The sequence below is a fragment of the Vombatus ursinus genome, unplaced genomic scaffold, assembly GCF_900497805.2.
Source record: "Vombatus ursinus unplaced genomic scaffold, bare-nosed wombat genome assembly UNPS02014809.1, whole genome shotgun sequence".
Lineage (NCBI taxonomy): Eukaryota > Metazoa > Chordata > Mammalia > Diprotodontia > Vombatidae > Vombatus > Vombatus ursinus.
In genome coordinates, this window is record NW_020954587.1 from 20801383 (window position 1) to 20945561 (window position 144179).

Genomic DNA, 144179 nt, shown 5'->3' on the forward strand with positions numbered 1-144179 from the left:
GGGCAAATAGAAGCTAATGACTTTGTGAGACATTAAGAAACAATAAAACAAAGTCAAAGAATGAAAAATAGAAGAAAATATGAAATATCTCATCAAGAAAAACAACTGACCTAGAAAATAGATTGAGGAGAGATAATTTAAGAATTAAATCTGGGCAGCTAGGTGGCATAGTGGATAGAGTGCCAGGCTTGCAGTCAGGAAGACTGATCTTCCTAAATTCAAATCTGACCTCAGACACTAACTGGGTGACCTTGGTCAAGTCACATAACCCAGTTTGCCTCAGTTTCCTCATAAAATGAGGTATTAGTATAAGTATTTAGTATAAGAAGAGAGAAATGGCAAACTATTGTAGTGTCTTTTCTAAGAAAACCCCAAATGGAGCCACAAAGAAACAGGACTGAAAAAAATGACTGAATATAACACAGTGCCTTGCAACTAGTAGGCACTACATAAATGCTTATTCACTGTCCCTTTTTCTAATTCTGCTGTACAATTAGTGCTAATGTTTCTTTCATCATTGAACTTTTTAGTGCCATTTCTCCTTAAGGACTATGTGATATAGAGGAAATGTAGGAGATAGACTTGAGAGTCAGAGAACCTGGTTTCAAATCATGCATCTGAAGCTTTCTATCTGCATAACCTTGGGCAAGTCACTAAACTTCTCTGGGTCTCAACAAATTATTAGATGACACATAGAATCAAAATCCGAAAGGATCTTGATATGCTAGAAAAATGAATTGAATAAGATGCAATTAAATAGAAATAAATTAAAATTACACACACACACACACACACACACACACACAAACTTCTTTAGTGTAAGATGGAGAAGCATGGATGGACAACAATCCAAGTCCTGTTGATTTTAGTGCTTTCTTTAGGTTAATTATTTCCTATTTATCCTGTATATAGCTTGTTTGTACATATTTGTTTGCTTATTGTCTCCCTGATAGATTGTGAGCTCTTTGAGGGCAGAGACTGTTTTTTGTCTGTTTCTGTATCTCCAGTGCTTAGCACAGTATCTGACATATAGGTGCTTAATAAATGTTTAATGATTGATTGATTAATTGACAGCAAGTTATCTCAAGAAAGATCTTGAGGTTTTAATCAGTCAATAAGGATTTATTAAGTGGTTATTTTGTGCCTATACTAAGAGCTTGGAATACAAAAGGAGCAAAAAGAAATACAGTTCTTTCTCTTAAGGAACTTACATCCTAATGGGGAAAGATAACATGTTAACGACAGCCGAAAAGGAAAGAAGGAATATAAAGGTACCTGGTACAGGGATGTGGCAGAGGAGTTCAGTATAGCCTGGTAAGAATTAAAGACATAGACTGTTCACCTCATGCTCTCTCAGAGGGAATAAATCACCCTTTTTTAACCACTGGTCAGAGTCCTCAAGTTAAATACTCACTTGTGCTCTTATTCTCCTGTCTCCTGGTTTTGATCTCAGTGGGATGCAGGAGAAATAATGCATGTAACTATCCCTGCACATGGCTAAGGCAGAATGAAGGTGCAGATTATGGAAGTTGAGGAAGAAGATGAACTACAGGCTAAGGAAGAATGTTGAGGAGACAGACATGCATTTAGAAGTTTCAAGTATGAGGATAGGGTTTGTGGTGAAATACAGATACTAAACTCCCTGAGAAGGAGGGAAAATGCCTCAGGGCCTGGCCGACAGAAATTAAATATAGATAGATATTGTAGGCCAGGGCTGACCAGGCCAGTTACCCGGGAGTTTAGGTAACCATAGTAAAGGACAAAAGATATATGGCAAGGACATCTCCTTGATTCTGCCCAGCACAACTTTCCTGCCTTTGAGCCATCCATGGTAACCCTCCAGTCAACCTTTCAGAAGGAGTTGGAGTTCTTAAGGCTTTTTGTACTCAGGTGACTAGTAAGCAACCAGGAAGTTTGTGTCAGAGACACAAAACTTGGCCCCCTGTGCCAACTGTGTTGATAACAGTTTCAGAACTTTTTAAAGAAAAGAACTAGCCTTGTCAGCATGATGAGGGACTCTGGTAGAGATTCCTTCTACCAGAGGTGATATAGACGGATTGAGTGAACCCCAAAACATAAAAGTTTGCTAAGTGACAGAAAGGGACTAGAAGTGGAAATGAAGAGCAATGAGTGACAGGGGGCCATTAAAGAAAGTGCAACCAGTACAGGAAAGGACATCTAGAGATTCAATATCTTTTAGGGATTTCTTTGAGTGCAAAGTTCTCCCTCTCCTGACACATGGGAGCAGTGTGAACAAAAGAGGTCTCATATGAAGGGAAGTTTAACTCCTCTTCATAAAATAGAGGTCCCATAGGGAAGGAAAGAGAAAGGAATGATAAGAACTCAAAATGAATAAGGCTGAGTTAGATGAGGTTAAGGAAGATAGGGTAGTATTAGGGCAAGGGAGTTTTCATTTGGGCGGTCCACAATTGGAATAACAGGAGTACAGAAGGGGTTGGGGATAGTTATAATACAGTTTGTGCTCTCTCCCTTCTCTGTAAGCAATAGCAGCTCCAGCTTGGGACAAATATATGCAGTAGAGAAAGATTGCTTCCCTTCACACTAAGAGTTCTCACCAGCCTCTCCCTTTCTGAGTATACAGACTGAAAGAGGAGACAATCCCTTCCCTAAAGAATTCACTTTCCAATAATGCTGTGAGTCCACGGTGCATGCCCAAAAAATAGCCTAGCAAGAACTGCTAGAGAAGAGAAAAACTCTTATATGCAAGCAAGGCAGATGGCAGTGATGAAGTAGGAAAATCATCTATAGTGGGCAGAGACTACTTCTGAAAGATGGGTGGGCAAAGTATCTGAGGCAAGCCAGAGCTGCAAAATAAGTGATAGCAGTGGCAGTGGCAGCTGCAAACAGATGACAAAGAATAGGAGCTAAAAGAAAGGAAGCTTACACTAGAGTAAAAGTAGTATTGACTCAAGAGGAAAAATAGAAGGCAAATGACACCGAATTGACCCTTGTTTCTACATTGTGGATGTAGGATCTTCCCTTAATGGTTTTATGAAATTTTTTTTTGGTGAGAATTGTGATCTGGACTGTGGGTGAGGTAATATGTAGAAAACTAGCTATAACTATAACCTTTCACTTCTCTATTCTTTACATGTACTGAAATAAACCTATCTATGTTGACGTCTGGTTTAGCCTCTGTTGCTTACAAGAAGGAAATGTAGTACCTTTAGGAGATAGCTAAAACAGGCCAAATAATGACGTTCCCAGACATAAACCACTGGCACACCTCTAAAATTGAACTTAGGTCAATGAATAACCAGGTCTTTGCTAACACATACATAATAATAATTGGATCCTCAAGCTAGAGGTGGCACAGTAGATAGAGGACTGGACACATTCAGGAAGGACCTGAGTTCAAATTCAGCCTCAGACATTTGCTAGTTGTATGACTTCGGGCAAGTAACATAACTGCTGTTGCCTGAGTTTCTACATCTGAGAAATGGAGATAATAATAGCACCTATGTGTCAGGGTTTGTTGTGAGGGTAAAATGAGATATTTGTAAATTGCTTTGCAGGCCTTAAACTGTGATTATAAGCGGGAGATTGTATTATTCTTATTTGGTACGAATAAACACTTAAAGAATTTAAGTGGGACAGCTAGGTGGTGCAGTGAATAGAGCATCAGCCCTGAAGTCAGGAAGACCTGAGTTCAAATCTGGCCTCAGACCAAACACTTGACCTTGGGCAAGTCACTTAACCCCAACTGCCTCACCAAAAAAAAAAAAAAAAAGAATTTAAGTAAAAAAAATGGCATCATAAGTGTCAACAGATTCATAGTTCACAAACTTGCAAGTGTGCTTTACTAATCAGGGATTGACTGGCAGATTAACCTATTTTGTGCTTGTGGTACATCAGTGTAGAGAATCTGTTGGTATAGAAACTACTTCAACTGATTCAGAAAACTTCATCTGTCACTTGTAGTCTTAGAGTGGTATCCGGACTGAGAGGTCAAGTAACATACCTAGTTTGTGTCAAAGGCAATACTGGAACCCAGGCCTTCCTGAAACCAAGGCAATATACAATATTGTTCCTCTCTCATTATTATCATTAGCATACCAATTACCAAATATTAATAGAGTTTCTATCTTTACTCAATGTTCTCCTTTATAAAATGCTAACTCCGCTTTTAAGAAAAGCATTTAAACTACAATAAACCTGTCTCAGACAACAGTAAATAATCAGAAGTGGTGAAGCAATGGAACCAGCTTTGTGGGAGTGTCATTAATCATGTGAATTAAAAAAACTGATTCAAACTGACAGGGAGATCCAAAGAGCCAAAGTGCACTCTGCCAAGTTTTCCCCAAACATGAGCAGCAGCCAAATCACATTTATCCAATTCTAAGTACTAGACATACCGTGGCTGTAAAAGCTCTGTTAGGACATGGAGTTCAACGCTGAATTGCTATCCTCCTCAGCCTCAGCTTCATCCTATCTCAGGAAGTGCCAGCCCAATGGTTGATGAATTACTAGACATCATAATTAAAATAACAAATCCTGTACACTGACTGTAGCACTATAGTTTATCATTATTTGTGGTGGTGGTTTTGTTGGGAAATGTTCTGTTATTCTCATAACTGTATGTTTAGGCATTTTTCTAGTGATATATCAGGATTTCAGAAACAACTCCCTTGGACAAGAGCCATTACTCAGAAATCTAGTGCAAGGAGATGGTTACAGCCAAAAGTCAGGTCAAGAAAAGGTATTAAGTATTTATTGGCTCTGACTGTGTCTGTTAGATCAGCTTTGCCAATGAACTTGGAGAAGTCCACCCGAGGGCACAGGGTGCAAAAAAAGAAAGGCATTTCAATCTGGGAGTAGAGCCTAAGCTGGAATTGTCATGGGGAATTAAGGCTTATTGTAAGATGAACGTTCAAGACTTATCATCTGGACCCAGTCCACATGGCCTCCACAGGGGCTAGTATAGGATAGTACACAGGGTGGGGGATAAGAAAACTTCATCTCTGATGGCAAAGCTAGCCATTACTATTAGGCTTTGGGAAACCAGCTAAGATAGAAAGTTTGGATAAAGCATGAGAGGACTTGGAAGAGAAGTAAATATTTTTTTAAACATTTTTGTCCCCTTGGTCAAAGAAGAATATTTGAACTTTTTTTGGTTCAATTTGGTTGAATACTCTTAATGATTTCCACCACGAAACTGACAACTATCTTTTTCTCCCTAGGCTAAGCTGGCTACTTCCAACTTGCTGGATGAGAAATATCCCTCCCCATCTAGCCGTTCAAATGGCCTAATATCACAATTTGGCAGATACTTTTCTCAACTTCCTAGACATTTTGAGCCTCTGACTTTCAGAAGATTTTCCCAGGCTGTACCTTATACTCAGAGCATACAAAAAATAGAAGCATGGCAGAAGGGTGAATGGTTCATTGACCAAGAAAACTTGAGTCACTGAAGTGAATTGACTAAGGCAAGGAAAGTCTGGTAGTTCTGGGAAGGTTTACTCAATGACTTCAAAGCTATTTTAAACTTTCCCATTTTTAAATTGTGGTAGATGGAGAGAGAGAGGATTTTTTTTCAGTGTCATGAAGACTCTTTTTTTGCCTCTTTCCCTCTAAATCTTCCTGAATTTCATATTGCCTTTACAGTCTGAACCCAATTCTCTTTACCTCAGGGTAGTAGGTTCTTATTCTTTGATTAGTGAGGGTTAATTATCCCCAGATAAATGAAATAGATAACTGGGGAGAAACTGGAGTATTTTGTTAAGTTTCTAAACTGTTAGAGGGAATAAGTGTATCAGATTTTGAAGTCAGTATATCTGAACCTGGTGTTGGTACATAGGACTTCTTTGGAGATGAGAAAGTTGGTTCCTCATCTCAGGGATGCACTACCGGGAGCACAGAGAATTTTGTAAACTTTAGCTCAAATGATGATCTGATTTTCTGGAAGTTACTAGAGCAGTCACCCAGGGACCACTGTGTCCCCTGGCAAAATTGGGAAATTCTGGAGCATTCCTCTCCACATTGCTGGGACAGAGCCCATAGCAGTGAAGGCATTTCTCTGACAAAGGGTGAGCAACACCTAACGAGCTACGCAAATACCCAGAAGAACCACAGTTGAGTGGCAGGACCAGCAACACAGGAGAAGTTATGATGGGGAAGCAGTATTGATGCCACCTACTGGGAGCTGTCCCAAACCATAGAAGAAATCATTGTGGAGGAAACTCAGGAAACTCTCCATGCAGGCTGTGGATTCCTATCTAGTTTTGTAAGTTTACTGAGGCTATGTTTCTCATTAGCAGGTGATGTTATTTTCCATGGGCACTGTTCAAGTTTAATTTGTTTTCATTGACCTATAAATAAAACTTTGCTTCTTTGAGTTTTGTGAACACTTTGAAGGGAAGTTGGTGAAAGTTTATACTAGATGATGCCCTACAACAAATTTCCCAGACTTTCTGTGTAGGGGCAGTAACAGTCCCCTGAAGTGTACAGGGCCCTTCACATAGTACAGGAGCTGATGATACAAGGGTTACACTGCATAAAAGCATCTGAACAGCAGTTAGAGACTTTTGGGGAAGATAGCTGCATAATTGTAAAGGATTTTATTATTTAAGAAAAGCAAACAGATTCCTTTAAGCGCAAAGTCCCTTTTGTGTGTGTGTGTGTGTGTTTATATATTAATACATACACATCTAGTATACAAAAGTTAGTCAATCATATCTGTGTTTGTGCACTTCAGGATATTTCACAAAAATGAGAATGCTGAGAATGCATTATAAAGGCAAACCAACACAGCTGTAAGTAATAAGTGGATTCCATGGAATTTAGGACTTTGGCCAGAATTGCCTGTCTAGCACATTTTTAAAAGTACAACTCAACATTTTCAGTCAGCTGCTTTACTTCATGTTACTCAGGGATCTTTGCAGGAAAAACAAAAACAGACCAAGCCCTTGGTATCCACTGGGATGGGGTCATAGTAAAATATTTGGCTATTTTGTAATCACTACATAGTATAAATTAATCAACTACTGAAGTCCTGAAATATGATCATAATAGAGTGAATAAGAAAAAAAATAAATTTCCTCATCTCCTTCCCCCTCCCAATAGTCAAAACTCTATTTTTCTAAGGTTCAGTTCAAAACTCGTGTCTTCTGTAAAGCCTTCTCACCCCACATTACTTTCTCCATTCAAACACCTATAAAACTTGTTCTTTGTCCTCATTTTGGCACATTGTCTTATTTAATTACGTGCATTTGTTCATTTTGTCTCCCCTTTGAGACTATAGGCTCTTTGGGGCAGGGATAGTTTTTAAGGATGTTCTACTTCTAAAATTCCATGACTAATGATCTGGGTTCTGCATTTCTCGAAAAGTTGGGCAAGAAGTAGGCAGGAAAGAGCTTAGCATGGAAAGACAACCTGACTTGGATTCAGATCCCTGCTTTGACACTTACTAGCTATGTGACCACAAGGAAGTCAAAACAGCCTTAGTCTTTCCACATTTAAAATGAGCACTACTTATCTCACAGGGTTATGCTGAGGACAGTACTATAAACCTTAAAGTTCTATGAATAAATGAACTGTTATTATGTGGAAGCACCCTTCCCTTTTCTTATCCCCTGCATATTCCCTGGATAACTTCTTGCTGAGACTTGAATGGAAAGCTGAAATGGTTAAATCCTATAGAAGAGATAAAATATAGAAAAGTTTCTTCTACTGCTTTCCCCTCTCACTCCTCTGGTGTATGGAACCAGAGTGTTGCTATACTGATTATAAGCATTTCCTTTTATTACATGCTAGCTTATGCTCTGGAAAAACCACATGGAATGGATAGGGAATCGGCCTGAGAATCAGAAAGACCTCAGATTTAAATCCCATGCATGACATGTGCTGGTTGTGTGACCTTGGGCAAGTCACTTAACTTCTCAATGTCCCAAGGAATTTTCTAAGATTATATGTTGCTGAGCAGATTGTGATCTGTTGTTTAAAAAAGTTTCCTAATCAGGGCCCCTTTATATTCAGTATGCTCTAATTTGTACACGTATATTTTGATTATCTTTGATTTATACAGAGCTCTCTTCGGTATTCTTTCCCTCTCTTCGTAGTATTCTTGGCACCTATCTTAGGTGCACAGGGTTCTAAAGCCCTTTCTATTGTAGTGGAAAGATCAGCATCTGGTTAATCAGAGAATTCAAGACTAAGGAGTGAAAGGAAGCATTTTTACTCAATTTGCCTAGCACATCTCCTCCACAACAATCTAGAAAAAAGGCCAGCCTGAATTCTGATTGAGGAAGCCAAGAAAAAGTCACAGCGAGTCGTTTTTAAGCCCAGGGAATCTTAGGGAGATAGAGAGGTCTGCTGACACTGGGGCAAGGGTTGGGCAGGAGTTCGTGGTGGTGTCAGGGAACATTCCAACAATCAGGGACAGACAGAGGGCCAAGGCAGAGCACTAGGGCAAGAAGCACTGGGCAGAAAGTTCTCAGGAGTTCACTGAGCAAGCACTGGGTACAGTAATGGCTGCAATCTGGCAACTCTGTTGTCCATTGCCCAATTCTGAATCACAAATCCAAGATGAAGTGCAGGGATGGGCCCTAGCTGAGTACTGAGAGCAAAACAAGCACTGGAAATACCAATGTGGCTCTGAGCCCAGCAGGAAAGCATAAGGGACTCAGTTTTAACCTTTAGCCCTGCACATAATCCTGCAGTTGAATAACCAGGTTAGGAGTTTTAGACCAAAGGAGAAAAAACTACAAATACAGACAAATGATGTTCAGTTGTTCTGAACCTGCAGAACCTCCCAGGGACATTTAACAATGACCAAGTCCAGCAACAATCTCCTGAAATTCAACCACACACAAGACCCAAATCTGGGACAGGAACTTGCAGAGCTCAGACCAAGAGGGCAGTGAGCAGACATCTTCTTGAATAAAACCACTTTGGGAGCAATAAAAGCATGCAGGCTCCAAATGTGAGCTGTGAAAGTAGAAGGGTATAAAAGGACTGAAGCTCAGTCCAGACATGCTCCAATAGCCCTTCCCCCCCACCCCAAAAGGACACAGAGACCAACACTAGCATAGAGTTCAATGTCAAGAAGTAGACTAGAAGAATGAACAAACAAAAACAGCAAAAAGAAACTAACCATAAAGAGCTACTGTGGTGATAGGGAAACTCAAGACACAAATACAGAAGACAATGACTTGAAAATATCTGTAAGGAAAGCTTCAAAGAAAAATACAAATTGGGCAAAAGTCCAACAAGAATTCATAAAAGAATTAAAGAAAAAGTGAAAGAAAGAGAGACAGAGACAGAGAGAGATTTTAAAAATAAAATGAAAGAAATAAAGGAAAAAAATGTAAAAAGAAATGAAAGCTATGTAAAAAAGAATCTGCAAAAAAAATTAACAATTTGGTAAGAAAGGTACAAAGGGCAGCTAGGTGGTACAGTGGGTAGTGTACCAAGCTAAAATCAGGAAGATTCATCTTCTTGAGTTGAAATCTAGCCTCAGACACTTACTAGCTCTGTGAGTCTGGGCAAGTCACTTAACTCTGTTTGCCTCAGTTCTTCAGCTATAAAATGACCTAGAGAAGGAAATGGCATACCACTCTAGTATCTTTATCAAGAAAACCCAAAATGAGGTCACAAAAAGCCTGACATGACTGAAATGACTCAACAACAACAAAAGAGGTACAAAACCACGCTGATGAAAATAACTCATTTAAAATTAGAATTGGCCAAATGAGAGCTAATGACTCCATGAAGCATCAAGGAGTAATAAAATAAAGTAAAAGCCTGACAAAAAGAAGAAAATGTGAAATATGTCAGGAAAAACATTTGATGTAGAAAAGGGATTTTTGGAGACATATTTTAAGAATCACTGGGCTATCTGAAAGCCAAGGACAAAGAAAAAGCCTAGATATCATATTTCAAGAAATCAGAAAATAAAACACTGAAATATCTTTGAACCAGAAAGCAAAGTAGAAGTAGGAAGAATTCACCAATTACCTTCTAATAGAGATACCAAAATCAAAACTCCTAGGAATATTATACACAAATTCCAGAGCTCCCAGGTCAAGCAGAAAATATTGAAAGCATTCAAAAAGAAACTATTTAAATACCATAAAGCCACAGTCAGAACCCCATAAGATTTAGCTATAAACCATGGGCAGAGGGCTCAGAATATGATATTCTAAAAGGCAAAGGAGCTAGGATTACAACCAAGAATAACCATCTGAGCAAAACTGAGCATAATCCTACAGAGGGAAAAATGGATGTTTAATGAAAAAGAAGACTCTCAAGCATTTCTGATGAAAAGTCCAGAGCTGAATAGAAATTTTGATATTGAAACATGGGACTTAACCGTGCTATGAGAAGCATAAAAAAGTATACATGAGTGAGTGATCATAAGAGACTAATCAAGATTAAATTGTTTACATCATTTTATGGGGGGGAAATGATACTTGTAACCACTCACAACTTTAAAAAAACCAGGAGTCTTGGAGGGGACCTGATAAGACAGAATTCCTGGGTTTGATCCTATTATGTTTAGATGAGCTCAAAAGAAGAATGATTATGTAAATGATAATGATAAGAAAATGATAATGATGAAACAACATACCAAAATTTCTAGGATGCAACTGAAGCAGTCCTGGGGGGGGGAATCATATCCTTAAAATCATACATTAACAAAATAGAAACATAGATAATGAACTGAATATGCATTTTTAAAAATTAGAAAATCAACAAATAAAGAAACTAAATAATAAGCACAAAAAAGAAGATACTAAAAATTAGAGGGGAAATAGATAAACTGGAAATAAAAAAATCATAGAGAGGAAGGGAATAAGAGAAGGAGAGGGACTGATAGAAGGGAAGGTGGATTGGGGGAGGTGGTTGTCAAAAGCAAAACACTTTAAAGGATGGACAAGGTAAAAGGAGAGAGAGAATAGGAAAAATGGGGGGAAGTAGGATGGAGGAAAATACACAGTTATCATAACTGCCAAAAAATTTTGTAGCAAGTTTCTCTATTAAAGACATCATTTCTCAAATATATAGAGAACTGAGTCAAATTTATAAAAATAAAAACCATTGCACAATTGATAAATGGTCAAAGGAGATATCAGGCAGTTTTCAGATAAAATTATCAAAGCTATCTATAGTCACATGAAAAATGCTCTAAATCACTATTGATTAGAGAAATACAAATTAAAATAACTCTGGGCTACCACCACAACCTATCACATTGACTAATACAACAGAAAAGGAAAACAGCATATGTTAGAGGGGATGTGGGAAAATTGAAACCCACTAATGTACAGTTGGTGGAGTTGTGAACTGATTCAGCCATTCTGGAAAGCAATTTGGAACTATTCTTAAAGGGGTATAAAACCATGCATTCCCTTTGTCTCCGCAATACCACTACTAGGTTTCTAACTCAATGAGATATGGCATATGATTGTGATGGAATATTATTGTTCTGTAAGAAATGATGAGCAGGATGCTCTTAGAAAAACCTGGAAAAACTTACATGAAGTAATGCAAAGTGAAATCAGCAGAAGAAGGAGAACATTGTACATAGTAACATAGCAACATAGAGAACACAGTAACAGCAATATTGTGCAATGATCAATTGTGAATAACTTAGCTATTCTCAGCAATAACAGCGATTCAATACAATTCTGAAGAACTTATGATGAGAAATGTTATCCATCTTCGGAAAAAGAACTAATGGAGTTTCAATGCAGACTGAAACATACTTTTTAAAACTTTATTTTTCTTGTTTTTTTTTTTCTGTTTTCTTTCACACCATGACTACTGTGGAAACATTTTTTACATTGCTGCACATTTATAACCTATATAAAATAACTCGCCTTCTTAATGAGGAGGGTGGTAATGGAGGGAAACGATTTGGAATTTGGAACTTAAAATTTTTTAAATGTTAAAAATTGTTTTTGCATGTAATTGGAAAAAATAAATTATTAAATACAATAAATAATAATACTTTCATCACACTCTTTTGTCTAGATGATTGAGAATGTGAGGTGTTTTTAAAGCATCACCAGCAGACGGATACATATCAATTTGGAATAAATTATCAACCTCTTTTTAAAAAATTGGAAAAGATAGCATCTTACCAGAATTCTTTTTTGAGAGTCATAATATCTAAACCAGGAAAAGATATATCATAGAAAGAAAACTACAGGCCAATGTCATTAAGGAACACTGACTCAAAAATTTTGAATAAAATTTTATCAAACAGATTATAAAGTTTATCCAAGAAGTCATTCATTATGATCAAATGGGATTTATACTAGAAGAATAGTTTAACAGTAGGAAAATAATCAACACAATTAATCATATTAAAAACCAAATAATCCCAAACCTCATGGTCATCTCAATAGATGCAGAGAAAGCTTTTGACAAGGTACAACACCGTTTTATGCTAAAAACCCAAAAAGTATAGACATAGAGATGTTTTTAATAATTTTTTAAGATTAAGTTATTTAGTCTGTAGTTGATTTTTAATTCTTTTTTGTACCCCTTTACTTAACATAATTTTATTGCATTGTTATTAATAAGGGATGTGTAGAATGTTTTTAGTTTTCTACATTTGTGAGTTTTATAGGTCCTAAAACATGTTCAAGTTTTGGAAAGCTTCCACACACCACTAGGAAACTGAAATCATCTTTTTGAAAATTGAAAACCATCATATTTATCATGCTCCCTGAGAGTATAACTCCATGCTCTGTCCTTTGTCATTTCTCTTCAGATTCACTTAGTGACTTGATCAGTTTATATTGACTTAACTAAAAAGCATCTACTTATAACCAAAAGCAAGCATCACATGCAATGAAGATACACTAGAGGTCAAGTAAGGATGCCCACTATTATTTGATATAATTCTGGAAATGCTAGCAAAAGCAGGGAATAAAGACAGGTAAAGAGGAAAGAAACCTATACCTGTCTCCTGATGATATAATGGTTTACTTTAGAAAATCCCAGGTAATTAGTAAAGATACTAATTGAGATAAGTTCAGCAAAGTTTCAGATTACAAAATAAGCCTCAAAAAATCAACAGCATTTCTCTATAATAATAACAAAACACAATAAGCAATAGTAGAAAAGAAAATCCCATTCCAAATTACTACATACGTGCATAAAAGTATCTGGGGATCAACCTCCCACCACACACAGAAGACTTGTATATATTCAATTACAAAACACTCCTTAAAGAAATAAAGGACAATCTAAATTGCTGGGAAAATATTCAGTGCTTGTGGCTAGGCCATGCCAATATAACAAAAATGACAATACTACAAAAATTAATTTGCGTTTTCAATGTTATAACAATAAAATTACTAGAGGAATACTTTACAGAACTTGATAAAATAATTACAAATTTCATTTGGAAAAATAAAAGATCTAGAATATCAAGGGGAGAAATGAAAAAAAGGGAGGAGTTGCACTTTCAGATCTCAAACTATATTGTAAAGCAGCAGTCATCAAAACCATTTGGTATTGGTTAGAGAATCAAGAGCTAAATCAATGGAACAGAATAGACAGAGGAGATTCAGAAATAATAGAATTCAGCTCGGTTTTTGACAAGGTGGAAAACAAAATAATGACCTAGGGAAAAAAACCCTTATTTGATTAAAAAAAAAAACTTCTGGGAAAACTGGGAAGTCATGTAGCAGAAATTAGGCTTAAACTAGCATCTTACACCACACTCCACATAACATTCTAAATTGATAAGTGACTTTAATATTAAAGATCATACTATAAAAAATTAGAAGAGAAACAGAGCATATATGTCTCACATTTATGGGCAGAAGATATATTCTTTTCCAAATAAGAGATAGCAACAATTATAAAGGATAAAAAAGATAATATTGATTACATGAAATTAAAAAACTTCTTCATAGACAACATTAGTGTATCTAGGGTAAGGGAAGTGGTCAAATGGGGAAAAAGTCTTCATATAAAATTTCTCTGATAAGGGTTTGATGTCCAAGATATATTTTACACATACACACATATACATACATGTATTTATCATATGTGATGCATCTCTCTAGGATAGAGAGGTAGAAAGATGCATAGAATACTCTGGTGATATAAGAAACAGAAAATATCAATAAAAACTTATCAAAATAAATAAATAAAAAGTAGTGATTTGGAGTTGTTGTTTTTTTAATACGGCTAGAGATAACCTGGGGTTCTTCCCTTAAGAACCAGAACTATTTGTTCATATTTTCAGATAATTGATCAATTGAAGAATCGATCTTTTTCTTATATATATATATATGAGTTACTTATGTATCTTGGACACGAGAGCTTTATCAGAGAAGCTTATTGTAAATATTTTCCCCTGTTAATTATTTCTCTTTTAGTCTTAGCTTTTCAGATTTTTTTTTGTGTGTAAACTGTTTAAAAATTTTATAGAAGCACTATTATCTATGCTATCTCCTATGACCCTCTCTTACTTTCTAATCATGAACTTTTTCTCCTATCCATAACTCAGGTGGGTATTTTTTTCATGTTTCTCTAATTTATTTACGATTTGATCTTTTCTATTTAGGTCACATATCCATTTGGAGCTTATATCTTTGTATAAGATGTGAGGTGCTGATAGAAAATTCATTTCTTACATATTGATGTCCAATTTTCCCAACAGATTTTGTGGGATAGTGAACTCTTATCCCAATAGTTGAGATCTTTGTGTTTATTGAATGTTAAGGTACTAGATAACATTTGTTTCCATGTGTTGTATACCTAGTATGTTCCACTAATGAATCTGTTTCTTAAACAGCATTATGTTATTTTAAGAATAGCTGCTATGTAATAGAGGTTGATAACTAGAACTGTTCACATTTCTTTTCAATTTCTCTAGAGACTCTTGACAATTTTTTTCTGTATGAATTTCATTATTTTTTGTAGTTCTAAAAAGTAATTCTTTGGTATTTTAATTGTAATGATATTGAATATATAAACTAATTAAGGTTATATTGCCATTTCCATTATATTGGCTCATCTTATACACAAAAATTTAATCTTTTTCCAATTACTTGGGTCTGTCTTTATTACTTTGAACAGTTGTTAGTAATTGTATTTATATTATTCTTGTGTATATATTGGAAGGTAAATGCCCAAGTATTTTATACTTTGTGTGATAATTTTAAATGCATTTCTCTTTCTATTACATGTTGCTTGTCATTTATTGGAATTATGTAGAAATGATAATGATTTGGTTGTATATATTTCATATCCTGGAAATTTGTTAAAGTTATTAATTATTAAATTAATTTTAGGTGACTCCATTGGGTTCTTTAATTACACTATCATATCATATGCAAAAGTGATAAATTTATTCCTTCTTTATGATTATCCTCACAATTTCTTTTTCTTATCTCATAGTGACAATGGACATACTTGTTTCACCCTTCAATTTTTTGGAAAGAATTCTAGCTTGTTGGTATTCTTGGCATACTACTTATGAATATAAATGTGCTTTATATAGACAAACATAACCATAAATATACTATTTATCCTTTTAAAGAAATATCCATGATGTGTTTTTTTTTCAGAAATGTGTGTTGCATGGACAAAAGTCCATAGTTCTTTCTGCATCTATTGATATAGTAATTTTTTTTTCTTATCAATATGCTTAAGTCTATAGTTTTACCAATATTAAGTCAAACTTGTATTCATGGTATAAATCCAACCTGGTCATAGTGTTTAATGTTTGTAATATTTTGTTTCAGCCTCTTTGTTAACATTTCATTCAAACTATGTTTATCCAAATTTATTAGGGCTGTTAGTCTATTGTTTCCTTTTTTTGTTTTGATTCTCCTTGGTTTATGTATAAAGACCATATCTGTGTCATAGAAGGTATTTTGTAGGATACCTTCTTTTATTATTTTTGCAATTTATGTAATATTAGAATTAATTGTTTTTTACTGTTTGATGGAACTCACTTGTGAATCCATCTAGTCCTAGATTTTTTTTTCTTTGAAAGCTAATTTCCAATTAACTTTCAATTTCCTAGTGGTGTATGGAAGCTTTACAAAATTTGAACGTGTTTCAGGACCTCTAAAACTTAGAAAGGCAGAAAAGCAGAAACATTCTATACATCCCTTAATAATCACAATGCAATAAAATTATGTTAAGGATTACAAAGAAGGATTAAAAAGTCAACTGGAGACTAAATTAATCCTAATGAATCATTAGAGCAAAGAACAAATCCTAGAAACAATTAAAGATAATTATTAAATCATTAATGATAGTCATTAAAGATAATCATTAAAGATAATGACAGAAATGAGACAACAGTCCAAAATTTGGGGGTTGCAATCAAAATAATTCTCAGGAGTAAATTTTCTTATCTCTAAACATCATTATTTAATAACAACAGCAAAAGAAACATCCAAATTAATGAATTGAGATTGTAACTAAATACTAGAAAAATTATCCAACTAAAAATCCTCAATGAAATACCAAAATACAAATCTTGAAAACTATAGAAGAAATTAATGAAATTAAAAATGGAAGAAGCAAATGAATTGATAAGCAAAACTAGGAGCTAGTTTTTTTTTTAAATAAAGTAGTCAATTTGATTAAGAGGAAAAACAAACTTCAGTATCAAAAATTTAAAGAGAGAATTCATGGCAAATGAAAAAGAAATACAGGATATTATTCAAAACTGTTTCTCCTCTCAAATTGCCTTATAATTGTAATCTTTATAATGATACTGTATATTCTTATATATGATCTTGTCTTCCCCATTATCATGTAAGCTTCTTGTAAGAAAAAAACTTTCATTTATTGTATTTGTATCCTCAGAACCCAGCACAGTTTCTGACACATAATAGGCATTTAATAACTACTTATTAATTAATTTCATTACACTATTCTATTGCTTCTCTTACTACTTGCTTCTACTCAGTGTCCTTACTGAACCATCATTTTTATCATGTTCCCTAAGAGTGTACCCCATGCTCTGTCCTTTGTCATTTCTCTCTAGATTCATTTAGTAACTTGATTAGCTTATATTGTCTTAATTATCATCTTTATGCAAATCTTCCTCAGAAAATGTAATAACAGAAATAACCATGTTGAATGAAAAACATTAAACAAGGAATAAAACAGGGAGATACATGCTTGCCAAAGGTATTTGCTACTGTAGTGGGTAGAAGTCCAAGTGGAAGAGGGAACCCCTAAGGATAGTGAGGTCTTCCAGATTCTCAAGATTATGATTGAAATGTTGATTGCATCAGCCCCCAAGACATAACAGAGTCTCCCAGAAGAGATCTGTAATTAATTACAAAAGTTTGATTTATCCATCCTCATAGGAAATAACAAGTAGATGAAGAATGTATATTGCCCAGATTTCAACATGAATTTTGTTGAACACATATAGAGCTTTTCCAACCACATGGATAATTAGGACAGACAGCAAAGATGGACAGTAATCTGTTTTCAGTCTTGTAAAGGAGGAGTGAGTTGGATTACTTTTGAGAAATTGAAATGTTCTTTTACTAACTCCAAGTTCCTCATGAAAGCAAAGGTTGATCTTCATAATCTTAGCATTTTACTAGTGTTTTTATATGGCAGAAAGAAGTCAAACATTACTGCCTCTGAAGAACTAGACATAAGTATCACTTAAAGAGCAATGGAAAGGCACAAGGTGGGTGGGAGCGGGTTACAACATATAATCCATAAAATATTCTAAAGATGAACAAGAGTAAAAGGTGTCCTCAAATAATTATATAACAGGAAGATAAGATGCACTGGTCATGTGTCAAGAGCAAGAGATTCAGAGCACCCAACTGGTCCCTGTTTTTTTTTTTTTTTATTGGTTAGGCAATGGGGTTAAGTGACTTGCCCAGGGTCACACAGCTAGTAAGTGCTATGTATCTGAGGCCAGATTTGAACTCAGATCCTCCTGAATCCAGGGCCAGTGCTCTATCCACTGCGCCATGTAGCTGCCCCTACATTTTTACCTTTCTGATGTTGGGGAAAAGTAAGGAAGTCTTACAGAATGTTGAGTGGGCTCCTTATGGTGAATTATCATTGTGAGAATATGTGTAAGAATTAAACAGAAAAGGCAGACAAGAATGTGTTGCAATCTCATCATTGGAGAAAACTCCTGAATTGATGAGATCATAGATTCATTTGAATATTTGAGTAAGAAAATTATTCCTAGATCTTCATATCATCTCCAGTCTCTATGTTGAATTCAAGTACCACATTACAAACTGTCTATTAAAATTTTGAATTATTTATCTCACAGACTGTAATGTACCACTTCAATAGGATAGTATGAATAAATGTCACTTTAGTATAACTGATAATGTAGTGAGAAAAAGGTCTATTATCGTAATAAGATGTTCATTAACTTAGCTTAATTTAATCTATTTTGTTTTAAACCTCCATTTTGTGATCCAGGTCTTAGCACAGTGCCTGGCACATTATAAGCACTTAATAAATATTGATTGATTGATTGAGCTATCTTGAGTAAGTTGTTTTTCAACAATAAGATAAACACTACATGGTGTGTTGTTATAATGATGTATATTCTTAAAAACAACTGACAACTGATGTGTATAATAACTGATATGTATACCTTAAGATAAGACAGACCACCTAGGAGAAAAAATTACAAATACCTTCATCAGTAATTTTGAATTAAATTATCAGTCAAATTAGGTGATAAACATTTTAGCTAAAAGCATAAAAACCCACCTGAGATCCTAGACATCAACCTGTTCCTAGTTAGGTCGGGCTCTGATGTTCCTCACACTTGATACTCCAGTAAATCCATGTGGCTGGAGGGCAGTGCTGATTGGTTGATGGACATTTGGAAACTTTCCAGAAGACCATCCCTGACAGAGATATTCAGCCTTCAACTGGGCAGAGAAAGAACATTTAGTTCAGTAAAAATGAAGCCTTTAAGAACCTCTAAAATGCCATGGTGGTTTGTTTTTAGAATGTTTTAATTAATAAAGTTTATTGCACACATTGAATAGTATAAAACTAATCAGTGCTTCCATTGCACTAATTGGCGCATACATATATATACATATCTCTCTCTATATAGATATATAGATATATATATAAAACAGTAAATCAGATAGACATATACCATTTGTTACACAGGCATTTCAAATTCAACATGTCCAGAACCAAATTCATTATCTTTGCTCTTAAACCTTCCTGTCTTCCTAACTGTTGAAGGCACCATGTCTAATACATGATCAATTTTTGTAGAGGTACCATAATAGTTGAGAAATACGTATACTTTTTTCCTGTTCTCATTCAGTGATCACCAAAGAGTTATCATATCTAACTTTAATAAAATATTCGGATCTTTAACTTTTTATTGTTTATCTTTTGATTTGACTTTTCAGGGTCTAAGAGGGACAAAATGAGACTCCCAACAATTTATTTCTCTATGCAATGCAATTAACTCTTCATTTAGACATTTAGATGCTATTTCATTCAGTACGTTTAGATTAAGATTTGATATTAATTCATTGCCAATGGTGCCTTTATGCATCATGTAGTTTCCTTGTTTATCTCTTTTAATAGTCAATTTTAATTTTTGTCTTGTCTAAGATCATGGTTGCTACCTTTGTCTTTTTTTTTTTAGCTCACTTATAACATAGTAAATAAACTGTATATTTGTTCCAGCTCCTCATTTTAAGTCTATGTGAATCTTTCTGTTTTCATTATTTCTTTTAAATAGCATATTTTGCTTTCTAATCCATTCTTCTGTCATGATACAGCTCAGTTATATAATGAACACAACACAGAAAGCATGAATCGATTAAGGTACTTCTTCCAGGGAGAAGATTAAAAGTTTGACTGAAGGTAATCATAAAGGTCATCAGATACTCTTGAGGAATATAAAAGCATTGCTCTACTTACTGTTCTTTAGTTTCTCAGACTTGAGAGGTCTCCTGGTGCCAAGTGTTTAATTGTGCTAGATTTGATTTACACTTGAAACAATAAATTTCCTCACACCTCTTTCAACTACAACATCTCTTTTAACAAACAATAAAAAAGAAAGAGAAAAAAGTAATTGAGACAATGGAGGACTATCAAGGGTTTTCTTAGGCCATCTTGTACCTGCTTATGAGAACCAATTATTAAATTTTTAATGTGAGTATTTATACCTCAGAAATCATAAAACACTATAAATTATGTCTAAATTTATTGTTTCATTGATAATATAGGCTCAAGAAACTGATAGAAAATATTAGTAATTCAGATTAAACTTTAAAATGTGTCATGAATACTTTCCCTCCAGAGAACTGGTTGATAAACATTTATTGGTCAAGTCCTGACTAGACATTGTCTCACAATCTCTCAAAACTCTAAAATATGAACTATGTGCAAAAGATATGGCACTTTCAGCTGTCTGCATAGTCTAGCACCTAGAACCCTAATGAAACAACAAACCAGTGAAATAATAGCAGAGAAAATCTCTAATGTGTGACTTAATCGCTCAGCACCTTTTCATCCCTCCTCAAACCTCTCACAGCTCCCCTACTTTTACTCTCTCATCTGGGAACCTTACTTCCTACTTCACTGAAGAAAAAATGAAGCCATTCGCCAAGAGTCACTTCTATTCTCACCTCACATCACTCAGATCCTTCTGCAACTCTCTCTTACTTTACTTCTCTCTCACATGCAGAGATGGCTCTTCTCCTTACCAAGACAAACACCTCTGCATACACATGTGATCTCATTACCTCTTGTCTTCTTCAACAGATTGCCTTAGCTATCAACTCCTCTCACTTATCTGCAATCTCTTCCTAGCTACTGGCTTCTTGCCTATAAACGTGCCTATGTTTCCTCCCATCCTTGAAGAATACTCATGATCCACCCATCTCATTTGTCTCCATTTTGTATCTAAACTCCTTGAAAAGGTGATCTACAATCAATACTTCCAATTCCTTTCCTCTCTTCTTAGCTCTACTGGCTTCCAACTTCATCATTTAACTGAAACTGTTCTCTCCAAAGTTACCAACGATCTCTTAATTGCCAAAGCTAATGGTCTTTTCTTAATCCTCAATCCTCCATGACCTTTTTTTTTTAGGCAACTGAGGTTAAGTGACTTGCCCAGGATCACACAGCTAGTAAGTGTCAAGTGTTTGGTCTGAGGCCGGATTTGAACTCAGGTCCTCCTGACTTCAGGGTCAGTGCTCTATCCACTGCGCCATCTATCTGCCCCTGTCCTTGACTTTTTAATAGCTTTTCAGATAATAGATTACCCTCATCTCTTTGATAGTCTTCTTTCTAGTTTTTTTAAGATATTATTGGTTTTCCTCCTTCTGTCACCTCCAAGATCATATATAAAATCCTGTTTGGCATTCAAAGCCTGACCCTCCTCCTTCTAGTCTTCTTACATATTTTGACTCCCCATGCACTCTGTGATCCAGTGACACTGGCTTCCAAACTATTCCTTGAATAAGACACTTTGTCACCCAACTTCAAGCATTTTCATTGGCTGCGCCCCATGCCTAGAATAGTCTCCTTCCACATTTCTACTTCCTGGCTTCCTTGGGTTTCTTTGAGTCATAGTTAAAAGTCCTACCTTCTGCTAGAAGACTTTCCTAATCCTTCTTAATTTTAGTGCTTTACCTCTGTTGATTATTTCCAATTTATCCTATATATAGCTTATTTGTAGATAGTTGCTGTAGGTTATCTTCCCCATTACACTGTGAGCCCCTTGAGGTCAGGCGCTAGCTTCTGCCTTTCTTTGTGTCCCTAGTGCTTAGCACAGTGTTTGGCACATAGTAGGCTTTTAATAAATGTTTAACCAACTGACTGGATAAACTTAATTAATGTAGTGACTAGAAATCATGTAAGCAACCAGGAGAAAGGCCTGCAAATACAAAGGAAAGGAAATTCTAATAACACAAGACTATTCTGTATCTACCATGTTCCTTCCACAGGAGGGAATGGAATAGTGTATCTTCAATAGCAAAGGAGCTCAAGATGCAACTCAAGGGCTCACACCTTGATAACCTGAGCTTAACCATTAATGGGAAAGGATAAATGTTCAATAGAAAGGAAGCACTTGAAATACTCCTACCAAAAAAAACAACCACACAGATATGAATAGATTACTTGCTTTGTAAATACCCTAGATCAGCCTTCTTGAACTTTTCCCACTTGCTACCCCTTTTTGTTTTTCAGCAGTGTTAATTGACATTGCATGACTTGAGGGCATATTCAGTGCAAAACCTATGTGCTTTGTGTTCAGAACCAAGGCTGCAGTGAAGTTTCGTGATGCAACATGGGCAAGTATTACCAGAAACACTTCAGATCCATTACGTATTTGATTTTTAATTTTGGTAGTTGTGCTTCCAGAAACCTTTTACTGTTGCCAAATTTTTCATGACTCCATATAGAGTTGTGACCCACAGTTTAAGAAGCACTGCCCTTGATAACCTAAACAAGAATGATTTTTTTTAAACTACAATAACCACATAAGACATGAGCAATGAAATAAATTACTCCAGGGGAAAAAAACTAAAAAAGTAAAGACATGAATGGGGTTAAAGAAAAAATGACACCCACAACAAAATAGCAACAGAGAGACCATTAACAATTTCTCTCTAGAAGTACACAATGGTGAAATTAGAAGTCAAATATAAGTAGTGATGGTGGAGAAACAGGCTTAAAACATCATGAATTAAACATTACAGTACCCCTTCTACAAGTAAATCAAATCTATTTGTGGAATGAAATTGCAGAATGAGAAGATATATAAATGAGGAAGAAGAAAAAAGATAGAGAACTATGATGTATCTTAATCAATCAATGATTAACAATGAAGGGGAAATTACCCCATATAGTCTCTTAAGAAGAAAAGGGTTTACAAGTGAATGAGTGAGAAGGCAAAGGAAAGGACTGAAAGATGGGGGGGTTGTCTTGATTTAGTGGTGGAAGGAATTACCACTGAAGAAGGTTCCCGTGAGGGAAGAGGGATTGTCTATAATTGGAAATTGGGGGCTTTTGATGTGTATAATATGCAGGGATCTGTAATTTAGATCTCTCATCTTACCTCAGGAAAAGGAGAATCAGAACTCCTGGGGAAAACTGGCAAACAGAAAAATAGGAGGGCCTGGACCCAGGGATGATACTTCATGACAAATGTGGGGAAAATGATCACGAGGAAGACAAAAGGTAGTAAAGACCTACACCATCAGGGATATAGGAAAATACTTCTTGTTGTTGTTCAGTCATTTTCAGTCATGCCTGACTCTTCATGACCCCACTTGTTGTTGTTTTTTTTGTTGTTGTTGTTTTTTGACAAAGATACTAGAGTGGTTTGTCAATTCTTTCTCCAGCTTATTTTACATATGAAGAAACTGAGTCAAACAGGTGTGACTTACCCAGGGTCACATAGCTAGTAATTGTCTGAGGCCTGATTTGAACTCAGGTTTTCCTGACTCCAGGCCCAGCAATTTATCCATTGAGCCAATTAGTTGCCCAGAAAATTTCCATCACAGGGCAATATTTCTACATTCCCTATAAACTTCAGGAATTGGTATTTCTAAGAAAGAGACACAACCAAAAAAAACGGAGGCAGGGGCAATATTTATAAGTCAATAGCATAAAAATAGTACAGAACACAAAACTTGTCAGATAGCAGAGTAGCAGTAAGAAGTGTATGGTCAACTTCACGCTGCATCTATCCTTCACAAAGATCTAAAAAATGGACAAAACCAAATTCTCATTGGGAACTCAAAGGAAAAAAAAATCACACTGAGTCATCTTTCAAGCCTAGGTCAGCACAGGGAGACAGACAGAGGTCTAATGATACTGAGGATGGGGTCTGACCAGGAGTACATAGAGCATGAGATCAGAACAGAAAGCAAGAGGTAAGTAAAAGTAAGAAAGTAAGAGGTCCCAAGGGGTCCCTGAACTAGTGCAGGGCATGGGAAGCAGTGCCATTTGGAGCTTTGTGACTCATTATCCCAAACCAAATTATAGATTCAGGGCAAATTGAGGAAAGGACTTGAACCTAGGGGTGCAAGAGAGGAACAGTTGCTATCATGGGCCCTGGTTATGTACTGCACAAGAAACAAGCTAACAAGCAAATAGCTGTGTAGCTCTAATTCCAGGAGCAGAGAAGGAACTCTGGCTTTCAGTTCAAATTGAAGCCTGTAGTGGGAAGGAATCCCAGGCCAAAGCAAAGGCTGCAGTTGGTCACTTTTTTTTTGTCACTGAACCTACAGAACCTCCTAGCTGGCTAATATTGGCTGAATCAGCAATCTACTGAAACTTCCAACCAGGGAAAATCCAACAAATATTGACTTCCAACCCAAATCTAGGTCAGGATCTTGCAGTGCTCAGACCAGGAGAGAAGTGAATAGATGTCTCTCTGGAGCACATCACTCTGGGAGCACTTAAAGACGCAGATCCCTAGTCATAACTGTCCCTGAGATCCTGGAATGATACAATACTTAATACTTTCAATAAAGCAGGAGCACAAAAACTCAGCCCAGACATTCCTTTAGAAGGGCATAGATCCCAGAACCAACCTAAAGTCCAAAATCAAGAAGTATATTGGAAGAATAAGGGGGGGGGGTAATAATCCCACAATAAAAAAGTCATAGTAACTGGGAAACTCCAGATAAACCCAGATGAAGAAAATGTATGTATGTATGTAGATATATATGTTCAAAGAATGTATGTACAAGAAAAGCCTCAAAGCAAAATGAAACTTGGATGCAAGTTCAACCAGAATTCCTGGAAGACAGAAAATAAGAATTTTTAAAGAGCTAAGAAATTATTTTATAAAACAAAGAAGAATGGTAAAAGAAAAGAATGAGAAAGAAATGAGAGCTATGAAAGGAAGATATAAAATGAGAATTAACAGCTGAGAATAAGAAGTACAAAATCTTACTCAGGAAAAAAAGTCACAGAAAAATTTTTGTTATTGTTTTTGAGTTGTTGCAGTCATGTCTGACTCTTCATGACCCCATTTGGGGTTTTCTTGGCAAAGATATGAGTGGTTTGCCATTTCCTTCTCCAGCTCATTTTACAGCTGAGGAACTGAGGCAAACTGGGTTAAGTGACTTGCCCAGGGTCACACAACTAGTAAGTCTCTGAGGCCAGATTTCGACTCAGGAAGACGAATCTTCCTGACTTTAGGCTTTGCACCCCATCCACTGCATCATCTAACTGCCCTGAAAATTAGAATTGACCAAATAGAAGGTAATAACTCCATAAGACATCATGAAATATTAAGACAAATTCAAAAGTCTGCAAAATAGAAGAAAATGTAAGGTATTTCACAGCAAAATCAATTGACTTAGAAAACAGATAAATGAAAAATAATTTAAGGCTCATCGGACTTGGGGCAGGTTGGTGGCACAGTGGAAAGAGTGCCGGTCCTGAAGTCAGGAGGTCCTGAGTTCAAATCCAGCCTCAGATGTTTGACATATACTAGCTGTGTAACCCTGGGCAAGTCACTTAACTCCAATTGTCCAGCCAAAAAAATCATTGGGCTCCCTAAAATCACAAACATAAAAGAGCCTGGACATAATATTTTAAGAAATCTTTTTTTTAAACTTCCCAAATCTCTTAGAACCAGAAGGCAAAGTAGAAATTGACAAAAGCCACCAGTCATCTCCTGAAAGAAATTCCCAAATGAAAACTCCCAGCAATATTAGAAGCAAAATACAAAGCTCTGGAAAAAGTACCGCAAGCAGCCAGAGAGAAAGAATTCAGGTGGCAAGAAGTCACTGTCAGGTACACATGAGATTTAGCAACCACTGCTATAAAGAAGTGGAGAGCTTGAAATAAATATAGTCCAGAAGGCAAAAGATCTAGGCTTACAACCATCACTAACTAACTCAGCACAACAGAATATAATCCTTAGGGTAAAAATGGATCTTAAATAAAATAGAGGATTTCCAAGCATTCCTGATGAAAAGATCAGAACTGAATAGAAAATCTGACATACAAACTCAGGAGTCAAGAAAAGCATAAAACATAAACATGAGTAAGCAACCAAAAGAGATTGAAAAAGGATAAACTATTTAGATTTTTGTATAAAGTGGTACATGTATTCCCAGAGAACTCTATCATAATCAGGGATCATAACGGGAATCTAATTAGATAGAGAGTCTGGGAGTGGTTCTGATATGATGTGATGATCTTAAAAGAAAAATGGAAAGGGAGGGGAAGAAGAATGTACTGAGGGTGGAGAGTGGAAGCATAGGGGAAAATTATCTCATATAGTATATCAGCAGAAAGAGGACGTAGTGGGGGGAAAAGGAAGGATTTGGGCAACACTTTAACATCATTCATATGAACTGTTCAAAAGAGCAACACTCTCTCTCACTCACACACACACACACACACACACACGGAGTTATTAACAGAAATGCATTTCACTCAATGGGGAAAAAGGAGGAAAAGGGGCTAAGGGAAAGAAAGAAATAAGAGGGAGGGTAGATTAAGAAAGGAATTAATCATAATCAAAAAAACTCTTAAAGAAGGTGAGAGAAACAAAAAGAAAGAAAGAAAGAAAGAAAGAAAGGAACAGGAGGGGGTAATACACACAACAGTCGTAACTGTGTGAATGGGATTAACTCACCCATAAAACAGAATAGGATAGCAGAATAGATTATAAATCATAATCCTATAATATGTTGTTTACAGGAAAGATACTTGAAACAGAAAGATACACCTAGGGTTAAAATAAGGAGCTCTTAATATAGAACTCAGAATCTACTGTACTTCAGCTGAAGAAAAAAAGCAGGGCAATAATCACGAGATCAAAATTATACCTAGTTAAAAATAATAGGGAAACTATTTTGCTGAAAAATATGATAGAATTAATATGAAAACTAAGCATATATGTAAAAATGGCATGGCCTCTAAATTCTTAAAGGTAAAGAGATATGAATTGCAGGGACAAAGAGAATAAAACTTTAATGGTGATGGAGCTCAGTGAGCAAATAACCCTAGATTAATTTAAATATATATGTATGCATATATATATCCTGAATAGAATCTTAGAAAAGTTAGATATGACAGACATATGGAAATTATTAAATATGAATAGAAATGAGTATGCTATTTCTCAGCTAGGTAACCTTCATAAAAAATTGACCATGAATTAGGGTATTAAAAGCTGTACAAATAGTTGCAGAAAAGCAGAACATTAAATGAATGTTTTACTGATGATGCAATAAAATTAAATTCAATGAAAAACTTTTGAAACAAAGATAAAACAAATAAAGTGGAGATGAAATAACTAAAGAATGTGTGGGTTCATGTAATCAAAGTTATCATTTGTAATTGCCTCTACTCCTTATTTGGTTAAGAATGTCTCCTACCACTATACTCATAGGGTGATAAAACTGTGCATACCCTTTGACCCAACAGTACCATTACTAGGTCTGTATCCCAAAGAAATTTTTTAAAAAAGAAAAGAACCTAATTGTACAAAAATATTTATAGCAGCTTTTTTTTTGGTGGTGACAACCACAATTGAAAATTGAGGGGATGTCCGTAAAGAACATATAATAGAAATAATCAGTAATTTCATTAAAGATAATTAAAACAATGAGAAATTATACCAAAATTTTTGAAGAGTGAAAGCAATACTTAGGCAAATATTTGAGTCTTTAAGTACACCAAAAAAAAGAAACACCAGCTCAACAAATTGGACATGTAAGTTTTTTTTTAATGATAGTGTCAACAAGTTATAAACATCCAATTAAATTCCAAAATATAAATCCTGAAAATCAAAGAAGAGATTAGCAAAATTGAAAGAAGAGAAACCGTTGAATAAATAAATAAAACTAGGAGCTAGTTCTTTGAATAAAAACAGGAAAATAGAAAATATTATAAAGTAGCAGTCATCAAAATCATCTGGTATTGATTTTTCTAAAAACCACAGAGGTAGGTCAATAGTACAGACTAGACAAGACAGAATCAAAAACAATGGAACTCAGCAATAAATTAGAGGAGAAATACATGCATTTCCCAACTGTGGGTAGAAAACATTCTTTTTTTAAATTAAAATTTTATTTTTTCCAATTACATGTAAAAACATTTTTTAAATTCTTTTTTTAAATTTTGAGCTCCAAATTCTCTCCCTCTCTCTCCTTCCTTCTTACTGGTACGGTAACCAATTTGATATAGCTTGTACATGTGCAATCATGCAAAATATGTCTCCGTATTGGTCATGTTGTGAAAGAAAATACAGACAAAAAAAAAAAAAACAAACCAAAAACAAACACCCTACAAAAATAAAGAAAATGAAAAACAGCATGCTTTAATCTACATCCAGACTGTGTCAGTTCTTTCTCTGGAGGTGGATAGCATTTTTCATCATGAGTCCTTTGGAAATGTCTTGTATCATTGCATTGCTTAGAAGAGCTAAGTCATTCATAGTTGATCATCATAGAATATTGTTGTTACTGTGTACAAGATTCTTCTGATTTGCTCACTTCACTCTGCATCAACTCGTGTAAGCCTTTCTGGGTTTTTTCTGAAAGCATCCTGCTCATCATTTCTTATAGCACAATAGTATTCCATTTTAATCTACAACATGTTTAACCATTCCCCAATTTATGGACATCCCCTCAATTTTCAGTTGTGGATGTCACCATCAAAAAAAAAAGCTGCTATAAATATTTTTGTACAGTTAGGTTCTTTTCTTTTTTAAAAAATTTCTTTGGGATACAGACCTAGTAATGGTACTGTTGGGTCAAGGGTATACACAGTTTTATCACCCTATGAGTATAATGGTAGGAGACATTCTTAACCAAATAAGGAGTAGAGGCAATTACAAATGATAGCTTTGATTACACGAAACTGAAAACTTCTGCACAAATTACTGAATCTAGGATAAGAAGGGAGGTGGTGTTAATGATTTAAAAATATTTGTATTAAATTTATTTGATAGAGGTTTGGTATCCAAATATATATAAAAAATTAACATATGTATAACAAATAACATATTTATATGCTGTGTATCCAAAAGCCATTTTCTACTAAAGGAGAGTTTCTACAGTCTCTCAAAAAAATTTGCAAACTATTAATGATAACATGAAAGAATGCTCAAAAATCACTAAAAGTAATAAGACAAATGTAAACCAAAATAACTCTGAGGTTTTCCCTTATATCCTACAAATTGGCAAAGATGACAAAAGATAGGAATAGTCAATGATGGAGGGATTATGGGAAGATAAGCACACTAGTACGTTTTTTTTGGTAGAGCTTTGAATTAGTACAACAATTTTGGAAGGCAATTTACAATTACACAAATAAAACAACTAAAATGTCCATATGTCTTAACCCAAGATTCATTCTACTATCAGCTTTATACCCCAAGGAAAATATTGATAAGAAGGCTATACACTAAAATATTTGTAACAGTACTTTTTGCGACAATAAAGAATTGGAAACAGAGAAGATTGTCATTGATTGGGAATGGCTAAACAAGTTCCGATTTATTGACAATATTACTGTGATGTAATAAATTATGAATATAATAAATACAGAGAAAATAGCTGAGTGGAGGATGGATTGGATTGGGAAGAGATGAGGTGGGAACACCAAACAAAAGGCTATTGGAGTACTGCAGCTATGAGGAGATGTGGGCCTGCCCAAGAGTGATTGCAGTGTGAGAGGAGGGAAGAGGTTGTTTATAAAACGATGAAGAGGTAGAATCAGCAGAATCTGGCAACTGATTGGATTTGGGTGGGGTGAGAAGTGGTAAGGAGTCAAGGATGATAACTACCTACATTCTGAAACTAGGTTACTGGGAGGATGAGGGTACTTTCACTGGTAATAGAAATGTTAGAAAGAGGAGAGGGTTTGGGGGAAAAGATAATTAATTTGGTTTGGATATGCAAGGTAACCATAAAAAACCACCACCAGAAGAAAATCAAAAGTGTAATATCAATAGATCTCTCAAATAATAAACTAATCTTGGAGCCCTTCCCAGTTCAAAAAGTATTGTATATTTAATAAACTGGAGAAGTTGGTTTTCTCAATCCATAGTCCCACCTAGATTGGGAGGGTCACAGTTAGCTTAACCTAGGTCAGTTTAGTTTCCCCTTCCACCAAACAGTACACAAAAGACAGTCACAGGTATCAAAGAAAACATTACAAAGGAAACAGTAACTATGGAAGATATACATACATGTATGCACATATGAAATATATGTTTAGGTGATACAAAATAAAGAAGCTTTGTGACTTACTCTGAACTGAGATGAAATCTAAGCTCAACCAAGGAGAGAACAATCTCACCCAGGAAGTCTGCGTTTTGGAATCTCTGGGAAAGGCAGGCATTGGAAATCAAGGGGCATGTTGGGTTACCAAATTTCCACACATTCATGTGACTGTTTGGCCTCCTGTTCATGCCAGCCTTTTCATACTAAGTGCATAGAATGACAACATTCTTCTTCAGGCGACTTTCAAAAATATCTGGGGTGGGAATGGGGCTTCATTCCTTTTACACAAGTGTCTACTAAGCATAGTAACAAATGTGCTAAGCCCATAATAGTCATCTCTCTCTATATTCAATCCTTTATTCTTCAAAGACTAGAAATTTTAAAGTTGCTGAATATACAATTTATTAATAATGAAATCAGTAATTGAAAATTGCATAATTAGTTACAATATTTTAGCTTGTGAACAACTAATCACAGCCAGAGCCACTTCAAATCCTCAGTATAACTGCAGGTGACTTTTTTTTTTCATTTCTGGGAACAAATAAAGTACTCTGTGCAATAATCCTCTTTTTTGAAATGTGAAGGTTCAATAGTTTCATAAAGTAGAATGATATCTTCAACTTCTTTCTTTCTTCTCCGATTTATCTTGCAACATGACAGGAAAACAGTCTTTAGATTATCTAAAGCTATCACTATTAATAGTATCTCTTCAGACTCACTCATAAAATTGTTTCTTTATAAAATAACAGCTGACAGATCTAAGATGAAATAAGTTTCTCTTCATTTTCTTTCTCTCAGTTTTCTCCACAAACCTCTCGCATATCCTATAGTTCAAAGTTAAGAAAATATATACTCTTCTTGACTCTGTGAGGAGAAACATCTCACAGAATGATAGTTAGAAATGGAATTCTAACTTCTCTCTTAAGGAGACAGTAACATGTTTTTGTTTTTTAAACAAGGGTTACATATATTATTTATTCTGTCTTTACTTATCTAGGAACAGTAGAATATAAGTTCTTTGAGGGCATATGCTGTCACTTTGTTGGGAAACCATGTGGTACAAGGGAAAGAGCAATACCTCTGAAACGAAAAAATTTTTGTGTTCAAGTACCACCTCTGAAGCTTAGTACATGTGTACTCTTGGGCAATCCACTTAACTTCTCTGGGCCTCAGCTTCCTCATCCGTAAAATGAGGAGGTTGGACTAGATGATCTCTGAGGTCCTTTCCAGATCTAAATCTGTGATCTTATATCATCCTTGGCTCTCAGCACAATGTTTGTTGATTGTTTGAAAAAGCATCAATAAAACATTTTTTAAAAAGAAGTCACTTTATCTCTCTGGGCCTCCGTTTCCTCATCTGTAAAATTAAAGCATTGGAATAGAGGGCCTGAAATACCTTTCTGCCTCTGTATTTGTTGTTACAGCTGATGGGAAGAGGGAAATCTAGAGGATATTCAGAGATGTTTATTACTTTGAGGACCCATCTCCCACACTTTCAGCTACTCAATCAGCACCATGGCCGCGTTTCCAATGCCATTGATATGGGAAGTAGTGGAGAATTGAGTGAAAGGAGACATTATCTAGCAGAGTGTTATGAAACTGAAGTAATAGCAAGCTTCCTCTATGCCTTTTCCTACAGCACGTGTAATTTCAACCCAACTGTTAAAACTAGTGTTTGGGCATCCTATAGAACCTGACAGCAACAATGCACTACCCTAGAAGACTCAAGTTGAGTCTACTCTTGGCTTGGTCTGGTCTTAATATTAATGACGTCACAATGATGAGAAGGTACCGATATTCTTGAGATTCATTTTTTAGGTCAGTCAGAAAGGTTCAGACTAACACAATATTTTCAAGCATCGAAGTGATATAATAGATCGTTTTGGATTTGGAGTTAGGAAGACCTGAATTCAAAATTCTGCTTCAGACCCTCACTAGCTTTGGGATTCTGAGCAAGTCATTTAACTTCTCTCAGCCTCAATTTTCTTATCTGTAAATTGGGAATGATAATAGCATCTATATAAAATACTTTTCAAACCTTAAAACCCTTTTTAAACATTAACCATTATTTCAATTTCCTCTCTTCTAAATGGCTTGATTCTCCTGATAAGGTTCTAGAAACTCATGGCCTTTCCTCTTCCAGTGTGGGGTCCACTTTTGTTGGGGTCCACTAAATTTCTGTCACAGCTAAGTGAAAAACTTGTCAGGAAATAAAATTTCTTATGAATGAAGTTTTGTTTATTTCTTTGTTTTACCCTCCCTCCTTCAGTTCTTTCGCCATCAGAATCATCTTGGAACCTCACTCCTTTGGCACCCCCTTCTCTATTATGGACAAAATAGATGGCTACTTCACTGTTCACAAAGTTGATAATTGGAAGGTAAGGAGTAATGGCAAAAGATGGAGGAACCATTTACCATGAATCATGCGAAAAAACTGCTAAGATAGAAAGTATATTTCCTTTCCCTTTAAAAATAAGAGAATAATTGTGCTCTTCTGCCCCTACTCCTACCCCCACCCCAGCAATAGTTTTCAGGACCGTAGGTTTTTTTTTCTTCATTAGGAAGAAAAGAGAGAATGTGTGAATGCAAATAAAGAGTATTTCGAAATTATGAAAAAACAAGTATAGTTAAAGAGTTAAGTCTTCACCACCCTGCCCTTTGAAAAGAAAGGAAATTGCAGACACCGTGAACTAAATGACAGATTGTACGAAATAATGAAAGGCTTATTTGAGAAAAGGAGGAACCTAAGTTCCCACACAAAGGGACAGAGTTCCCAGACTCTTCAGCTGCCTGGCAAATGTGGCATGTACTGCCTTGAGCTGATGGGAAGGGAGCGGCGGTCAGGGGTGGAATATACTCTGTACAGCCAATTAATGTGCCAGGAAACCCCTTGTAAAAATCCCAAACAAGGGATTTGACTGAGCGTGTGGCTTGGGGGGAAGGAGAAGGAAGGGGAAGTGGGGAATGGAGAAAGTAAAAAGGAGAGGAGGGAGAAAGGAATTTTGCGTGTTAAATAGAAAAAAAATTCCAATCCTTTGTGCGGATTTTACAATTCCACTCAAGCAGGAGATCAAAAGGGTTACTGGGCGCAGAGAGAAAAAGTTCTGCAGCAGCAATTGCCTACAAAAGGGTGGAGGGAGGGAAAGAGGGAAGAAGAAGGAAGGAGGGAGAGCTCAACTTAAAAACATACTAATAACTATATCAAGCATTCACCAAAACATCCTTGCAGGAGATGAGGTAAGCAAAGACCAAGCAATCCCGATTGGTTGCGAAATACAAAATAATCCTGGGAACACTATGATTGAAAGGAAATTGAGTTTTTCTTACCAAAATATTTTCACTTGCTCCCTCCCTTCTCTATCTCTCCACCCCTCGTCTTTCCTCTTTCTTTCCTCTCCTTTTCTCTCCCCTAGCTCTTTCTCCAATCGTCACTCTTCACCCCACCCATCCTGTTCTCTTTTTCCCCTCCTCTCTATCTGATTAAATGAGATGGGAGTATGGGAGGGGTGGTTTTGAAGCTCTCCCTTTAAGAGGCAGACTGCAGTGACGAATTCTTGAAATTGCCCTTGCAGGATGGCATTCCACTATAAATTCATTGTTCGACCTCCTCTCATCTTCACATTTCTCTCTTCTCTCCTTGCCTGTATCGACCAACTGGGGATAACAACAAAAATGAAAATACAGAACCACGGGGGATAAAGTGAGGACATCTTGCCATCTCACCAAAAGCGATCTGGGTTTTCCTCAGTCACCTCAGGTTCTCAAGAGACCAAATGGAACCAACAAATTAAAAAGAAAGAACTGCTGGAGCTTAGTTTTGAAAGTAATCATTCTTAGCATCGATGATCCAGATCGGAAAAGAGATAGGGGAAGAGAGGAAATGCTGAAAAGTTGCCTTCTTTAGACTCCGAATCTTACAGTTGTGCAGCTGTTTGCTGTGTATGGCTTTGGGATTTTATGCTTTCTCTACCTTTCTCCTTATGCTGATTCTCCTCTTCCAGTTTTTTCCTAGTCAAAATCCAAATGTTAATTTTTTTTTTTTTTTTTAGAAAGAAACCAGCAAAGAAAAGTTATACACTAGGACCTCAGCTTGACAATCCATAAGCTTTTGTCGGTAGCATTTTCTGCTTCCCTCTTTCTTACACTTCATTTAACAGTACAGGCAACATAGACGCACACATACATACATATGTATATTAAATATACATGTGTGTGTGTAGAAAGATTATATATATAAAGATATGTGGGTAGATATGTTTATTTTAATCCATGGTAATTTGCGTTACTGCTTATTCTAGAAAAAAAAAAAAAGACCCTCTCTTTCCAATTTTTTTTTCTCCCTTCTTCATCTATTCCAACGCTCTGAGAGGGCAATATGGTCTTGATGTTGGTTTCTCTGCTCATTTTGGCTTTCGAATCGCACTTTGCTTCTGTTGGAGTCCGGGCTCCGCCAACACCTAAACATAGTCAAACTCATCAACTTCCACCAATTGCACTAGAGACAGCAGAAGCTCACCTCCACTACCAGCAGCAGAAGGAATTGCTGCAGGAGCAGGAGCAGCAAAAGTACTCTCAGCAGCCCCCCTACACTCCCCCTATCAACCGCAAGACTAGAGGTCTAGTGCAAAACATTGACCAACTTTACTCTGGAGGAGGCAAAGTGGGATATCTCTTATATGCGGCGGGCAAGAAATTTCTTTTGGATTTGGAACAAGATGGATCAGCGGACTTCCCAGAGCTTCTGTATCCTGTTTTTGACCAGAGCAGTCATCAGGGGACATTGCCTCCATCTCAGCGCCGCCGGGATCACTGCTTCTACCGAGGCACCGTGGATGGGAGCACTAGCTCCCTGGCCCTCTTTAACCTCTGTGGGGGGATGAAGGGCTTCTTCGCTATTAAACATACTCGTTACACCATAAAGCCGTTGTGGCTGGGGACAAGGGAGGCTGAAGAGGGGCGGCTGTTTGCAGACCGGTCTCTCCGGGTGCTGCACGTTTTCATTAAAGAGAGCTTCAGTTTCAAAACGCTGAAGCTTCGCAGCAGCTGCGAGACCACTAGCTCTCCCAGGACAAACCACAGACAAGGAGAAGCACTCCCTACTCAGGCTCACCAAACGTCCCAGATCATGCCATCTCCGCAGCCCTTTGCAGCACCGGCTCCCGAACCACTGACGGGGTGGCGACGTCAGCGGCGCTCCATCTCCAGGGCCAGGCAGGTGGAGCTGTTGCTCGTGGCGGATGTGTCCATGGCCAAGAAGTATGGCCGGGACTTACAGCATTACCTGTTGACTTTGGCTTCCATCGCTTCGCGGCTTTACAGTCACCCAAGCATCGAGAACCACATCCGTCTAGCGGTGGTGAAGGTAGTGGTGCTGGATGACAAGGAGAAAGGGCTGGAGATAAACAAGAACGCAGCCACTACTCTCAAGAACTTCTGCAAGTGGCAACACCAACACAACCAGTTGGGAGATGATCATGAGGAGCATTATGATGCAGCTATCCTGTTTACTCGGGAGGTAAGTTTAAGGTCAAACCAGGTCACCATCAAAAAGATGATTGCCCTCTGAGCATCTGTATAGTAGCCTATCTGTGGTGTAATTTGCACAGTATGCATTTTGGAAAATCTGGGGAGCTAATCTGGGTAGCTCTGTTAATCCTCCCTATACAGAGAATTAAAAGAGAAGCTGCGGTAGCTTACTACTCCCCCCCCACCAAAAAAAAAAAAAAACAACAACTGTTTTGAGACTTCATGGAATTTGATCTTATTTCATTGAAGTATCAGATTTACAGCTGGAAGCGACAAATAAATACTGACCTTGGATTAAGTACTAAACCTGGAAAATTCTCTGATTTTAAATAGCTGAGAAGGTGGGACCTACATCGGTAGAGTTAATTTCCACTTGCAGTAGTTTCCTATACCAATGAGATCACTCATCTAGTTAGTCCAGTGCAATCATTAATTTGTAACCTCTCTGTCCCTACAACCTTCTCAACAACTTCCTGTCCTGGTGTCATCTGAGGAAATCTAGGGTATCCTAGCATTTAGGGATAGCTAGAGCTAGTAGCTAACAGAACTAATAGCTAGATGTATTAGAAGCTGCATGATATTTGTATAGATGTAGCTAATAGAGCTAATACTGTATCTATTAGAGGCTGTGTGATATGTGTATACAGGCATTTAGTTTGAAAGGAAAGAAAAAAAGTTTTTAATTTTAAAATTTTTCTACCTCTCAATAAGCCTAGGGCAACTACTTGCCCATGTGATTGCATTAACTTGATAATTTATATTTCTTAATCTCTTTCATTCCTCTCTACTCTTGCTTATCATCTGTCTGTCAACTAACAATTTATTAAGCACTTATTTATGTGTCAAGAAAGGAAGGCCTGACCTCAAGAAGCTCGCATTTTAATGAAGGAGAGAATATGAAAATTACAAGGTGCTTACAGATATATGCACAGTAGATAAATATAAGGACTTTCAATAGACAGAAAGGCACTAGTAGCCAAGAGGAGAAGGGACTCAGAAAAGACTCCTGAGGAAGATGGGATTTAAGCAGAAAGAAGCCAGGAAATCTAATAGGCAGAGAGTTGAGGATGGAGAGCATTCCTGGCATGGGGGACGCCCATTGCAAAGGTATTGTCTTTTGGAGAGGCAGTAGTTTATAATGTTATAGAAATCTGGTCTCAGAGTTTTAAAGACCTGGATCAAGACCTGACTGGACAAATATTTGGCTATGACCTTGGGAAAGTTATTTAATCTTTCTGTACCCCAGGCAGTTCCCTATACATTGCATGAGTTACTGCTCCAAATTGGTAAGAGTATCCTCACCCTGAGTTCCCTATACTGAGGAAACATCACAGGTCTGGACCAAAAATAAAGTAAAATAAACAAAACTGTGTCCTTCTCAGCTGTCCCTTTTATACCTAGTGGTGAAGGAATTTCAGGCCGCATGATGTCCAATGCTGGGAATCCAGAGACCTAGATTCTAATCCAGGTCCTGACCCTAACCAGCAGGGTAACCTAAGCATGGCACCTAAAATCCTTGGACCTTGTTTTTCTTATGTGTGGAATGATGGAGTTGGCCTAGAGGGACTAAATTTCTTCTCAAATATTACCTTATATGATTCTATAGTGGCATATCTCCACTCCTACCTTGTAAATGCTCTTAAATATGTTGGAGAATCCAACATATGGTATAATTTGTGAAGCTGTTGTCTCAGCTAAATATTCCCTGATAACAAGCCCTTCTCTTGGCAGCAAATATTCAATTAATGTTTGTTTAATAAAAAGGACAAATAAATATGGGAGAATTGAGATGATTAAAGAGTCATTTAATAGACATTAAAAACCCCAGTCAGTGAAGGAAATAAGTATTCTGGGTATTCTAGTGTCTTTTTAAAAAACAATTTAGTCAATACGTCATATATCTATATAATTCATGTTTGACCTCCCTTTAAGGAATATAGCTTATTTATATGGTTTTTGGTGTAGTAAGAGAGTACTTTAGAGGTTCCAATGCTGAATAGTCTGTGCACAGATCCTGTAGCATTTCAGAGTATCTCCTATATTGGAGAATTATTTAACCAGAAGAGTGTAATGGAATGGCTGTGGATTGACAGGAGATCTAATCTAGTGTCCATGTGGTGGTAAATAGAATGTTGGACTTGGAGTTAGAAAGACCTGTGTTCAAATCCTGCTTCATACACTTCCTAGTTCCGTGACTGAGCAAGGCACTTTCTAGAAATGTTTTCTCATTTCCAAGATGATGAAGATGGTCTTAATGACCACTGCATTCTAATCCTGGTTTGCTCACTAGCTGTTTTACTTTGAGTAGGCCACTTTATGTCTCTGGGCCTACATTTCCTTATCTGTAAAGAAGAGGTTTGGACTCTTTAATATCATGTTGTTCTTATAGTCCTTTGATTCTGTAGTAAGAAAATGGGGTAATGGCTTCATTGGGCTTAAGGGAAAACAGCATATGAACAATATCAGAGCTCTTCATTGGAAGAAAAGCAATATAGAACTTCCTAGTGTCAATTCACTATTTGCCTGAGATTCAGGTTTTACATATATAAATTGGTGATGTTATTAATACTTGACCTCAGGTGAGTAGTGACAATTGACTTATAAGCTCATTCTTTGAATGTCTGAGGAAAATACAGGTATAGTTTTTGTTATTGTTTTTAGCCAAACTAAAAATAACATGCAAGGCACAGAAGAGAGAAAATGGAGTCATTTAGGAAACTGAATGAAGTGTTTCAGGACACTCAGAATCAGCTAACTACTCCTCCCACATTCTCTCTCCTGCTCACTCACAGGGCACTTCTGGTTTGAAGGGGAAGGGCTGATAAATTTGAAGAGAGGGATCATTGGTTGTTCAAGGGCTAGGCATAAATGCAAACCAAATGTAACCAAAGAGACAGGTGTTAAAGTCAGCAGTTTTAGAAGAGAATGGACAACTTATTTCTTTGTATACAGTGAAAAATCTTTCCCTTAATGAAATGATCCTCTGAAATTCCTTCTTGAAGGACATCTGTTTGTACCACAGTAGTTCTGTGGTTATCCTTTTGAAATAAGATACTTTAAGTCTTTTTCTAATACGGGTTCCAAGTTGGGGACATTTTTCCTTCTCTGGTATTTTTTTTAAAGTAGCTCATAACTTCTCATGAATTCTTTCTTTGCTATATTATAGAAAGCTGCACAATAAAGATATCCAAGTCAGTTGTTCTATTGTTGCTAAACTACTTCAGGTAGCTGATTTTCATTCTGGGGTTTCTTTTTTATTCTCAAATTCAAATGCAACATTCTTATTTATATTTTTAAAAGAAAAACATGTAGGGTTTTGACATTTTTGTTTCCTTTTTTAAAATTATCATTTTGCTAACTGAATCTGAGTAAATGAATACAAACTTTTGACTCTTTTTTACTCTAAATGTTTTAGACTCTAAATGTTTGACTCTAGATGTTTTAATGAGTAGTTAACTCTACACTATTTTAATGAGTAATTAACATTTTATTTTCTGAAGCATTGGAATACAGCACATTTTTAAAAGATGAAGGCATAAAAATTATAACAGTTTTATAGTATTCTTTTTTCAATTTGACTTTAATAATTATTGAAACAATATACTGTATTTATCCACAAGTGAAAAATTCTATCAGCCCTTACTAAGCAAAAACATACTTTCAGGAGGAAATTGGTTTTCTGGCATTTATTTGCTATGTAATATGGCAAAAAAATTCAAAAACCACATGTGCTTATTTGAAAACCACATTCAAACTACCGATGAGTTCAGTTTGGTCTATGGTCTAATTTTAGTTAAGAATTGAGAAAAATACCTAAAGACTTACTAAGGCTTCATTGGTGGGGGTGGGGGAACGTGAAGTGTAAGAAGACTGGAAAGGTGGGGAGGGGAGCAGGTCATAAAGGACTTTAAATGTCAGAGGATTTTTTTATTTGATCCTGCAAATGATAGGAAGCCACTGGAGCTTATAGGGGTGACATAGCAAGATTTATGCTTTAGGAAAATCACTTTGTTACCTCAATGGAGGATGAATTGTTATGTGGAAAGACTTGTGACGGGCCTACTAACCAGCAAGCTGTTGCAGCAGTCCAACTGTGGGTTGCTGAAAGTCTATACTAGGATGGTGACAGTATCAGAGGAAAAAAGGAGGTACATTAGAGAGATGTTGCAAAGGTGAAATCAACAGGTCTTGGCCACAGATTAGATGGGGAGTGATCAGAGGAGTCAAGGATGACATCCAAGTTGAGAGCCTGGGGTACTGGGAGGATGGTGGTGTCCTCAACACCAATAGGGAAGTTTGGAAGTGGGGAGGGTTTAGGGGAAAAGATAATGAGTTCAATTTTGGAAGTAGTGAGTTTAAGGTGTTTACTCTACATCCAACTGGAGATGTACAATAGACAGTTGGAGCTGTAAGAGTGGAATTTTATAGAAAGGTTAATACTATATGAGTAGATATGAAAATCATCAGCATAGAGATGGTAATTGAATTTTTTGGGAACTAATGAAATCACTAGGAAGAGAAGACCTAGGGCAGAGCTCTGTGGGACATGCATTGGTTAGCAGGCATGACCTGAATGACGAATCAGCAAAGGCTATTGGGTCATATTGGTAGAAGAACCAAGAGAGAGTAATGTCCCAAAAATATAGAGAGAAGAGAGCATCAAGGAGAAGAGGATGACTGAGAATGTCAAAGACTGCAGAGAGGCCAAAGAGTATAAGGACTGAGAAAAGGCCATTGGATTTGGCAATTAAGAGATCATTGGATAGAGCAATTTCCATTAAATGACAAGGTTGGAAGTCAGATTTTAGAGATAAGAAGAAAGTGGGAGGAAAATAAGTGAAAGCACGTATTGTAGTTGGCCTTCTCAAGGAATTTAGACACAAAAGGAAGGAGAAATATGGGATGACAGCAGGGATGGAATGATCATATGAGGTTTTCTTGTTTGTTTTGAGGATGGGCAGACATGGACATATTTATAAGTAGTAAGGAAACAGCCAGTAGAGCTTGATGATAAGTGAGAGAGTGGGGATGCTAGAGTGGACAATCTGTGGAAGGGAAAGGGATGGAATGGTATCATTTGTGTGGATACAGGGTTTGCCTTCCCAAGGAGAAGGGCCACCTCTTCCTATGAGATAGGGGTGAAGGAGAAAATAATAACAAAAAGCCCTGACCAATATGAAATGAGAAGGGGAGAAGAGGGAGCTCTAGGTGAATGTCATCAATTTTTCCAGTAAAATGTAAGGCAAGTGTCTTATCTGAAGAAAGAGGGGAGGAGCCATGGGATGTTTGAAATAGGTTGCTTAGCAGTTAAGTCCATAATTTGATGGGTTGTGAATACTGCTCATATTTTATGTTTCAGATGTCTTCTAAATGGTTTGTTTTTCAGGCGTGAAACAAAATTTGAGATTATGTTTTCTATGATTATTTACTAGATGGGGTCACTATGGATATTCTGTCATTATGTTAACAAGAATAAAGATTAGCAATTCAGCTATCAAACTAGTGCATTTCACTATTCTGAGTATTGTAGTACTTCTGTTAAAGTACTAAGTATCTACATTAAAAAATATAAATACTTAATTTTCTGATACAAAAATGTTTTCCTTTTGGAATAGTATTTTTGCAAAAATTCACGTCACTTTTGCCCTAAAATAACAGAAACATGATTTTTTTAAGATTAAATTTTGCCTTGCAGAATCAGTTCTTTGTTCTTGGTTTCTGCTACTATAGCATGTTATTCATTCTTCTTTAGAAGCAAAATGTCTTTCTAATCTGTTTACAGAACAGAAAATTATTTGTCTTTTCTCACCCTGCAAATATTGATGGATACTTTATCAAAAGCTATTTCTATATTATAGATATTGTAAACCAAACCACTTGAGTAAGAGGTTAGGTAGGGTGGGAGATTAGTTCACATTCACTAATTATCATACATTTGTACTCAAAGCTCATCTAGGTCAAAAGTGAACCTTATCGAGTCATTAGAGCCTACATTTTGGTTCCAATCTCAAAAAAGCTAGGCAGTTTAGACACAAGAAGACTGCTAACAGATTAACTAGTCATAGTTGAGAGCCTGAGACTGAATTGTTAAGAATTTTATGAAGCAATGTAATTCCCCGAAGAAAAAAATTTTATAATATAGTTTTTTGTTTCTTTTCACCATTAAGTTTCCCTAACAGTTCCATTTTTTCCTATCCAATTTTAGTCCAGAGTGTTTTATAATTTTATTTTGGTGAGGTAATGGGGTAAAGTGATTTGCCCAGGGTGACACAGCTAGTAAGTGACAAGTGTCTGAGGTCAGATTTGAACTCAGGTCTTCCTGAATCCAGGTCAGGTGCTCTATCCACTGCGCCATCTAGCTGCCTCAAGTATTTTATAATTTCAATGTGGTTTTATTCACTGAGATTTTTAAGACGACTATTAATTCTGCCTAAAATTTTTCTGATGGACATACTTGTTGCATCTAAAAATGCATACCCATCTAAAAACTCAGAGGCAACTCCAGTATTACTGTGGCAGCTAGAATAAATGTTGCAATATTTTTATAATTCTTAGACCTATGCTACATAATTTTAATTGGTTTAAACTATATCCAATAGAATCAGAATTTGAGGGACTAATTTTTTTAAATTAATTCAAACTTTATTGAGGAGTCCAGATCTGTTATTTCATTAGTATTCCAAAGTCCCCATATAGAACCCCTCCATTGATCATTAGCTTGTCTGTAAACTTAGAGCTTTAAAGAGCTGCCTGGTGCACTGAGAGAATAAGTAATGTGCCCATAATTACAGAACTAATATGTCAGAATCAGGACTTGAATACAGGTCTTCCTAACTCCAAGACTGACTCTATCCACTACTCTCTTATGTAAACCTTATAACAAGTAATCTGCCACACTGGAAAGTCAGACTCAGAGCAAGAATCCTGGGTCAAGTAGGAAGTTTATGGAGAATGTTCTATAAGGACCAGAAAAGTCCATCTCTATTCCTGATGATACTATGAAGAGGAACCAGAGAAAGCTGGTATGTGAACACAAATCATAGCAGGTCTCCAATTCTGTCTGTTGATAGGGTAGGTGTGAGAGAATGAGATGTCAGCACATCTTGTTCTCCTTCAGTAGCTATCGTCAGGAATACTATTACTGAAATGTAGCATGGTAGAAGGGATAACAAACTGGAGGGGGAATTTAAAAACTCTGATACTGGCTTTTGGACATGTGGGAGAAAAATCATTTAAACTCCCAGTGTTCCCCAGATACTCTTTAACACAAGCTTGCAATTCTAATTATTTCTACATTGTTTATAAATAGGTAACATTTTATTTTTATGAAGCTTTGCAAGTTAGTACTTTTTTTTTAAAGATGAAAGCAAGAAGGAAAATAGAATAATTTTATATTATTTTTAATTTTATCAATTAGATTTTGGTGCTTAACTATATTTGTTTGCATGTAGAAATATTTTATACTGTAAGTTTATTTTTTTATTATAAATTGAAAAACAGTTGCACATTTTCATTGGTAAAGGGGTCTCCTCATCTGGATTTCCTTATACTGATGAAACCTTGGGTCCAAGAGTAATAATAACAATTATAATAACACATTTGTTTGGCATGTTAAAGCTTGTACAACACTTCCTCAAAATATCTTTATTAGACAAGTAAATGTGATATCTTTGTCACCTCTAGAGTGATTGTACTATATAACACTGATCTAAATGAACTCTATATTGAATAGGGCCCTCATAAGGTTGTAATTCTTTCTACACACATGATTTGGTTTAAACAGGTTATGAAACAAGACTGATTTGGTTATAAAACAAGTCTGATCAACAGTTAAAAAGTTTGTAATTTGCAATGTTGTGACTAATTGCTAACCAGTTATTTAACTAAATAATTCAGAATACTTTGGTACCTTTAAAAATTGGTTTCTGTTTATTGTCATAACCTTATACATGAGTTGTTAACCTTAACTAGTTATCTTTCACACCATCACCAACATATAAGGTTAAATTATTTTATGAGGGGAAGTAAGTGATGTCAAACATTCTAAAATAATGAGCTGTTATTAAATTTTAGGGAGTGCATCAGAACAATTATATTTTCATGATACTTAACTTTTTAAAATGGACTACTCAGTGATTTTAGTGTAAGGAAATGATCCTTAACAATTCACTTGTTTGGGGCTTAAGTACTTAACATTCTGGAGAAGCAATTACTAAGTTGTCTGACTCTGAATATTGATACAGCAATTTACATGTGATGAGCGGTAGAACATTTGAGTGAATGGAGTATGTAGTCTTCCCAATTGATTTGCATATCAAAAATTAGAGAATTTTTAGGATAATACTTGGAGAAATATGGACACAAACATCTCTACAATTATGGGACAAATGTAATTTATCTGATTAAAAACAAACTATAAAGATTTGGTTACTAAGCTAAGGTGAGGTTGCAAAGAGGACCCAGCTGCAGATTATTTGTTGGAGGTGAAAAGACAGATTTAAAAACTCTTTGTTAAAGGGAAAATGTAACTCTTTCTCTGCCCTGTCACTTGTTGGGCAGTTTGGCCAATGAGAGGATAGGGGGTTTTCTACTACCACTTGAAGAAAGAATAGAGAAAATGTTTTCTGCTTTCTATGTTGACTTATTGCTGGGAAGATGAAGATCAAGAAAAGAACAAAAACAACTCACAGGGTTACTCTGAGGACTCAGAGAGAGTAGTAGCTACATGACTACGCCTACTGAAAATCACCCTAACGTCTGTGTTGAGTGTAAGTCAGGTGAGCGAGAAACCCACAGCCAAAGAAGAAAGTGAACCTGGGAATATTTGGAGGGGAAGTCTATACCATACACAGTACATGGACAATATTAGCCAAAACAACAAAAAAGTTAGAGTTGTAGGGAACCTTAGGCATAATGTAATCTAGTCCCCTTATTTTATATGCGGAGAAACTGAGGGTAAGAGAAGTAAAATGACATGTTTAAGGTCATACAACTAATTAGTGACAGAATCAGGACCAGAATGTAAGCTTTCTGATTTCCAAACTAGTGCTCTATTTGTCCATTATGCAATGTTGCCGCATTATTATTTCAGAATACCATATTAACCGAATTCAGTTCAACCAACATTTATTAAGCAATTGCTGTGTATAAAGCACTGGACTCAGTCCTGAGTACAAAAGTAATAAAGTAGCTTGTAATCTTGTAGAGGAGAGAGAGAATATAACTTTGGATTTTGGCATTCTAAAAACATATCTGAAGACTTCAAAAAAGTTGCAGTTATGAAATTGTTCTGGTCTGAATCAGTCCAGTCCCCTGGTCTTTTAGGTTCAATATTGAGTGCCCATTATGTGTCAGGCACAGTGTTATGTGTTCTCCATAAATGTAATCATATTTGCTTTTATGTTTAAATTTCCCAGGTTTTAAATTTTTAAAAGGGGGCCTTCTTTTAGTGTGAATAGTTTCCCTTATTGACAATATTTTCCATATTGACTTGAGTAAAAAAAAAGCATATGGTAATATTTAAGCAATATTACCTTTATAATATAAATCATGAATATTTTAAAGATAACTTAAAATACTACCTTATAATTTAGTATTCTAGATTTATAGTACTGGAAGGGATCTTAAAGGTCACCCAGTTCAATCCCCAATTTTATCAGTTGAAGAAATTGAGAGAAAGGATTAAATGACTTGTCCAAGGGCAAACAAGCAGTAGAACCAAGATCTTCTGATTCCAAAGCCGTACTTTTCCACTACCACTTTAAAATAGTAGAATTATTAAAAAATGATTCTCATTAAAAATAAAAATCTGGCAGCTAAAAACAGATTATTTTAAAATAATCGGATTAATATGATTGTGATTTAGAACCTTATATATTTACAAAACTGACAGTCTCTGCTGCTACTGCTGATTTGTGATATCTCTTTTCTTTTAAAATTCATATTTCAATAGTTTTTCTTGTGTTTTTTTTTCCTATGGAGTCAAGATTTTTTTAACCAATGTTTTGAATGAATGAAAGAGCATTTCACTAATTTACAAACATCACCCACTTAATGGTTCCCTATGAAATTACAACTTCCTTTAGAAATGGTCATTCATTGAATTGTTGTTTATAGATGCAAATTTAGAATAGATAAGGTTGGATTTTTTTCTAATCAACTAGAATATTTACATTCCAAGATATATTGTAATTTGTACCTGTAGTGATGAATCCTTTGACATATTGATCAGGTTAAATACAAAATTGAATATAGAGGCCTTTCCAAAATGAAATCTAACTATTCTGTATGTTAAAGAATGTATGTATTTTGGCTTTACTAATGCTACTATTGTAAAATGAAAAATACAACTTAAGGTACCTTTTTAAATATAATTGAACCTCATTATACAACTTCTGTGCTTCAGTAGCCCAGAATAGTTCTGAAAGCCTGATACTCTCGGATCATTCTTGGAAACCTGCCATGGAGGAACAGGTGACATTTACATTTATCCAAATTCTTGCTCTTTGGGAGAGCAAGTAACTATTCATAGTGGCTTTTCCTGCATGTAAATTGATTTTAATGATTTCTTTTTTTTTCTCCCTTACAGGATTTATGTGGACATCATTCATGTGATACTCTTGGAATGGCAGATGTTGGGACCATATGTTCTCCTGAGCGCAGCTGTGCAGTGATTGAGGATGATGGTCTCCATGCAGCTTTTACAGTTGCTCATGAAATTGGTATGCATTGCCTTTTATGATCATTTGCCAAATCAAACACTTGTAACAGCTGCATTAGGAACCAAAAACACTTTGTAATTAATTCCAGATTTTCCCTGGTTCAGTTGTGCACTTGAAGATTACATCTATGTGGGTGTTATCTTTCTGATAAGGAATCAGAAGATAGGGGAAGGCACACAGTAGATGTTTATTTTTTTTTGAAAGTATCATTTTAAATGAGTAGTTGAAGAGAAAAGTCAAGTGTTCTAACTCTTATAACATTAAAATGTAGCCCTTTCAGATGAAATTTGGAAGTTTTCTATGTTGTATTCCCATATATACATTTTGTTAATGATTTAATCAGAAGTCATATTGAACCACTACTTCCTATGCATCAATTGGCCATGAAGGGCAGCAAATAAGTTGTCATAGATAATGATGAGTAATCACATCAGTGAAGTAAAAACTTGTCATGCCTGATTTTCTTATAAAAGAAGTGAGTGAAATTAAATAATTGAGACAGAATTTTGATTTTAAACATCACTCACCTGATTATTTTCTATTATGAAGAAATAATTTTCACAAAAATCTATGTCAATAAAAATAAATTTCTGTTCATTAGCACTATTTCCAATCTATCTGTTTTCATAGGCTACTAATGATGAGCTCTTGAGTTTAGCTGATGACAAATACTGAGGGCTTCAAACACTGACTTCGTCTTTTTTCTGTATCATGAGGGAAACATTATGTTGTTTATGTTTTTCTTTTCTTCTTTTTTATTGCATGTATCATAATTTTAAAATGAAAAGTTAATCATAAAACCCCAGACTTAGAAGTGACAGTGGATTGTCTAGTGACTCGTTATAAATTAATCTCTTATTCACAGTCCCAAAAATATAATTTTCTGGGTTGCCCTTACTAATGATGCATTTTTTTCTATTTAGATTGTTTATACATTTAGAATGTATTGTGGTGCATGGGTTAAGTGATGCTATAAACACATTCTTTGCCAATTTGCTATCCTGTTTTTCCAGCAGTTCTTATTGAAAAGTTACTTCCCCAATACTTTGTCTTCTCGAGTTAATCAAAGATTAGACTGCTATATACTTTTCCTAATAGGTCTTGTTTATCTAATCTCTTCAATTGATTAACTTTTCTATTTCTTACCTGGTACCAGAAAATATCAAAAGATTGTGCAGTTAGCAAACCATCACCTGCTAATAGATAAAACTTATTATACATTGTAAGTATAAGGACGTGTAGTGACATGAGCATGACCACAGCAGTTCAGAGTAAATGTGTACAGCTTCACCCCACTCTTCCAGGGGTACTTAGTGAAGCTGTAGAATAAATTTGTCTGATAATAGCGAAAGTGGCACAGGCATGATAGGAAGACAGGGAAATTATTCACTCTAACCCAAATATGAAGTGACTATAGAGGAGTTTCCATTCAAATTCTGTTTTTTTTCTAAGAAAAGATAGATTTTACTTTAAGGGACTTTTTGCTATACATATTGGGTATATATGGCTGTGGTCCTAATTCACATAATAATAGCAGCTAGTGTGAGTATACATATATATATATACATAGGTGTATGTATGTATACCATTAAGTGGGCTCAAATTCATACATACAAAATATATACATACATATATATGTATGTATATATATAGTGCTATAAGACTTGGAAAGCATTTTAAATGTATTTCATTCAATCTGCACAACTCTGTAAGGCAAGTGCTATTTAGTACCCTCATTTTACAAAACACAGGCTGAGAAAGGTTAAGTGACTTGCTTAGGGTCATATTACTATGGCAGGATTCAAATTTAAAGTCTTCCTGACTCCAAGTCCAGTGATTTATCCACTATACCATGTTGCAGCCTCTCATAAGACCTAAAATAGCCTGAGATATGGGATGGCTTCAAATAGAAGAAACATCATTTTGCCCTCCTTGCCAAGGAAAAGCATCTAGCCTCGGTAGCTCAGTGACAAAACAGTTTAGCAACCTTTGAAGACTGAAAGGTATTCCAGCTAGGATGTAATTGAGAGCATGAATTGTCTGGGAAGGAGAATCTCCCTTCTCATTTTTGATGTGTACCCTTGTAGATACTGGGGTGTTGTGAGGCAGGGGAAATCTTACTTAGTATTTACTTTGTTATTCTATTTTATAATTAATTTTTGCTTTGAATTAATGTATGATCTGATTTTATCTGTTACAGCAGAACATTATATGGATTTGAATAGGTGCTGACCTAATGAGTACTTGAATTATAACATAGATTTTGTGGAGGAAGGGATCATATTGTGGGGACCCCATAATAATAAAACATATAATATTATACATGATAATCATCCAATCTTAATCATAATCCCCATTACTTCTCCTGTCAACAGCAAAGACAGATAGATCCTGGGACTCCACTTGTACTGGTATAATTTTTTTTCTTTTCTCTCACAGTCAAGTATGTTATGGGAATCACTCACTCTTCTCACCTTCTTTAAGATTCTTTTGTGTCTGCCATTTTAGGATAAATTATTTTAATCCACCTTGCTTTCTCTTCATTTTTCCATATGATTTAGTTTTGCTTGTTCACTTTCTGAGACTCTTCCTTAAATTCCTTCTGTATTTAAACTGACTTAGAGTAGGTATGATATTAAGGTTACAGCAGATATTAAGCTTAAAGTAGATTTGTCACTTCCTTATAACATGAAAACATTAAATCATCTTTTAAGTTCCATTGCATTCAAGTCTAAATCAACCTAAGTTTTATGTACTTCATATATTATATATTACATTGTCTTTGAGAGTCTCTGAGTACTCTCCTTACTATCTTAACTGGCACATTGCCAAGTCTTTAAACTACTTAATATGGGATGTATACTGAACTCTTAATTGGCTAATACTGCTACACATTCCTGGCAGATCATATCTAGATTGGCACTGGTTAAAATGTAGGTCAATGAGTAGTGTTTGTCCTTACTTTAAATATGGCTTCATATGTGTAGTTTTTGAACTTGTCGTTGATAGCCCAATTCAAAGCCAAGGACTCTAGCTTTTATTCTGAGTCTTATTGTCCACAAATCCTCTATTAGAAAATTCATTAAGTTTCTGATTGCAGTCATGCTTCAAGCATAAGATTGTTACCAAGTATTTTAGGCTAGTTATGAATATATAGGACAAAGATTTGCTCAGGTTCACATGGGTCAACATTGGTTCATGAGTGAAGCAGTAAACAAAATCTTTGGAAGTTTGTTCATGCTCCTAACCCCAGTGATCTCCAAGTGGTACTGAAAGGCTCAAGCCAATTTGATCTTTCTTGCCTTTCTGCCATTGGTTCTTCCCAATTACATGCTGATAAGTGAGATTGAGTGTCATAGCAAAGATAGCAAAATTCTTCAAATTTTTTTCTAGCAATTACACCCTCAAAAAACATAGTTCACAGAGGTTCTTTGGATATAACCAAATAGTAAGCCCTTCTCTGGATCAGTACTCACTCCCTATTAAGACACTGATGCATATACCAGACAGAGGCTTTGCCAAACTAGCATTTGCTAATTGACAGTTTCAGACCAGCTTCCTCTAGCCAACCAGACACTTTGATTAGTTTTTCCTCATGTTCTTCCAAGGTCTTTCAATAGACAATGGGAACTTCTGGCCGATATGGTTGCCTGAGTGAAGACAGATGATATGACTGCCACATACCATCTCCAGGAGAAACCTGAAATTCACACCAGATCGAATAATGAGTAAGATATTCTATTGAGAAACTAGAGTATATGACTTATTCCAACCTAAAACTGCACAAAAAGTCAGCCAGAAGCTATTGAGCAGAAAGAAAGGGTGTCACAGCAAAGACAGTGCCAGCACAGGCAAACAAGACTAGCCTACCATTGTGGCCAGCACTGTCCCAAAGACCCTGCAAGGCTCTGTGACTAGAGTGAGCAAAAACAGAGGGACCCCAGAGAAAGCCTCAGAATGGGGACCTTGAAAGCCCAGACAGCAATCAGAGTCACACGGTAGCACTCAATCAAGAACAGCCCAGGTTCCCAGGGGACATGAAGTCTCTGGCCGTTTGTACTAAGATGCTGTAGAAGGAAGACCCAATGCTCTGAACATCAAAGATCCAGAAGGGTCTAACCTTGGGAAGTGGAAGTTAATACAAAACTCCAGGGAACCCAGGGTGAGACCAATAGGACCAACAAATGGGACCAAACCAATAGGACCAAAGTTCAATAGGGAGTGGATCCCCATTCTGGTAAAAAAAAAAAAATCTCACTTTAGAAGCTAAAGCAAAAAATTAGTAAATTCAAGAAAACTCCAACCAATATAAACAAATTATTGTAGATATTGAGACTCCTAAATCAAAATTAAAAAAAAATCAACTGCATTAAAACAGTAAGAAATCCTTGCACAAAATCAAAAGATTATAAAGAACAAAAATATAAAATATCTGATATTTTTTAAAATTGGCCTAGAAAATAGGTCAAGTAGAAATAATTTTAAAAGTACTGGACTTTTGAAAGCAATTTTAAAAAACCTATACACAAATGAAAGCTATTAGAAGCAAAGAATTTGCTGATTCTTTTCACCTTAAAAAAAAAAAAGTGAAGGAGAAGAACCAGCGACATAGATGCCAAAGTCCAGAGGCCTCATGTCAGAGGAAAAATACTGCAATCCCAGAATAAAGCAGCTTCAATACCAAGGAATCACAGTAAGTATCGTGCTGCTTTTGGCAGAAAAACTGGCAGTATCTGCAGTGAATGAAAGAAAATCCTGTAATACAGTAGTCTGAAGGGCAAAAAATGGGCTCATAACCATGAATAACTGGCAAAGCTCTGTGTGTGTGTGTGTGTGTGTGTGTGTCTGTGCGCGCGTGCAAAAATAAACCTTTAATGGAATAAAGGACATGCAAGCATTTCTGAAAAAAAGACCAGAACTGAGTAAGACTTTGAAATGCAAACTCAGGAGACAAGGAAAACCTAGCAAGGTAAATTTATGTGAGAATTTGCCAAGGGTTGTATGATGACATAACATTAACATTCAAATAGGGAGAGAAGGAAGATGTGTTCCTTCGAAAGATATTGAGAAAGGTAATATCAAAAGCAGAAGACCTGGGACGGATCTATTTAAGAACTCTGATCAATGCAATGACCAACTACATTTCCCGAGGCCTCCTGACAGAGAAGCAAAAGATTGAAGGTGTAGAACGAAAAATATATTTTTGACATAGCTTCTATATTTATTTATTATAAGTTTGTTTTGCTTTCTTTCAGTTTTTAATTGCAAGGGGAAGGATTTAAGGATATGAATGGATTAGATATAATGATGCTAGAAAAAAAAGAGAGTAATTAAGACATTTTAAAAATTCACAGAAAGGAACAGAAGGAAATTCAGAAGGAAACACAAATCAATGTCCTTCCTAATATCTGATATTTAGAACTGAACAGAATGTTCAAATTGTCTAATTACTAATACTGATATTGCATTAACTGTTTTGGCTACCATAAGACTTCCGAATCTGCCTCCAATTTATCCTTCCATGCTTATAGAACATTAATCTCCTTCATTTTCAAGGCCAAATTTTCAGAGGGACAGGTTTGAAAGTAATGTAAGAACTTCTTATATATCTTATTTTTTAAAGTAAGTGTTAGGAAATAAAGATACACAGTTTCATACACAATCTTCTTTCTTGTGTTCTGCTGTGTATATAAAACTGCTTCATAAGAAAAGTAAAGTCAAATATACAAGCATTTAGTAAGCACCTACTATATGTCAGGCATGGTACCAAGCACTGAAGATACAAAGAAAGGCAGAAAAAAAAATAGTCCCTGCCTTCAAGGAGCTCACATTTTAATGGGAGAGACAATATGCAAACATCTGTGTACTACAAGGATATGTACAGAATAAATTGGAGATGATCTCATTAAGGAGGACCAGTAAAGACTTCTTGTAGAAAGTGGGATTTTAACTAAGACTTTAGGGAAGCCAAATGGAAGAAATAAGGAAGAAGAAAATTTGGGCATAGAAAATAGGCAGTACAAATGCAGTCAAGGGTTGGAGTGTCTTATATGAGGAACAGTGAGTAGACCAGTGTCACTGGACCATAGAGTATGTGGGTGGGAGGGTAAAGAGTAAGAAGACTGAAAAGATAGGAAGGGGTCAGGTTACCAAAGGATTTGAACACCAATCATAGGGTTTTATATTTGGTCCTGGAAGCAGTGGGGAGCCACTGGAGTTTATTGAATAGACTTGAATACAGGAGGTTAACTAAAAGGTAATTGCAGTAATCCATGCATTATATGTTAAGAACCTTTATCATGACAGTGACTGTGTAAGTGGAGAGAAAAGACACATATTAAAATGTTTCAAAGGTAGAAATGGTAGAGCTCGGCAACAGATTGGATTGAAGAGTGAGTAGGAGTAAAGCATAGAGGATGATAGCATCACATCATAACCTTGGGGTTGTGAGCTTTGGTAACTTGGAAGGTAGCGGTTTTATGGGCAGTAATGAGAAGTACGGAAGAAAGGAAGATTGGGGGGGGAAAGATAATGAGTTCCATTTTGAACATGTAAAGTTGGAGATTTTTTTGGGACATTCAGTTTGAGATAGCTAATAAGCAGTTGGTGATGTGAGATTGAAGGTCTGGATAAATAGATTTAAGAATAATCTGCATAGAGATAATCATTGAATCCATGGGAGCTGATGAGCTCACCAAGCAAAATAGTATAAAAGGAGAAGAGAAAAGGAGAGAGCCTTGGGCTTTCTTTTCTTTTTTTCTTTTTATCTTTTACTAGTATGAATGGCTTGCTGGAGAGGAGTGGGAGAAGAGATATATTTGGAATTAAAGGTGATAAAGAAACAAAAAGCATCAATAAAAATAAGATTTTTTAAAAAGGAAATATTAGATGGGAAGCTGACAAATGCCTCGATTTTTGTCATAACAATTTTAAACACTAAAAACCCTATTATCTAGAGCTTATTATATATCTTTAGCTGGACATGACCTGGATGAAGATCTAGCCAAGGAGACTTAGAAGTGCCTCTCATAATCCTGTTTTCTTTCCTCTGGGCACCATTCAATTTATCAATGGCCCTCCTAATATCTGATATTTGGAACTGAACAGACTGTTCCAAGTGTCTAATTACTGGCAGTCTGATATTGCATTAACTGTTTTGGCTACCATAAGACTTCTGAATCTGCCTCCAATTTATCCTTCCATGCTTATAGAACATTAATCCCCTTCATGCACCCTATTTCTCAGTTAAACTGAACTACTTATTTTTCCCCATACATAATATTTCATTTCTGTCTCTGAGCCTTGTGTACAAACTCTTCCCCATGCTTGCAGTAAGGTATAATAGAACTAGAAAAGTAGGAGAGGGCCAGATTATAAAACGTTTTAAAAAGCCAAACAGAGGATTTTACATTTGTTCCTAGAGGTAATAAGGAGTCACTGGAGTTTATTGAATGGGGACAGGAGTGATATAATACCCGCATTTTAGGAAGATAAGTTTGATAGCTGAGCGAAGAGAGGATTAAATCAGAGAGACCAGTCAGAAGTTTCTGAAATAGTCTAGGAGTAAAGTGATGAGGGCCTGCAGCAGGGTGGTGGCAGCGTCAGAGGAGAGAAAGTAATGTATGCAAAAGATTGGAATAAGAAAAATTTTAAAAAGATAATGCAGTTATCTAAATATCTAAATTTAGATAGTTCATGTCTCCCACTACTTTCTCTGTAAGTAATTGAAGTGTATTTGGCACCTTTGAGATTCCTTAAGGCATATGCTTAAATTGGAAGAATCAGGCCAGGCATATGCAGGCTGTCTTTATTTTGTCTTCTTCTGTACTTAAGATGTGGTAAGATTGTGCAGGTCCAGTACTGGAAAGTACTATCTGGGTAGTACTTGATTCAAACAGATCTTGGGAAAATAGCTCAGGGCATCTTGGAATCATGGCATGATATACTGGTCCATCCTAGTTGTTTTGTTCAGTATTCACTAGACTTCTTTAGTAAAACCACTAAGGGTGAGACATATGGACTTTTCAACTCTGATGTTGCCATTTACTAACACTTCCAAATGATTTCTGAGGTCTTCTGTATCTGAGAAGCCTATCTTCTGAGATTACTCTGAATGGGCTAGGAATTTTTGATCAGGATTCTGTGTCACTACTCAGGCATGCCTCACATGTAGTAGGGTGGGGTGACACGGTCAGCCTTGTGCTATAGGAAAATCACTTTAGTGGCTGAATGGAGGATGGATTGGAGCAAGGGACCAGTCAAGGAAGGCAGGCTCACCAGCAAATTATTACAATAGTCCATGCAGGAGATGATGAGGGCTTGCACTACAGAGGTGGCAGTGTTAGAGTAAAGAAGGGGATATATTTAAGAGATGTTGTAAAGGTAAAATCCATGGGCCTTGGCAATAAATTTTATATGGAGGGTGGGAGATAGTAAGGAGTCCAAGATGATGCCTAAGTTAGGAGCCTGAGGGACTGGGAGGATATTGTTGCCCTCTATAGTAATAGGGACGTTAGGAGGGGAGGATAGTTTAAGGAGAAAGATAATGAGTTCCATTTTGGACGTATTAAGTTTAAGATTTCTACTGGACCTCCAGTTCAAGATGTCTGAAAGGCAGCTGGAGATGCAAGATTGGAGGTTGGCAGAGAGATTCAGGTGGGATAGGTAAATTTGAGAGTCATCAACCTAGAGAAGGTAATTAAATCCATGGGAGCTGATGATATCACCAAGCAAAGTAGTATAGAGGGAGAAGAGAAAACAGCCCTGGACAGAACTCTGAGGGAACTCTATGGTTAGAGGACATGATACAGAATCTAGGATCTAGCAAAGGAGGTAGAAAAGTAGTGGTCAGATAGATAGGAAAAGAACCAGAAGACAATGATGTCCTGAAAACCTAGAGAGAAGAGAATACCAAGGAGTAGAGAGCGATTGATAGTGTTAAAGGCTTCAGAAAGGTCAAGAAGAATGTGGATAAAGAAAAGGCCATTGGATTTGGCAACTAAGAAATTATTAGTAATCTTGAGGAAAGCAATTTCGATGAAATGATAAGGTCAGAAGCCATATTGTTAAGAAGAGAGTAAAAAGTGGTACACCTATTGTAGACAGTCTTTTTGAGGAGTTTAGCTACAAAGGACAGAAGAAATCTAAGACAATAGTTAAAGGGGATGGAAAGATCAAATGAGGATAGGGAAGATATGGGTATGTTTGTAGGCAGGAGGGAATGAATCAGTAGAAAGGAAGAGGTTGAAAATAAGTGAAAGATTATCCCACCTGAATCTCTCTGTTGACCTCCAATCTTGCATCTCCTACTGCCTTTCAGACATCTTGAACTGGAGGTCCAGCAGAAATCTTCAACTTAACATAGAGGGGTTAACTTTGTTGAGGAGTAAGGCCACTTCATCTTGTGAGAAAGGGGTGAAGGAGGATAAAGTGGCAAAAGGCAGCTGAGTGATAGGAGACGAAGAAGAGAGAGTTCATGGTGAATGTCCTCAATTTTTTCTGTAAAGCATGAGGCACGAGACGAAAAGGTTTGGAAGAGCCACTGTAGAGATTTAGAATAGTGAGTTGATAAGGGAGCTATAGTGAGATTGCCTAGCAGCAGTGAGAGCCTAGTCGAGGATATGTAATATGTTGTGACTATCCAGTTTACCTGTGTAACCAACCAAAGGTAGTTCTTTTATGGGCTCTGAAATAGTTCTTTTGGCATCAGGCTGCTTTGACCTCAACTCCCAAGCCTGTTTACCATTTCAGGAGGGAAGGATTTGCCCACTAGTCCATTTCACAGAAGACTTGAATAAATCTCCTGAAGTGGAGTCTGGATGAATCAGGGTACCTTCTCACTTGACCTCAGTGACTCATTCTTAGGAAGACGTCTTGGAATACTGTGAGATTATTTTCTGTTACTTCTGTGTGATCCCCTTATTACAAATCCTTCTCTGTGCCAAATCAGTTGTATCAGTTATTTTACCTGTGGGATTGGTCCTTCATTTGATAAAGCTTTAGCTGCATTGGTAACAAGACATTGCGGGGGTAAAGCACTCAGTATTTTGAAGCTAGAAGTCCATCAGAGACAACCATCTCTACTTAGAAATAAAAAGGACAGAAGGGAGAGAAATGTGTTCTGTTTTTGAAACTTTCTTTGATCCAAGCCATTGTCTACTAATAATTCATATGACTCAAAAACAAAGATAAAATTTCATAATCAAAATTTAAAAAGGATACAAAATTAGATAACAGTTTAGATTCATCAAACAGAAAAATTGAAACATTCAGTTCACTCTGAAGAATTATTTTCCTAAAATCATTCAATCTGGTCAAAGTTGGGGAAAGTCAACCAATAAACATTTGTTAAGTGCTTACTATGTGGTAGGCATAATGCTAAGTGCTAGGGATACAAAAAGAGGCAAAAGACAGTCCCTGTCCTCAAGAAGCTCACAAATTTAATGGGGGAGATGATAAACAAACAAATATGTACAAACAAGCCATTTGCAGGAAAAAGTTAAATAACTGAATTAGGGGAAGCACTTGAATGAAGAGAGGTAGGGAAAGGCTTCCTGTAGAAGATAAGATTTTAGTTGGGATTTAAAGGAAGTCAGGGAAGCCAGTAGTCAGAGATGAGGAGGGAGAGAATTCCAGCCAGAGAGAATGTTCAAAGCTAAGAGTTGGAGGGTCTTGTTCATGGGACAACAAGGAGTTCCATGTTACTGGACTGAAGAGTATGTAGCAAAGAAAGGACAATTGTTCTTTATTGGATTAACTTAGGGCACTTGCAAGGACCCATCAAGCCTTTTCTGGTTAGGCTTTCAATAAGAATAAAGCAAAAAGACTTCAGTGTAGGGCACTGTCTCTTCAGAATTTTAAAGTAAAAATGTTTTTTACTCACATGACATCAAGGACTTTATTCAAAGCCACTGAGAAAATATGATTTATCAATACTTATGAAAGAGGAAATGGTGAGGGGGGAGAGAAGAGAATGATCTTTACTGTGCTTCCAGTATCATATGCCATAATACACAGTCCGCATGAATACTTGAGCCACCCTGACATGGTACATGCCCTCCACATGCACTGTACCCCTCTTCATTTTCCTTTGTAGTAGCATCTCCAATCTTAACATAAAGTCAAAGATCATCACTCCCACCTACTCAGAGGTAGTTGGCAACTTCACATAGGTATTTTATATATTGCCAAACTGGCTATCCAGTACTTTTAAATACTAAAAAAATCATTGTCACTGGACATTGTATTTCCAATGTACATACCCAACCTCTAAGGGTCTCCATAATCACTCACATTTCTCATCCCTGATGCTTTGTCATCTCTGTAACTCAACAGTGGCAGGAAATCATTAGTTAGGAAACAAAAGATTTCTTATTTGGCAGATACAGTTTTTCCCCTAGAAAGGACAACAGTTTATATCCTGTTTGTTGTTGAGTTGTTTTGGTCATGTCTAACTCCCTGTGACCTCATTTGGGTTTTTTTTGGCAAAGATACTGAAGCATTTTGCCATTCCTTCTCTAGCTCATTTTACAGATGAGGATCTGAGGCAAACAGAGATTAAGTAACTTGTTTAGGGTCACGTAGCTAGTAAATGTCTGAGGCCATATTTGAACTCAGGTCCTTCTGACTCCAGGCCTGGCACTTTATCCACTGTGCCACCTAGCTGCCCTAATATCCTGTACTCTTCTTAAATAATGATACTTCATCTAGAGCTACCAGGGTTGATGCTATCCCTATACCTTGATCCATTGAAGATGATATATAAGTTTATATAGGTGATATTGTATTCATTAATAGCTTCCCTTACTTTTTCCTTTTTCTTTTGCCAGGAATACCTCCGATTTTCTCATTTTCTGGTTATCAGCAGCAGCAGGAGGTTTACTAATTAAATTGATTAACTGGTTTACTAATTAAACTGATTAACAGTTGCTTCTTTGTAAATGTTAGATTGTATCAGTATTTTAGGCAGCATAGATAATATATATAATATAATAAATTGTTCCTCTATCCATGGCCTATACATTACATACCTCAACATATTTTCAGCAGGGTGCAAAGCCTGCATAATACCATCTTCAGCCTAGTCACAAAGTATTTCCACAACTTTAGAGTCAATCATTCTTTTGAAGGAGCACCAAAGCCATGGTTGTTAGTAAACCCAACACTCAATCATGACATACAGCCTATTCATCATGCCTCAATAAATCATAAAAGGGAAATACTCAGATCTCTTAAAACCAGAGGGCAAAGTAAAAATTGACAGAAGCTACTGATCACCTCCTGAAAGAAACTCTAAAATGAAAACTTTCAGAAATATTATGGGTAAAAGCCAGAGCTTCCAAGTCAAAGAAAAAATATTGCAGGTAGTCAGAAAGAAAGAATTCACATACCCAAAAGTCACAGCCAGAGTCACACACAATTTAGCAGCTCCCAGAGTTAAAGGAGTAGAGAGCTTAGTGGAGAGTTTTTACCTTCAAAAGGTAAAAGATAGAGACTTACAGCAAAAACTAACTTACCCAGTAAAACTAAGCATAATCCTACAGGGTAAAAAATGGATCTTTAATGAAATAAACTTCCAAGCATTCCTATTGAAAAGACCAGAACTGCATAGATACTTTGAAATAGGAACACAAGAAGCATAAAAAGGTAAACATGAGTGAGCATGTAAACATGAGAGACTAAATAAAAATGAACTATTTACATTCTAATATGGACAGATGAAACGCGTCTCTTCAGAATCCTATTATGTTAGGCATCACAAAGGGAGTCTAATAGCTTGACTGGAAGTAGTTCTGTTATATCCTGGTGCTCTTGAAAGAAGAATTGAAAGAGAGGGGAAGTGGGATACACTGGGAGGGGAGTAAGAGAAAGGAAGGATGGGGAAAGTTATTATTTTTTTTCACAAATAGAAGTCAAAGAGGAGAGGGTAGGGGGAATGAGCAAAACTTGAATCTCATAAATACACGGAGTGGGTGTGGAAATACATTTTATCTAATAGGGAAACAAAGGGGAAGGGGAAAGATAAGAGGGAGGGTTAAGGTTAAGGGAGAAATTAGTCAGAAGCAAAATAAACTCTTAAACAAAGAGAAATAAGTGAAGGGGAAATACATAATTAACAATTAGAGCTGTGAATAGGATGAGCTCACTCATAAAACGGAAGATGATAGCAGAATGAATTGGAAACCAGAATCCAACAATATTGTTCCTTACAAGAAGCAGACTTGAAACAGGAACATTCACACAGGAATAAAATAAGGGGCTCAAGCCAAAAATTATGCTTTTTATGCTTTAGCTGAAGTTTTTTTTTTAAGGGTAGGGTAGCAATTTTGACTTCAGACAAAGAAACAGCAAAAGTAGACCTAATTAAAAGATGTAAATGGGGAGGCTATATTTTTCTAAATAGTACCATAGACAGTAAATTAATATCCACACTAAACATATGTAAAACAAATGGCTTAAATTTTTTAAAGGAAAATTTAAATGAATTACAGGGAGAAATAGATAGTAAAACTGATGTAGTTGGAGACTTCAATTTATACTCTCTGAGACCTAGATAAATCTAACTAATGATCAAAGAAATGAAGTACTTCAATAGAATTTTTAAAAAGTTAGATATGATAGACCTCTGGAAAATATTGCATGAGAATTAAAAGCAATATACCTATTTCTCAGCTGTGCATGGCACCTTCACAAAAACTGACCATATATTAAGTCACAAAAACTTCACAAAGAAATGCAGTAAACAGAAATATTAAGCATATCAATATTCTATAACAAGTTGCTTGCTTTCTCAGAATTGATGGAGGAAAGGGAAGGAAGAAAGGAGAGAATTTGGAACTCAAATTAAAAAAAAAATTTTTTTTTTTAGGCATTTGGGGTTAAGTGACTTGCCCAGGGTCACAAAGCTAGCAAGTGTCAAGTCTTTAGTTTGAGGCTGGTTTTGACTTCAGGTCCTTTGAACTTCAGGGCCAATGCTGTATCCACTGCATCACCTAGCTGCCCAGGAACTCGAATTTTTAACAAATGTTTTTACATGTAACTGGGAAAATATTTTAAAATATTAAGCATATAAAAAGATATGAAGAACAGTTTTTAGAGGAAAACATTCAAGGTATCAATAGCTCTATTTTTTAAATGCCCTATATCACTAATAACTAGAGAAATAAAAATTTACCCAGTGTACCTTTATATGTTTCTCTTGAATCTTGTGTTTGAATGTCAAATTTTGGTCTCTTCATCACGAATGCTTGAAAGTCTGCTATTGCATTAAATATCCATTCCCATCCCCACCCCCAACCCCAGCCAAAAGATTATACTAAGTTTTGCTAGGTAGGTTATTCTTGGTTACAATTCTAGCTCCTTTGCTTTCTGGAATATCATATTCTAAGCCTTCTATTCCTTTAATATGGAAGCTGCTAAATATTTTGCGATCCTGACTATATCTCCATGATATTTGAATGATTTTATCTGGCTGCTTGAAGTATTTTCTCCTTGACCTGGAAGCTCTGGAATTTGACTATAATATTCCTGGGAGTTTTCATTTTGGGATTGCTTTCAGGAGGTGATCAGTGGATTCTTTCCATTTATATTTTACCTTCCGTATCTAAGAAATTAGGGCAATTTTCCTTGATTATTTCTTGAAACATGGTGTCTAAGCTCTTTTTTTGCTTATGGTTTCAGTAATTCTTAAATTATCTCTCCTTAATCCATTTTTCAGGTCAGTTGTTTTTCCAATGAGATATTTCACATTTTCTTCTATTTCTTTCATTCTTTTGAATTTGTTTTATTATTTCTTAATGTCTTATGGAATCATTAGCTTCCACTTGAGCAATTCTAATTTTTAAGGAATTATTTTCTTCATTGAGCTTTTGTACTTCTTTTTCCATTTGGCCAATTCTGCTCTTGGAGGAACTATTTTCTTGAGTGAATTTGGGTACTTCCTTTTCCATTTGGCCTGTTCTTTTTTTTAAGGAGTTTGTTTCTTCAATGAAAAAAAATTATCATTAGGCCAATTCTATTTTTAAGGTGTTATTTTCTTCAGTGTTTTTGTGCCTCTTTTACCAAGCTATTAATTCTCTTTTCATAATTTCCTTGCATCAATCTCATCTCTTTTCTCAATATTTCTTCTACCGCTCATTTCTTCCATTAACTTTTCCAGAAATTTTTATTGGGCTTGGGTCCAATTAGCATTTTTCCTTGCTGCTTTGGTTGTAGTTGTTTTTATGTTATTATTTTAGGAGTTTGTATATTGGTCTTTCCTGCCACCATAGTAGCTTTTAATGGTCATGTTCTTTTGTTGTTGTTGTTTGCTCATTTTTTCCAGCCTATTTATTGACTTTGAACTTTTTGTTAAGGTTAGGCTTTGTGTACCTGGGGGTGGGGAGGCATTGTGCCAAGCTTCAGGCTTTTTTGTACTGCTGTTTTCAAAGCTAGATCTGAGAGTCTGCAAGTATTCAGTGCTTGTGTTAGTGTGTTGTGGAGAGAGCTGTACTCACTGCTTTCCTTATTTGTCTTCTGGTCTTTACCCAAGAAAGGTCCAGGGAACTTTGACCAGTGTCCTTGCTCCCTTGTGAATGACTCTAAGCACTCCTCTCCACCCTGGAATTGTGACCTAGAACTGCTTATGGGCAATAGAGATGCCAATCAATGCCAGCTACACCTACTGCCAACAAAGGGTTACATGTAACCTTTTTCTGACCAGTTGTCCAACCTTCTTACCATCTGTAGGCTGAGAGCTCCAAAGCTGCTGCTGTTGCTGCTGCATGCATGCATGTGCTCCAGTCAGGCCTCCACCTTGGTGTCACAGACCTCTCTTGCCAACCTCCTAAATTGTCTTACACTAGAAAAATGTCTCACCCCAATCTTTTATTGGCTCTGACAATCCAAATATGATTTGAGGTGTTATTTTAAAGTTTTTTTGGTGGGGAATGTTGGGAGAGTTCAACTGGATTTCTGCATGTACTCCACCATCTTAGTTTTGCCCCAACAAGTAATATTTTTTCAGGAAAAAGATCAACATAACTGATCAACACATCAGAAAAGTCTGAAAAAATGTATGCAATGTACCTGTGAACTTCCCACCTCTGCAAGGGGGTGCTATTGGTAATGTTTTCTCATTTTTCTTCTTTGGAGCCATAAATCTTCTTTGCAATTTTGCAATATTCACTTTTGATTTGTGTATGTTTCTTTCTATTTCCATTGTGGTTAAGTTATCGTGTATATCATTTTCTCGGCTCTTTACTTGACTTTTCTTTATTTTACTTGGCTCTTGGTTTCTTTACTCTGCATCAATTCATGTAGGTCTTTTCATGCTTCTCCATATTCATCACATTCATAACTTCTTACAGCATAGCAATATTCTAAAGGAATTAGTGGAATTCATGTAATTTTTGACCATTCCCCAATCAATGGGTATCTACTTTGCTTCCAATTCTTTACTACAAGATAAAATGTTGCTATAAATATTTTAGTGTTTATGGGAGTATAAGTTGTGTAGTGGAGACTCTTAGTCAAATTGTATGGACATTCTGATCACTTTCTTGAAAGAATTATAAATTGCTTTCCAAAATGGTTGTACCAATTCACAACTTCATCGATATTCACTAGTGTGCATATTTTTCTCACGATCACTTCAGCATGAATGGTTTTTTATGCTTTCCTTATATATTCCTGATTTCAATTGATTGTACCAGTCCCGCTGCCCCATATCTCTTCTCCCTTTCTAAGTTTCGCTCCATGATCAAGTGAAGTCAATAAGCTTTTATTAATTGCCTACTATGTGCTAAACACTGGAGATACAAAGAAAGGCAAAGACAATCCATGTCCTCAAGAACTTTACAATCTAATGGTGGTAGTGGTAAAAGAAAAAACTGTCTTATACTAGGTGCCTTTATTTCCTCTCCACTTTTTCATCTAAATCAGGAGTTTAATCTGGAGTCTGTGAACTTGGTTTTCTTTTTAACATTTTGATAACTTTCTCAATATAATTAGAAATTCTTCTAATCCTACATATTTCATTTTATGCATTTAAAAACATTATTCTGGGAAGGTGTCCATAGGTTTCATAGCTAAAGGCATCCATGACACAAAAAAGTTTAAGGATTCTCACTATAAACCCTCTGCAATCTGACTTCCAACCTCATTATTCAAATGAAATTGATCTCTCCAAAATTACCAAAAATCTCTTCATTACCAAATCTAATGACCTTTTGTCAATCCTATCCTTGACCTGTCTGTAGCAGTTGATAAAGTTGATCATCTTCTCCTGGAAACTCTTTCTAGGTTTTTCTGTGATCCAATCCTCTATTTCTTCTCCTGTCTCTTTGCCTTCTCAGTATCCTTTACTGAATGTTCATTGATGTCATACCCACTAACCAACCATATGCGTCCCCTGGGGCTCTATCCTGGGTTCTCTTCTTTTTTTGCTCTATTTTAATTCACTTTGTGATCTCATCAGCTCCAGTGGGTTCAACAGATCTCTATATCCATATGTAATATGTATTCGTACACACACATATGCATATATATGTATATGGAACTAAAATCCTAAATCACCAATTGCTCCTTTGACATCTTAAAACATGTCTCATAAACATCTCAGACTTAATATGTCTAAAACAGAACTCATTATTTCCACACACACCTAATTTTCCCCTCTTCCAAACCTCCATATTACTGTTGAGGGTACCACCATCCTACTGGTCACCCAAGATGTTAAGCTGGTGCCATCCTCTGCTCTGTATTCGCACCCCACTTGTCCAATCCATTGCCAAATCTTGTTATTTCTACCTTCATAACATCTCTCTTATATATACCCTTCCATTTACACACCTACCACCCTACCTCAAGCTTTCATCACCTCTCATCTCAACTATCATAATGCCCTAACAGTTGATCTCCCTGCCACAAGTCTCTCCTCCCTCCAAACCATCTTTCAATCTGCTGCCATGGGAGTATTCCAAAAGCATAGGTCTGACTACATCACCCCTGTGGCATGACAGCAGTGTCCTGATGCAACTCCCTTTACTCTGATGCAGCTTTAACATGCCTTTTGGTTCCATCTTCCCTAGTAACTTCTCCGGTAAAGCTTCCTTCCCTCACAAAATCTGATTGGCTCCAGCTTCTCTGATGTAGCTTCCTGACTTAGGGCCAATAAAAAGCTTAAGCCATGTGGGCTCTGGGCCTCTGAAATGTGGCCCAATATCATTCAAGTCACTATCCCTGATGACTGACTGATCAGATGGGTTTCCAGATAGAGATGAGGAGGATTGTGTCCAGAGAAGTTATGTGCCACAGTATCCTTGCTGAATATCCTTGCTGTGTTAGGGCTAAAGAAACTTCCTCTGCTCTTAAGTGTTCACTGACTCAAGATTGATTCATTTCTTCACAACATCAAACCAGAACTAAGAGCCATGCCTACAATTCCCCTACTCGGTAAACTCCAGTAGCTCCCCATTGCCTCTAGGATCAAACATAAAGTCCTCAGTTTGACATTTAAAGCTCTTAATGATTTAGTGCCCTCCTACCTTTTCTGCTTTCTTATTTTTCTCTCCTTCACACATTCTAAAATCCAGGTACAGTGGCCTATTTGCTGCTCTCTGCACAATACTCCATCTTTCATCTGTACGCATTGGCTGCCTCTCTCCTCCCCCAGCCAATACTCAAAAAGCTCTCTTTCCTTACCTGTGCCTTGCCTTTTAGTTTCCCTACCTTCCCTCAAGTCTCAGTTCAAATCTTGTGTTCTACATTAGGTTTTTCCCAGTTTCTTCAACTGCTAATGTCTTCCCCTTTGAGAATATTTACATAATACATAGTATATCTACTGTGTAAATTTCTTGCATGTACCTAGTTATGTATACATTATCTACCCCATTGGTTTGTGAGCTCCTTGAGAGCAGGGACTGTTTTTTATCTTTCTTTGTATCCCCAATGTTTAGCATAGTGGCTGGCACAAAGGACTTAATAATTGTTTTTTGTTGAGTTATAGCCTTTTTTAATATCCAGATATTTTTAGGTTTTACCTTTATAATTATATTATTTATGATTTGTGAATGAATGAAAAAGCATTTATTAAGCACTTTCTATGAAGAATCGACATTTTCAAATTGTGGTACTGGAGAAGACTTTTGAGAGTGCCTTGGACAATAGGGAAATCAAATCGGTCAATACTTAAAAAAATTAATTCAGGCTATTCACTGTTAACAGAATTTTAAATGTAGTCCTGACAGGACTAATCTCTAACCTGTAAATAGCTGGAGCTGCACAAAGCAGGCCAGAGACAGGAGTGCCAGAAATCAAGTAGTGATTTAATTAATTACTTCCAGAGTGGGGAATGCAGTCTGCAGACTTTTGTAGTTCTCCTGAGAAGGAAGGCTCCATGTACTGGAATGAAGACACAGTTTGTATACATAAATCACAAGTGAGAAAGGAAGGGAAGGTGGATTACAACACAATCATTTCTAGGGCCTGAGTGGTTTCCCACGACAAGCCCACGAATGCAGGACAATACAGGTGTTCTTGAATCCTGTGGGAACAATTCTCAAGTTCATCGTTTCACGTCTTAGAGGTCATTACTTGGTGGGGTACAGGACCAGGGCTCTGTGACGGGAACAGGTCCTACATTCTTTGATTCGCCTCACTTAACATTCACAGGCACAGTACAAGCACAGGCATGTCAGAGTGATTAATAACTCTAAGTTGCATTGTGAATCTCTGACTCCCAAGACAGAATCTGCTAGTGAAATAGTAGCTCTGAAAAATCAAAATTATTAGTATATTCATTACACATATTGTACCGATTAATATGAAAATAATAAATCCCTTCACATCACTGAAAAGTCAAATACAGCTTAAATACTTTGGCCGTACAATGAGAAGATGGGACTCATTGGAAAAGACCCTGATATTGGGAAAGATTGAAGGCAAAAGGAAAAGGGGACAGCTAGAAACAACAAACATGAACTTGGAGAGACTTCAAGAGATAGTGGAGGATAGAAGGGCCTGGTGTGCTATGGTCCATGAGGATACAAAGAATTGGACATGACTGAACAACTAAACAACAAATGTACCAAGCCCTATATTAAATGCAAGGGATACAAATAAAAATGAATATCAGTCCCTGTTCCCAAGAAAGTTGCCTTCTAATGGGAGAGGACACATATAAGAGAATCATGCCTAGGGAAGGATATTTTGATTGAGAAAGTCATAAGTATTCAATCGTTGTATCCTTTCCAGAAGCAACAGTAGTATTGATATGTTCACTGTTCTCATAGCAAGAGGTAGAAAGTAAGAAAGAGGGTGCTTTGCACATGGCAGCATAGCAAAGAGATGATCAGGGTGAAGCATGATCAGGGGTCTAGAGTGGCTAGCTAAGGTGGGCTTTCCCCACTCAGGATAGCGCAGCCCCCAGTGTTAATAGTGTAGATAAGATCCTCTATTTAACAAGTTTTAGACAAGTGGTTTTAGAGGACCTTATAATAGAAGTTGAATACACATATTGCTAATATCAAATGAGTTTAAATATTTACTAAAGGAGGACCTTCATAGAACTTCATGTCTTTAAAAACATCTATAATCCAGGCTTTTCTTTAATTTGTATAGGACTTCCCTCCAATTAGTACGATTTTAATTGAAAATGCTTTAGAGGGGAAATATAATACTGTATATTAAATTTTAATGGCATAACTATTGTTTTATATTTATATTATAGAATACCTTTTCCCCATACCATCAATGGTAATGGATTTTGTTTGATGGGAAGGGGAGGCATTACTATTGGAGTTAAATCCTTAATGGAAAACTGTATCTGGGCAAGTGACTATAATTGACCCATGGTATTTAGACAGTATACCACCAGGTGGTTTGGTTGAATTAAAACTACTTTGGGGAGGGGGAAAGGGAGGACAGGTGCAGGTGGTCCATATACCTCAATCAGTTGATGAATTGATTCCCTGTTGCCCCACCTCCAAGCCCAGTCAATATAATAACAGAAAATAAGGGGCATATAACAAAGACAATGATATGTTAAAGTTTTAAACAAAGTATGCAGGAGGACATGTATTCTTTGTTATCCCTTTATGAGATATACATTTGTATTCAAGTTTGATGGCTTTAGAAGGGCAGCTTGCCATTGGCTGGCCCAAGATCAGCCTGTCCTTGTGTGGCACTTAAATAGCCAGTTTGCCAGCTGCAGAGATAGAAGGAGGTGCAAGGAGTGTGATCACTGGCAGTCTATAGGAGAATCAGTAAGGAAGGAAAGAAGGAAGGAAGGAAAGAAACAGGTATTTATCAAGTGCCTACTATGTGCCAGGCACTGTGCTAAAGGCTTTATAAATATTATCTCATTTGATCCTCACGATATCTTAGGGAGGGAGGTGCTATTATTATCCCCGTTTTACAGTTGAGGAAACTAAAGTAAAGAAGTAACTTGCCCTGGGTCTCATAGCTAGTAAATTGATTGAACTCGAATCTTCCTGAGTATTCTAGCCCAGCATTCTATCCACTGTACCATCTAACAGCCTGAAAAGAGTAACCCCTAGCAGCAGTAAGCCAACTGTGGATTTAATGGAAAAGTCTGGAAGATGGGAATCAAGCCCCGAGGTTCTAGCTGAGTAACCCACCCAGGGGAGACCCAGTCTGAGGACAGTACAAAAAGAGAGAGGACATCAGAGTACTGAAATGCCAGAGGCATGAGTGGACTTGACCACGTATATTCTCTACATGTGTGCTTCACAACTAGTGTACTCAAGTTGGTGCCCACTGTTCCCACTGTCAGCATTTGTATTTATGGGACAGCAAGCCCAGGGCATATAGGGGGAATGTCTTATTGGTGCTACTATTACTATTCTATATTAGGAAATGTGTGCCTGTTTTAAGCTATAGCTTTAGGAGTGAGGACCCACAGAATTACTTTGAGTCTTACGTAGTAACAATCCTGGCAATCCAGCCTACAGCCTTTTAACATGCACACTGTTGGTATGGAATCTTCAGAGGCAGTGCTACAATAGCTGCCAGTTATCCAGTAGGAATTGAACAAGTTTAGCATAAGCCGATAATGATTTAACAAGTTAAAGAAGCAATTCGTATGCCATTTTTCAATTGTTTTAAGAATCACAGGGTTTTGAGGGCAGCTAGGTACACAGTGGATAGAGCTCTGGACTTGGAGTCAGGAGGACCTGAGTTCAAATATGGCCTCAGACACTTGACACTTGCTAGCTGTGTGACCCTGGGCAAGTCATTTAACTCCGATTGCCTCACCCCCCCCCCCAAAAAAAATTGCAGGGTGTTTTTTTTAAACTTGTCGTTCCTTTTAGCCATTGAACCCACTGCTTTGCCATTCATGTACATAAACGTGAGAGCCCAGATTCAAAGTCTAAAATATCTTCTTCCTTTTCAGTAAGCAATGGTAAGAAAATAAGTTAAGATTTTCAGGAAAGTCATTCTATTGCTGTAGCAATGGATGCTGTATATTTTTAGATTTTCTATCAAGTCTACTATCCAGGTTATTGATTAGAATTGGTTTATTTTTATAGCATTTTAATTCCTCGAAATATCAGAATCTATGTTGTGTTATTTTTTATATGCCCATTATAAGATTGTGTTATTTGACTGACTCTTTGTACCTTTTGTATCATGGAAAATCAGCTTACCTTTGCAAAGTGCTTCAAATACAGTATTTTGGTTCATTTTTATTGACTAATCTGTAAGGGAGATAGTTCTAATATTGTTAGTCTCAGTTTTCCAGATTAGTAAATTGAGAATCAGAATGTTTGCGAACTTCCTAAGGTCACAAAACTGGCAAGCACAGAACCTGGATTTGTATCTAGGCCTTCTAACACAAGTGCTCAAGTTTTTTTTTAAAATTATCATTATGTCTTGTACTTTCAGCATCTATCAAATGAATGTATTATTATTTTTTTATTCTCATAGGACACCTACTTGGACTGTCTCATGATGATTCTAAATTTTGTGAAGACAACTATGGCTCCATGGAAGATAAACGCTTAATGTCTTCCATCCTAACTAGCATTGATGCTTCCAAACCCTGGTCCAAATGTACATCAGCAACCATTACGGAATTCCTGGATGATGGTCATGGTATGTATTGTTTCAGTTCAAACTGTATATAAAATCAAACCACTTAGTTTCTCATGAGTATTGTATTATTTTATATCCATGTAATTTGAAATTTTCAATAAATCCAATTTGAGTTAATCATTACAATAAATGATAATGGAGGAAACATAAAATACTAACCTCACTAGTTATATAATGATGATAATTTTACTTTTAAAGTGGAAAATTTGAAGGGAATCAGTAAATACCTCAACATTACTTTGAAAGCCTGGATTTTATTCTCATCTTCACCACTGTCTTCCTTTGAGAGTTTTTGCAAATATCAGAGAATCACATAAACTAAAAATTGTTAGGGACCTTAAAGACCAAGTAACTCTACTCATATCTAAGCAATAATTAATTTTATAGCATCACAGATAAGTGGTCATTCAGTGTCTGTTTGAAGAGTTCCAGTGAGGTACTTAATATATACTCATAAAATTGAACTGAAGTCTAAAATAAGCCCACCAGTAACTTTGTTTTGGGTATGGTCTCTTAACAGTTCTGAATCTACTTAACTATACTTATCACTTAGCCTACATCTATCCATTATAACACATGCTCTGAAGCTACTATCCCAGCTCCTACCCACACTAATGAATAGAGTCTCAAAAGTGTGGCTATTAGGTCCCCTCATTACTGAAGGGGTGCCTTTGAAAGGTTGTAGGATATTTTTTCTAATGCTGTATAGCTCAGGTTCCTACCTGTGTACTTCCATCTATAATCATCATTCAATATCAATTAGTCAACCAGATTTAATTAGATTTTAGAAAAGGTATTTACTAAGTTGGTACAGAAAGAGCATCAGTACTCTTCCTACTCTTCCTAAAAAAAAAGTCTGTAACATACTCTCCCACAAATACATACCAAGTCCAGGAGAAAGAAGAATCAAGCTTGGAGTACACATGGAGCAAAAGGGTAACACAGCTCCTGGAAATCCTTTTCCTGGAGTCCTCAAGATATTCCCCTGGGTGTGGTGTAGATTTTCTGTATCACCTCTTTGTAGAGCTGTGAATCGACCTCCAGCACGTCCTTGGCTCCTGACGCAGCCACCACTATCTGCTGATCTGGTCCAGTGACTGCTAGGACACCAATGGGAAAATGAGGTATCCTCCAGATGCCCAGAGTTTACAAGGGCCAATTCTAGTCAAGAAAGTAGGGAGGGAATGAGGAGGAGCCAAAGATCAAGATAGAGCCTGGGGCTCTGAGAGGAATCAATTCTTTCTCAGGGATTAAGTAGAAATACATCTTCACTTGCTTAAATCTCTAAGGTTCCGAAATTTACTAAATTAGAATAGACTTACTGTCTTACCTGTGGTGTTTTTTTTATTAATTCAAAGAAGTGGGGAGAGGGGAAGGAATTGTTCACACCTAGTGAACAAAAAAGGTAAGTTCTCACCTAATAAGTGTATGGAGATAAGCATTTTATCATTTCCTTTAAGTGAGGTTGGGTAATTGATGATCAGCTCAGTAACTCTCCTTTTTTTTTTTTATACCATCCAGTCCATGATAATGGCACTTTGAAAATATCTAAACATACTATCTAAAATCTAAGCATTCACTGTTACTGATGTGACTTAGAGCTATTTGTCACATATATTATAGTTAACAGATAGAAAACAATTAATTTTGCTTCTCTGACCCATCTGTTATTAGCTATCGGAATGGTTTAACTCTAGTGTGGAAGTCATTTATAGGTATGCCAGTAGGCTGGTGAATTAGCTTCTTTCCTGCCCTTTCCCTAAGAAAAATAAAATGGAAGATTTTCTTTTCAAAATGACTTACAAGAAAGTTTTGTGGGCTTCAAAGAATAGAAATGGAAAAAAGAAGCCAACACATAGTGTGAATGATTGCAGACACTTCAAGTTTTCTAAATCAATTTTAGGTTTATCTTGTTGAGTACAAAGGCAGAAAATGTTTTATTAAAATGTTACAAATTGGTGAATGACTGTTACACTATATTAAGAAAATAACATTTAAAATATTCTCTGAAATTTAAATTTTATTGAAAATCATCTATTTAAAAAACACAAAATACTTATACGGATATGCATTGATGTGGATGTTTTCTCCAACAATGCCTACTCTCTGGTACTTTTATCCATGTCCTCTCATAAACTCAGCATGAAGTCCTTTGTCCTGGGCCCAATGTCCTTTCCATCACAGTCAGCCAATTTTTTTTAACCATACTTCCTTAATTATATCATTTATTCTTATCCTTTTTTTAGTTCTTTTTTCATTATTATATGTATACATGCCTGTGTATATATGTATGTATACATATCTGTGCTATTTCTCTAATCTAAATCTCACACACGGTGTGAGTCCTCAGAAGGTATGCGACTGTTACCCTTAGTTTCTAATGGGAAATATTATGGATCAGATATTCTAATGTTATAGCATCCAAGCCTTCACCCATGTGTTTCTTATTACAATCATCTCAATTAGCTCTAACAAAGACATAGACTAGATGGGAAGAGTTTAATAACTAGAAGAGTTATTCAAAACACTTCCTCCATTAACCTTGGGTTCTTTCCCCTACAAATACATAAAATCACTATGGGAAAAGTGGACTCAAACTTAGAGCACCAGCGAAGGACACATGTAGGATACACGTATGACGAAGGATAATCAGAATTCCTTGTTTGACAGAGCATGGAAGTTCTTTCTGTCTTTCAAAGAGTCCTTATACCAGGTTCTCAAGATCTCTGCTTCTATCATCAGCTTAATTATTAGTATTTTAAATGTAAGCTCCTTGTATAGTAGAGTAACTGAATCATACCAATTTTAGCCTTCTTTCTATAAGTGAAGCCAGAAGACAAAAGAAAGATATAGCTAAATGGAAGGATAGTCTTAGTGAGGCAGATAAAGGATTTGGCAGAGTTTTTTTTTAATTGTTTTACAAAAGCAAAAAGAAAAATAATTTCATAGGAAACTGGGTCATTTTGTATTATAGTACCATAATAAACATTTTCAAGAAGACTATCATGAAAATAATTGCAGTTTATGTACCAATATCTTTTACATAGTCCATAAGGAAGGAGAGAAAATCTATGAACAACTCAATAAGATCAAATGGAAGATAGTGGAACCAAGATGGCAGAGTAGCAGGAAAAAATATAGTCTCGCTCCCCAACACAGCTCCTCCATAAAGATATAGATAATGCACCAGACTAATTGGGAAATCCAAGAAAAAAATCACAGTTAAACATATTTCCAGCCTAGATCAACAAAGGTAGAAAAAGAGATTTGCAGACACTGGAGACATAGGTCTACTCAGGAGTCCACCATCAGGAGCATTTCATTGCTCTCCTCTTGAGGTGAGGTCTCAGTTCTAGGCCCCAGCCTAGTATTTAAGCCTAATCCAACCTAACCTGAACCTGAAATCTGATCACGGTATTCCACACCAACTATGAGCCCATAGTTATGTGACTTTGAACCAGAATTTTCAAGCTGGCTAATTATGGGTGAGGCCAGCAGCAATGTATTAAAAGTACAATCAGGGGTTAGTCCACAGGTGTGTTCCTCAGTCCCTAAACCCACATCAGGAATTTGCAAAACTCGGAACAGGAGGTCAGTGATCATATTTTTCCTTGACTCAAACCACTTTTTGGAGCACTGAAAGCTTGCAGGTCCATATTCTTTCTGAACTGTCTCTGAGATCTGGAATTAAAAAAAAAACTCAATACTCGAAGAGAGCTACAAAAGGACCCAACAAAACACAAGCTGAGCCCAGACATTCCTTGCTGAAGTGCTCAGAACCTAGCCCTAACATAATGTCTGAAGTCAGGAAGTAAAAAAAAAAAAAAAAAAGAATCTTAACATAAAATGCTATTAAAATGGCAGAGATGGTCCAGACACAATTCTAGAAGAAGACAAAGACCACAAAACATCTCCAATTGAACAAGCCATAAATAAATAAAGAAAAACACAGATTGTTCTCAAGTTCAACTAGAATTTCTGGAAGAGATGAAGCAAGAGATTTTTTTAAGAGCTAAAAATTATTTAAAAATCAAAGGAGAATTAATGGATCAAAAAAATGGGAAGAAAAATGGGAACTATGGAAAAAAGATATGTAAAGAGAATTAACAACTTGGCATAAGAAGTACAAAACCCTATTCAAACAACAAGTATGAGAGGATGATGGAGAGGAAGACCCAATTAGCAATAATTACTGTGAATACCAATGGAATGACCTCACCTCTGAAACAGAAGAGGATATCAGAATGAATTAAAAACCAGAATCCAACAATATGTTGTTTAAAGAAAAACATGTGAAACATAAAGATTTAGATGGAGTTAAAACAAAAGCCTGGAGCAAAATTTGTTGTGCTTCAGCTTAATTTTTTAAAAAGCAGGGGAAGGGCATCTAGGTGGCGCAGTGGACAGCGCACCAGCCCTGAAGTCAGGAGGACCTGAGTTCAAATCTGGCCTCAGACCAAACACTTGACACTCACTAGATGTGTGACCCCGGGCAAGTCACTTAACCCCAATTGCCTAAAAAAAAAAAACAAAATAAAATAAAATAAAAAGCAGGGGAAGCAATCGTGATCTCAGGCAAAACAAAAGCAAAAATAGAGTTAATAAAAAAAAGATAAGTGGGGGAATTACATTTTCCTGAAAGGTGCCATAGACAAGGAATTAATATCAACAATGGACATTTGTAAACCAAATAACATAGCATCTCAATTCTTAAAAGAAAAGCTAAATGAATTATAGGGAAACTACAATAGTGAAGATCCTAAACATACACCTTTTGGAGCTAGATAGATCTAACAAAGAAATGAACAAGAGAAAAGAAAAAACTGAATAGAATTTTAGAAAAGTTAAATATAACAAACCTATAAAAATTGAATGTGATTAAAAGTCATATGCTTATTTGTCAGTTACGCATGGTGCCTTCACAAAAACTGACCATATATTAGGACATAAAAATCTCATGACAGTGCTATCATAAGTAGAAAATTTAAAAATATTTTATAGGCCATAATGTAATAAAATTATATTCAATGAAGGACTCTAAAGCAAAGATTTAAAATTAATTAGAGAATAAAACTTGATCCTAAAGAATGGGTGGGTAAAAAAATCATGGAAACAATAATTTCATTAAAGATAATAACAACAATGAGAAAATATACTAAATTTTGGGGGATATTGCCCAAGCAATCTTTAGGGAAATGTGTGCACCACTAAATATTTTCATCAGTCAAAGAAAGAGCAGATCAGTAAACTGCATGCAACTAAAAAAAAAAATAGAAAGTCAACAAATTAAAAACCAAAATAGAAATACTGAAAAGTCAAAGAACTGATAAAATGGAAAGCCAAAAACCCCCCAACACATTGAATTAATAAAACTAGGAGCTGTTTGGTTGGGTTGTTTTGTTTTTTTTTTTTTTTTAGCTCAATAAAGTAGATAACCATTGGCTAACTTGATTAAAAAGGAAGAAAATAAAATGACCGGGAGCAACAAATAATAAAAAAGAAATAAAAGGAACAATCAGAGACTATCTTGGCCAATTATATGCCAATTAAAATAACAACTTAAATGAAAAGGATGAATATTTATGAATATATAAAATGTCCAAGTTAGCAGAACAAAAAATAGAAAACAACCCAATCTCAGAAAAAGAAATTGAACAAACCATAAATAAAACCCTGTTTTTTTCTTTTTTTCTTTCCTCCCTCAAAAAAATTCTGTTACTAGGTGAATTTACAAGGAAATTCCATCAAACATTCAAAGAACATTTAATTTCAATATTATGTAAATTGCTTGAAAAAAGAAGAACAGGTGTCATGCCAAATTCCTTCTATAATACAAATGTAGACTTGATACCTAAAACAAGGAGAATCAAAGCAGAGAAAGAAAACTACAAACCAGTATACCTAGTGAACATTAATACAAAAATTTTATATAAACTACAGCAACTACAGAACAGAAACTACAGCAACAAAGCAGAATTATACACTATGACCAGGTCAGAATTATATAAGGAATACAAAGTTGATTGGATATCAGGGAAACAAATATAATTGACCATATTAGTAACAAAAACAACAAACACCAACAAAGGCAAAAAAATGCTTTTGAGAAAATGCAGCACCCATTCCTGTTTTTAAAAAAATTACAAGATAGAAGAACTAATGGATTTTTTTTATTATTATGAGTAAAAAAGCTGTAGCATGCACAGCTACCATAATCCAGTAAAAACCATCTCTGCAGACAGGCTAAACCAGGTTGAGAGTAACTAGCAGGCCTCAAACCCATCAGTGAGTTAGGGGACTGTCTATCTCAAGCATGTGAAGACTTCCCCTGGTGAAATGGGCAGATGAGAACAATTTGTTCCATTGGCCATGAAGACAGGTAAACCAGGCTCTGTGGAGCACTTAGAGCTTGGTCAGACATTGAAGATACCAAGGTCATCCATTTCATCCTGGGCCATCACAAATCATATTGACTTTTGTCTTATAACTGGATTTTGATGACTCTGGAAGTGGGAGTGAGGCTGACAACTTTGTGCAGCTCTGGCTCACTTTATTCCAATTCACGCTCAAGTCAAGACACCACCTCATGATGCTATTGGTCCTCTTTGAAAACTCATCTAAAATTAAGAACCTGCATTATGTGTAATAAGAATAAATTAGAGGCCTTTACAGTAAAATCAGGCATAAAGCAAAAGTGATCCTTATCACCATTAATATTCAATAGAGAGACAGTAATGTTAGCTCTAGAAATAAGACAAGAAAAAGATTTTGTGGTACAAAATGATAATTTTTTTGCTGATTATATGATAGTTTATTTTGAGAACTCTAGAGAGTCAACCACAAAACACTTAACAACTTCAATAAAGTTGCAAGATCTAAAATAAACACACAAAAATCATCAGTATTTGTGTATATGCATTTAATGAATGTTTATTGGATGATTGCATATAACTAACAAAATTCAGCTAGCAGTAATAGAATTTAAATTTCATTTAAAATAATTATAGAAAGTATAAAATACTTGAGTGTTTACCTGCCAAAGCAACAGGAACTATAAGAATGCAATTACAAAATACCCATTTCAAAAATGCAGACATTAAATAATTGGAGAAATATGAATTGCTTATGCAAAGACTGAACCAGTGTAATAAAAATGACATTACCTAAATTAGCTATTTCAATGCCATACCAATGAAACTATCAAATTACTACTTTGTGGAGCTAGAAAAAATAATAAAATTCATCTTGATGAATACAAGGTTAAGAATCTCAAGAAAAATAATTTTTGTTTTAAAAAAGTAGTAAGGAAGAGGTCCTAGCAGCACCAGACCTCAAACTCTACTACAAAGCAGTAATTATCAAAACAATTTGATACTGGTTAAGAAATAAGAAGTTTGATTAGTGTAGCATATTTGGTACACATTTTACAGAAGCAAATGAGCACAGAAGCCTTGTGTTGGATAAACCCACAGATTCCAGCTATTGATATAAGAATTCACCATTTAATAACTGTTGAGAAAACTGGATAGCAATCTGGCAGAAAGTAGGTATAGACCAACATCTCAACTGTATACCAAGATAAGCTCCAAATGGGTACTTGACTTAGACAGGAGGGGTGATATAACAGTCAAATTAGAAGAGCAACAAAGAAATTACCTGTCTGATCTATGGATAAGAAACAAGTCCATGACCAAACAAGAGATAAAGAAGTTCACAGCAAGTAAAATGGATAGTTTTGATTAGATAAAATTAGTTTTTGTTTAAACCACAGCTATGAAATTAAAATTAAAAGAGAAGCGGATAAATGGGGGCAAACTTTTGCAGCAAGTTTCTCAGATAAAGGTCTCATTTCTAAAATACATAAGGAACTAATTCAATTTATAAAAATAAGAGCCATTCTCCAATTGATAGATGATCAAAGGATGTGAATAGGCAGTTATCAGAGGAAGAAATCCAAGCTATCAATAGCCATATGGAAAAAAGTTCTAAATTATAAATACATAAAGAAATGCATATTAAAATGATTCTGAGGTTCTTCCTCATACTCCTCCAATTGTCATAGATGACAAAAATGGTAGATGACAAATACTGGAGAAAAACAAGTACATTAATGTACTGTTGGAGCTGTGAGCTGACCCAAACATTCTAGAAAGCATTCTGGAAAGTTGGAACTATGACCAAAATGATATTAAACTGTGAGCACCTTTTGACCTCATGATACCACAACTGAATCTACACCCCAGAGAGATGAAAGAAAGAGGAAAAGGATCCATATGTGTTAAAAAACAGTTATAGCAGCTCTTTTTTTTCCCCCAGTAGCAAAGACTTAGAAATTGAAGTGTTCGTTATTGGGGACTGAGAAATAGATGAATAAGTTGTTATATATGAATATGAAGGAACATGTACTGTGAGAAATGATGACAGGGAAGTGAGCAGAACCAGGAGACAAATAACTTTGAAGTCTTAGGAATTCTGATCAATGCAATGACCAACCAGAATTCCAGAGGATTCATGATGAAATGTGCTAACTGCATCTGGATAGAGAGGTAGTTGACGCATGCAGATTAAGTGTAGATTAAGATATATTTCTTTTGAACATAAGAAATGCAGGAATTTTTTTTCAACTACACAAGGTTGTAACAGGAATTTTGTTTTTCTTCCTATTTCAGTGTGGGGTGTGATAAGGAAGAAAAGGTGAACTTTCATGATTAAAAATTGAAATCAAATTTAATTCAAAAGCTTATTTAAAAATAAAACACGTGGAGGGAGAAAAAAGTAAAATGAAATATCAGAAAAAAAGATCAAATGAAGGAGGAGATCCCCTATTAGTGGTGAAGTCCTCCAGAGGTTATTTTCAGATGACACTGTGATGATTCCATAAAGTCCTGAATCACTACCCACCCCCCTGAGATCTATTTTTTCAAAAAGCATCTTTTAGTTGACATGTTCAAGGAGTTAACCCTTTATTCCTTGGCACTGATAAAATTTCAAGAATCCAAATATTTATTTTGTTAATCATAATAAATCTATAATATTTAAATGGCTGGTTATCAAATTAACTGTATAGACAATTTTTTCCAGTTTTAAAAATTCAGATTCTATATTTCTTCCTTGTTTTGGTTGTAGTAATAGAAAGGAGATAGTCTTCTACTATTTTATCTTTTGCTTTGTGTATATTTTTATTCATGTCTTAATTTTGAAGACTAACTATATTTATGCTTTTTTTTTTTTGATGAGGCAATTGGGGTTAAGTGACTTGCCCAAGGTCACACAGCTAGTAAGTGTTAAGTGTCTGAGGCTGGATTTGAACGCAGGTCCTCCTGACTCCAAGGCCAGAGCTGTATTCACTGTGCCATCTAGCTGCCCCGACTAACTTTATCTAATGAAATTAATTCAGAATGACTTCTAAGAATAGGGATTCTGGAATGTAACAGATTCTATTTTAAATAAAATATATTTCCACAACACAATGTTCTTAAACTTTAAAATGATAGAAGTATTCCTGATGCTATTATTCACAATTCTCTTCAACTAATTTCTAAAATGAAACAAAAACATTCTATTTTATGGATCAAGTTATATGTAAGAACAATTATGCCCTTAGGTACATTAAAACAATTTTGATGAAAACTCAGCTAGGATTTTAACAGGTCATAATATCCACTAAGGTTCATCTACCTTATTCAAACAAAAAATCCTTTAGACTTTCACTCATAATTTATTTACTTTTTATCACAAATTAACATGAGGAAACAATAGCCAATATCTGAGCAATTGAAAAGCCAATAATTTGATATTGGAGAAAATATAATGAAATATAAACCCCTACTCTTTAGAGAGAAGGGAGACTTTTAGGTCAGAATTTTGTTTACATTGGCAAGCTTGGTGACTGTATGAGATATATTACTACTTAATTGTTTTTTATTAATTATAAGTTCAGTTTAGAAGAAGAAAAAGGTCTCTGAAAGTTCTGTGGTTAAAAAGAAAAAGCTATAAAGATGAAACATTAGTACCTTAATATAAAACTGTTGAGACAAATTGATGCAAACTCATCTCAGGTCACTTCATTGGGACCTAGTAAACCACTCCATTTTGCATATGCTGATTTTACCTGGTTTCAGCTCCAAGGAATAAAATTGCCCCTCCCAGGATAAACTCATCACTTCTGATCTCACCACCATGCTGATAACACGAACCTTAACTGACACCACCTCCCTCAGCCTCCTCTCCCCTCTCAGAGAACTGAAGGGGAGAGTACCAGATTCCTCCCAGTGCTTTCCTTTATTTGAGGGCAGATACTGGACGCAGTCTAATACAATGGCTGAGTCTGACAGGTTATAAAAAGTCCTGCTCTAGTAGTCCCATTTGTTCTACTGGGATTAAGGAAGTGTATTAGATTATATAATCTCCAGGACCATTAATATTTTTTGGTCGCTTGGAGTTTGACTTCCTTTTAATGATCCGATCTTTTAATTCACATAGTTGTTCCTTTGTATATTATTCTTTTGGTTTCACTTTTTTCATCCTATGTTAGTTCATATGAATATTCCCATGTTTCAATTATTCAGAGATCATTTCCTCCTACTCAATAGCATTTCCTTACATTCATATACCACAGTTTTTTTTTTCTTTTCCAATCATTTCCCAGTCGGTGGGAAGCCAATTTGTTTTCAGTTCTTTGCTACCCCAAAAAGTGCTACTATGAATATTTTGTTTCTGTCTTTGACTTCTTTGGGATATAGGTGCAGTAATAGGATCACTGGGTCAAAGGGCATAAACAGTCATTTTTATTGCATAATTCTAAATTGATAACCAGAATAATTGGATCAATTCATTGAACCAAAAAATGTTAGTGTGGCTATTCCAATAGTTCCCACAAGCTCTGAGATATTAACTATTCTCATTTTTTGGTCATCTTTGCCCGCTTGTAGAATCTGATGTAAAATCTCAAAAAAAAATTTTTTCTTTCACTTTTAATGATTTCAGAAAGTCAGTCAATGAACAATTATTAAGTGCCTCCTATGTGCCAGGCATAGTGCTAAATGTTGAAGATAGAAGGAGAGACGTAATAGTCCCTGCTTTCAAGAACTTCACAGTCTAATGGGAGAGACAACATACAACATGCAAATAATTATGCACAAACAAGATAAATACTAGATAAATTGGAAATAATGGATAAAGGGAAGACATTAGAATTAATGGGGACCAGGTCTGGGCTTCCTGTAGAAAGTAGAATTTTAGCTGAGACCTGAAGGAACCCTGGAAAGCCAGATGGAAATGAGGAAGGATCACTTTCCAAACACAGGGAACAGCCAGCAGAAATCCCCAGAGTTGGGAGATAGAGTATCTTGTGTGAGGGAAGAGCAAGAAAGCCAACATCACTGAATCATAGAATACATGGGAGTGTGTGAAGTGTGTAAAGACTAGGAAGGCAGGTCATATGAAAGGTGTCAGACACCAAATAGAGGATTTAATTTTTAATCCTGGAGGTGTTAGGGAGCCACTGGAGTTTATTGAACAGGAGGGGTGACACGGTCAGACCTATGCTTTAGGAAGATCACTTTGACAGGGGAGTCAGACCAATCAGCATGTTATTGTAATAGTCCGAACATGAGATGATGAGGGCCTGCAGTTCTTCATTTCCTACCTGGATATGCCCCCTGGGACTTGGACGTCTTCATCTTCCTTCCTCCCCCACCCTTTTGTGAGTTGTCTTCCCCCATTAGATTTTAAGAGTCTTTAAACACAGGGATTATCTTTCTTTTTCCAATTTAAATCTCTAGCACTTAGCACAGTACCTGGCGTGTAGTAGGCACTTAATAAATGTTTACTGACTGACTGATTATACCAGGGTAGCAGCAGTGTCAAGGGAGAGAAGGAGAATGTATGTGAGATATGTTATAAAGGAAAAATAAACAGGCCTTGGTAAACCATTGGAAATGGGGGTGAGAGAGTAAGGAGTCAAATGGACTACACCTAGGTTGTGAGCCTAGGTGACTAGTAGGATAGTAGTAGCCTCAATAGTAATAAGGAAGTTAGGAAGAGGGGAAGGTTTGTTAAAAAAAGACAGTGAGTTTGGTTTTGAACATATTAAGTTTTCGATATCTATGGGTCATCCAGTTTGAGATTTGGAGTGTATTTTCATATGATCATTTATACTTTCCAGTTCTTCTTTTGAAAATTACTTATTCATATCCTTTGACCACTTTTGTATTGAAGAAGAGAATATACAGGGTGTCCCAAAAGTCTGAGTGCAATTTAAATTATTAAAAATTTAAGCTAGTGATGGAAAATGCTATCCAGATCCAAAGAAAGAACTATGGAATTTGAATGCAGATTGAAGCATACTATTTGCTATTTTTTTTCTCTTCTGTTGAGTTTTGTTTCCTCTTTCTGGTGGTTCCTCCTATTGGTTCTCATTCTTACTTATAACATTACTAATATGAAAGTATGTTTAATAGGAATGTATATGTATAGCCTAAATCAGATTGTGCATCATCTTGGGGAGGGTCGTAGGGAGGAAGGGGGAGAAAAATTTTAAACTCAAAAGCACATGGAAGTGATTGTTGATAAATCAAAATAAATTAATTTTAAAAATTTAAGCTAAAACTGGAACACCCTATATTTGTGTCAATTATGTATATATTTTGTATAACAGATTTTTTTCAGTGATATTTGACACAAAGATTCATTTTCCCACTCAACTATCTTGATTTTTGTTTGCATAAAAACTTTTTAATTTATGGAATCTAAATTGTCTAATCTAGCATTTATTGTTATATCCATCACTTGTTTTGTTGGGAATTCTTTCCCTAGCCACAGTTGTGAAGGGTACCTTCTTCCTAACTACACCAGTTTCTTCAATGATGTCACCTTTTACATTCAGGTTATGAATTAATTCATATTCAGTATGATAATTGGTATTAGATACTACACTAGAACTAATTTCTATCAAATTGTTTTCTATTTTTCCCATTAATTCTTGTCAAATAGGCAATCCTTCCCCAAAGAAATTTATGACATCATATTTCTCAATTGCTGGATTATTGTTTTCATTTTTATTCTAGTTCTTGCTTATATATTCTTTTCCACTGGTTTGCCTTTTTATTTTTTAATCTATAACAAATAATCTTAGCCATTGCCACTTTATAATATAATGTAATATTATAGTAATGCTATAGCCCTTTCAATATTTCCCTTGAAATTCTGTTCTTTCATTCTTCTGAATGAATTATATTACTAATTTATCTAGTTTTGTAAAGCATCTCATTGGTCATTTGACTGCTAAAAATCTACAAACCTATTTAAGTAGTATTGTTGCTTTATTATATTGACACAGTATCTATCTTCCTTTACATCTGCAAAGAGTATTTTGTAGTTGTCTTTCATTCATTTTAGAGGGTTAACTCCCAGATATTTTATCAATTTTGGGGTATTGGGAATGCAGTTTCTTTTATTTTGTTTCTTCCATCCTGATGTTTACATATATTTAATTTTGTCATGTCTTATTTCTGTTTCTTATCTTTTCTAATTTCTATTTCTATAGCTTATATTCTAGAATTTCTATTAATGGAGAGAAGAGAATCCTTTCTTTATCCTTTTTGTAGAAGGAAAACAACTAGTGTTTCTCCATTGCAAATAGTGCTAGCCCTTGGTTTGAAATACTTACTTTTGATCATTTTAGACATTTACATGGCATAACAGATATGAGTGCTGGGCTTGGAACCAGTAAGATTTCAGTTCAAAACCTCCCTCAGACACTTACTAGCTATGTGACCATGAGTAAGTCAATCAACCTTTCAGCCTCAGTTCCTTTCTCTGAAAAATAGGAATAATAATATCTACCTCATATAATTGTTATTAGAATCAGATGAGAAAAAATATGTAAAGTTCTTTTCAAATCTTAAAGCACTTACATAAATACTATCACCATCATCATTGTTATTATTATTATCATCATTATATGAAGAAGTGGCCCTTATAGGATGATATTTTTCAAGGTTTTTTTTTTTAAGATGAAGACTGGTTTCTAAGATATATGCTTGTTCTTTAAAATTCTCATTTAGATGTCACCACAAGGTCACTCAAATTGGATTTGTTAAACAGTCAATATAGTCAATGCTGTATTTTCCTTCTTGTTTATTTTTATGTTAGATTTATGCATCCCTGAGAGAGGGACATTAATGTCTTCTAATATTATTATGTTTTAATGTGTTGGATTTTTTCTTATATTAATTATTCTGAAGGTTTTCCTAAACATTTTCCCCTGTTTTACCAACCTTGGAATGAATTCTAACTGGTGGTAGTGAATTATTTTCTGGGTGTATTGCTGCAATCCCCTTACAATGACTTTATTTACATATTTCAATTTTTTTTTTGGTCTATAGTTTTCTTTGCTTTTCCTTGGTTTGGAAATCAGAATGATGTTTCTTTCATAAAAAAGTTTGGGTGAGTGCCTTCTTTCTCATTATTGAGGTAGCTAGATGGCTCAGTGCATAAAGTACTGGGCTTGGGGTCAGGAGGACATGAGCTCAAATGTGGCCTCAGACACTTACTAGTGGTGTGACCCTGGGCAAGTCATTTAGTCTCTTCTTGCGTTGGAGGCAGCTAGGTCGCTCAGTAGATACAGTACTGGGCCTGGAGTCAGGAAGACCTGAGTTCAAATGTGGCCTCAGACATTTGTGACCCTGGGCAAGTCCTTTAACCTCCGTTTGCCTTAATTCACTGGAGAAGAAAATGGCAAACCACTCCAGTATCTTTGCCAGCAAAATCCCATATGAGGCCATGACTGAATGACTGCATAACAACAATGTGCCAGGCACAGGGCTAGGCAGTAGAAATACAAAATAAAAATCCCTTGCCTTCATATTCTACAGGAGAATAATAATGTATCCACAGAAAATTAAATAAGCAATACATACAAAGTAGATTCAAAGTAATTTGGGGGAGGAAAGATTAGAAACTGAGAGCACCAAAATAAGCTTCCTGTTGGAGATGGTACCTGATCTCAGCCTTGAGGAATGACAGGGTTTCCATGAACAGAGACAACGAAGCAGAGCATTCCAGGCAAGGGGCATAGCCCATGCAAAAGTGTAGTGGTAGGACATGGAGTGTTTTGTACTAGGAGCAGAAAGTAGGACAATTTGACTGGAAGGTATGTGTGTGAAGGGGATTAAAACAGAATAAATCTGAACAGGAGGGCTGGTGCCAAATTGCAAAGGGTTTTAAAAGGCAGACCAAAGAGTTTATGTTTTATCCTAGATGGAAAAGAAAGCCATTGGAGTTTCCTGAGCAGGAAAGTGACATGGCAGCTGTATGGAGCATAGACTGGATGGAGAGGGAGAGAAAATGGATGTAGGGAAAATTGGCCTGAAAAAAAAAAGTGGTTACTATGCTAGTAGAGAGAAGAGAACAATTGGGAAGGATGACTAAGTAAGATTTGGCAATTGAGTGGATACGATTGGTGAAGGAGAGGGAATAGTTAAAGATTGTTTCCAAACTTGAATGCTCAAAAGGACAGTAATGCCCCCAACAGAAATAGAGAAGCTAGAGAAGGTTTTTGACATGGGATTGTGGGTATAGATAATGAGTTCTGTTTTAGACATGTCAAATTTGAAATGCCTCTGAGGCATTTGGTTAGAAATATCCAGTAGAGAGTTGCTAATACTGTACTGGAGTGCAGATAAGATACTTGGGCTGGACATAAAGATCTGCAATCCATAGGATCCATCCAGTTGAATCCATGGGAGTTGATATTATCTAGAGAGAGGTTTCAATATAGAAGAAGGTCCAGGACAGAGACCTGGATAATTATCCAGCAAAGGAAACTGAGGAGTGGCCAGACAGGCAAGAGGACAGTTAGGAGAAAGCAGTGTCATGAAAAGCCAGGAAGAACAAAGTGCCTAATAGGAATGGGTGGTCAATAGTATCAAATGCAGCAAAGAACAGAGGAAGAATGAGACACTCTTTAAATATGGATAAAATTTAACTGCAAATTCATCTGGCTCAAATTTTTCCCCAACTTTGCTTGATTGATTTATTTTTCTGACATAGCTCAAGACTTCTACTTATTGGTCAATTTTTATATTTTAGATTTTATTAATATGTGTCTAGTTCATTTGAATTCCAATTGTTATTGGCACATATTTGCATATCATTTTTTGTCAGTCAACAAGCATTTAAGTGCTTAAAATGTGCAAGGCATTGTGCCTGATAATTCTTCATGTTTTCTGTCTACTTGCTATGAATTTATCTTTTCATGTTTTATTAGGATAATTTGATGTTCTCTCTTTTTCTTCATCAGATTAACTAATGGTTTATTGATTTTGGCTTTCTTTGGAAATTTTAGTTTTGTTTGTCAGTTCTATCATATTTTGATTTTATAATTTCTCTCTTTAATTTTGCATATTTCTTTTATATTTGTTTTATGAATTTTAATTTCTCTGTTATCTAGTCTTTATGATTAATGTTAAGTTCATTGATCTCTTTTTCTACTTCATTAATTTTTTGAGAGATAAATTTTCATCCAATTGCTGTAGCTGCAGTTTTGGTTTGCTGTCTTACTGTTATTATTCTCTTAACATAATTATTTATTATTTCTATAGTTTGTACATTGTTATGATTCCCTTAAGCCATAGTATTTGTTCATTTAAAAATAATAAAACTACCACTGAATTCTGAGACATAAGTGTATTCTTTAAAAATCCTATTTAGAAGTCACCACAAGTCATTCAAATCTAATTTGTTCAACAGTCTGCTATGCTATATTGTCCTTCTTGTTTAGCTTTATGTTGGATTTATGAAGCTCTAGGAGAGGAACATGAATGTCTTTTAATGTTGTGTTATAATCAATCTTTTTGCAACTTAGTTTTTTCTGTTATTTTCTTTTTAATCCACTTATTTTTTGTATCATTTTTACATTAACTTCATTTCAAAATATGTCTTTCCCTTATCCTACCCACTGAGCCATCCACTATAACAAAGAACAACAAAATAGAGAAAAAAAGCAGTTCAGCAAAACCAACCAATGCTTCAACTGTGTGACATAAAGAGTAGTATGGACTTACTAAATGTTTATGGATTGATTCATTAACCTAGGGATTATTCCACACCCAAAACTCTCCACCTTTGTGGCACAAAAAAGAAAATAAAGGAAGTATGTGCATTTTAGAATGTCTTCTCTAGGCCATGCTTGGTCATTATAATTACACAGTCAATAAACATTTAGTAAGAACCTACTATGTGCCACACTGTGCTTTGTGCTAAGGAGTCGTCTCTGTCTTCAAGGAGCTCACAGTCTATGAGGGCAGACAACATATAAAATGAAGCTAAAGAGAGAGGAGGGAAAAGTACTTTGGGGTAGGAAGTAGAACAGGCAGGAAAAATAAAGACCTGCACCTGGGTGAGAAAGGATGCGGTAGCTGCCGTGGGCTGTTTCCTTAAGCTGAGATATCTGGGAGGCATTCTCTGCTGTCCACCCTCCACTCTCTCCCATCAGAGGGAAACGTCCCCAGGGCCAGAGGGTACTGAGAAGGTTTGAGTGTCAGAGTTGATTCAAACTTGCAGGAAGATGATTTATCAGAGATAATGATAAAATCAGGACATCAGCCTAGTGGAAAATGATTTCGCAGTTTCATTGTTGTTCTTTCCATTTACAGTGTTGCGGTTGTTTTTTATATTGTTCCCTTCGTTCTTCTTATTTCAGTCTACAAAGTTTGCATAAACCTTCTCTTGTGTCAGAGGTGACTCTAATGCCAGCACTCTCTTAGTTTAGGATGTTTTAACAAAGCAAGGACACACAACAAAAATTACAATGGCATTTAGCTTCTTTGGACCTGTCTCCCTCTCCCCTCTGCACCCTTCTCCCATCACCACGCAGAAACAAGTCTGGTCATCATGTTCAGCTATGGTGAAAGCCATGATAACTCAGTCTTTAAAAATGGTTGGGATTTTTATGCCTTTCAGTGACCAGGAAGCTGTGTCAGGAAGCCAGAAACAATCAGTACCCGAGGACAGCTTTGTCTTCTTTTAGGGAGAGATGATCCCTAAGGATTATGGAAGGAGGAGGGACCTTAGCCTCCCATATTGTCGGTGTGGGAAAGGAAGTTGAGTCAGGGAAATGTTGGTAAATGGTAACCTTGCCACACCATGTTCCTCTGAGTTCATCATATTCATCATTTCTTATGGCACGATAAAATTCCATGACATTCATACACCGTACCTTCTTCAGCTATTCCATTTTGTGAACTCTTGTTTTCTGTTGTTAGATCCACATAGAATAGGGCTATGGATATTTTGGTGAATATTCTAGTTTTTTTCTATAAGTCTTTAGTATTTATACCCAACGTTGAGATCTCTGGATCAAAGGACATAGACATTCTCCTTTTTCTTTTTCTTTTCTTTTTTAAAGCACAATACCAAATTGATTTCCAAAAAAACTAGATTAAAAAATAATCCCATGACCTATGACATTTCATGCACGTGTCATTAGTGCTTTAAGAGCTTCTATACACCTTGAGAAGAAAAACTGTTGCACCTATTTAAGAGATCAGCAAGTGAGAAGAGACATGAGCCCAAAGGGATTGTTAACACATACTATCCATACCACACCTTACCTCTTGAGGGAAGAAATCATCCAAAAAGAATGATAATTTTATTTCTTCTTTACCTGTGCCTATTTTCTCAATTTCTTTTTCTTGTCTTACTGATTGCTTTGCCACTAATCTTATTGTAAAGGACTCTTCTCATGCTTCTCTGAATTAAACATGTTTATCATTTCTCATATCATAATGTTATTCCTTCACATTCATGTACCACAGTTTGTCTAGCCATTTCCCAATCAATGGGAATCAACTTTATTTCTGCTCTTTTTTCCTATCATAAAAGTGCTAGTAAAAATATTTGGTATATATGGATGGGCCTTTTTTTTTGTCAACTTCCTTGGAGTCAATCTCTGGGTCAAAAGGCATGGACATTTCAGTCACTCTATTTAGATAATGCCAAATTGTTTTGCAGAATAGTTCTACCAATTCACAGCTCTACCAATAATGAATAAGTGAGACTGTCTTTCCAGCACCCCTCCAATATTAGTCACTTCCCTCTTTTGTCATACTTGTAAATTTACCAGATGTGATATGAAACATCAGGGTTATTTTTATTTCTCTTGTTATTTGTGATTTAGGCTTAGCATATTCTTTCATATAGCTGTTAACGATTTGCAAATTTTCTTTTGATAACTTCATAGGTGAATGCCTTTTGGTCATGTATATTTTCTGTTGTCTATATACATTATATATAGGAAAAAGTCTTATAAGAAATACTTGAAACAAATGTGTTTTGCCTTCTTATTTTCTATTTTAGTTTGTTTTTCCCTTCTTGTTACACTAATTTTGTTCAGAAATTTTTTTTCAATTTTGTGGTCTCAAAATTATCTTTCATCTTGCCTCCATCTCTTGTTTGGATAAGAATTCATTCTTTATCTATTGCTGTGAAAAGGTATGTTATTTGCTATTCTTCTAATTCTTTTATTCTATTCTATTCTATTATTCTATTCTTCTAATTATGGTATGCTCTTTAAAGTTTAGGTCACATTTTGAATTCATTATGGAATATTCTTTAAGATATTGATATAAAACTAATTTCTGCCAGACTGCCTTCCAATTTCCCCATAGGTTCTTGTCAAATAGGAAGTGCTTTCCTAGGTAGTTTTTGTTTTAAATATATTAAACATGGAATTATTGAGGTCAAGTATTATCTGATTCTTCCTTGACTAGTGAATTGTGTTGACCTAATTTTCTATTTTTTTTAATAAATACCAAAAGGTTTTGTTAATTGCTGCTTTATAATATAGCTTGAAATCTGGAAGTACTCCCCTTTCTAATTTCTTTTTTCAATTTTCTCCTTGATATTCTAGATCTTTTCCTCCAAATAAATTTCATCATGATTTTGTATAATTCTGTAACGTGTCCATTAGGTATTCACAATAGTACAAAATTAAAGTAACTTCAGTATTGTTGCTATTTTTATTACACTGACATGGTCCAGTTATGTGAGCACTGAATTTTCTTCTACTATTTAAGTTGTTCTTTCTTTCTTTAAGGAATATTTTGTAATTGAATCTATGCAAATATTGACTTCCAAATTTTTTTTTGAATTAGGCTTCCTCTTCTATTATTGACTCCTAGGTTTTGTCATTACTATGTAGAAATGCTATTGATTTCTCTATATTTATTTTGTAGCCTACAACTTTATTGAAGCTATTAATTGAATCAACTAATTTCTTTGGTTATTTCCTAGGATTTTCTAAGTAAAATATCATGTTAACAGAAAATGTTACCTCATTTTGTCTTCTTTACCTGTGCTTGTGCTTTTAATTTCTTTCTCTTTTCTAATTGCTATTGCTAGCATTGCAAGACTCATATCAAACAATAATAGTGGGACAAGGAGGCATCATTACTTTATATGTATATTTATTGAGAAGCATGTAGTGTTTCCTAAAGCACACAAAGCTAGCTTTTGATTTTAGCTAGCTACTTTTTATCATATTAAAAAAAGTGCCTATACCCTGTAGGATTTTTAGCATAAAGGAGTGTTGTATTTTGTCAATGGCCTTTTCTTCATCTGTTAATGTAATCATGTCATTTTGAATAATTTGGTTTTTAGTAGTCAATTATTTTCCTAATATTGAATCATTCTTGTATTCCTGGTACAAATCCAACTTGATCACATAATTTTTCACAAATTGCTATAGTCTGACATGATTTTATTTAAGAGTTTGATTCAACATTTATTAAAGATTTTGGTCTACGTATTTTTTCTTTAGTCTGTCAGTAAGCATTTATTAAGTACTTGTTATGTGATAGGCACAATGTTAAGTGTTGATAATATAAATACAAGTAGAAAAAAAGATGAAGGTCTCTACCCTTAAAGAGTTTACATTCTAATGGGGGAGGACAATACATAAAAGGAAGTTGAAACATAGGAATGGGAGAGGAAAAAAAAATCCAGGAAGTCTGGAGTGGAGCCTAAAGGGTAATTGTCATATTACTGGCCTGGGCTCTTTCCTTAAAAGAGAGGTTCTGGAAAGAACTGACTATTCAGAGGAAAAGGCCACAGGGGAGGAGTTTATTTCACTGTGAGAAGCCCGGGGTCAGAGTGAAGTGCTGAGAAAGCTTCAGGGGCAGAATGAACTTCCTGTATATACTAAAATGCTTTCTTTCTCAATTTTTAGGATTTTTTTTTAATATCATATGGCTATTGAGTGTTTAAATATTTGATAGAATTCTTCTACAACTCTCTCTGGACTCCAAATCTTTTTTCTTTGGTAGCTCCTTTACAATTCAACCAATTTCCTCTTCGGAGATTGCATTATTTAAGATCTTTAATGGCTGTTCTGCGGTTTCTTTTGTGATCCGCTTCTACTCCCTGTCCTCCCAGGGATCATTCTCTGTCCCATTTGCCAAGGCATCTACCTCATCTCTGAGTCCCTGTCTCTCCCACCCTTTTGGGTCCCAGCTGTATCTAGGACAGGTGATCATCCATGGAGGCACAACACCCTCTCTAAAACCCATGAAAAAACCTCCATCTCCCTTCACATCCATTCACATCTTCCCCCATGACAGTATTCTTCAGTGGGACTCCTTCTCCCAAAAACCCTTCCTCTAACTCCACCATTTTCAAGTCTTCCTTGTGCTGATGAGGATGGAATCTGAACCCCTAAAAGGAAAAGACCATGTCTTTGGGATCTGGACTCCAAAAAGGAAAAACCCTGGACTTTCCCATATGGCCAAACCTCTGGCATTCACCTGAGGCTATCATCCTATCAACTGGCCTTTCATTATCATCTATGCCCAATCTCCCAATTCTCTGTTAGCCTGAACCTAGCCTAACCCTCCATTGTCCATTACCTCCCGATGGCCCCTGGCCGCTTCCCACTCCTAATCCTTTCTGGGATCCATTCTGCCTTGGCCACCTGGTCCAGGCCCCTGGTTCTGTCACCTCACGGTCACCCCAGCTTGCTGGCCACTCCCATTCAGATCCTTCTTAGACCCCTCCTCCAGTCACCCCACACTACTTGGCCCCTCCTAGATCCCTCCCATAGTCTTTCCGTATATACGGTCCATCTGGCCTTCATTAAACTGCTCAGATTCTTATAATCCAGCCAAGGCTCAGATTTCTTAAGAACCTAGCCAAGGGCTCAGATTCTTCAGATCTAGCCCGCTTACATTAGCAATACAAATGCTTAGATTCCTTAAGAGTCTGGCCAGTATGGCCGATATATAAAAAACTTTGGTTGAAAGAAGGCTTGGGTTGAATTCCTTCGGGCAGGACTCACGTCTCTTACTCTCGGTATTTTGGGGTCTCAGCACCCCTAAACCCGTAAACTTCAACAATGCTACCTCTCCTATTCTCCTGTAACCCCCTTTCTTGTTGAGGGATTATAGAAATTACAATGTTTTCACTGTTCACCCATTCTTCTCTTACCCCCACCTTCTCTCTCATTTATGTACCCTTTCCATTCTATAAGTCCATCCCACCTGATACATTGATACACCTGAAGTGGGGATGTGGAATTTAGCCCCTTTTGCTTCCATTTTAGTCTATACTTTTTCCTCTCTATTTCTTTAAATTCCACTTACAACTTTATTGCCTTGTGTATTTTATAATCTGATTTTCATCTACTTTGTTTTTTTATTTTACCCTGTAAATCATTCTTTCTCTTAAAAAAACTATAAATTTGGGGTAATGTATTCCATTGATGATTGTTTCTTTGGTAATTGTGCATCTGTATTTGACTTATTTGCAAGTTGACTATTCTGCTCAAATATGTTGCTGGATTATTGTTTCCCCTCCCCCCCAGAAATGTCTCTCTTTTGTTGAATGTCCATCACATTTCTTTACTAGATAGGCTCAGATTTACAGTGTATGTGATTTTTTAAATTATTTATTTTATTCTTAATTTATTAAATAAAACAAACATTTCCATAACATAGTAGATTTAAAAAAATGATTGCACATGAAACTGCAAATCTATTATGTACAACTTGTATTCCTTTTAAATATATAATAAAATTATCATGTAATTTTCTTTTTTCCTTTTTTTTCCCTCCCCATTTCCACCCTAGAGATGGCTACCATTAGACACAAATGTGTGTGTATATATGTAAAATAATTCTATACATGCTTCTATTTATCAATTCTTTCTCTGGATGCATATAGGATCTTCCTTTATGGGTACTTTGTAGTTAATTTAGGTAATTATAATAGTCAAAATGACTTAGCTGCTCAAAGTTGTTCTTAAATCAATATGCTGTTAGTCTATACAATGTTCTCTTGGTTCTGCTCGTTTTGGATTTCATGTTGAGCTCCTTTATTTTAGAAAATGCTATTTTACTCCCTTCTGTATTTTTAGTGAGGTTAGAAGTCTTGTGTTGTTTGAATTTTCTTTCCTACATTGAGATCTTTCTCCTAGGTACTTATAGAATTTGTTATTTCTCATTGGAATTGTTAAATTTAATTACGGTGGGTCTTGTAGTTGGACTATAAGGTATTTTTTAAGGCAATTAATGGATTCTTTCCATTGGTGCTTCATTTTCTACATGCAGAAGTTTTAGAAGGTCTTTTATTACTCTTTATAATGTCAAAGTTTTTTTATTTATCATTTTTTCTGGAAAAACTATAATTCTTAAGTTGTCTCTGCATATCCTGTCTTTGAGGTCAATGGATTTGGTTTGTACAAAAATCATTTGTTCCATTAATATTGTTGCCTTTTGTTTCTCTTTTGCAAGATTTTCCTCCACTTTACTATTTTTAAATCTGCTATTAATTACCCTTTTGCTTCAGTGAACTCTCCACAGTAGATTCATTTGTTTTCCTGATCTGCTAATTGAGTCTTTTATTTCTGCTTTGAGGCTTATAAATTCTTTAACATTTTCTCATTCCTAAATTCTTCTCCTACAGATTTAAACAATTCTAGAATTCCTTTTTGTTGTTCCAAGCTCTGTTAAAATCATTCAGGTTTTTGTATTTCATGAGGTATTGGTTCATTTTTCTTTGTCTGATAATCTGATAGTCTGATATTTGTTATGTGAGCTTTATAATCTCCTTGAGGACTTAGTACTTATCTTTCCTCCTACTTTTCTCATCCTCTCTGTTAATTTAACTACCTATGCTCTAGATTTTTATTGAATATTCTTCCTTTTGAAATTTTTTTATGTCTTTATATTTTTCTTTATATTTCCATATATCTTACTTTTTGGTGGGTATACCTCCTGGTTTGTAATGAAAAATTTCCTCAAACTCCATCTGTTGGGGGATTTATGGCTCATTGACCAGTATCCTTGCCCTAAGTAGCCTGAGAGGAGGTACAGAGAAAACTGTCCTCAGTTATGTTTCAGTCTGCTTTCTTTCAGACATGATGCATCTATTCATTCTGGCCACCTGCCCCAGTTTTCCTCTAGTAGTTTTTTTTTCTTTCTCTGGATGGAGTGAATCAGCATCTGTTATGTTTTGTAAGGCTAAGGAAATATAATAAGGATGATCTTGGAAGAATCTCTACAGCCTTGGGGATCTGTATCCTAGGGCATAAGGCAACATGCTTATTCTCCCTATTTCTCACATATTTGGGAAGAATCATGGTCTGCCTTCTGAGTGGGAGGCAGGTGCCAGTGAAATATGCAAGCAAAGTCTTTATAGCATGTGAAGATACCACGTGGCCTCTAAGCAAATGCCCATGAGTTAGTTTGTGTATCACCTTTGAGAGTGTTGAGTCTGGTGGGGGACTGGTGTTGAGTCAACTCATAAGGCTTCTAGATAATAGAGTATCTCTCTTTCATATCCTATGAATTAAGCTGTAATTGCTCTGTATCTGGTATATGATTCCTCCCTGAGAGTCATTTTTAAAGTTAGTAGGGACTTAGAGGAAAACCCAATCCTTCATTTATTCTACACATCCATTTGTAATACTTTTCCTGGTATTTCTTAAGAACCTTTACCACTTCAAACACTTTGGCTCAGTACATAAAAAATAATTGGGCTCTCTTTATCCATTTTTATATATTGCTACAATTATAGTTTGATAAATACATGGATATGTGATTTGAAGAAACTTGAATAAAGTTAAAACATTTCAAATCAACTCAAGTCAAAAAGCACCTATTAAGTATTTACTATGTATCATGCACTATGTTTAGTACTTGAGGAAAAAGAAAGGCAAAAAAATAAATAAATAAAACCCAAAATACAATACAAAAAAAGATACATACAGGATAAATATAGATAATCCACAGAGGGAAAGCATTAGCATTAAGAGAGATTTGTAAAGGCTTCTTGTAGATGGTGAGAATTTAGCTGAGACCTGAAGGAAGCCAGGGAAGCTAGGTAGAGGAAATGAGGAGAGAGATAATCCCATGATAGGGAACACTCAGTACAAATGTACAGAATAAAGAGATTGGAATTATTTAAGGAATAATGAGGCCAATGTAACTGGATAGCAGAGTATTTTGGAAGGGAGTAGTAGGGAGAAATGTAAGGAATAAGAATATTGGAAAGGTAGGAAGGGGCTAGGTTATGGAGAGCTTTAAAAAGCCAAACTGTGGATTTTATATTTGACCCTGGATGGGGAAAAGTTGAGAATCTCTGAGATAAGGCCATTCAATCTGGTGTTTGAGAGATCGTTGGTAACTTTGGGGAGAACAGGTTCAATTGAGTGATGAGGTCAAAAGCCAGACTTTGGAGAGTTAAGAAGGGAGTAAGAAGAAAGGAAATTGGAAGTACCAATTGCCTTCTCTGGGATTTTAGTCAGAAAAGTCTTTGATTGTATCAGAGGGTACAGATAGTTCAAGAATGAAAATTAAGAAAAGATCATGAGATTTGGCAATTAAGAAATCGCTGGTGACTTTGGAAAGTGTTATTTTAGTTGACTAAAAAGCCAGGTTGTAGAGAGTTGGGAAGTGGTGAGAGGAAAGGGACTGCAGGCACCATTTGTAGATGGCTTTATCAAGAAGTTTATCTGGGGAAACCAGTTCTGAACTGGCCCCCGTAGAGGGGCCCAGTTTTGGACTGAACTCCCATGCAATGCATGTCAAGCCAGCTTGAGAGAAATTAAACCGTGGACGCAGCAATCCTGAGAAATGGAGAAATCCTAGCCCAGTCATTAATCTAGTGAACTTGAGAGGTTGGGAGCTGAGAATGCCCAGAGATTTCTACATCACATTCCTGGAGGAGAAAATAACCATTGCCAAGAGTTTGATTCAATCAAAGATCATGAAAGTACATCCCCTGACTTGCCAAAAGATCTGGACTTGTAAATTATGCAGATGACACAGGTCAGAGGTGAAAGTGAAATATCTGTCCTGAAGTTCCTATAGAATTGTCTTTACCTCAGAGAGAGTAATAGGCATAACTGGCCAAAAAAAAAAAGTTTATCTGGGAAATGGAGGAGAGCTATAGGATGATAGGTAGTGGGAATTAACAGAGGAAATTAAGGTTTTGAGGGTTTTTTGGTTTGTTGTTTGTTTTTAGAATGGAGAGATATATAGTCAGTAGAGAATCAGCTAGGAGGGAGATAATGAAAGTAAACAAAATAGCAAAGATGTTAGAGTATGAAGTCCAAAAATGCTCAATCTACAGCAAAAGAAATTGAACCAGAGTTCTGAGCCAATAACCATTTATTAAAGGGACCTGGATGCCTTTAATGAATAGAACCTCATATCTTCCTCATGATCTGAGAAGCCTCCTGTCACCAGGGCCTTACTTTCATAGTGCTTGATAACCAGACACACAGAAGAGGCAGAGTAAAATTTTAGAGTCTCATTGGTTGCTCTTGACCCTCTAGAAGGGCCAGAAATGATGCATCAGCATGGGTCATCACAGGACAGGCAAGGCAAGGATCATCTCCACTGACTAAGTGATCTTAAGATGGGCCTCACCTCATGTTGGGCAAGAGAGGGTGGTCCAGAGGTATAAAAATAAGTTGAGGAACTTTCCATATCACGTCAAGACATCTCACACTGAACACGGTCATGGTAATTAATCAAAAGAGGGTGGAGGTCCAAAGTCCTATTGTCTTCTCACCCATGTTGGCCTTGCTCCTACAGGCCAAAGGGTGGAGGTACCCTAGCCAGCATTCTTGTGGTTAGGCAAGTGAATTTTACATTCTTGTGGTTAGGCAAGTGTATTTCTAGCTTGTAGCTTAAAGTGAACTTACAGAAAGAACCAATCTTATCTAATTATCCCTAAATATAATATATGTAAAATATGAGTTAATAGAGGTAATTCATATACTAACAATAGTTGACTAGACTGACTAAATGTATATATATTAATAGATAAGTATATCACTGTAATTACAAACAGTATGGAATAACACCAAACTGATAAATACTGATTAGAGTAAAATACGAAAAAATTGGGCTCTGATTAAAATCGTCTATCTCAAGAGGAGCCAATCTGATGGAGAAGATGGGATGGAATGGGATTACTTGTACAAGTAGAGGGGTTTGCCTTACTTAGGAGAAGCTCCATCTCTTCCTGAGAGAAAGGGGTGAAGGAGACAGTGATCAAAAGGAATCTGAGTGACGTGAGATGAGGAAGAGAGGAGAAAATGGAGCTCTTGATGAAGAACCTCATTTTTTTTTAGTCGAATATGGAGTTGAAATTCTTACCTGAGAGGGTAGAGGACGTGAGCCATGGGAGATCTGAAGAGGGGTAAAAAGATATGGAAAAGCCTCTGATGAGTGGGACAGTGAATTGTTGAAGGAGGTGTAAAATGATTGCTGAGGTGAGGATCTAGTTGATAATACTTAACAAAGTTGTAGTGAACCTAACCTACATAGTATTTTTTTTGTTTTTCGGGTTTTTAAAAAAAAATTTTCTTTCATTCAGCAGCATGTGAATAGGAGTTTAAGCAGTAGATGGTGAGAATAATCTGAGGTTGAGGCTTGGCAGGGCAAGGTCAGTGACAATCACGGTCAATATGGGGAAGGGAGGAAAATATAGCCAACCCAGGGGTGAAAGCCTGGCAAAGAACTGAGGGTGGATATCGGAGGTTACAGTGGAGACACAGAATAGAGTTAGAGGGTACAAGGCAGAAGGAGAAGTGGAAGGGCAACAGATTATGATCAGATAAAGGAATTCCAGGATTTATAAATCTGATACTGAAACACTTGTTAGATGATGGTATGACCATTTCCGTGAGTAGCTGAGGTGGGGTGGAGGAAAATGGAAAATGAGTAAATTGAGGAACTGGGAGGTTAGGATATTTGAGAGAATATTAATATTGAAGTTCCCTAGTACATACATGGAGAGGAGAAGACTGTGAGCCAGGCACTGGACTCATTAAGGAAGGAAGAAATTTTCCTGGAAGTTGGTAAATAACAGCTACCAGAATCCTAGTTGGGTGATTGAATAACCCCAAAGAAGGAGAGATGATGGTGACAGGAGACCCTGGAAGTGGTACTAGGGGGCAAAGAGTATTCCAGCTCCCCTACCATGAACAGTGATTTGTCAGGGGATGTGAATGAAACTTTCCACCAGTACCAGAAAGGGTGGTCAGGGAAGCTATGTCATCAGGAAGGAACCAGGTCTCATTGAGTATAAGAAGATGGAAGGAGTGAGGAAGGAAAAAAGGTTTAAGGTGAAAGCAAACTATGGAACAGGCATTTCAGAGAACACAGTGAAAGGGGTGGGGAGCTTTAAAGTGGGATGTTGGAGGGGTTGGATTGAGGGAGATGAGAATAAGGGAGTGATCAATGGGGGATGGACAACAAGATTTGAGCAATAGGATGGGGAGGATTTAATGGGGTGGGAGCATGTTAATCATTGAGGTATAAGTTAGGTATGTTATAGTATCTAGGGATTTGGCCTTTGCAGCTGGAAGGTGGAGATGGGGAGAGGCATACTCCATGAGGCAAAGCAACCAGTGTGGAAGCTGCTGGAGAAGATGCAAGGAGTTCAATGGAATGGTGTCCCAGAAAGCCTATGATGTTGACCTTCTTCCCCAGCTTTGCATGAACAATTCCTGAATTTTACTGTATTTAAACATTAAAATGATGATTTTTAAACCTGTTTTGCCTTGCCATATATGTGAACATCACTAGTGTAGTGAATTCTCTGTCAAAGGACAAATCCAAGTAGAGACTAGATGAACAAGTGTCAGGGATCCTGCAGAAGGGATTCATTCATTGATTAGGGAGTTAGACTAGATAAGCTCTCAGGTCCTTCACATTCTTAGAATTGTGTCATTTTTAATTGGATCATCAGTAATTTTATAACTAATTTATTAACACTATATGATAACCTTATCAATTTTATTAATAATTGTTTACTAACACATTAATTGGTTAGTTGTCATCTACCACATGAATGGTAATGTTATCTTTCTCTTGAATATTTAACATTTATTTTATCCTCAAGTAAGAGGATAGTAAAAGGAAAGTAAGAATAGGTGGGGAAACTAAAGCACCTAGTGGTTGAGAGTTAGCTAAGGTAACTCAGCAGACACATATCCAACATTATAATCCAGTCTTTGCTATTTTTGCAATAATGTGTAACAGGTACAAGTTCCTATAAAAGCTGAATCCAAAGGATATTGAAATAAGAGAAAGAGTAAACAAGGTCAGGCTTATGAGTAGGTAGTACCCATTCAGTTTGATGGCTCCAAACCAAGCCTACCTTTGCCCCCAAACACTGACTCTTCTCTCATCCCTTTGAATCTTGAAGACTTTTTGTACAAGTATCTTATTAAAATTCATATATTCCTGAATATATGTAGATATAGAAGCTTAAATCTAGAGAGGGACTTCAGATATCTTCTCCAATTCCTTTATTTTACAAGTAAGGAAACTGAGGCCCAGAGAAACTGAGTGACTTTTTGACACAGTTGAGGATACAAGAGCATGCTCAGAGATGCCACACCCCTTAGCCATTTTCTCTAGGCTGCTTCTCCTGCCAGGTGCAAGATATAATTATTGGTTCATAGTAATACTTTAGTTCAGCTGTTGCCTGTGCATTTATTTTTGAGGTCATAATTTAACTTAGCCTAAAGCCTAGAAACAAAGTAATAACGAAACCTGGATTATCCCTTCAGGTAACTGTTTGCTGGACTTACCAAGAAAGCAGATCCTGGGCCCTGAAGAGCTCCCAGGACAGACATATGATGCTATCCATCAATGCAAGCTGGCATTTGGGCCTGAGTACACAGTATGTCCTGGCATGGATGTCTGTGTTCGCCTGTGGTGTGCAGTTGTTCGACAGGGCCAAATGGTGTGTCTGACCAAGAAGCTGCCAGCTGTGGAAGGGACGCCATGTGGGAAAAGCAGGATTTGCCTTCAGGGCAAGTGCGTCGACAAAACCAAGAAAAAATATTATTTGGTACATTATTTCTATATTGTACACCATCCAGAAATTCAAATATGATGTTGATTTATTTGGCATGTGCTAGGACTGCCATAAGAGTTCTTCAAAAATATTCAATGAAGAAAGTGTTTTCAATTTGGAAATTTATATTCTACCTCCAACTGCTCATTTTAACCATAGAGGTCATTTATTTAAATGCCTAATGCCTAACATAGTGTCTTGCACATAGTAGGTGCTTAGCAGATGCTTGTTGAATGAAATCAACTGCTGGGGAAATGGGGTAGACACTTAGTATTACATGGAAACCCATGTTGTGTATACTTCAGCATTCTGATATTACTAGCATTTCAAAGAGTTTTAGAATTTGAAGAGACGGTAAATATCCTAAAGTCCAACTCCCTAATTTTTAAAATGAAGAAATTGATTGAGCTCTTGAGAAGTTAAATGGCTTGCCCTGGGTCACACAGTTAAAGGCAGACTAAAAGCCAAATCCAGAACAGAACTAAATTCACTCGAAGACATTATACCAGAGCTGCCACTAAGAGACCAGATTCACAGAATGCTAAAGCTAGAAGGAAATCATCTATTCCAGCTCTTCTTGTTTTACGGATTAAGAAACTGAGGCCCAGAGGAGAGAGGTGACATGTCCAGGGTCACACAGCTGATGTAGTCTGACAGCACTAGGACTCAAATCTAGTGCTTTTCTTTCTAAAAATTTCACACCACTCTACAAATTGTGGTAGCACCAGTGTGGGTGCTCTTGTTTATTTTTTTTCTAAGTAGTCATTTGTCCTTACCACAGAGTCTAGGGCAGAGGGTCTTATTTAACCTGTGGCTCATGAGCCCCTTAGGGGTCCATAAATAGGTTTCAAGGGCTGTGTGAACTTGGATGGGAAAAAATGGGTCTTTATTTTCACTGACCTCTAACTAAAACCATTTCTTTCCATTATGAATGTAAGCCACAAAAGATACTTAGGAGTCCATAAGCTTAGCCAGACTTCCAGAAGTATCCATGATACCAAAGCAGTTAAAGACTCCTAGTCCAGAGTGACTCTACAACTCCTAATTTCAAACCAACACTTACTACTCTTGGTTGCAGGGATGGAACAACATATTCTATTTCTCTCTTCTAATCCTTCTCAGATCCTCGGCACAGTAGGATAGAAGCAGCACTCCTTGTTTTTCATTTTTGTTTTATTTTACGAGGCAGTCACACAACCTCCATATATGCCCTTCTTAGCAGTATTTAGAAACACTCTGGGTTGTTTCCATAGTCATTACAAGTCTTCCACAAAATTCACTAACCAAAGGAATTTGGATCATTGCCAGACTTTGTTACAGGGCAAAAGAAAACCTGAATTGTTACAAAGGGTCTCTTTCTTTTTGTCTGCATTTTTGACTCTCCATGAAAGTCCTGATATTATGCTATATCTCATGCATAAATTATGAGAGTAGAACACATCTTACCGAGCTAGAATTCTATAAGAACAGCCTGTCAACATTTGATATCCAGCAGTCATTCAAAGAACAGCCTGGCTAAGTGTGGAGAGGCTTATCACTAGCAGATTGACTACCAGGGCAAATGTTAAAGATGAAAGGGCTTTGATCTGTTACAGTGGTGGTGAGATTCATGATAAAATTACTAATTTTTCAATGTATCACTATATAGGTAGACATTGTATTCTTTGTCTTCATGTCTTCATTGTCCTACTCAGCTCTAATGTTCTGTAGTTATGAATGGATATCTGACTCACAAGAAAAAGCAGCATACATATAATGGAAAGAATACCTAGCTTAGTACCAGGAGAGACATGTTCCCAATCCCATCACTGACAGTGTACTCTAGTTGTGTGACCATGGGTAACTTAGCATCTTTGAGACAGTTGCCTCATCTGTGAAATGGGGACAACAATTATATAGATATGATGTAGATATAGACATAAATATATGTACATATCTCTCTCTATATATGTATATATAAATATACTTATATATACCTTAAAATATTATGTGAATCAAAGAAATAATATATTTAAAAAGCTTAGCATCCTAAAATTATTATGAATCAAGTTTTGGACCTAATTATCAGATTCTTTAGATTTCCCTGCTACAGAATAAATTCATTATCAATAGCAAGGCTTCACTTACAGTTATTACATAGAAAATCTGGTGAGAGAAAAAAATCAATAATTGTAAAAGAATAGAGGACAACCCAGGGTAATAGTAGGTAACAAGATGACTCTGAGCCTGCTCTGTTTGAAACAAATACTATGTTAAAATCCATAGGCAGAAGGATATTCTGTAGGTACCATGAGATGATGCCTTCCTTTTACTGGGAACTTAGATAATATGAACCACTTGGATCCTGCTGTGTTAGGAAAAAATCAAGTGACTGTTTAGTGAACTCTTTGTATATAATCACCATATCCATTCTGGACTCTGCAGTCTCTGCAGCATCCCATAGTTTGACATGGTGAAGTGGTATGGTAGAAAGCAAACAGAATTAGAAGTCCAAAAACCTATTTGAATCCCGGCCTGGTTGCTCACTACCTGTGTGACCTTGAATATGTGACTAGCCCTCTGCTGGCCTCAGTTTCCCTATCCATAGAATGAAGTGGGGTTTACTAGATTATCCTTAAGTTCCCACTCAGCCATAAATCCTATGACTACTATGAAAACTCAAATCGAAACAGTAATTTCCCAATGTCTCCCCAAAGGATATTATAAATTGTAGCAAGATTTTTATTTCCATTTGAAACATCTTCTGTTTTGCATTTCAGACGTCAAACCATGGCAACTGGGGTTCCTGGGGTTCCTGGGGCCAATGTTCCCGTTCATGCGGGGGAGGAGTTCAGTTTGCTTTTCGCCATTGTAATAATCCACCACCTAGAAACAATGGACGATACTGCACTGGAAAGAGAGCCATCTACCGCTCCTGTAGTGTCACAGCGTGTCCAACGTACGGTATGTTCCATGACACTTGTCTTGTATTCTTCTCATTTTAATGGTTGTAGACTTTAGTAGAGAGGGATTAACCTCACATGATACTGTGACCTGCTCCACTGGCGAGACAGCTCATATTGAGAATACCGCATAGGAAAAGTTGTAGAAATGGAAGAGCACTTTTAGGAAATGCCATTCTAGGACCTCCTTGCTCCTATATAAATAGAGCAATTATATACTGCTCTATAATTGAGCAGTATAGAAAAATAACTTAATAATGATAAAAATTCAATAGCATGGCGTTAAAGATGATGATGGCCAAAGGTCTGGGAGAAAACTTCATTCTTAGCTCTAAGTAAAGTATATGAATATTTAGGGAGGGGAACAAGAAAGAAATCAGGGCTGTTTACATCTTGTCCTTAAAATAAAATCTCCAAATGTTCTAAGACTTAACAGGAAATTCCCAATATCTTGGCCCTTAGGTGAAATATAGATACATATATGAATGCTAAGATATTTGTTTTCTAGCTAAAGCCTTTCGTCAGGAACAATGTGAAGCTAAAAATGGATTTCAATCAGATATAAAAGGGATCAAGACATTTGTGGAGTGGGTGCCCAAATATGCAGGAGTTCTGCCCGCAGATGTGTGCAAGCTGACCTGTAGAGCCAAAGGAACAGGCTACTATGTGGTATTTTCCCCAAAGGTAATTACATTTACTTATGCTTTTTTTTTTTGTCAAGGCAGTTGGGGTTAAATGACTTGTCCAGGGTCACACAGCTAGTAAGTGTCAAATGTCTGATCTGAGACCAGATTTGAACTCAGGTCCTCCTGACTCCAGGGCTGGTGCTCTATCCATTGCACCACCTAGCTGCCTCCATTTACTTATTCTTTGTGTTTAAATTTTTTGGTAATACAAACTCTATGACAGAAGAAGTGATTGGGTACTCAAATTTCACAATAGCAAATATTTCAAACACCAAACAATACCTTCTTTAGGAGTATTAGGTAACTAAACCTAGTTACTAAGGAATATATAAAGAAGATACATATACCTATTTTCCAAGGATTTTCACAGTAATTAATATAAAACAGCCTTCCTCCTTTACACATTTACTGAATTAAGTGCTACTATTTATTGTATATTTTCCCAAAGATTTTCTTAAGGAATAACATAAAAGAGCTTTACTTGTTTTTATTTCTACGTTCACTTCTATGCCTTTAACCAAATATATCATATAATATTGGGCATATAATAAATATTAGGTAAATAAAATAAAATATCATATTTTGGATAAGGATTACGCATACAAAAAGAGAATTGAGGACTTTAAATATCCTAGTAAGATATTTCTAGTTTTATAAAACTAAAGCCTTGCCTTGAATCTCCCCACAAAACATCAACAACAATTCAGTTTGTTGTTTTTAGGAACTATATGCTTTGACTACACAGTTTTCAGCTATCCTTCCAAGAAAATAAAATTGACAAAGCAGAAATTACAGGTATACCAAATAAACCAAAGAGATATTCATTCTTGAAATTCTAAATTAACATATTGTCAACAACCTCGATGAAGGATAGAGTTGAATACAGACCATACAGTAATTCAATCTGTATTCAAGGGAAGTTTGTGACAGCATTATTGATTAAGAGCTTTACCTCTAATTCTCTTTCTCTTATCTCTCTCTCTTTCTTCTTAAGAAGCAGCTTTTTGTAGTTGTTAAGAGCACTAGATGAGCACTCATGAAGAACTGGATTCTAACCACAATTCTAACATTTACTAGCTATAAATCCATGGACATACGTCGATCTCTCTGAACCATAGGCAATTATAACATTTATCTACTAAATGACAGACAGATTGTAATCTACGTTTGTTGGAGGGCATTCCTATGCAATTATACTATGAATCTTTGATGTAGTCCTATGATAACTATATACACACATACATATATGGTAACACAGCTACTCCAGAAGGCCCTAAATCTTTCATAAGTATAAGTTTGACAGTAAACATATACCTCTTTTTATTATTAGGAAAACTTGGCTAAACTTCATAGCAATCTAATATTCTTTTTATGGTTTAGTTTTTTTACGGATCAAAAATTACAATTTTCAAAATTATAAAATTGATAAATCAATTGTACCTGAGTTGAAGCTCTATTTCTGCTATTATATTAGCTGTGGACAGTGAGCAAGTCACCTAGACTCTTATCCTCCAAGCTATTCTCTTTAAAACGTCAAGCTGTCTTTTGTCTTTATACTACAATCATTTCTAGAGAAAAAAAAATTCTTCGAGATTGAATCCTTTCTCATAACAAATAAAATCAGCTAAGCTGAAACATCTCATGTAGTGACCACATACAGGTCAAATAGTCCTCAACCTCTTTGTACTGAGGAGAGAGGCAAATTTCATTAGTTTGCCCATAAGCAAATACTGCCTCCATGCCCTTAGGCAACTCTCTCAGACTCTTAAGTTCTAGATGAGTTTCTGATCTCGAAGGAAGGAGTTTCTACCCTAAGAGTAGGAACATATCTTTACAGGGCCAAACTAAAGCAACCAAACAAATAAGTTCTACATGGGAATATTTATGAAAATCTGTCTCAAAGGTTTTTATTTCCTAAGCGGTAAATAACCTAAGGGAACTTAAATTAGTTCATCCCTATCAAATTTTCTTCAATTTTAAATTGAATTTTTAAATTCTTTCTGTCTCTCTTTGTGTCTCTTTCTCTCTTTTCACCCACATATCTACAAAACCACTGTTTCTGGAGTTTGTGAATCAAAACAAAAATGCAATAAATGGACATTATCAGATGAAAATGGTTAATGAACCTTGTCAATGCGCCCCAAAGCAAATTCTCCTGAGTCTGTTGGTCAGATCACAGTCTGTCTTTTGAGTTACTTCCTCAGACTGACCAAGAATATCTCCATCTGTTCATCTCTATTGTGATTTGGAACCATTAAGTAGAAAATGCTGAATCCTTCTAAATTGAGATACTAGTTTTAACTTTGAGATGATTATTTTTAAATTAATAATGATGATACACTAGCATCTCAGCTTTCCTAGTGGCACCAGAGATATGCTGGAGCCAGTTCAAACATGCTGCAGTCAATTATTAAACATTTGCTAGCACAAACCTAGCTAATGTGTCCCCCACCCCCTACACTGCCTAGCTGCTAAACAATATTCCCCACCACTAGCTGAAGAAGGTTTCATAGTGACCACAATGAAAGAGAAAATATTAATTTTGGAAAGGGTTACATATGCAAAAAGGGAATTGAGGACTTTGGATCACTTGATAAATAAGATTTCTAGATTTACAAAACTAAAGGTTTGCCTGGAATCACCCAACAAAATGCCAACAACCATTCAGTTCATTGCTTTGGGAACTACATGTTTTGATGGCTCACCGTCCTTCAAAGCAAACTTACAAAGTAGAAATTATAGGTGCACTAAATGAACCAAGTTATTGAAATTCTAAGTTGTTTTTTCTTAATTACCTAGGTGAAGGATGGAACCGAATGTAGACCATACAGTAATTCAATCTGTGTTCAAGGGAAATGTGTAAGAACTGGTTGTGACAACATTATTGGTTCAAAGCTCCAATATGATAAGTGTGGTGTATGCGGAGGAGATAATTCCAGCTGTACAAAGGTCATGGGAACATTTACTAAAAAAAGGTAATGTGATGAGACAGATATCCCTTATTATAATTAAGCTTGGCATTCAAAATTTTAAATTTCCAAATGGATATAGTGAGTAACATATTTTATATATGCTTATGAGTAAAGAAGTATGAATCTGTAGAGGTTAGGTGGCAATGTATTGTGTTGCTCTGATAGCAAATTGTGAATATAAAGACAAAAAGAGAAGTGATGCAAAGCTCTGGGATATGTGAATCTTCAAGCTATGAGGGATCTTCTCTGGCCTTGAGGACACAAGTAAAAGAGTCATCAAGAACTGAAATAGATTCTTAAGTTAGAAAAGTCTTTCAAATGCTCAGTAGTAATAATAACTCACAGCTTATGTAAATTATATGAGATCAATGATCTCATATCTTTAAAATGCACATATTGCACTAAATAATCTCTTAACAGGTCCCTTCCAATTCTATATACCTCTATTGCCTTTTAGTTCATATGTATAGCAGTGGTACAGGCAAGGTTTGCCTGTGTATCCAGGTTACATTGGAGGTGCTAACCACGGAAGAGAAAAATGAGAAGTAAAATCTCTGATATCAGCAAAATATTCATAATAGAAAAAAAAAACCTGAGCTGGACAAATAAAAATATTCATGACTGAAGCTATGGTAATAAAGTGTACTCTCATCACAACACTATTGTTATTACATGGGAGTTGGTATAAGAAGTCTATCTTGACTATTATCTAATCAATTTCATTTCAATAAATAATTATGAAATATTTTCTATGTGCTAGGCATTGAGGATAAAAACTCTTAAAATGAGACAATCCCTTCCCTCAAAGAGATTCTACTCAGGGTAGGAGTATTAGAATTTATACAAATACCCTTTTCTCAGAAAGTGTCTCTTTACATTTCTATAGAGCTTTAATATTTATAATATATACATCTTCACAAAACCATGCAAGGTACTTAATACAAGTTTTATTATTCCTATTGTACAGGGACACAGAAATAAAATGACTTGGCCATAGTCACATAGCTAGGTATTGTTAGAGAAAGAATTTATACTTAGATTTTCTGAACCTAAGTCCATTGTTCTTTCTACTATAGTCTCACTGCTATTCCAATATGATGGACCTTAAGAAAGGAATTGTAGCTAAGAAAATATAGCAAAAGTAAAAATGAGACACACAGAAAATTACTTTATCTAAACTATTGCTATTTTGACAGCTCATAGCAAAATGATGAGTAGGTTATTACATTTTATCATTACCAACACTGCATGCCACCCCTGTTATATTGACAGTATTGTCCACTGACAAAGTGAAGGACTGAAAATTGAGGTAGGTTCTGTTTTCATTTTTTATAGTTGTGGTTTGGAGAAAAACATTTCATCCACTTATGTTTTTGTTTACTCAGCTATAAAATAGGACATTCATCTCTATTTACCTTCCTGAAATTGTAAGAATGAATCTGTTTAGGTTCTTTAGGTTTCGAAAGGAAAAGTGGGAACTAAATATATAGTATTATTGTATATTGTCATGCCATTTGATACTTCAAAGTATTTGTGATTTTGTTAGTATATCTATTCCTTCTACAGATGGTTTCATGAATTGCTATAGAAAAAAAAGCATTATTTCCTGGCCACCTGTCTGGTGATGAGACACCCCAGTCTTAGCTAAACCAATTCTCAAATAACCTGTCTCAGTCTGTTATAAGATTTGTATTCAGAGCCATCCTAGGTTTGTAGGACCTAACAGAATTCTTATATAGATATGGTATTTAAGAATCTAGGGTTACAGATACACCATATTGAGTAAAATTGAATTTTTAAATAAAAGTTAATATGATAATGAAGCATGTTCTAACTAATATTTTATTGAAATGAGGAAATTTTAAAAGAAACAGTTTCTAATTTTATAAAAACACATCATGGTTTAGTGGATAGAGTTGTCTCAGAAACCAGACCTGATTCAAGTCCCATCTGACACTTGACTATGTGACCCTACATAAGGCAATTTTCTAAGTCTAAGACTATATATTTCAGGAAAGGTGCCAGCCTGCACTGGTAAAGGGAATTCTTCACAGAGAGGTCTCTAAACCAATGAAGTACCGATCCTTATCCTTTCTGGTTTTATAGCAGTTTGCTTTAAAGAAAGCTATGTTTGGGTGTGATGGAAAGAGTGCTGTGCTGGGGTTCACAATATCTGAATTCAAATTCTAACCTTGCTACTTGCTAATCTTAGATGAATTTTTGAGCCTTTGAGCCTCTCCATTTACTTTTCTATAAAGTGAAAAGGTTAAGCTAAATTACCCTAGACTATAAAACATGACAAAATTGAAATGTAACACCAAATTAAAATGAGACTTTTAAAGAATATCCATTTGTTTCATCAGTTACTTACCTTTTCTGTTTCTTTGTCTCTGTGCCTGCTGCTCTTTGTCTTTGTCTCTCCCTCTCTGCTTCCATCTCTCTATCTCTCCGTCTCTCTGTCTCTGTCTTTTTGTCTCTTAGTAAGGGTTACACAGATGTAGTGAGGATACCTGAAGGTGCCACTCACATCAAAGTCCGACAATTCAAGGCAAAAGACCAGAACAGATTTACTGCTTACTTAGCCCTGAAAAAGAAAAATGGTGAGTACTTGATCAATGGAAAGTATATGATATCTACGTCAGAGACTATTATTGATATCAATGGGACTGTCATGAACTATAGTGGTTGGAGCCACAAGGATGACTTCTTACATGGGATGGGACATTCAGCTACAAAAGAGATTCTTATAGTTCAGATTCTTGCAACAGACCCAAGCAAAACAGTAGATGTCCGCTATAGCTTCTTCGTTCCCAAAAAGTCAACATCCAAATCAAACTCAGTCAGTCATCATGGAAGCAATAAAATGGGATCACAGACCTCACAGCTACAGTGGGTTACAGGCCCATGGCTTTCCTGCTCTAGAACATGTGACACAGGCTGGCATACCAGGACTGTGCAATGCCAGGATGGACACAAAAAATTAGCAAAAGGATGTCTACTGTCACAGAGACCCTCAGCATTCAAGCAGTGTTTTCTAAAGAAATGCTAGCACATGGTTATGATTTTGTTTAGAAAAATAATTGAGCAAGACACCACTGGCGTACCTTGGGTGGAAAAATCTAAACTTCGTTGTAATTACTTTCATGATTCAAATTATGAGCAGAATCTGCTTTTCAAACCCTGGAATATGACAAAGGAAGCCTTGAAAATTAAGTCTTCTGGGCCTAAAAGGAATAGCAAAATGAATGAATGTAAGCTCATAAGGTATTTGAAGAGTACAAACCTATTTCCTCTTTATCACCTACCTCTTAAAAATGCCTTTGAAGACATCATAATAATTTTCAATCATGATTTATTTTTGCTGTTTGTAAATATATAATTTTTATATAACTTGATTCTATTAAAAATAATTCATTCTATACATAAAGTGATTGACCAAAGTAGGTCTGCAGCTGTTTTCAGTTTCACCCATTTTCCAGAAAGAGCTGTGGATATTTTACTGGAAAATATAAGCTTGTTGTTGATAGTAGACAATATATTTTTTAAAAGACTAACACCATGACAAAATGTAATTTTAAAAATTCTTGAGCAGAGATTATCAGAATACTTATAAACATATATAGAGGCTCTCTGATATATTAGTACCTGTATTTTTCAGGTTGCCAGCCAAATTGATTAGAACATATTTTGTACGTATGTATGTGTATAGAATTTGGATTTTTTAAGACATCAGTGGGGGGGGCGTGCAGAAATTTAGTATTTACAAAAAAAATCAAATATTTTATAATATTGTCAACTATATATTCTTGACTGTTTTCTTCCTGTGGTTTGCAAGTGAAATTTAAAGTTTCATGTGCCTAAAAATAGCTATTGGAGAGGCTATATTTTCCTTAATAAGGAAAGATACCCAACAAATTGTATTGTATCTCTACTTAAAACTTTATATCCTAGAATCCTCCCTCTTACCAGAAAATATGTAATGTGCTGTTTGTCTATCTTGTTTTGTTAAAAACTATATCATATAAGGAATTAGTGTTTTGATTACCTTAAATATTCGGTTTTACTAAAAATATTGTGTCACTCAGAAATTAACCACATCCAGATGTGGTTGCCATCAATGTCAGTAAGAGTTTTTCCATGTAGAAGTTAATAATTTATTTTTTTAAAAGAGAAAAATAATTGGTATATCAAACATACTTCACATACTAAAGACTTCTTTCCCAAATGAAAAGCATATTATTTTAGTAGTATTACGCTAGAAAAAAAAACTATTATATTAACCATAAACATGCAGGCTTCTCTCCTCTTCCAAATTTTTGTTACATGAGTTTAAAGTCTGAAAACATGTAGGCCTTTACAATTTTTAGACTACTAATGCCATTTAGACCATATTGTAATTTTTAAAAGAGAAACACATAGAGTTAAACTTGGAGAAATTTCAGAGTGTCCTTTTATCTTAGTTTCATAATAGTCATAACCACATATATTTGATGTTATTGTACTGGTAGACATGACATATCTTATGGAGGCATGGATTTTTATGTATTATGTTTTCATAAAGCAAAGAATGCTTATAATCCATTGATTTAAATGGTTATTTAGAAGTATTTAACTTTAGAGATACTCAATATTTGGCAGAAGAAAAAATTATTTGATTTAAGTCATTCAACTCATACCAATCCAGCTGACAGATTTCCTGACACAGACTGTGATGGCTGTGTTTAAATTCTGTGTTTTAATTTATGTCTTTTCACTGAACAGTCTTTCTGTATATTCCAACTGCCTAGAGTGTATTACTTCATTTGCATTGTATTTTAGCATAACACCAGCTTTATTATCCTGGCAGTCTCAGAGACCAACCGATATAATGTCCAAAGTATTTATTCAGACCATTTTTCTTGATTTCTCTCTTATGTGATATAACCTCTTCACATGATCAAAACACATTGTACATGTTTCCATAAAAGAAAATCAGTTGAAGTTGTTTACTTGTATCACCAAAACTCATATTTAAGCTAATTGTTTGGATACTTTGTAGATATATCCTCAATTCATAATTTTGCACCATTTGATTGTGATCATGCTGAAGATGGATATTGAGTTCATCATTGCAGACAAATGGGAGGATATAAATGAGGTGACCTCTTCCAATTCTCAACTTGTGATCCTATAAATGTGCCTGAAAAATTCTAGGGTCCTAGAAGCACAGGGCTGCCTCTTCCTAACAAATCTGAGTTGAGTCAAACATCATTGCACGCATTCCTTTTTCTCTGTGATGGAGCCATAAAATATTGTAGATATAAAAAATCAGTGGTGCTTTTCATTTTCTTTCTGAGGAAAATACTCCTCTTGAATATTAATCTACAGTGTTAGTATTTATTACTCAAATGACATAGAGTTGACCTCAAACCACTATATCTAACAGCTCTATGTAAAGGACCCTCTTTCTTTTGCCCAAGCAGTATCTGCTGCTCTCACTGACGGATAAGGGTAGAATGACTCCAAGAATGTATGTACAAAGGATGGAATGACTAAGACGGGATAATGCAGTTCAGAGAAATGGACACTTCCATATCTCTAAAGAATAAAGACTGTGTACTAGGGGAAAATCTTCAAAGGTCCCTTTCAACTCTAGATCTATGGTCCTATAGACTATTTTTCTGCTTGAAAGTGGGAGGCAGCATGGTGCATTGGAAAAGTGCTGGTTTTGGAGTCAGAGAACCTGAGTTCAAATCCCTTCTTTGCTAGTTACAATTTTTAAAAAAAATCTCTATGTCTTGGTATCATAATCTGTAAAATGGGAGGGTTTACAGGAGATGACTTTTAAGGCATCTTCCAATTCTGATCCTGTGATCCTATAAACATGCTTATTTTCATTATGCCTGAAAAATCCTAAAGTCCTTAAAGCTCAGGGCTGCTTCCTCCTAACAAATTTGAGTTGAATTGGAATGCTCAGGTTTGATGACAATGAAATTTCACCCACAAAAGTTAGTAACTCCTGGAATTTCTTTCCTTATGAAGAAAAAAGGATGAAAGAAAATAGCTTCTTTTTCTGATTACACGATTTAATTTTGCCTCCATGTTTAAAAGTACTTGATAGGACAGTCTTATGGATTTGGCAAATTCAAGCCTTTTTACCCTTCTAGCTAAATAATTTTATCCCATTTTAGAAAAAAGAATTCAATCACAAAGATAAAAAAGAAATATTGCACTGAGAAAGAATTTACTGTTTTTGTACCTGGTATGTGAACTTGTGTGATGAAATTATTTATTTTTTATTTAATAAAAATGTCAATTTTGCAAATTCTTATATATAATATATATTTTATACGTATATTATATGTATATATTATATATACATGCACATGTATATATAACATTATATATATAATGTTTTGCTAGATATACTCCTTTATTAAAAGTTAAGCTTCCTATATGTATTGTGAAGTACATTTTTGTGAGTTTGCACTGATTGCCTTTGTATCTTTAATAGAAAAGTTTTCTTTGTTTTATTACACATATATACATATACGTATTTACATATCTATTAAATTATCTACATCTAAAGACAGGAAAGGCAATGTGATATAATTGAGACCTGGTCCTAGAGTCAGGAAGACCTTATGTGACACTAGGCAAATTGCTGACATGCACTTAGAAGGATTTTCCACACCAAGTCTTCTTTGATGAAATCACAGGTCTGAATAACAATAACAAAAATTACACATGCATCCATATGTATATCCATACACATATATATATCCATATTCTGATACTATGTCTTTCCTTTTTAAAGGAAGTTTTCAATTTGACGTTCCACTATTGATAGTATTCATCTTTTCTTTCTGCCATCATGATCTTTTTAAGACAGGGCTTAGGCTTTCCTCTTAAGCCTCAGCTTAGGATGCAATGCCTATTCATCAAATGTTGTCCTTACATTGATATGATGCAAGAAATTCATTTCACTTCTACAGACATTAAATACCTATTATGTTCAGAGCACTGTTACAAGTATTAAGGGATTAAATTAAAGAAAATTTTTGAACCTTTCCAGGTGTAGCTCATAAATGTGCTCAAATCATATAGATTACTATAATTTAGGTAGTGAATACATTCACTATGTATGAGTGTTGGATGCTCATTACTAGGGAGCAGAGTCCTTGTGTTGGCCAGGTAGAATTCTTCCACAGACCGCAGTGGTTAGCATCAGTAACAGTGGAGTATACTTCCTGGCTATGATGCCCTACAAATACAGTGGGGGTGGGTGATTTGTGTCAGACCAAAAAACAAAAACAAAAAAAAAATTGTGGTCATATCAAAATTGACAAATACATTCTTCAGATCTGAAAAATTCACACTAGGTCTTTGCTCATTATCAATGTGGATGTAACTATATAGCTAATCATAGCTTTTCAGTATTTTTAAAAGTATTGTACTAGTGGTATAGGTAGTTTTGTTATTTCTCTAGTTCCCCTCTCTATAGTGCTTTGTGGTTCACCAAACGCTTTCTTCGCCACACCCCTGGGAGGTAGATAATGAAAATAGTACAGTATTTCCCATTTTAGGAAAGAGGTATAAACCAGATCTGCTTTATGGATTCATAGCCACCTCCACTTTTTATGGCTTTATGACCATATTTATTAAGATGAATTACTCTTATGTCTAAGTAAGAGTGACCAAAATATTAATAACTACATAGATTATTACTATAGGTATACTAATCCAAAAACCGAAGTAGACTGGATATATAAATAGAAACATGTAAAGCTTTACTATTTTTCAAAAAATTTACCACCTTAGACTATGTTCTCATTGCTCAAACAAATTACGTAACTGAACTGACCATTAAAGTCAATTAAATTGTCCATTTAGTAGTCTTACATTGTCATTAATTATGAAAATTATTTCTCTATAGTCATTTTTAAATAATCCTGTCAATATCAATAGGTTGTATACCATGCAATTAAGCACATATAAAAATTTGACTGGGAATCCATAAGGAAACCAAAAACAGTTTTGTATAAATCTATATTCAGTTTAGGAAAGTATTTGGTAGTTAATATTAAATGGTGTAGGACTCAATGAGAATCTAGGTATAAGTTAATAACTTTCATAAAAGGAGGTCAGAGCTGAATTTTTTAAATAAGTCATTTCAATTCCTTGATTACTGGGTTGATATCATAGTAGCAACAAAGCAAGATTGATGCTTGTGGCCTTAATCTTTATGGCTTCACTACATGAAAAAGCCATGCCATGTCCAAAACAAAACCAAGAAACAAAAAAACTACAACTAATTCTTTTCATCTGGTCTCCATTACCCATGGTTAAGGCTCATCAGAATAAACAAAAGTCTAACACTGTGATGGAAGATTGTGATTGTAAACAAAGAAACCTTAAGCTTTATAGGGGCACTATCTGACTCCTCCAGTGATAATGTCCAAAAGGTGGCATTTCAATGCAATATAAACATGTGAGTCTATGTGTGTGGGGGCATATGTGTTTTTTCTAATGATTCCTCAATAAAAGCAAATATCACTATTATTTTTGGTAAGAATGAATGTGAGTATGATACTATAAAAATTTGAAAATATAATCAATCAAAGTTCATTCTTTTCAACTGTGATTGGCGCCCTTAAGGCTATTCTGATATATACATAGCTGAAAATTTTCTCCTGTTTATTTAAAGAATGAGAAAATGGTATCGTAGCTATACACATTCATGATGAATGAAAAATTTAAGAGGATCAAATTAGAAAAGCAGAATACTCAATAAAAAAATAAGTATTTATCCATACATTCCATATTACCTTTAAGTGACAACAATGGATTTGTTGGCCTACTTTGTCTTCTGTGGTGTGTACAGTACATAGCTGCAATGTCTTAAACATATCTTTGTTAGCATTCACTATATATATATATATATATATATATACACATATACACACACACACATATATATATCAGAATATTATAAGTATTCCTACCTACTTTGGCAATACAGTGTAGATTTAGAATTGAACATCAGTTTCTTGTGTGACTGCAAAAATTGACTCTGTAATTATATATGTTTATATGTACAAATATATACATATATCTCCATACTCTCTATGAAAGGATGTTTATCAAGCATGGCAGAAAAGTTACTGGAATACTAGGGAATACTAGAAATTAGTATTAAAAATATTGCTTATATATTATAAACATTACTTAATGGAAATTACGTAAGTGCTTTGTAAGTATACTTTGTCAAAATCTAAACAAATAGAAAAAAAGATAGGTTCAATTTGAATGATTTAAGCAATGATATAACATGTTATTTTATTTTTGTACCAAATAATACAGAATTATCAGAAAATGACCAGGCAAGAAACACAAATTGAGTGTTAAAAAGATGAGAGGGAAAAAAGATATCTTGAAAGTTATTTGCACAGAAGAGTAGAAGATTGAAGACTTACATATTGTACTTGAGCAATAAATAGTAATAGTCCATTATCTTCTACTCTCAGATTTCATTTGTGTATTTGTGATTTGTGTATTACAGTTAATACAAAAAAAAAAAAAGAACCCAACAACAAAATTCTTTGGAAAATTAAGAGGTACATAATTCTAAATGGATTTTGAACTGTTTAAACTTATGCTCCATGGGAATAATTATTAAAGCACTATCATGTAATTTACACTATTCAACAGTCAGTTTTTCAGGTAAAATATTTCAACTGAGCCATTTGAGATATATTATTTTACCTTCTTTATAAAAGTTTAGTTTACATATTAATGATTAGTGATTATTTTAATGATATATTATTTTGCTCCATAAAATTAAACACTTGGTACATACCAATTGCTACATATCTAGCTTACATGGAAATAATAAATATAAACTATATATTAAGTCACTTAGAAAACCACATATGATATGGCTGGGGTTTGTGATTCTACTTTTGTGTACTATATTCAAGAATGTACACTGAAAGAGTTACATCTCCTGAAGACATAGTACTCAGTACTCTCTACACATGTTATTTTTTTTAAAAGAATGTTCTAAATATAAGATTAATGATACACGACAATGATCAAAGGACACTCGTAAAAGAACTAGATAGCAAAAAAGTAAAGAAAATATTTTTCCCAATAACATTTGTACTATTTGACTTTCCAAAAACAATGTTTTTAAACATGTAAAGTTATTATGATTCACTTTATACCCAAAATAGTGCTTTTTCCCCTCACATACATCCTAAGTTTGAAATCATGACACATTATAAATTGTTACTTCATTGAGATGGCCAAAATGGCCCTTGTATTGCTAGAAATAGTTAACCAGATGATTAAGCCAACATCTTAACAGTACTAATAAATTTAGTTATGGAATTTGACTTTCAAAAAACTGAATTGACTAAACATTTTACCAAATTGACCATTTATTTTGGCATCATAAAAACTATACTAATAAGTGGTCATTACATACATAGACTTTATATCTACTAAGTGTTCAGAGAACTGGATTCATGTTCATAGGACAAAACTCATATGAAATAACTAGGGAACGGGAGACAGAAATATGGACTGCAGTTGTCATGGGAGGCTTCATTAGACAAACTGAGCCTTGAAAGATGGGTAAAATTGGGTGAAGAAAAAGCAGTTTTATGCAGTGGAATAATATGGTGTTAGGGTGTAGAGAAATCTGCAGGCCAAGGAGAGGTTTCTCTAAAAGGCAGATATACATTCTAAGGTTAAGACAGAGATACCTATTCATGTTTGTGCAGGAGCTACCTTCCTTTGCATTGTATATAGTGGACACTTGCAGTTATTTGCATTTTGTCTCACCCATTAGAATGTGAGCTCCTTGAGGGCAGGGACTGCCTTTCTTTGTATCACCAGCACTTAGCACAGTAGGTGCTTAATAAATGTTTCTTGGCTGGGTTTATTTGCCATTGCACAAATCTCTTAGCATGTACAGTGCAGTGGTAATGTTTTGCAAGCACGTAAGTTTACGTCCTATAAAGTTTACATAAAACAGTCTATCCCTCTACTACTGAAATATGTTACTAACAAATACTGTACGTTTCTATTGCCTATGCATTCATTTTATTGCCCTGCTGCTATTTCATAACGAATAAACATTCCTTTCTATAACTAATCTTCTATCAGAGTTCAAATTAAAAGCTGGTTATCTGGATTCCTTGTTCACACAAACTTTTAATTTGTACTATTGTACAAATTATTGTACATATAATGGACTGTTGAAAAAGGGCTTATGGAATTCACTGTCTAATTAGTTCACCTTTATTGCACATCCATTCTTTTCCTATGAAGTAAGAATGAATTACTAAGCAGGCAATCTCCCTTATTCTCCATTTTATGTTCTCATTCCTTTGTAATATATTTTTATGGTTAGGGACAAGGAGAACACTAACCTTATTGAATTAAGTAGTAATGGAAATTACTGGATAGATAAGAGACATACTCATGGCTTCTTGATCAGGAGCATGATGTGATGAAGCCACAGGAAAGTTAAAATGGCAAGAGTAAGATGTTTTGGTTGAGACGAAGGGGACCAAGTGGGGGAACTGGAGGCATGGAGTTGAATTAGAAGACTATTGTAGTTATCCATGCAAGAGGTTATGAAGCCTCAATAGTGTCATAAAAATTGAGACGAGGGGCAGGTAGGTGGCGCAATGGATAGAGCACCGGCCCTGGAGTCAGGAGGGCCTGAGTTCAAATCCAGCCTCAGACACATAACACTTACTAGCTGTGTGACCCTGGGCAAGTCACTTAACCCCACTGCCCAGCCAAAAAAGAAAAAAAATTGAAACACAAGAATACAAAGAAACCAGTTTTATGTTTTTCGAGCATATTGGGGGGAGGCGGACGGGATGTAGTAAGTTAACTTGTTTCTATCTACATTTGGTTGTGTTAAAACAGGGGACTGCTGAGATAAGGTATATGTGACTCGAACAGAAAGTGGGGCTGCTATTAAAATAGGACAAGGTAAGCCCCGGTCCAAGTGCAGACAGACTTAACTCCAAAATACAAGGCAGGATAATGTCCAAATGAAAGTAACTGAAAAGCCAGAAAAATAAGAGTGCATAGTTGAGAGCCATGGAGAAGCTGGTTGCTCAGAATTTGAACAAGTTCAAGCGAGAAAGGCAGTTAAAACAAGTCACAACTACCAAGTAGTATGGATGTGTTATTGCAGAATATACTTGAAATCCATCTCTTGAAAACTAACTTCCATATCTTTGGGCAGGGCCAAAGCCTGAGGAAAACTAACAATTTTTTTTAATTGAAAAGATTTTACAATAAGCTTTATTAAGTAATTACAATTAAGTAATACAATATGCCCTTTGTAATTAGTTGTGTTTGACCTATTCTACGTGGTATTGAGATGTTTCAACATCTTGAAAGTGAAATTAACTAACTTTTGTTCTAAATAAATTATTATATTTCTTTATTAAAACATTGGTGAAAGAGTGATATCTCTGCTTTTAATAATTTTTCCATGTCTGAAGAAAGTCTAAACTATTGAATTAATTAACAAAGCTTCATTAGCAGCAGATAAGAGGTGCCAGAAGCAAAAGCAAAATACTAGGAAGTAGTGAATAGCCTTGAAGATAAGGATGCGATAGGACCACTGGGCTAGGAGCCGTGAGACCTGGGCTCTAGTCCTAACTTTGCTGCTAATTAACTATCAAGTTACGACACATCTGAGCTTCAGGTTCCTCTTCTGTAAAATGACATACTTGAATGAAAACACCTCTTATGTCTCTTCCAGTTCTTCAAACCTGTATAGCTGGGAGAGTGCCACATGTTATCACTTCTACCTTCACACTATCTCTACTATATGCCCCTTTCTCTCTCTACACACAGCCACATCCCACGTCACATACCCCTTCCCCTTCTAATAAATTAGTGGCTCCCTATTACCTCTAGGATCAAATATAAAGTCCTTTGTTTGGCATTTAAAGCTCTTCATAACCTAGTTTCTACCTACCTTTCCAGTCTTCTTACTATTTCCCTCCACATACTCGCTTTTTAGTTATCAACCATATTAACTATCTTATGACAGCTATGGGCCATTTTTTTTTTACCTTGGTAAAAATATTGAATATCATAGGGTCAGTGACAAATTGCCACTAGAATCCTCCTTCTTTGCAGACATCAACAGATTAATGACTACTTTCGGGGTTTGGTCATTCAACTAATTCTTAATTCAACTAATTACACTATCATCTAGTCCAGTGGTTCCCATTTAATGGTTTGTAGACCCTCTCAGGTTTGCAATGGTGGTTGAAGATGTTGGTGCTAAAAATTCTTTATGACACTTTAAGCAGTATATAATCAGTCAGTTATGTTACAAATACATTTTCTTCTGTGACAACAATCATGTATATATGTTTGAAGCATTCAAGTTTGATTCTGCAGTGATTTGAAATCATGATCATGAGATCACATCCACAATGATTTTGGTGACGGTGGTTACATCAAAGTGACTGCTTCTAACTGCAATATGTTTTTGCAGTTTTTTGACATGGCATCAAATTGTTTTCAAAGCACTACAAGGGTTCGACATTCAACCTCAAACTGATTCACAATAGATGGTCAGATACATACATATAACCTCATTTGCAATCTGTACAGTGTACTAGATTGCCTCCTTTATTCTCCTCTGTTATGAATGTTTGCATTCTTCCAGGACAAATACCAGGTTGTTTGAAAACCCTGATCTCTGGGTATGTGCATTATCTTGAAACCATGCCCTATCATAAATGCTCTGCAGAAACAAATCTTGTTTTTCCTGTCATTGAAGTGTTGAAGCAGTTTTGAAATTTAGACTTATCTTCTGCTTGTATTACTATTCTATCTAGCAAATTATCAAATGAACCGGTTGGCAACACTGATCTGTTTGTTCAGTAGATCTCTGTAAGACTATAGCTGATTTGCCAGTAGTAGAAGATAAAAGAGTCAAAAAAGATTCTTTCCTTATAAATGTTAGTTTATATATCAACGTGGTTTTAAAGCAATATTTGCACTTAAATGTTAAGTACATTTATCATTTAATACAGCACTTGTCATTAGACAGTAGAAAAGTAAAGATTTTATATCATAACTAACTATTTATTTTCATTGATTGGTTAGGTGGCCAAAACTAAAAAAAAAAATTTTAATCTCAGCAAGGGAGCTTGCAAAATTCTCCTACCATCTTCAACAGCATATTTGTGTATCTAAGCATTTTCACATTATTTTTGTTTTAAATCAAATCAGAAATAAATTCAATGTGGGACCAGATTTAAGACTGTGTTTGTCTAGTGTTGAACTAAATATTACAAACTTTTGTTCAAATAAAAGAGTGCATAATAAAAATTAAGTTTACATGTGATTGTTATATTGCGTTAAAGGATCTTCCAAGTTGTAACTTATTTCATTAAAATGTTATTTATATTAAATAAAATTTGTAAAAATAAAAAAACTTTATATGTAGGCTTACAGGTAATAGTAAGCACATGATCTTGACCTTACTGGATTACTTCTTTTAATTCTTGCAGAATGCCCCACATAAAATATTTAGAATTATTTTATAATTGGAGTTTTCTAATTTTTCTGTTTGGAGTTTTCATAATAAAATTTGAATAAAAATTTATATTTTATAATTATAATTGTATGATATAAATTTTATCTTGGAGGCAAAAGTTACTTATTTATAATCACTTAAATCTAAAAGAATATTTTGAGTAGTATATTAAGTTATGCTGAGTATTCACAACATATTTTTTGTGGTTATTAAAAGGAATAAACGAAATGAAAAATATTAGGAATCACTGATCCCTTAGATCAATGACCTATATTCCACATAGGTCACTATTAGACTATAGATTAGATAGATCACTACACAGAGACACATAATTATATCTCTCCTTATTGTCCAGAAGGAGAGCACGAGAGATTTTTTGCTTTGCTGAAATCTAGGCAAACTATAATTCCCCTAATCTAGTCTAGTTACTCTCTTGAAGTTAGTCTGTTAACAATGGAGTCATGCTGGCTATCAGTGATTCTCGTGTTTTCCAAATGTTCACAAATCAACCCTTTCATAATAATGGTCTAAAACTTCTCCAGTTCACCAACTTATAGTTTGCAGCATCTACTCTCTTTGCCTTTTGGAATATAAGGACAACATTAACACAACTCCAATCCCATGGCACCTCTTCTATTGCCCAAGATCTTTCAGAAGTCACCAAAAGTAGCTAAACAATAGTATCTGTCAGTTCTTTCATTACCCTCTGATTTAGTTTCTTCAGATTTGGTGATTTGAATTCTTAAAAAAAAAAAGGCACTCCTTGCCATTTCCTCAGTTATATTAGATTTCAACTCCATGTAACACTGCTGGCCCCTTCCAGAAGCCTACAAGGATTGGAGATCTGATGGCTAGACACACATTCTGGAATGTCTCTTGGTTCCCACTGATTTGGGGAAGTGATGAGTTAGCCTTCCTTCCAGAGTACCTTGACCTTAAATGGTGGCCACTGTAGGACTTGCTGGTGGCTGAGAGGAGTTGTAACCTGGTTGGGTTCCTTATGCTGAACTTTACCAACCCTCAGTCAAGCCATAGTTTGATTGGCCATGTTCTGCCTGGAACCAAAACAGTCATAAGCACTAGGGGTACGTGCTGCAAAGGAGCAAGTGCAGAGATTTCTAGCGTCAATAAGGCATGATACAAGGTGGAATCTTGATGAGACTAACTTAGGATCCTCCTGGACTAACTGCACATTCATCTGCTTCCTGGTTTTACCCTTCCCAACAAAGAAAAGCATGAAAAAGAAAACAAACTGAAGGACTGACATTAGACCTATCATCTCTTCAAGTATTCTTTTTGAGTTTTCTTGTTATGGATTTGAAACTGTATTGAGAACAGATTACTATCATATCTGTACTAAGTCTGCCTACTTTAATACAAATGGGGGAACTTAAAAGAAAAGGACACAATCTGGAGGAAGGAAGATTTATATTCCTGAGATGTTGCAAACAATGAAAAATTTTTTGCCAGTGCAAACTGGGAGTTTGACCCACATGTTTATAATAGAGTTGAGAGCTCACTTGAGAGAGAGATACAATAATTACTGGGAAAATACTTTCAGAAACATGAGCCAGCAGCCACAGAGGCAGGTGAGTGGCTAGCCACTCACCCCAGCCACTTTTCTGCCTTTCTCTCCTAAAAGACAGTATACAGGTTTCAAAAGGAAAACCACCCTCTAGAAGGATATGAGCTGCTAGGGAAACTCTACATGTGGAGGGAGAGGGAAAGAGCTCCTAGAGCAGACAGGGCCTAAAGGTCAAGGATGATTGACAGCTCTTTCTGCCTTGTTCACTAGAAGGCCCTAGTGGATATGTCCTTATTAGCTCATTTTGTTCTATCCTTTCTAATCCAAATTTTGTTCTCCTTGATGGACAAAACAAAACCAAAATAAGAGCCTAATGGTTCTACCTTCTCTGTCATCTGTTACAATTTCTTAATCCATTCTCCAAAACTCACTTCACATCTTATCCATAGGAAAGACCTGAACTTGACTGACAGTTCTATCATTTACAACTAATTATGTTACTTTCAGAATACCCACCCTCTCTGAGCCTCAGTTTTCTCATTTGTAAAATGGGGATATCTGTCCTATCTTGGTTAAATGAACACTTTTAATGATGGCACCTGCCCATTGAAATATACAATGTAATTTTCCTTGATGTATACTACTGTAGGAGCTTCTATGATGACTAGCATGTCAAAATATTAATTTTTTTTAGGCAATTGGGGTCAAGTGACTTGCCTGGGGTCACACAGCTAGTAAGTGTCAAGTGTTTGGTCTGAGGCCAGATTTGAACTCAGGTCCTCCTGATGTCAGGGCTGGTGCTCTATCCACTGTGCCACCTAGCTGCCCCTTAAAATATTAATTTCTAAAGAACATAATATAGGTTAAAATCCACATTTTAAAAGTTACATTGTTAGTGATTTTAATGTTTAAAATATCAAACCCAAAGGTTTAAAAAATCTATAGAATTGCATCCAAAGTCACAAAATCTTCTCTAAAGAATCTACCTTTTCCATAGCATGACAGGGTAAAGTATGCTTGACTTACAGCCAAGAGAAACTTGTGTTGGAATCCCACCTCCAACACACTCCCTCAAATATATGCATTTCCCAGTATGTCAATCTACCCATTTCTTACTCCATCTCAGTTGCACAGAGAGGTGGTCAGACCCTTGATCTTGCCATCACCTGGAAATGTTCCACTTCCAAGGTCATGAACTCCCAGATTCCTTTATCTGATCATAACCTTTTTATCATTCCCCCTTTCCCAATGCCATATGACCCCATACAACATTTACCATGACCTTCAAGATCCTTCAGAGAATGCCTCTTCCTTCTTGAACTTTCTGCAGCCTTTGACACTATTGATCATCCTCTTTTTCTGTATACTATTTCCTCTTTAGATTTTCATGACACTACTTGTGGTTCTCCTCCTACTTTTTTGTTCCTAATCAGTCTCCTTTTCTGGATCTTCATTGAAGTCATGCCCACTGTCCATAGCTGCCATGTATGTCCCCAGAAATTTAGGCCTCTTCTCCCTATATACTATTTCTCTTGATAATTTCATCAGCTCTCAGTGGTTCAAAGATGATTTCAAAATCTTCATAGGGTGTCCCAAAAGTTTTAGTGCAGCTTGGCACTAAGTTTATATCTTCCTTGACTCCAGGCCCACTGCTCAACAATGCCATCAAACTTCCTAGGCTCTCTTCCCTTCTCCCACTATACCTAGAAATAGTTTTATTTTGACAGTACTGAAAGAAGAAACAAAAAGGAAGAGGATAAACCAATGAAGGAAATGGCAAGAAGGATGAGGAACTTATAATCTCCCAGTCAGGGTACACAAGTAGAAATATATGCAAATATGAAAAAAGTGGGGAAAATGGGTATCACCTAAATTTCACTTCCATCTAAACTGGCCAACAGAAGGCAAAAAATACACATAAATACCCACACCCACACACAATAATTTTATAGAGGAATATATTCAAATCAATAAGGAAACAAAAAGAAACAGCAAGAGGGAGAAAAGATATTATGAGATAGAGAGAGTAGATTCAGGGAGAAATCATAAAACAAACCCTAAGCTGCTAAGGAGATAGTGACTTTGAGTTCAAAAGAAGGAAAGAGTAAGAACCTGCAATGAAAAGGGAAAGTGGAACAAAGCGAAAAAAAGGTGTAAAAAAATAGGATGTACGGAAAGATAAAATTCATTATTGTAATAGTGAATGTGATTAATTCATCCATAAAACACAAGACAGCAGAATGGATTAGAAAGCAAAATACCACAATCGGCTGTTTACAACAAACATACTTAAAATAGAAAAACTATCACAGAGTTAAAATAGATTGGAACAAAGTCTATTTTGCTTCCATTGAACGCAAAAAAAAACATCAGGAGTAGCAAATATAATTTCAGATAAAGCAAAAGCAAAAAGAAACAAGAAAGAAAAATAAAGGTAATTTTAAATTGTTAAAATTTGTTAAAAGGTAATTTTATCAAAATATAGTTACCCTCTTTGTTTCATAGACATCCATTCATAGACAATGAATTAATTTTAATACATGTACTGAATGGCATTGCACCCAAAGACTTAAAAGAAAAACTAAGTAAAATTGAAATAGTAGAAAACCTCACTGTACCTCTTTCAGCCCCAAAATAAACCAAAAATAATAAAATTAGAAATAGAATAATAGAATTTTAGAAAATTTTGATACATCTGGTGATTATTGAATGGGAATAGAAAGATGTGTACAGGACTTCCAGGTCATGTGACCAACAAAATGGAATACTAGACATTTTGTCCAATCCTTACTATATCTCCCACCACTCTAAAAATATAATTATACACAAAAGATAAAACAGTTCCAGCTGTCCCCTCAATGTAGGACACCAAGAACATAAACAAGGTAAAAACTCAATGAACTAAAAGCAGAGAAAGCAAATAATTCGTCACCTCTAACTTCCACTCACCCAGAGCTCCCTATCCTACCATCCACCACATTCCCAGAAGCTGGACTGCACAAGCCAACCCACACACATACAACGGAAGTCAGCAGAATTCAACTCTACATCCTAACCCACTCCTCCCAGTGCTGTGGGAGATCCAGAGTAGAAATTTACTCAGGTAGCAGTAGCAGCATAGCAGCACTCTGTGCCATAAAAGAGCTCAGTCAGAGCAGAGGGAACAGAGCAGGCAGGACATATGTCCATGCATGCAACAGAACTCAGCTCTACACCTTGATCCCCAACCTGCACCTTCTCCTAATGCTGCAGAGATCTAAACTCCAAAGACATAATTTTGCTCAGGCTGCTATAACAGCATGGTAACACTCTGAACCACTGGGTCAGAGAACTGAGGAACAGAGGGAACAGGAAAAGAGTGTCTGTGGCTCTACGGCACTCTACTAAGCCTGAGGGAAAGTGCCAAGTATCCAGCTGAGACCAGTTCTGTCCCCTGAGAAACCAATAGCTTCAGAGACTGAGGCTGGTGAACTGTGAACTGCCCAGCATTAAAGGAAGCTGAGGCTCTTTGCGATCGAGCACTCAGGGAAACTGCCATCTAAGGTTATAAAGTCAAAAAGTAAACAATAGGGGAAAATAAGGAGGAAAAAGACTGAAGATCTCAGGAGGAAGAAAGCTCAAAGACAAAAGCAGATATATTAACCAAGAAGATAATTTCAGAAGGAAATATGGCTTCCAGATCAAGTTGAATAAATATTACAAGACAATAGAAGACTCAGTGGATTTCCAGTAGAATTTGGAATCATAGCAGGATGTATCTGAATAGTTTAAAAGAGAAATAAGAATTATGAAAGCAAAATGTATGGCCTACAGGAAGAAATGATTGGCAGAAGAAGATAGACTCGAATGTATGTGTGACAAATCTCAGCAAAGAAACAAAATAGAAGATAACTTGTCAGAAATGTAAACCTATAGAAGTGAAGTACAATCTAGGAGAAATCAAACATTAAAAGAAAACATGATCTATATACAAGCAGAATATATTGACCTCAAAGACAAGATTTGCAGAAATAACTTAGGGATCATAAGTCTCCTAAAAGAATGTGACAAGTCAAAAAAATTTGACCACCGTAGTGCAAGAAATAGTATAAGAAAATTTCTCAGAACTCTTAAACACAGAGGAAAATGTGCCAATCAAAAGAATTCACAGATCACCTCCTGAGGAGGGAAAATAAAACTGTGCTGCAAACTGCAAGACCCATAGCAGTTAAATTTCCACTTACAATTCAACTGACAAACAACAAAGTCTGCAACTGGTCAGGAGAAATACCTTCAAATATGAAGGAAAGGAAATTCAAATACCACAAAACTATTCTTCACCCAACAGAAACTGCAGGAAGGAATAGAATAATGTGTGCTGACAAGCAATGGAACTCAAGCTGCAACGGAAGGTGACCTTCCCTGTAACTCTGAACCTAACCACAAATGAAAAAAAGATGTGCAATAAAAAAGAGGCATTTAAAATATTTCCTAAAAGAAAAGCAGACCTAAAGAAATTATTTGCTTTTAAAATACTGTAAAGGGGCAGCTCGGTGGCACGGTGGACAGAGCACTGGCCCTGAAGTCAGGAGGACCTGAGTTCAAATCTGGCCTCAGACCAAACACTTGACACTTACTAGCTGTGTGACCCTGGGCAAGTCACTTAACCCCAACTGCCAAAAAGACAAAAAACAAAAAACAACCTACAACACTCTAGACAACAGATATTCAAGAAGGGTAAATAAATAAGACAACAATGAAAGACAACAGCAAAATAAGAAGAGAGGCCATTAAGAGATTCCTTTATGAAAACACAAAATGTTAAAATAGAAATAAAATAGAAGTGATTGTGGAAGCAGGCCTGAAACATCATGGACTAAACTCACAACACTTCCTCTACAAATGAATCAATTTTTGAAGGGGGACTAAATTACAGAATGGGAGGGCACATAAAAAAGAGAAGGCGGAAGAAAGAGGGGGAAATGTAATGTTCCCTAATCAGATTTAAAAAAAAAAACTAGCAATGAAGACTGTAATGTCTTTTCAGAGAATGGATAAGGAGGCAGAGGGAAGGATTGAAAAGGGAGGGGGAGGGGCAGCTAAGTGGCGCAGCGGACAGAGCACCATCCCTGAAGTCAGGAGGACCTGAGTTCAAATACGACCTTAGACCCAAACACTTGACGCTTACTAGCTGTGTGACCCTGGGCAAGTCACTTAACCCTAGTTGTCTAAAAAGAGAAAAGAAAAAGAAAAGGGAGGGGGAAAGGGAGCATAAATGTCATTTCAGTTGGGGGAAGGGATATCGCTCATGAATGATCCCATAGGAAAAGACAGATATTCTATAAAGGGAGATGGAGACTTTACAATGAGTATTATCTGCAAAGATTAAATGACAACATGGAAAGTTGGAAGGCATGGATCCAATGAAGAGATTTACAAGGCAATAACAAAAACTGTTTAGAAGGGGTATCCAAAATAGGTTCCTCGAAAGTTTTAATTACATGAGGAATATAGAAAATAAAGAAAGCCTAAATAAACAAAACAACATGAATTTTTAAAAAGTAAAATAGAAAGAGAAGGTAAAGAGTAAAGAAAATGAGAAAAAAACCTATTCTTAGAAAAAAGCATAAAAAAAAGACTAATGAAGAAAACAAAGTCATAGTTTCAGGGTCAAGAGGAGCACCAGTACTTGTGGCTGCAAGGGAGCAGGAGCGCTTCTTGGGTAAAGATAAGAGTGTAGACTAAGAGAGCAGTGACCTCTCCCAGGATAACAGCACCTTGGAAGCACCAAAAATTTACAGAACTCCAGAACCAGCACTGAAAACAATAACACAAAAAAAGCCTGAAGGTTGGGACAGTGCTTCCCCACCCCAAAGGGTGAACAGAGCCCAATTTTAACATAAAGTTCAAAGTCAAGAAATAGACTGGGGAAAAGAGCAAACAACAAAAGAGAACTTGACCATAAAAACCTACTACAGTGACAAGGAAGAACAAGATATGAAGTTAGAAGAAGACAACAATGGGAAAACATCTACAAGCAAAGCCTCAAAGAAAAATGCTAATTAGACCCAAACAAAAAAAAAAAGAATTCCTAGAAGAATTGAGAGATTGATAGAGGAAAAACTGGGAAAAGAAATAAGAGTAATACAAGAAAATTATGAAAAGAGAATTAACAGCTTGGTAAAAGAGGCACAAAAATACTGAAGAAAATATCACCTTAAAAAACAGAATTGTCCTACTGACAAAAGAGGCACCAAAGCTCACTGAAGAAAAGAATTCCTTAAAAATTAGAATTGGGCAAGTAGAAGCTAATGACTCCTTCAGATATCAAGAAACAATAAAACAAAGAATGAAAAAATAGAAGACAATGTGAAACATCTCATTGGAAAAATAACTGACCTGGAAAATAGATTGAGGAGAAATTATTTAAGAATTGTTGGACTACCTGAAAGCCATGATTAAAAAAAAGAGCCTACACATCATATTTCAACAAATTATAGATTAAAATTGCCCCAATATCTTACATCCAGAGAATATTGAAAACTATCTTTATAAATAATTGGAAAAAGTGAGATACTATTAAGAAAGAAAAATTAAAATAATTATTCCTCCCTAAAAGAAGCAAATTTTTTTTAAGGCAATTGGGGTTAAGTGACTTGCCCAGGGTCACACAGCTAGTAAGTGTCAAGTGTTTGGTCTGAGGCTGGATTTGAACTCAGGTCCTCATGACTTCAGGGCTGGTGCTCTATCCACTGTGCCACCTAGCTGCCCTGTAAGAAGCAAATTTTAAAACTAAATTCTAATCTAAACTCAAAGTTATGAAGGAAAAAGTAATTAACTTTAAAATTAAATCAAAATTTTAAAAATCAAAATTAAAGTGTTATTGTACAGTTATTTCCTAATTAAAATTTAATAATAAAGGAAATTCTACTTAGAAGTAACAAGAAAGAATTAAAATAATATTTAAACTCAAAGTTGAAAATAAAACAAAACATTTCCCCCCCCCCAAAAAAAAATTATCCCAGGCAAAATTTCCATGCATAGCCAAAGTGCCTGTTTGGGTTGATTGTATAAACGGAATAGGAAGCTAGCTATTCCCTCTCATTTACTCCTCACCTTGACAATTTTAGCATAGCTTGCCCTGTTCTAGCCACTTCCTTTCTTCTCCCATTGGTCTCAACGTTCTTTTCACTGTCCTCAACTTCACCCATCCAGGAGAATGTCTTCTGAAAATTGTATGTAGGTAAACAATAGAGTCACAAGGCATGTTAGTCATCTTCACTAGATATTGTTTTTTTTAGCTCCTGGGGCAGAAGACCTGTATCCATACTTATTCACCTTTGGAAAGTTCACAAAATATGAAATTAATATCAATAGCATTCTCTCTCATTTACTTAAGTACTCAGCCAAAATCAAACCTCAACAATTAAACAGAAGATTTGAACACCTGCCCCTTTCATCACCACTGCCCTTTAACGTCACTGCCCTTGTCTCTTTTTTCCTTCTTCTATTCAAGATAATATAACAAACAGATTAAAAAGTAATGATTAATCAGACTTTAGCCAGAATTCAAACTAATTTAACAAAAATTTTAGCTGTATTTTTAAAGGAGAGAAATAAGCTTTGGAATAAGTACTCCTCCCCAGGAGAGAGAGGGAAAGTGAAGACAAGATGAGGTCAGAGAAAGGGTCACTTATTATCCATAGCCTTAAGCAGTCACAGTCTCTCTATTCTCTGCCACAGAAGTTATATACATAGTTTAAGTCACCCAGTCATGATAGTGGCAGCAGCTACTTTGGTAGCAAAGCTCTCCCACCGTATCTGTGGTTCCTTAGTCAAACTGAGCACTTCACCCCTCCTCCTAACTCCTGGTGTACATACTCCCTTCTCAAAAGAGCCTCTCAGTCTTTTTCAGGGCAGGGAGAAGATAACTACTATCCTATTAATACACAAACTTTCTTTGTTCCAAAGATTAAAACAAGCCAAAAGATTCTGTTCCAGCCAGTAGAATTTCATCTCTTAGAATGAACTTCTGTATATCAAAGAGGCATCCAGAATTACAAAATCATAGACAATAAGTTTATCAAAATTTTAGATGACACAAAGCTGAGAGGGATAGGCAACATATGAATGACAATATTCAAAAAGAACTTGATAGGTTAAAGTATGATCAAACAAGATGAAATTTAATAGAGATGCAGTAGTCATAAAAATTATGTTGAGTTAAAAACTATAAGCAAATTGTGAAAGTCCTTTGAATTGACCACTGACCAGATCCCACCTGTGCCTTAAAAGAAGGCACAGAGTACACCGGACCATATGAGCCCTTGCCTAACCTGAGCTAACCTCTTGCCCAGATCCCACCAGGATAACCACTCCCCACCACCTTTGTAACAACTTCTTTTCCCCTTTTCTCCTTCCCTAACATTCACACCCTCAGTGGGGGAGTATCACTCCACCCTCACCCTCAGGCTCATTCTTATCTTTCCAAAGGTTATGGGGCCAAGCACTTCTAGGTCCATCCTCCATATTCCCCACCCCACAGGATAAACATAGCCATTCACATGGCTTTGATGAGCAAAGGAAAATTACAATCCTTCCAGTAAGATGGCAGATCATTGGTCCTTTCAGTCAGTCCTGCAACTGAACCCTACTATATGTGTTATCTCCACCAATTAGAGTACAAGCTTCTATAGAACAGGGACTATCTCACTTTTCTATTTGTATGCCCAGCACTTAGGCTAGTGCTTGATACAAGCAAGTCCTTAAATGCTTTTTCATTCATTCAAGTAAAAGATATGGGATGTACGGCTAGATGACAATTTATCTGAAAAATGGTTGAAGGTTTTAATGGATTGTAAGTTCCATATAAGTAAGTAGTGTGATATACAATCAGACCGTATTAGTAAGGGAGTTAAAGCACACATTAGCATAGAGGGAATAATTTTGCTGCACCCTATGCCAGTCTGACCATAGAGTTCTGAACACTACATTTTAGGAAGGACGCTCAATGTATCCAAAGAAGGGCAACCAGGATGGTGAAGGCCCTTAAGTGCATGTCATATAAATATGTGTTTGAGAATCCTGGATTTTTTTCTCATGACAAAGAGAAATTTAGGAAAAACACAACTATCTTCAACTATTTAAAGCACTATCAGAAGAAGTATTTGAGTTGCTATGCCTTGACTCTGGTGAACAAAACAAGGAACAATGAGTAGAAGTTAAAAAGAGGCAAACTTGGCTTGATATGAGGGAGAAAATTCCTGATTAGAGATATTTAAAATTGAAACAGACTGACTGAAAGAAAACAGGTTCCCCCTCTTCCAATCAAAGACTAGATAACATTTTAGAGGGAATATTAGATATAGATTAAACTAAATGACCACTAAGGTCCTTTTTAATTCTGAAAAACTATGATTCTTCTGTCATCCAGTTTTCACAATATTAATTTGCACTTTTTTATGTGCTTGTGTGCTAGAGAGGCAACATGAAAGAGCACTGAACTTGGACTAAGCTTGAGTTCAAATCCCAGTTCTCTCACTTTATAAAACTCTGGGCACAACAAATGAGGCCCTAAATGCCCTTATCTATAATAACTCATGAGGTTATTCCGAGGGAAGTGCTTCGTAAACTCTGAAATGCTACTTAAGCTATCGTTATTATGTTTGTCTCAAAAGATATTTGGACTAAAGATGACTTTTTTTAGGGAAAGCATTTGATCCACTTGGGAATATTTCCTAGAAATCAAAAGAAAAATGGAAATAATTTATTCTCTGTATCTAAAGGCACATTTTTATGACCAAAGGTTTTTTTAAATTTAATCCTAAAATGATTTTTAAAGCATTTAAAAGTAGTTATAGGATTTTTCAACACAAAAACTTTTCATCAAAATAATCAAATAACTCACATTTATATAGTTCTTAAGGTCTGCAAAACCCTTTTCTCTGTAAGGATTATGGTGTCTTATTATCCTCATTTTAGAGATGAGGAAACTGAGATTGAGATGTTAAGTGACTTGCTTATAAGTATCTGTTGCAGAATTGAAACCCAGGCCTCCTTACTCCAATTTTAGCCATTTCATTATGATCTGCTGCTTAAGCAGTTTTCAGGGAGAATATGTATCTGACATCACTTACTCATTTAAAAAAAATTCCTGTCTCTTCAATTAAATTATAACTATATCAAAGGCACAGATCTTATTTCCTTTTAACCTTCCCATATCTACCTAGGTCAGGGATAGGGAACTTGGGGCTTCAAGGCCATATGTGGCCCTCTAGGTCCTCAAGTGCAGCCCTTTGACTGATTCCAAACTTCACAGAACAAATCCCCTTAATAAAATGATTTATTCTGTAAAACTTGGATTCAGTCAAAAGGCTGGTGCACCCCTAGGTCCTAAGTCAATGTTCTGCCGTCAATGAGTATTCAATAAACTCTGCTGACTAATAAGAATGAACTTTAAACCCATTAGGCTACTACCTAACTCTGCCACACTGTCCTTTCTATATGATAAACATTCTTAGAAAAATATTTCCTATATTGTCCCAACTTGTTAGGAGAATTTTACATACTTGCAACATATTTTGGTCTGTCTTTGCTACCGCAGTAGTAAAGTATCTAGAAGTTATTACCCTGAACACTGTTGCTTTGTGTGTTTTTAGGGAATCGAGAAAACTCTGGTGGAATATGACCTCATATACTACATGTGCCTGTGCAGACATTATCATATTGAATGAATCCTGAGTATTAATGGGACAATTAAAGGATCATGCAGCAAGCAAGGCACACACACAGGTGAATACAATAAGGCACCTAGATTCCTGCTTTCAGTCACATATGAATTACTTTTTTAAAATATGCAAATTAGGCTCATTCGATTTAGGTCATTAGTTTTGTGCATAGAGCCAGGTTTGCACATTCTCTTCCTGACCTGGATGGAACATTTTCTATACAGCCAAATAAAAACCATAGAGGATAATGAAATCTCTGTTCCACTTATTTTTTTAAAATAATATTTTACTTTTGGAGGCGGACAATATGTATTTCCAAAATGTTAACATTAACTAGCAGACTTCTTTTAGGGAATTCAAAAGTACAATGCTACTTGTGGAGAATTCAGATTCAATCTAAAACATGAACAATTAGTTGTGCATACAGTTTCTTTTGTTTTAGAATATGACATACTAAAAGGATCATGGTGAAAATACCAACCAGACTTATACTCAATCCAATGCCAAAACATACATTCATAAACTTGGCCCTTCAGATGAGTTCTAATGCTCTGCTATTTGACTTCAAAGAAAGGGGAAATTGTGGGAGGTTTTTCTTTTTATTTTGTTTGGGTTTTGACCAATTACAGAGAGAGAAAATCACCAATAGCAAAGGCTGCAAGTCTGGTCAAAACCAAAAATGGAGCTACAATATCTTAAAACTCTATAGGCAAAAAATGTGTATGTCTGTATTTATGTCAATATGTAAACATGCCAGGTCGGGAGGGTGTGGTGATGGACATGGCAAGAGTAAGAGAAAATATTCTGGAACACTGCGTACTTTTCATGAGGTTGCTATTAATGTTTACATGTATGCTGTTTATTTGCCATTTGAACCTGGAATACCAAAAATCAGAAGGAATCCTGAGGTTATCCCCCTCAAACATAACAGTAAATTTTAGTGCGAAGTGATGCAAAATGACTGATATTTTCATTTGTACTGTCTCTTAACCTAAAGTGTTTTGGTTTGTTTTTAACTTTCTACTTTTGTCTTGATTCACTAGGCATGGCATGAATTTGGGTAAATGAATGATTCTATTTTTTTTCAGATCAAAAGCTAAATTAATCAATCATTTTCTCAGGCAGCATCTTTTTCCTAATATTTGATCAAGTCTGATTAAATCTAAAAATGATCAAATTAGTTCATGTCTATATGTTTCCAAAATCTTGCTTTATTTGGGAAAAAGTCATCTCTCAATTATTGGTAAGAGAATGGTAAAACAAATTTCATATTACTAGAAGCATATAATTGATTGCAGACTGGCTTCCTGCCATCCAGGAAATGGCAAATGTTTAGATGATGAGCTTAACTCATATCCAGTTTAGAAACGAATGTAACACTACATGGGATACATTTTAAGAAAATCTTCAAAAAGTCCAAATTATAGTGACCTAAAGAAAACCTACACAATGTGGGGAAGGGCAAAATCTAACACTGTAATATACTGTCCATAAACAAAGCTAGAACCTTTAGCCTACCAATTTTTTTTACCATTAATGATGAAATCATGTTGATGAATCATAGAATTCTAAGCACCCTTAAATATTATATGTTCCAACTATTTAATTTCACAGAGGAAACTAAGATCCAGAGAAGTAAAATGAAGAAAGTTGTATTCAAATTCTTTTACTTCATTTCCCAAGCCTTTGCTAATGTACGCAGGCTTCCAAACAAGCATGGGACGTTTTGCAACCTGCTGAATTTTCATGCTTCCCAGTTGGTGGAGAGGATGCTGAGGAAATTTTGTACCTGATGGGCAGAATAGATTGGTGCAGTGATTGGATAGATTGGGGGACACATGTAGTTCTAGACATTATTCAAGAAAAAGAGAGATTTGGAAGCTGCAAGATATGCAATAGAAACTATCTCTTCTTGCTTGCCTCCCTAGAGATTTCAGAGACTTTCCCTTGGTTTGAGCTAGGAAAGATAAGGTCTGACAAAGCCAAAGATTTAGAGCTGGAAGGGAACTTACAGGCCATCAAGTAAAACCTTCTCATTTTACAGATGAGGATACTGAGACCCAGAGAGGTTTAGTAACTTGCCCAGCATTGCACAGATAGTGGGATTTGAATCCAGGTCTTCATGACTCCAAATCTAGTGCCCTCTCCACTGTAAAATGTAAAGATTTCTATAAATACTTTAAGCTATTATCATTTTTATTGCTATATTTGGCTTTTAAAAATTATTTGCTTCATTCATTTCTTTTTTTTTTTGTTTTTGGTTTGTTGTTTTTGTCTGTTTGTGTGAGGCAATTGGGGTTAAGTGACTTGCCCAGAGTCACACAGCTAATGAGTGTTACATGTGGCCAGATTTGAACTCAGGTCCTCCTGACTTCAGGACTGGTGCTCTATCCACTGTACCACCTAGCTGCCCCTTTTATTCATTTCTTTTGCAGACATATGGATCTATAACTTCAGTTTTTGTATTCTACCAATATAGGTATCAACTGTCCTGTGCCTTCAATGAAGTCCTTTGTGACTTACTTTGGGCTATAAATTTACCACTCTGAAGCAAAATTTCTGAGGATAAGCTTCTTCAAACTTGGCCAAGCTGATCTTCAGAAGTCAAATACAGTCCATGTCCAGACTTTTCATTTGGAGAGAATCTTCTAACATTTATGATATGTACTGGCATAGCCTTTAAAAACCCAAGAAATAATGACACATCAGAAAATATCAATGCATAAGTAGTATGGAAGCTAAGAGTTATTTATATGGCTCTCCACAATGGCAGGGTGTAGACTAGTCCTATTACAGATCACCATAATCAGACAACACCTATTTGGAGATGGGACCTTTGCTTGACTGGTGAGATTGGATATCCCAACCCCAGGGACTGATGAGTCCTTTCTCGCATGAGGACCTTCTGTTCTTGTGTATCTTATTATTTTTCCTTGAGTCACTACAACAATATTGTAGGTCTATGTTACCCCCATAAACTGTGGCCTCCAATACCAAACTAAGGGTTTACATGAACCAATCTTTATTTCAGGCATGATCCAAAATTATAACTCTTTAGCTTTTTATGCCTCTACCTACGGTTTACACTAAAGAAAATCTTTAAATATATCTCTAATATGGTTCATGTCTAAGGTTAAAGGGTCTCCAGATCCTGGCACTAGAATTCAAGCTAACACATTACAAATAACAGGCATATGTCAACCTTTATTCCACCTCAAATAAAAAGTAAAAACATAAAATATCCACAAACAATACAGTAAAACATATAAAGGATTCATAGTAGCCATAAACAATCTACACAATTTCCCTCTCTCTCCATTGAGTCCTATTTTCCACATGGTTCTAAAGTTCTCCACACTCAGAGCCTCTCCTCAAAAAAGTAATACATTTGGAGTTTCTACAGGGGCAAATTCTCAACATTCCAGCAAGTACTGCTTTCCATCAAGATTCATGGCACTACCCTGAAGTTTAGAATCCCTCTAGAAGATAAATAAAGCAAATTGTAAATAAGGTTTCGTTCATTCTTATCCCCAGTGCCTAGCATGGTTCCTTTCACATAGTTCTCACTTAATATATTTGTTGATTGATTGATTGATTGAGGCTTGTAGATGGTCAGCTCCCTGACATTCGTGTGATCTCATTTCACCCTAGAGATATATGCTGGCATCCAGTCTTTGAGGACTTAGTCTTGCCTAGAAGGGAAATATATTTGGGGCTGCTAGACAAGCAAACCTGTTTTCATTAGACCTATTGCATCCAAATAACAGTGATAGTAAAGTGTCCTTTTGCCACTCCTCAAGTTTCAGACCTATAATATGTGATAAATTCTGGAACTCTCCTCTTTGACCATATTACTTCTTTCCTTCAGCGTCATTTCTTAGACTGAGAGGTTACACCACTACCTCTAAGACTACGACTAGTGACTACAGATGTTCTACCACAGTCTTGCTTGTCGATGTCTCAGGTGGAGAGGTTGTCATCTCTGAGGCACTTAGCATTGTGGTTCCTCTTTCCACAACTTCCATGTAGATAAGAGCATGTGGCTTCTATGTGCCTTGCTCCAAGATAGCCATTATGAGCTCTGCTATATTCTCTTGGCCTTTCCAGAGGAAAGATGGGGGTGTATATGTAATGAGGGGAGACAGAGAAAGAGATTGAGTAGGGTGTTTTGGCTCTTTTTATAGGCCAGCACAAGCAGGAGTTGCTCTTACAAAAGTATATTCCACTAGAGTCCATGCCAGACAATTCAGCCAGCATCAGTGAAACCTATCCTCCAGGAAATTCCAAGGAAGATGTCTTCTTTCTCCATAAGTAAATGCAACCAACATTCTAAAGTCTTGAAACCGTGTATAGTTCATCCAGTTGACCAGGGAACTCCTTTGACTGACTCTCTACACCATAAAGAAAGTTGATGTCTGTTAACACCAAGGCTCCTAGCCCAGCACCTAAGTCTTCCTTTGACAACACTATATTCCTCTGTGTACCAGTTAGCCTGTAGACAGATGGAGACTCCTTTCCCAGTTTCAACTTTTTTTTCTCTACCACTAATCCTAGAAAGAGTGGAGCTATGCTCTTAATTACAAAGCGTAGGCCATCCATCTCTCCCCACTTCACTGAATTATATATAAATACCTCAGACTTCTGTAGCAATGAGTGCTCAGACTCCAAGCTTCTCACCATCAGGACCTACATGGCAACTGAATCTCAGACATAAGACTTTCCTGTTGCTGGGAGTAAGGTGTCAGATAACAGTCTTGACTAGGAGTCAAGCATACTCTCCGCATGCAGGATATCTCCTCTTGGCAAAATACACAAGTAAGCAGTGACCTCATCCTGAGGTCACAGTCACTGATATATTCCTTCTTATGGAGAAATGACACTAAAGAGAACAAAGATGGGAAATCATATTGAAGATAAACATATCTACATATTATATCACATATATCATGAAGGAAATCAATGCTAGAGGTGACCCAAGTGAGACACTGAGGGATGAATTTGCAAGGAATGAAGGAAGGAGTAATAGCAAAATTATGGAAAAACCCCAGACTATAATTATACAAAATAAAGGTGACAAATGAATATTAATAAATACTGACATCTATACAAAATCTTAATGAGAATTATCTAAAAATGTATCAAGGGCATTTTCAATGAATATGTTAGTAGGGAATAGGCAGGTTTCTGCAAGCTATATTCAACAATAGATTACACCATTACTATCTCACAAATGACTGAAAAATGTAGAGAATTTAGAATCCTGCTGTGCTTGTTTATTGATGCTGGGGTAGGGGAGAGAGATACTTTTTTGGGTGGAGAGCAAAACATTGTCTTAAAGACTTTCTTACAACAAAATGGATCTTCAATCCATATTTATTCATCTTAAAGATTCTTTGAAAGATATAACAGAACACTCACTGAGTTGTCCATCTCCACTAGCTATTATCCTATGTATCTTCTTTTCATGGCTAAACTCCCAGTGAAGACTATCTTTTATGGATGCCTCTACATCCTTTCTTTTCAATCTCTTCTTAACTTTATAAAGTCTGATTTTCTGACATCTCAAACTCACAATGTCCAAAACTGTACTCATTTCCCTCGAAAAATGCTCTTCTGTGAATTTCTCTATTGCTTTTGAGGGTAACAAAAAAAAATAAAATAAAAATTAAAAAAAATAATAATAAATAAATAAATAAATTTTCTTAAAAAAAGATATAACAACAGAAAAAACCTTTGTCAATAACCAAAAGTGTGCCATCATGATGGAGAGGAACAAGCATAAAATCCAAGCTAAAGTAAATTTACATACATGTGTAACCTGGGGTTGTCTGGGCATGCCCAGTTCTCTTAACGTGGAGACAACCTGAGGGCTCTTTGGGGCATGTCCACATTGCCTACTATGGAGGCCTCTGTGTTGCCTACCACATGGGTCAGGATAGTCTCTTTTAGTTTATGCTACGCTGTGCTTTTTCCTGTACTCCTCCAGAGGGTGAAAAATGCACAGCACAGATCCCATGAACTGAAATGGTGGGAGGGAAGTTCCCCTGTTCCTCCTCTGACCTTGGCTCCAAGAAATGGGCCTGGGGTCATCTAAGGGACATAGAGGAAATTTCCTGGACTTCTATTGGGATTGCCAACACTAGATCAATATAATGACATGGGCTCATGATGAAAAATGCTATCTACTTCCAGAGAGAGAACTGATGAACTGTGGGTGCAAATTAAAGATTATTTTTCTTGCTTTTCTTTTGCACTATGGCTAATGAAGAAATGTGTTTTGCATGCCTTTATGTGTATAAAGAATATTATATTTCTTGCCTTCTCAATGGGTGGAGAGGAGAGAATTCGAAACTGAAAATAAAAATTACATATGTGGAAAAAATTTATATATTAACTTTCCCTCTCACCTACCCCTAAAATTGAAAAATAAATTTTTTTCTAATAAAACCTTCAAAACAAATATGCATAGACTAGCAAAACAAATTCCTATGTTGACCATGTTCAAAAATTATGTCTTATTCTACATTTTAAGTTCATCATTTTTCTGGCTGGAGGGTGGCATATTTCATTTTTAGACCTCTGGACTCATGGTTTATTGATCAGAGTTCTAGTCTTTCAAAATTGCTTTTCTTTATAATATCATTGTAATTGCAGGAATTTTTCTCCTGGTTCTGCTCACAAAACTCTGGATCAGTTCACTGAGGTCTTCACAGGCATGTAAAAGGATACAGTGGACAGAGTGGACCTAGAGTCAGGAAGATCTGAGTTCAAATCTAGCTTCAGATATTACTGGCTATGTGACCCCAGACAAATCACTTAATCTCTGTCTCATTTTCCTCAACTTCAAATTGAGGATAGTAATAGCACCTACCTCACAGGGTTGTTGTAAGGATCAAATGAGATAATATTTATAAAGATTTACCTTATTCTCTTCTCTTCACCTAGTTTTCTCTGAAACTATTTCATCATTTTTTTATGGCATCCAAATCACATCCTATCATTTGTTCAGCTATTTCCCAATGGATGGGTACCCCACTCCAGTTTCCATTTCTTTTCAACTACAAAAAGAGCTACTCTAAATATTTTGTCTTTATGAGTCCTTTTCCTCTTTAAGAGAAATTGACAGAGGAAACTGTGGGGGGGGGGCGGGGAAGGCTCCTCCTGAAACATACTTGAACAAACCTATTAAGTAGTCCAGTAAAGGAAGACAAAACCCCAACTTCTTCCAGCTACTGTCTACTATTCCTCCACCCCCTGAAACTGAGTATAATCTTTTAGGGGAAAAAGTAGGTATTCAATGGAATAGAGGACTTTAAAGGATTCTCAATGAAAAGGCCAGAACTGAACAGAAAATTTGATTTTCAAAGACAAGACTTAAGAGAACCTTAAAAAGTAAACAGGAAAGAGAAAACATAAGGTTTCACAAAAAATTAAGGTTAAACTGTTTACATTCCTACATGGGAAGATACTTGTATCTCTTAAGAACTTTATCACTACTGGGACAATTAGAAGGAATATACATAGAGGGCATGGGTATAAGTTGACTATAATGGAATGATATTCAAAAAACAAAATTAAGAGGTGAGGAAGAGGGTTGCATCAGGAAAAGAGGGGATGGGAAGGTAGAATGAGATTAAATTTTCTCACACAAAGAGGCGTGAAAGAGCTATTTCAGAGGAAGGAAAGACGAGGGTAGTAGGCAACACTTGAACCTTACTGTCATCAGGAATTGGCTCAAAGAGGGAATAACATACACACTCAGGTATAGAAATCTATCTTACCCTAGAGCGGAGTAGAAGAGGAAATGGATAAGGGGTGTGTGTGAGGGGGAGGGGGTGGAACTGAGAGAAGGGAGAGCAGAGTGGGAGACGAGGTAATCAGAAACAAAGCAGATATTTGAGGAGGGACAGGGTGAAAGGAGATAGAAAGAGAAAGAGAAAGAAGGGAGAAACAGGAGGGAGAGAAATATATAGTAATTATAACCAAATATGAATGGGATGAACTCACCCATAAAATGGAAGCAGACAGCAGAGTGGATTAAAAAACAGAATCCTACAATACGTTGTTTACAGGAAACACATTTGAAGCAGAGAGAGACACACACCCAGAGTAAAAGGGCTGGAGCAGGATCTAATATGCTTCAGCTGAAGTTAAAAAAAAAAAAAGCAGGGGTAGCGATCATGACCTCAGGCAAAGCAAAAGCAAAAATCTAATTAAAAGAGATAAGAAAGGAAACTATATCTTGCTAAAAGGTACCATAGACAATGAAGTAATATCAATACTAAACATATATGCACTAAATAGTATAGCATCTAAATTTTTAAAAAAGTTAAATGACTTATGGGAAGAATAAACAATAAACTATAGTAGTGGGAGATCTCAGCTTTCCCCTCTCAGAACTAAATAAATCTAACCAAAAAATAAACAAGAAACTTAAAGAAGTTAAAGAGATTAATAGAATTTTAGAAAAGTTAGATATGATAGACCTCTGGAGAAAAGTGAATGGAAATAGAAAGGAATACACCTTTTTCTGAGCAACATGTGGCACCTTCACAAAAACTGACCACGTATGAGGGCATAAAAACCTCACAATCAAATGCAGAAAAGCAGAAATATTAAAGGTATCCTTTTCAGATCATAATGCAATAAAAATTACATTCAATAAAAGGAGACATAGATTAAAAATTAATTGAAGGAGTTAGGTCATGCAGTAGATAGAGCACTGGCCTTGGAGTCAGGATGACCTGAGTTCAAATCCTCTCACACACGTACTAGTTGACCCTGGGCAAATCACTTAACCCTTCCAAAATAAATTTTTTAAAAATTATTGGAAACTAAATAATATAATCCTAAAGAATGAGTGGGTCAAAATATAAAATATAGAAACAATCAATAATTTCATTAAACAGAATGACAACAATGAGACAACATGCCAAAATTTATGGGATGCAGCCAAAAATGCATGGAAAATCTATATCTCTAAACTCTTACATCAATAAAATAAAAACAGAGCAGCTCAATGAATTGTGCATACAACTGTTGTTGTTGTTTGTCCTTCATTCTTGAAGAGGACTATGGCATCAGGAAGGTGATACCATGACTTGCAAGTGAATTGGATTTAAGTGAGGGAGGGCTGTGCAAAGTCACCCATCCCACTTTCTCCTCTGGAGCCATCTGGATCCAGAGGCAAGATATAAATTAGGACAACTGGAGATGGTCCCTGAGCATGCAACTAAAAAAGCTAGGAAAAGAACAAATTAAAAATCCCCAATTAAACACCAAATTGGAAATCCTGAAAATCAAAGGAGAGATTAATAAAATTTAAAGTAAGAAAACCAACAGACTAATAAATAAAACTAGAAGCTGGTTTTATGAAAAAAAATAAGTAAAATAGACAAACCATTGGTTAATTTGATTCTTAAAAGGACAAAAGAAAACCAAATTACTAATATCAAAATTGAAAGGAGTTCACCACCAATGAAGAGGAAATTAAAACAATTATTAGGAGCTATTTTGACCAGTTATGTGCCAAAAAAATTTGACAACCTAAATAAATATGGATGAATATCTACAAAAATGTAAATTACCCAGATTAACAGAAGAAATAAAATAACCCAATCTTAGAAAAAGCAATTGAACAAGTTATCAATGAGCTTTATAAGAAAGAAAATCCCCAGGAATAGATGGAATCACAAGTGAATTCTACCAAACATTTAAAGAATAATTAATGCCAATATTATGTAAACTATTTGGGAAAATGGGCAAGGAAGGAGTCTTACCAAATTCTTTTTTATGCCACAAGTTCTTCCTAAACCAGCAAGAGCCAAAAGAAAGAAAGAAAACTACAGACCAATTTCCCCAATGAATATTGATGCAAAATTTTTAAATAAAATACTAGCAATGAGATTACAGCAATATATCATCAGTGTCATACACTATGCCCAGGTGGGATTTATACCAGGAATACAGGGCTGGTTCAAAATTAGGAAAACTATTAGCATAACTGACCATATCAATATCAAAACCAACAGAAATCATATTGTGGTGAATTGGTAGAATAGATTAGATATATAATACACAATAGTAAATGACAATAGTAATGTAGTTAGAACTCACTATTTTACAAAAACTTCTGGGGAAACTGGAACACAGTACGACAGAAATGAGCTATAGACCAATATCTTACACCATATACCAAAATAAGGTCAAAATGAGTACATGATTTAAATAAATATAAAGGGTGATACCATAAGTAAATTAGGGGAACATGGTATAGTTTATCTGTCAGATCTATAGAGAAGGGAAGGATGTATGATCAAATGTGTGTGAGGGGTGGGTGAAGGGGGGAGGGGGGAAGAGAGAAAGAAGAAAGAAAGAAAGAAAGAAAGAAAGAAAGAAAGAAAGAAAGAAAGAAAGAAAGAAAGAAAGAAAGAAAGGAAGGAAGGAAGGAAGGAAGAAAGACAGACAGAAAGAAAGAAGAAAGAAAGAAAGAAAGAGAGATTTACAGAATGTAAAATGGATTGTTTTATTATATCAAGTTAAAAAGATTTTGCACAAACAAAACCAATGCAGCTCAGATTACACAGAAAGCAGAAAGCTGGGGGGGAATCTTAACAGCAAGTGTCTCTGGTAACAGCATAGGTTCCCAAAGTTGGCGATACTGCCCTATTGGGGGGGGGCACTGTACTAATCCATGGGGTAGTACTAGCCTCAGGTGCAATTGGAGACATTGAATAAAAATAAGGGGACAGTGGAAGCATAAGGAAAAAAGAGAAGATAAAAAATTTTGAAAAACCATTCATACATTTTATTTATTGTATAACAGAGTTAAAGTCATAGTGATTACATTATTTTTCAAATAAATACACAAAA

General features: G+C 35.8%; 1 protein-coding gene across 1 annotated transcript; it reads left to right on the top strand.

The window, feature by feature from the left end:
* The first annotated feature begins 34539 nt into the window (after positions 1–34539).
* ADAMTS5 (ADAM metallopeptidase with thrombospondin type 1 motif 5) lies at positions 34540–112756 on the top strand. Its single transcript, XM_027875427.1, has 8 exons — positions 34540–35703; positions 46303–46435; positions 69362–69529; positions 99615–99898; positions 102664–102847; positions 103355–103530; positions 106332–106507; positions 108986–112756. The coding sequence occupies exons 1-8, from the start codon at positions 34564–34566 to the stop codon at positions 109551–109553; spliced, it is 2829 nt and encodes a 942-aa protein (XP_027731228.1). The 5' UTR covers positions 34540–34563; the 3' UTR covers positions 109554–112756.
* Positions 112757–144179: the final 31423 nt, after the last annotated feature.

What these genes read in the sequence shown, in the direction of transcription:
- ADAMTS5 (XM_027875427.1), top strand. Translation starts at nt 34,564, where the DNA reads ATGGTCTTGATGTTGGTTTCTCTGCTCATTTTGGCTTTCGAATCGCAC. An exon ending in CACAGCGTGTCCAACGTACG is followed by an intron (nt 102,848 to 103,354) that starts GTATGTTCCATG and finishes TTTGTTTTCTAG; the next exon opens with CTAAAGCCTTTCGTCAGGAA. An exon ending in GGAACATTTACTAAAAAAAG is followed by an intron (nt 106,508 to 108,985) that starts GTAATGTGATGA and finishes TTTGTCTCTTAG; the next exon opens with TAAGGGTTACACAGATGTAG.